The sequence below is a fragment of the Gallinula chloropus genome, assembly GCF_964237585.1.
Source record: "Gallinula chloropus genome assembly, chromosome: 3".
In the NCBI taxonomy this organism is placed as follows: domain Eukaryota; kingdom Metazoa; phylum Chordata; class Aves; order Gruiformes; family Rallidae; genus Gallinula; species Gallinula chloropus.
In genome coordinates, this window is record NC_140087.1 from 71,973,575 (window position 1) to 72,115,955 (window position 142,381).

Below are 142,381 nucleotides of genomic sequence, written 5' to 3' on the forward strand. Positions count from 1 at the left end.
GCAAAACAACTTTCTCCGGGTGGGAAAAAAACCCCCAAACCCCATCAAACCCCCTTATGAGAGGGCTCTCAGGAGAGATGCAGGGCTCACCCGAGCCCCAGACGCCTGCGCCGGGGCCAGCGCGGCCCCGCGCATCCGCGGGCGCGCCGCGCCCTCTCGCGGCAGGCCGCCTCCCCGGCGCGGCCACCGGAACCGAAACGGGGCGCGGGGGACGGATCAAACCCCGCAAGTCTGTCGGGATCCGCCCGCAGCAATAAACTTCGCCGGGCACGGCCGTGCCGCGGCCTTTCGCGTAGCAAGCAGGCAGGAAGTGAAATGAACTAACACAACCGCGTAGCATCGCGTTCGCCCGCAGGGGGTGCTGATTTGGGGGTGTTTTGGGGTTTTTTTTTTTTAAGGATTCCGCACCAAAACCCCCCGGGAAGGGGCTGATGGTGAATACCCGGTCGGTGCCCGCGCCGGGGATTTCTCGGTGTGGATGCGGGGTGGGACGCGACGGGACATTAACACCCGCGTCCCGCCGCCGAGGAGCGCGGAGGGAGCGCGGCGGTGAGCGCCCGCCCCGCCCCCTTGTCCCACGGGGTGAGGGAGGAGGGAGTTGGGGGGGGGGGGAGTGGGGGGGGCGTCCGTCGAGGGGTGCGCGCTCCCGCTGCCGCCTCTGCGCGGCGCTGCGTACCGGTAACGGTGCGGCTTCTTCACCCCGCCAGTAGAGGGCGCGCTCTTGCGGGCGGCTTTGGTGGCCAGCTGCTTGCGGGGCGCCTTGCCGCCGGTGGACTTGCGGGCGGTCTGCTTGGTACGGGCCATGCTCCTGCCGACGTCGCTGCCTTACACCTGCCGGAGGGAAGGAAGGAAGGAGGGGAGGGAGAAGTGGGGGGGGGGAGAGGCCGCCCCGCTCAGCGCACGCCCCGCCGGCACTCGCCCCCCACGCAGCGAGTGGGTGCCGGGTCGGCCGTGCCACCCCCGCCCTGCGCCAGGCGTCCCGCTGAACGGCGGGGCGAGCCGTTTAGCCTGGGAGCCCGCGGCCGGTTAAGGCTTCCGACCGCCACAGCATTTAAAAAGGGAAAAAATAAGAAAAAAATTAAGCGCTTGCCGATCGCGAAATATTAGAATACAGGTTTTCTGCCCATAAATTCAATCGCGAGGCCGCGGCGGCTGAAGCAGAGCAAGCCGCCCGCCAGCCGGCGCAGAGAGGCAGCCGTCGCCTGCCCCCACCGGCCGCCCGTCACCTGCGAAGTGTTGGCAAATCCGGCCCGGCCAACATCGGGGAGCCGGCGCCCGACCCTCCGCTCCCACCCGGCGAAAACCCTCCTCCGAAACCGCGGGTCGGGTGGAAGCGGTGAGGCAGCCCCGGCCGGGCAGCCCCGGCCCTCGCCGCCCGCGCTCCCCGCCCGCCCGCCGGCAGCGGGCAAACCGGCGTGTGCCGTAAGGGAAAAGGGTCCGGATAGAGTGCGAGAAAGCAACAAACTTTTTTTTTTTTTAAATTTTTTTTGGGGGGGTGGGGGGGTGCGGGTGGGTTTTCGGGTGCCGTCTTTTCTCTCGGTGTGTAACTGCTTCCCCAAAGCCGCCTCGCTCCCAAGCGCCTCTCACAGGCAAACTCATCTCCCAGCCCCAGAACAAAATGGAAACAATCACGAAATGCAGCCCTAGTCCTTTAGCAAAGGAGGAGAAAATAAACTGCGAAAAATAACGCCAAAAAAATCGCCAGGAACTCCAAACCGTGCGGGCGCAGACCAAGGGGAAGGCAGCGGAAAAGTTTGCGCTCGACAACAAAAAAAAATGCGTCGGGTTTGGGTCGTTCCTTCGGCGAATTTCTTTCCCTTTTTATTGTTTTTTATGCAATAGGAAAAAAAATATGGTCGGTGACCAGAGAAAAGAGACAAGATGGTGAAGCTGAGCAACAACTGTGGGGAGCAGGGGAAGGAAGGCAGGAGAGTTACCCTGGGCTGGCGAGCGGCTCCTCTTTGCGGCCGCTTCCCAGCCCCTATCCGGGGAATGTCGGGCTGAGGAGGCAGCTAAGGGGCTGAGGAGGCTGCTGGTGGGGGTTTGGAGCGGGGGCGAGGGGAGCAGAGGGGGGCAACGACCGCGCGAAGCGGGGCCGGGGGTGCCCGCGGAGGGAGCCTCTCCGGCTGCGCCGGCAAGGCGGCGTGGGGAAGGGGACCCGAGCCGCCGCCGACTCCCGAGACCCCCCAAAAGTTTGTGAGGAGGGTCGGGGGAGGGCGACGGGGCGCCGCCGAGGGGCGGCGGGGCGCTGGGGGCGGCGGGCGCGGCGCCAGACTTACCCCGTCCGCTGGGCGAGCGCGGCTGCCGTGCGGGAGGGAGCGAGGGAGGGAGGGCGGGCGAGCGGGCGGGCTGAGGAGGAGCCGGAGCTGCAACTGCTGCTGCTGACGGCAGCGGCGGCTCGAAGCACAATTGAAAGATGGCTGACTCGGGAGGGCCGGCCCCTCGTTCGGCCCCGCCCCCGCCCGCCGCGCCCCGCCCCGGCCCCGCCCGCCCGCCAATGGAGCACAATGGAGGGAAGGCGCGGCCCCGCCCCGGGCCCCGCCCCCTCCCTCGGCGCCGTGTGTACAAACACAAAAGACATGCCGCGCGCGAGAGAGGGATTCCCTCCCCCGGCCTCCCCCCGCGGGCCGGGGGCGCGCGAGGCCACGGCGGGACCAACGGCCGCCCAACGGCCGCTCCACGCCCGCGGGCAGGGAGCGGAGCCGGGCCGGCGGCCCCCACCGCCACTGGGCCCGGCAGCCGTTGCCCTCCTGCCCCGCCGGCAGCCCCGCAGCCCCTAGCGCCCGGTCCCCCCGCCAGCCGCAGCGCCGGGAGGTCGGCAGGCGTAGCGAGCAGCGACGCGGAAAGCGAGCCCCACGGCAGCGGGCAAGAGGCTGCCAGCAGTTGGTTGGGAGGTGGGCCGGAGAGCTACGCCCAGCTCTTACCCCCGCCAAAGTACAAGGCAACCGTGGCATCCCCCAGAGTCCATCTTGCTGGGGTTGGGTGGGGTCTTGTTGGGTTTTACATTAGATAAGTGCTACCAGAATTCTTGCTGTGAACGGGCCGTCAGAGCTAACCCAGCAAGGGTTACAACGTGGCGGTGTCGTGTTCCACGTTCTGCAAAATAATCAATGAGAGGCAGAGGGGGTGGGTACTGCCAGAGGTGGGGGTCGCTTCTGACTCAGAAACAAACTGCAGACACATTGGTTTGGGAGGAAAATCTGAGGTTTGGGAAGGAAGAGGAGTCTCATTCCCTGTACCCATGCTGTCAACACCCATGGATCCCATCCAGTTGTACCCACTGTTATGTTCTTTAATGAGAAAATTCACTCTTGGTTTTCTGTTAATGTCAGAAACGAAACACCCAATGGGAAAGTAAGGCCTAATGTGACTGCCCAGTCACCTGCAGTTTTCTTAACTGCATTTCAACTACAGTCAAATTCTGTACTCGTACGCGCTGGTGCCACCATCTTGCCTGATCATTTAGGCATAAGAAGGAGCTTCATTTGATTTGCAAAGTCTTTATTATGGATGATGACACGATGCAGTCCGGTGCAGACACAGCCAAGCCACCTCCAGCAGCAGCAGCAGCTTAGCCATGTGAGCAGAGAAGTTTGCTTGGGGCTAATCAAACCTGACAAGGAAAGAGTGTTATCGTGGGCAGAACACCCTGCCAAAATAGATACAGGCTGCTTTGGTACTTGAGTAAATGCAATGGGCTGCACGACGTGGACTGGCGTAGACATACCAGACATACACCTCTGATGCTACAGCGAGTTTACAAGAGGTGACTGTCACGAAAGAGAAACTACAAAGGACGTCAGCTATACTTACAGCAGAATGAGAGGAGGAATTTATCCATTGATAGTATTTTATGAGAGAACAGCACCTTCCTGGGCAGCTGTAAGGGAGAACTCAGAGCCGTACAGTATTATACAGTGGAGTATTTGCAAATACTGCCTAAACTCTGAACGCCGGGCACCGACACTGGCACCAGCGTCACCGCTCACCCCGTAAGGCGCGGCGGGGAAAGCTGAACGGCGCCAGCACCAGCTCCTACCTGCAAGGAGCTGCCCGGAGATTAATAATTCATAGCCTATCCCAGTTACCTTTGCCTCTGAACGCGCTCGGACGCGAGGAGGAAGTAGCCGCGCTTCCACCACTGCTCTCGCAGCGCTCCCCGGCTGCCGCCCTCCCCGGCGGGACCGAGCCCTGACGTTACCTGCGGCGCAGCGGAGGAGCGCAGCGCTCTGCCTGCCCGCCCCTTGGCTCTCCTGCCCCCCTCCCCCCCCCCGCCTCGGGGCTGACGCTGACACACGCGAATGTCACCCAAACGTGCCCGGCTCGAGCGCCCGGTTCGCTGGCGCGGCGCCGCCATTGGCGGAAGCGCCCTGGAATTCCATTACGTAGCGGCGGGGGCGGGGCTCGGGGGCTGTCCCGGCCCCGGTGCTGCCGCTCGGCCCCAGCCCCCGCGGAGCGCCCAGCTCGGACGCGGAGCCCGGGGCGGCCGGCAGCGTTTCCCCTCCCGGTGAAGAGCGGCCCGAACAAGCCTTTCTCTCTCCCGAGGGCCTCCGCAGCCGCGGCCCGCCTTCCCGCTAGTGGTGGTGCCTGCCCTGACCCACAGCCCTGAGGCGCCCTGTCTGTCTGTCTGTCTGTCTGTCAGCTGCCCGCACCGACAGCGATTGGACATTCCCGCATTTTCAGCTTTGACACCCTGGTTCCATCCTTGCTGATTAATGTGACGAACAACTTGCTTCTCTGGGGCTACGGGAGCGGGTCTGACTCCAGGGCAGCCCTTGGCGCTATCTGGTGCCAACAGGAAACTGTAGAAGGAGCTGGCCCAACGCCGGGCCCAATGCCAAAAAGACTCCAGATGTTCTGATGCTCTTTCACCGGCAGTGCTGATAAGCTTTTGCTCCTCCTTTCCGAACGTCTTTATCTCTGCAGACCACAGGGATCTTTCACCCTTCATCGTCTTTAAGCGGCCATGAAAAAAATGTAACCTCATGAGATTCCATCGGTTTAACCAACAATAACATGCCAAGGATGACTGCAGTACTGCATCCTCACCCACCTGTTGTGGGTCTCAGTGGAAAGGATGGAGGGGGGCTGCAACGGTGGCTTCTGCAAGAAGCAGCTAGAAGCTTCCCCTAGGTCCAACAGAGTAAATACCAGCCAGGCTGAAGGACAGACCAAGGCTGAGCACCTCTGACCAGTGATGGTCACAGCATCTCAGTGAAGAAGGTCACTGAAGAAGCAGGAGGAGGGGGCACTCCAGGTGCTGGAGGAGAGATTCCCCTGCAGCCCATGGACAAGACCATGGTGAGGCAGGTTGTCCCCCTGCAGCCCATGGAAGATGATGGGGAGCAGAGACCCCACCTGCAGCCCATGGAGAGGCCCCATGCTGGAACAGCTGGAGACATATGAAGGATGCTGTGACCTGGTGGGAAGCCCATGCTAGACCAGGCTCCTGGCAAGGCCTGTGGACCCATAGAGAGAAAAGCCCACAATGGAGGAGGTTTGCTGGGGGCACTTGTGACCCCATGGGAGACTGTGCTGGAGCAGTGTGGTCCTGAAGGTCTGCACCCCATGGAAGCCACGTTGGGGCAATTCGTGAAGAACTGAAGCCCTGTAGGAAAGGACTCACATTGGAGAAGTTCATGGAAAACTGTCTCCTGTGAGTGAGACCCCACGTTGGAGCAAAGGGAGAGTGTGAGGAGTCCTCCCCCTAAGAAGAAAAGAAGAGACAACTCATGATGAACTGACCAAAACCCCCATTCCCCATTTCCCTCTGTGCCGCTTGGGGGGACAAGGTAGAGAAACCATGAATAAAGTTGAGCCCAGGAATAAGGGAGGGGTGGGGGGGGGAGGTGTTTTAAGATTGAGTTTAATTTCTCATTATCCTACTCTGTTTTCACTGGGTAATAAATCAGGTGCATTTTATTCCACGTTGAGTTGGTTTTGCCCGTGACACTAACTGTGGAATAATCTTTCCCTGTCCTTATCTCCACTCCTGAGCCTCTTAATATATAATTTCTCTCCTGCCCAGTTGAGAAGGGGAGTGATAGAACAGCTTTGGTGGGCATCTGACACCCAGCTAGGGTCAAGCCATCACATCACCACTGCTGCAAATGTGTCCAGATTGCTACAGGAAACAAGGTTAGGATGGAAAACTGCTGGTCCAGATTGGAGCCAAATGAGACTCAAGTGATGCTGGATAGAAAAGAGGAGCATTCAAATCAGAAATTGTCCAAAATATTTTCACATTTGAGAAAGATTTTTCACTGCAAGGGACATACACACTTTATCACCAGACTCCAAATGGTCTCTGATCAAAGAAGAAATACTTCTTTCCTACTCCAGCCCCGCTGCCTAAAAGCACAAACTAAAAATCCAAATTACTTAGTCTAGTTCCAACTCAACAAATAGAGAAAGGTCACCTCCTATTACCTAGCGGAAGTTGTGGTTGTTATTCACTTCTATGCAGAAAGCTACTCAGATATTTCAGTGATGGAAGGAGTGCAAATGACTTTATTTATCTACAACATACACTTGACTCCTACTTCCACATATCTCCCTGGCCTGATTCTCTCTACCTTGGATCCTTCAGATACATCTCTCTTCTTTCACTCATCAAACCTTCAACCACCCTTTGCACTCAAGCTCTGTGTCCTCTCCTCCTATTCCCTGTCCCAGCTCCCAGCCTGACAGCCATTTTATGATTTCATATTCCCTACACACCCTCCTTGATTCAATATATTTGCTCAGGCAGTTTCATTTTTCACCACCTTTCTCTCTGACCCTATTCCCATCTTTCATGCTCTTGCTTTCCACACCAAACCTTCCCCTAATCTTTCAGCCAGTCCCTAGCCAATTCCAATCTCCATCCTTAACAGTCCAATCCAGTGCTGCTTCATCCTCACTACAGTCCTGGCTGGCCCGTCACCCAGTTTCTGGCAGTTTCTATACAGTTACAACTTCTCCTGGAAATTAAAGTAAAATATCAGTATGAAATGCTGGTAAGTTTTCAAACTTGAGATGCAGGAAGAGCGGAATGAAAACATTTGTAACCCTAACTTTCTATTAATGATAAATTTTGGTGTGGATTTAAATGTATTCCTAAATAGTCTTCTACATAAAAGATGAAAATACACTATTTCTAGTGCTTCTACTAGGGAGTTACTAGGGGTAGGAATCACTGTCATTTATGAAGGAAAGCACAAGTAATTTAAAACCTCAAAATTATTCACAGTACTGTTGTCTGTGTAAACAGTCTTGTATTCTTATTTGTTCTGAAGTTCTCTCTGTCATGAATTTGTACAGCATAGACGTTATAACACTGTAATAGCAGCCATTGTAAAGCATAGTACTTTGATATGCTGGATTTGCTACTACACCACACAGCACACGTATCTATCATTTGTATTATTTATACTCTTTGCCAATATAGAGGCAAAAAATACACTGGCCCAAACTAGGAGCTGTCTGGGACGCTTATCTTCAGAGACTGGCACTTACTGCAAATACAGACAAGTTGTGTAATAGTAGTAGACATCACTTTTTCCTCCCTTTCATCTATTTTCACTGTGTCTTTTAATCACATATCTTGACTTTTGCAGTTCTCTGAAACACTTTGCATATATCAGATGTTATAGCCCTGCTGTTTAATGAAAGCTCTTACACACGTTTACTTTTAAAGCACCTCACAAGTTCCATTAACTTCAGTGGAAGATGCCTGCTCTGAAATTCACACGCATGCTACAGTGTCTCCCTGAAGACTGATCCCTGAAGGAAAGTCCCTCTTTATTCCTGTAATAAAGGAGTACATGTGCCACATGAAAAAATCCTTGGAATTCCTGAGTTCTTTACAGAAGCTGAAGAGAGATGGATAGTTTAACATGTGAAATTGTCAGTCCTGACAAATGTATTTCTTTTCACACTTTGAGCGTCACATATGTGCAAGGGATTCAGAACAATCTATTTTGGAGACAAGCTGCATTCTTCTAACTTCTCATAACCAAAGAGCAGCAAATCTGGTTTGTTTTGTGGGGTTTTTCCTCCAGCCTTTTTTTTTTCCTTTTTTAAAATTTACACTATTTTAATGCAAAGTTTCTCCTGAAAGGAATTTCAAGGACATAATTATAAGAGAGTGAAAATAAGCCTACAATGGTACAGAGAGTAAGATTCAGGACTCCTGGATTTTGCTTCTCTTTTTTGCATTATCACTATGAGTTTGACTCAGGCTCTACCTTTGCAGTTCCTTTCCTACTATGACTTACCCAACACTTGGTTTTATTGAGTACATTCCTGTCTTTACATAGGGACTCCTGGCTCTAACTCCCTCTGTATCATCCAGGATTCTCTTATCCTAATCTCATTTGTACTGCCTATTATTAACACACATGCACTGCTGGAACTCTTCTCTCATCCTTCTCATGAGGTCCTACAGAACATGAAAGAGTAAATAACATTACAGAAAAAGCCCCTAACTTTTTCTTTTCCATGGTCTAGTGAGTTTCTTCTGGTGTAGAGTGCCACACAACCAACCTCTAAAAGCACCACTTCTATTCCCATCTTGTTTGCTTATTTGTTTATTAAAGCCTTTTAAATGTACTTAATATTTCAATATCCTTTTTATTAAAAAAAAACCCAAACCACAAACAAACAATAAAGTCCAGTGCCTTTTAACGACTGCAAGTACCCTTAATTGCCTGATACACAGCTAAGAACAGTTCCAGCTATCTAAGATGCATTGCAGCTGTAATCATCATCTCCATTTTTTCTTATCAGCTTTGAAGGGCTGGTATACAATTCATTTCCTTAAGGTGGAAACAGAACTTGAAATATAACACCGAAACAGTAGTGTTCCTTTGATATCAACACTATAAAAATTCTAAACAAAAACATAGGTAGCCATACTGTATTTTATATCAAGTTTTCCTTTTGTATGACTCGTAGTTAATATTGGATAATTACTTGTTTTAATGTATGGGATTTGTTTCAATGTATATGGGATGACAGAGAACAATAACAATAAAAAGAAGTACTGCATATTCACAGTCACGCCCTGCCCCCCCACCCCCCCTTGTCAAGAGAACCTCAGCTTCTTGTTGACTTCTTTAAGCTTTTCTTCTTCCATTTCTCAGGGCAGCAGCACACTCTTTTTCTTAGGCAGCCAAAGTGCACTAAAGGGTTAACTGAAACAGAAACTGAGCCCTAGCACCAGATAGGGAATTGGGTACAACAGATAATTGTGAGGTTATTGTACGGCCTCCTCGCCAAAGACTGGAAATTATATGATACAGCAAAGAGTATCTGTGATTTTTAGATAAAATCTGATCAAATGTCACAAAGTAGAGAGATATACTGTGAAATCTAATTATTAAAATATGTCTGAGGTATTGGCTGAAAGGATGGGTGGAGTAAAAAGAAGTAAAAAGAAAAGGGAGTTTATATTCTGCAATGATACTACAAGGTTTTGAAATTTACCATACCTGCTTGAGTTAGTCTGCATGGACAGACAGACACATCTCAAGTGGGCTTTTGTAAGGTTTTCTGCAGTATACAGAAGAGCAATCGTTCTGGGGAATATTTCTTCCTAAAGTTACAGTGTGATAAAATTATTAAACTCATTTTAGCTCTCCTGGTTCTTCACCTCTGACTAAGTTATTGTAACAACCTTTTTCATCTTTTTGAAGCATTGTATTGTACCCTGGAAGGAACTGGGTAGCCCATGGGCTTCATCCTAATGGAGACTACTGTAAAAGCTTTTATTTCCTAGTACTTCTGTGCCGACAGATTCATTAATGCTGCCAAGGAGAAACAACCAGCACAAGCTCTAATTGGTTCCCAAATAAGATCCCTACTACTTCAGTGATTTACTCAGAGCTCCTATGGTAGAAGAATTTCAGCAAGCTGATTTGCCCCAAGACTCAAAGATGCTGGAAAATAACCCCCTGCAGGCTTGCATTGGGGGGGGGGGGGGGAAAGGCTAACTGTTTTCCATCACCCATTAGGCTCACATTGGCCTCATTTTGCAGCACTGTTCTTCTAAAGAATGTCTTTTTATGCACTGATGCAGTATCCAGCCCATGCTGACACTGCCTCGAAAGGCTCTGTGAGCTACTATACTTGACAGAACTAAGAGAATTATATTATTTATTTCATTTCTTTGCTCATTGGGGTATTCTCATGAGATATGAATCTCTCTTTCATGAGAGCCCTGGGGACAGCAGTCAGAGTGAAGCTCAGTTGTACTTTAGTACAATGCAAACAGCACAGACCACAGTGCTCAGGCTCCAACAGCAAACAGCCGACCAAAATATCAGGTATGATGCCCAACATTGTAATTTATTTGGAACAATATTCCATAGACTGGTTCTGCTTCTGCCTTGTAAAAGCACAAGAGTAAGATTGTCTTGAAATGGCATTGATGCTTCACAAGCCTCATTTGTGAGAGTCAGCCAAAGAAGGGGCTTGGGAACGAAAATACTATTCCGAGGTCTGACCCTAACACAGTTGTGAAGTGTTCTGCCATATCCCATCTTTCTTAACAAGTACTCCCAAATCTCAAAACCCACTTTCTGGAGAACTAGCCTCCTGAGAGACAGCAGAAAAGGGAAAGGGAAGATGGAGTGGCAGACAGTATATTTTAAAGCGTCAGCAAAGAACATTAAGTTCTTTTCAGTCTTATGAGACTACAGAGTTGTTTTTTAAAGAAATGGAAGCTTTTTATTTTCCCAACATCCTTTGTAAGTCACACACTCTGTAGACTATACTTCACTGTACCACATTTTTAGATCGTATTCCTTCATTTCTCCTCCTCCTCTTCTCAAATTTGCATCTCATAAGGCATCCCAATGTGAAAACTGCAGTTGCTGCTCAGAAGAGTGCTTAATATTTGTGCTGCTCATTACTTTCCTGATGCTTAGAAGCTTACGTAACACAATTCACATTGAAGTGAAGCCTTCCAAAGAATAATTTGCCCTCCCTAGTTGTGGTTGAGTATCTACAATCCCAGCTGAGAACAAAAGGACTCGTGGGTATTTACCACTTCTGGAAACCAGTCTTAGTATGCCTTTGACTACATAGCCAAACATAGGCACCCCAGCTAGAGGCTATTTTTCAAAAATCCTTTAAAAATACACATATACCTGCTTTCATGTTACAAAGACGACGGTGTCAGAGCCAGAATTAGAAGTTCCTGGCTCCGAAACATGCTCTGACCACACATCTCTTGTGATAGAGAAGGGAGCCGGAAGCAAGGGTGCAAAGGATTGATGTGGCAATAGGCAGTTCCTTTTGATCGAACTGTGGCTGCTCTCTGCTTGGGTACTGCAAAGGGGCCCAGCTGCTTTAAAGGAGTCCAGTGATCCTCAGTGTATGGGGAAGAATTTGTCAGGCAGCACCAGTTCTTCACACACAACTTGTGTGTCTTAGTGGCTGGCAAAATTCCCTCTTCAGTTTTCCAGTGGGTTTGGGGAGTTAAAGCCCCAAATCCCTGCAGACAGGTGATAACATCAACATCTCATCTTGTTTTTTGAATTCTAAAGGAAGTGTCAGGCAGCTGTGCTCACAGAAACAAGCTTGATCCCCTAGCAGCTCAAAACCCACCAAAGCAAACAAGTAAGCAGCAGAAGGTAAATGAGGATGCACAAGTTTAGCACGTGCTAGCATTGCATAATTCTGGCAAATCTTATGTTCTGTGTGGACTTGCTATAATTTTTGCATGCTAAGTCCTGGTACAACTAACTTGAAGTGTACAAGTGATGTTAAAAGACAAACCACAACCTAGGCAACTAAAGTGGAGAACATCAGCTGGGTTTAACATGGGCTGCAGAGCACGGATCTCAAGACAGAGACAGAAAAGCAACACCACTTGAAAGCTCAGCAACGAAGAACTAGAGGAGAGGTTGCCAGCCTATTTCCCCAGGGCTACATGGATTTCAAGCACAGCTCCCATACTGGCACTCTGTCCCACATCCAACAGAGGGGCTGTGCCTATGTAGGATAAACCCCCACTGTGAGAGGGAGTAATTTATCAGATGCTACTGAAGTTGACATCACACACTTCCTTACATCTTGAAGTTTCACCCTTCAGCCTAGCTCTGACCCACAATTGAACAGCTAGCATTCCTGGGAGTCACTGTCACTTCCCACCTGCCAAAAGCACACAGCGCCCTTCTCCCTCAGCTCACTGAAGAATGAGGTGGCCGTTTGTCAGTCCTAATTTTGGTACGTGGCTCAGAGGGTCGGGAAGATTGGCCGCACCACATCTGCAATGCTTAAAAGATCCTTGGTTATCAGAACCACAGGATGACTTGTAGAGCCTTTGCAGGTAAAGAGCTGCTTGCTAAACCATGCCGTGAACACACAGAAGCATAAAGGCTGCTTCTTACAAACTGTTCCTGTAACTTTCTGCTACAAAAGGACAGGGAGGAAAAAACCCAAACAACTACCATCAACAAGATTTTTCCAACTGTGACTTTCACACATTAGCAAGACTTCTTCATAGCCCTGCTTTGAGAAAAAAAAAAAGCGATCTGATACATTCTGACACCGACATCACTTCTAGGCCAGAGCCCAAGTCAGACAGGATCACGAAGGAATAAGGGCACAGCTGTATCGCTGTCATGTTGCTAATATTCAAATATAACCATTGTGAGGACATGATTTTTCCAGGCCTCACATACTTATGACTGAAGAAAGATCCTCAAGGGGCATCGTGTGCTGCATTACAAATTCCTCATACATGACACATAATTACCTCTGTTTTGGAAAGGACTAGAAAAAACACTGGAAGGGAGTCCAAAATACAACAGCGATATTCCTTAAACACCATACCAACAATTCAATTTCAATAGCATGGGTGTGAAAAGATGTTGTATAAACAAAATGGCAAACCAGTGCAATATCCAGCCAACAAGAAGCTGCACGTGTGTTATGTCATCAAGTCAGTTTTCCCCAGCTTGAGTTTACCATATACAATCAAAAATCCCCATCCATTTTCCCTAAACGTGATTTCTACAGCTTCTTTTAGAGAAAAACAAATAAATCCCAGCATCCGTTATTATAAATTTGTAGGTCCTCTTTAAGCTAGCAGAATGTTCTCTATGCAAGGAGATATATTACTATTACAAGGACTTTGGCTGAATTAAGCGGGGCTTATAATAATCCCATCAAAAGGAAGCCACATCAAACTCAGCACCCAAAGAATGAGGCCTCTCTACAACACTGACTCGACCCTTCACTTCAGGCATTTCTCTCTCAAGTCAGTGGAACTTCCAAAATTTACATTAGCCAAGGATCTGATGAAGAACTTTTTATCAAGGGATGATCAAAACAGTGACATGATCTGCTTTAAAAAGGATTTACAAACACCCACAACATGCCACGGACTGCTAACCATGTGTTGTTCTCTCTGCTGTACACAACCCAAAATTAGGATTTGCCCACCTGAGGCACACTGCTTTAAATTTCTGTCCTTTTAGACCTGTTCTGTGTGCTCTCCCTTTTGTTGCTCCTTTTCTCCTTCAGTTTCTCTGTAGAATCTCCCCAGGTAAGCCGAAAGTAAGCAGATGTGGGTGGGGTAGTGTCATTTGGGCACTCCTCCCGATGACTGGAAATGCAACTCGAGTTTTCCAAACCTACCAGCAACTCGAGTGAAAAGCAAGAGGACACGTATTTGGGTTTTTTCCCCTTCAGATGATCATCTCAAGAACAGTGCAACTTACTTTGGTCTGGGAGCTTCAGACTGTTGCAAACAGTGTCACAATTGGGTGAAAAGCTCACGTTACAAAGGCATACTATGTTCACTCTCTGCTGTGACTGAAAAACTTGAAGGCATAGGGGTCTGACAATAGAGATCCATCACCTACAAAATACACATCTTGTACTGCATGCTCACTCTTAGCTTTAAATTTTTGAGAAGTTGCCAAACATTCAGATGCCAATTAGGAAACTAGAATGCAGTTCTTACACAGAGATTAAGTAATTCAGCACAGTGTCTCTGCAAGCTATAATTAAAGGCAGTTAGCCTCATTACAGGGAGAGCAAAAGTAGAGAGGCAGAGAACTATTTTTGGTATTGTTTTCCTATAAAATATACTGTACACTACAACTAACCCATTCACTTCTCTCTGGCTGTATTCAGTTAAAAATAATCAGAAGAGTGCAGGATATATCTGATGCTATTAGAGATGTACATGTGAAAGGAGATTATATCTAAGCACTAAGGCTAGCAAATCAAAGGAGACACAAGGTTAAGGAAATATTGGAATCTTAAGTATTAACTTCTACAGTAGTACCTGGTTGTCTAATTAGCCAATTAATCTCAAATTATTGCTGTCAAATTTTAAATTATTATTAACAGTAACAAAGCAGACGACACCGATGATACTTATGGCCAAAAAAAAAGGGGGGTGGGCTTTACTGTCTCAGGTCTAATACTTATGTACGCACAGAGCAGTACATGTTCCTTCCCTGAAAGGACTCCCAATTTAAACATCCTTGCATAGGATGTAGACGAAGATATCAAGCACCACAAAGGGACTAATGTGAGGGCAAAACCAGTTTTACAGCTATTTTTAAATGCTGATTATGTCTAAGCATCTGCATTATTGCCAACTGTGGGCTATAAGAACAATACAACAGAGTTAGTCACCAGAGACTTGTTAGGAGACTGATATTTAGACATTTACTGTGAGACAATAAGTATCTTTAACAGGAACTATTGTATTCATGTAAGGGTAATATGAGTAACGTAACATTGGGATTTCTCCTCCACCTGCTCCCAACCCAGTATCTTAACACACTGTCTCTACTCACTGCACTGATGACACAGAAACTGAAGTTGATGACTATTGATACTTGGCAGGAAGCTGCCCTTGCAAATATCAACTTCAGTTCATTATGGCTGATTACATTTTTGTCCAACAGTATGACGTCATAGCATCTGAAGTAAAAAAGTTCCCTCACGTCATACAGCATCTTAATTATTGTCCTGAGAATGTGCACCCAAAGGTTTCTTTTCATCCTATCCTGTGCAAAACTCATATGAAAACATGTAACACATTTAAGTCTTGCAAATCCATTACCTGCACCTTGCTCTTTGGGATACCATTAAAATGTAAAAGAAAAGACATGCAGGTGAGCCAGTCTCCACATATATGACAGTACATGACCAACTGTCTACCAGGTGGAAAAGCCACTCTTGAAAGAAGCATTTTCAAATTCCTGAAGTGGCTTCAGCAGACAAAGTTTACCTCTGTTAACATCTCTGTGCACATAGGATATTCTAAAAGGAACATACACATCTGTTTCATATTCTAAGTGCCATCTTTCATCCTTTCTCTCTCTTATGTCTAGGAACACTTTTAGTAGTGAGAAACATTGAATTCTTATCAGAGCAACTTTTGATCCATCCTTTGTTAATCTGGGTACCTTGGGAACAACTGGTTTTGTGTACTTTGCTCCCACAGGCATCTTTGTGTGCAGATTACAAGTCAGGGGTCAATGAGTACCTTACACCTTCTCTCAGCAGAGTCTAGCATAATGTGATCTCAGTCTTGACAGAGCGTCACTAAGCACTACAAAGCACTACTACTGCTATTAACGTGGAATATACTGGAGGAAACAAGAAGGATGAATGAACAAACGAACAAACGAATAGCAGCATGATTGTTATGCATCAGGTGGTTCCAGATAGAGATACCGTAAAAACCTTTCTCTGTGCTCAATCAAATGATAGATTTTAAGCAGAAAATAGCCTAGTCTGCCATGCTGCACATTGCAGGCCACAGAACCACACCTGGTAACTCAGACATCACACGCGCAGATATCAGAAAGGAGTAAGAAAAGGATGGGCAGCATCACCTCTTAAATTATGTCAAGATAGCAGGAAAACTTAAATTCCAGCCTTGGTCCTTCCACCGACTTGAGAAAGCAGTATAACCAGTTTGCCAGAGTGTCACTGTTTAAAAAGTCGGAGTAGTTGCTTATCCCACAAGGATACTGCCAGGTTTAATTAATTATGTCTGCAAAATCCTTTCTAAATGAAAAGTGGCAAGCATGATTTATTAATTAAGTCTAAAACACCACTGCAGAATCAGAGACTGATCACTGTTTTATCAAGAGAATAACATTTTAATAAAATACATTTCAAATGGGAAATGATAATAACAGCCTGTTTGACTCATTTAGACTTTTTTGTGAGGAGCAACGCAGTAGACTTTTGATGAGTTCTAGGAATAGAAGTGTAATCAAGAACAAGAGCTACAGGAACTCGCCCACTGACATTAACGTGGCACTAGCTAAATGGCACTGCATAAATCATGAGAATGGGGACTATATACCTAGCACTGCTTGTAGGACCAGACTGGAAGAAAACTATTCCTCTGCCTATTAGATGTCACACACCTATAGTCTGACTACACACAAGGAGCTGTGCAGGTTGCCTTGACACAGCCACCCAAAACCAAAGAGAACATGGCATAAACAGCCTGAAACTACCTGTAAGGTGGCAATGTATGATCAATCTACAAAGGGCCTGATTTATGTCAGTATGACTCCATTGCTGTTGGCTCTCCTGTGTACAGGTGGATGACAGCTCTAGCAGGCATCTGCAGAATCCAGGTGTTGGAGTTATGAATGACAGCTGTAATTGACACACAACTCCTTTTTGGGTGCAGTGGGCCCCTTTTAAGGTCCTCTTTTCCCTATGATGGCAGCTGTGTTAGCTAAGGTACTCCCCACTGGGAACCCACCATTCAGTCGATGGATGCTCACTAGGGCCAGGAATTCACTAGCACAGGTACAGGAGTAGTTCAAAGCATTCAGAAAAGAAGTGAATCGAATGAGCTGTGAATTACATTGATTCAGCACATCCACTGGACAGTCCCGTGGCCCAGCTACTTCCTGGATAACTCCACCTATTTGGCCTGTACCAGTGAGCTCCACACCCTCAGTGCCAATAGCCAGAGTTTCAGAGGAGGAAATGAATCATGCCCTTGGAATGCAACTGAAATTCCACAGATCTAAGAGAATACGTATTAATCTGCATATGTATATGTGCATACCTCATATATTGCCAATTACATTTCAAACAGATACTGCATATGAATGAAAATACCCCCAAATCTAGTGGAATTTAACATTAGGTGGCTTTCTAAAGATATATCACGTGATTACAAATGAAACATGCAGTACTGCATTTGGGCCTGATCCAGCACAGACATCACAGACATCAGGTTTGGATGGTCACACTATGGCATAATTCAGAAATATCAACTTGCTATAGAAAGCTGAGACAGCAAGGGATTGTCTAGACGGGGGTCAAAATGGGTTTTAGAAATATTTTAGCTAGAATTAATATAGTCTAAGAAAGCTGTGGATAAAGTTCAATTTGTGAGCTGTCCAAGACAAGCCCATGAGGAGATCCACTTAATTAAATTATTACTAATTTGTTTACATTTGTGTGTGAAGTTCCCACTGCTGGGTCACGTCACCTCTCTGTCCCTTTTTTTAATAGCTTCCTCCTTTTTACCACACAGATTTAAGACAGCCAGGCACAAGAGCTACCTATCCATGCTCAGACAGGCCCGGCCAAAGAGTGTGGCTCTCCCGCAAGCAGGAGGGGTGGGACAGCCACAGCACCAAACTTTCTGGAACAGCCAAGCAGCTCAGACACAAGCCTTGTCTTTTTAAAGCACTGTTGATGCTTAAGGCCTGAATTTAGCCACAGATTCTAACATAAGTGCCGATCTTGCTAACAGGGGATTTTCAGTGTGCCAGGTGCCCCCCTGCCAGAGGAGCTCCCCAGGGCAGGGACAGAGCTGAAGTGGGCAGACTATGCCATAAGCAACAGTCCTTGCCCATGCTGCTGCTGCTGCTGATGATGAAAAAGGTACTGTATGTAACGTCATTATTTGGAAATAAGGTGACAGGTATATTGTGACACAGGTCTTGGGGCAGCCCAACCACACCTTTGCTAGTGTTTGCAGCAGTTCCCACCAGAGACAGCTGGCAGCAACCTACCTTCAAATATCCTCTAGCTGGACTGTTATGATGAAGACATGGATGAGGTTTGAAGCCAACAATGAATGCAATAGTTAGGCTGCCTGATTGCCACCATACCTCTGTATACGTCCTCTCCTGGAGACGTAGAAGTTTGCATTTTCTTCTAATCATTTCTTCAGTCTCCTGCTTATGGCAAGTTCCTGCATATCAAGAAGCGCTGAGTGTGACCTCCTGCTCAATTTCCCTTCCACCCTGATTCAAAGCATTTTATGTGAATATGTAACCAGATCTAACCCAAATATAGGGGTCTGGGGCCTCTCCCCATCCATATGCTAAAATGTATGTAGCAGGACAAAGAAGCCATAGGGACTTACGTCATTCTGCAAGTCTTTACATAAGGTTTGCACTATATCTGATTGGACAATTAACGGCTGCACAGTTTCATTACAGTTCTTACACTTCCAGTGCTTCAGAATGGCAGCACAGCCCCCTCCCAGATGCCTGAGGCAGTATGGATGTTTATTTCCATTCTCATGCTGCTGCTGCCACCAGTACTATAACAGCAGAACAGACAAGCATGTTTGGAGCCATGGTCCATTTTGCCCGCTGTTAACATCCTCACAAAGTTGATGTGACAAGCTGTAAAAAGCCTTTACAACCTGGTAGGATGCACATAGCGGTCTGAATTAAAATGACAGGGCGCTCTGGTGTAGAAAAGGTAAAGCACAGAAAGTGCTTTCCAGGATGGCCTCTGGTAGATGAGAGGAGGATGTTTCTCTGAGCAGCACACCCCACATGCGTGAACAGTGATCAGCGCCATTGCCTGAAACAAGACAGAATCACAGAGTTGTAGGGGTTGGAAGGGACCTCCAGAGATCATCGGGTCCAACCCCCCTGCCAAAGCAGGTTCCCTAGGACAGGTCCCACAGGGAGGCATCCAGACGGGTCTTGAATATCTCCAGAGAAGGAAACTTCACCACCCCCCTGGGCAGCCTGTCCCAGGGCTCTGTCACCCTCACTATGAAAAAGTTCTTCCACATACTGGTGCAGAACTTCATAATTGAAGCCACTGCCCCTTGTCCTGTCTCCACAGACCATAGAAAAGAATCTGGCCATTTCCCCCTGTGTCCCACACTTCAGATATTTATAAACATTAATCAGATCCCCTCTCAGCCTTCTTTTCTCCAGGCTGAACAGCCCCAGCTCACTCAGCCTTCCCTCATAGGGGAGATGCTCCAGGCCCTTAATCATCTTCGCCGCCCTTCTCTGGACTCTCTCCAGAAGATCCCTGCCTTTTTTATACCAGGGAGCCCAGAACTGGACACAATACTCCAGGTGGGGCCTGACCAGGGCAGAGTAGAGGGGGAAGATTACCTCCTCTGACCTGCTGGCCACACTCCTTTTAATGCACCCCAAAAAGACAGACGGACTCCCGGTGTAAGTCTGTACAGCCTGGTCAGATCTAGTCCCTCACAGGCAAGGGTACCACACCCCAGTGTTTTCATTCCCAAAGACCGACTGCTAAAAACACCTGGGCTCTTATTTAACCTCACATGTGAAACTATGACAAACTGGGTGACCAAAACACCGGCTTGACTCCAAAACAGGTGAGCCACAGGCCGCCTGCAGCCAACTCTGGGCCTCTGGCATGTGCAAGAAAAACCCAAAGGGCATCGCAGCAGCCGGGAAACCTTCCAGAACTCCGGCTTACGGGGGAAAACGGCCAACAGCGCCCAACGGCCCCGCCAAGCCACCGAGGAGCGAGGCGGAACCGCCGCACGCACCATCACGCCTCAGGGAGCCGCGGAGAGCGGCCGAGAGCCCCAGGGCGGCGGGAAGGACGGGAGCGAGACCTCCCCCACAGGCTTCCCCCTCCCCCGCCGCACCCCGCCCCGGGGATCGGCCGCAATGGGCTTGCGTCACCCCTCTCCTCCCCCGCACTGCGTCACCTGACCACACGTCGCTGTCATCACAAGCGCAGGCGCGGCGGGCCGTTGGCGGCGCCAGAAGCGCAGGCGCTGTGGCCGTTGGCGGTGTTGGGGAGCCATGGCGCTGCTAGTGCGGGATCCCTTCGCTTCGCGGGCGCGGCTGGTGCCGCTGCCCCCCGGCGGCGGCTCGGTGCGCGGCCTCCTCCGCGATCGGGCTCGGGCGCTGGTGAGTAAAAGCGGGTGGGGGCGGCGGCGCGTCAGGCCTGGGACGGAGGGAGGGGTGGCCCCCATTGCTGGGCGGGCAGGCCGCATGTCCGCCCTCGCCTCTTCCCTGCTTGACCGTGAGGTCTCCGGCCTCGCCGGGGTGGCGGGCGGGCGCGCTGTGCGGGAGTCTCAGGGTTCCGTGGGTGTGTGTTTCTCCCCGCGCCCGCAAGCTGTCGGCCTGCCTTCCGCTCCGCACCCATCGAAAAGGGAAACACAAAGGCGGGGGTTGGTTGTTCTGGGTCTAACGCAGAGCGCTTGAACGCCTGGGGTGAAGTTTGCCATCGCCAGCAGATTTAGGGCGTGTTGAAATCCTTCAGGAAGCTGGAATCAAAACAAGGAATTGAAACAACCATGCTTTTGAGGTCCTCTGATTGTTTTGCTTCCCACTATTCCTGTAGGAAGGGAAGGAAGCGTTATCTCTTTGCCATTTGCTGTGCTTCAGTTTTCAATCCATCATACAACTCGGTTTTGCTCTTTCCAGAATATTCCCGAAGAAACCTTGTATGTGAAGTGTAACGGGCGGCTGGTTAACGATGGAGAGCTGCAGAATGGAGCTGTCTACAGCCTGGAGCCAAGACTTTGTGGTGGAAAAGGAGGTTTGTTTCTAAACCGCTTGTTATTGATTAGATTCTTAGGTTAAAAAACCTTTGGTGTACCATAGTCTATACCGATGGCAGCGGTCCTAATCTACTAGGAGCTCTCTGGTGAGAGGGATGACTGTAATGTAATAATCAGAGCTGAGAATTGACCAGGGAAGCTGGCATAGCTCCTCTCTTTTTTTGTTTTTTAATTTCCCATCCCTGGTCAGCTTAGCTCTCCTAGTAGACATCTGTAACATGTATCAAAGTGATATCAGAGTTGCAATTGTGCTTAAAAGCACCTGGCTGTTTTGGCTTCTAAGTTTCATTCATGGGCACTTTAAGGCAAATCTTCTAGGTACAAAAAGTCTGTGATTTGTTACATGACCTAATTAATTTTGTCTTTATATTAAAAAAAAAAAGAATAACGCCAAGATCTCAGTAGCCTAAGGGCTAAAGAATTCAAGCTAAACTAGACTCCTTTATATTGACAAAACGTTTTAACTGTATTATGGAAGATGTGCATTAATTATTTAAAATGATACAGCCCCTGGCAATGTGACCATTCCCTAAAATGGAATGTGATGGATGGAGGGATTTTAGCAGAGTGTTTGAGTGTAGTTGAAGTCAGTCTGTTTAATTTTTCAATCCAGTTTTCAGAACTTTCCAGCTGTTGAGGTAAAATGCTGAATAATTCTGCATCTTTGCATCAGACTGCAGCTTGGCTTACTTTGTCTTCTTCAGTTTTAGGTAGAACTGGAAATAAATGCTGTTTCTCTAGCTTATGAGGCATTATAGTTTCTTTAAGTGCCCTTAAATTGATATATATGGTGTAAGTTCGTGCTTCTTCCTCATCTGTTGTCTGGAGTATAGGATGCTTCTTCCTCACCTCTTGTCTGTCAGCTCCATTTATCCTGGGATGACACAGGATACATGTTCTGTGAACTACTCTGTTACTAATTATGCCACTGCTGTTCTTTAACGATTTTTGTCTGCTTTCTAAAGTGTTTTTTCATTTTGACTTTGTAACTTAAGAGCCTGACAAAAAAACAGGCAAACAAACACAGATCAGAACTACTGAGACTTACTGTATGATCTCAAGGGAATACAGAAGCCTTAGAAGAGAATGGAGTGTTTTATTGTCAGACCTAATTCAGAACCTACAGACTAGTGAATGCATTGCTGTTGACTCTTGGAAGCGTGACTGACTACATGTAGCACCTAGGTCCACATTCTTCAGAATATAAAATTCAATAGGGTGTGTCATGAGGTACAAAAATTCTCCTTGCCAATGGCAGCAATTGGCTTTATTAGCTGAGCATAATACTTTTTCTGCCTCGTGATGCAGTAGGTTCTCAGGACTGGTCACCGTTTGTAATTTTCCTTAAAGTTGCTTTTGGACACTGAAAAGTGTAGATTTGTTCAGCTTCTAGTAACTAAAACCAGTGCTTGGCACTTTCAAATTGCTTGAAGTATTACATTAATATTAATCCACATTGTGTCCAGCTGGAGAAAGCCACTTATTTAACTGCCTCAAAGAAACACAATGTAAGCTGAGACCAAGTGAGAGAAATTAGTGGTCTTGTTGAATTCTTGTAATTAGTGGCTGTGAAGCATGCAGAAATTTATTTTGAGGGGCTCTCCAGCGTAACAATGTACATTGTGATCATCTTGATGAAGCAGCTAAGACTATCTCCTTAAAAAAGTTGGTTTACTCTTTGTTAGATTTTTTAAAAGGAGGTTTAAGTTGGGGGCTAACAGGGATTAAGAGAGGGAGGTGTATCCTGTCTGAATTAGAAATAAGCCAAAATATTACCTTGAAACAAAAAGTTTTCAAACCTTTTTGCTGGGGGATCTAGAAATAGGCTTTCATATTAGAAGTGTGGCACAAGTTCTAGTAAATCTGGAGTCTGTGCAATATTTGGAGTACACAAATGAGTAGGAAACACTGGATACCTTTTTCCATTTAGTGCTTCAGCATTTCACCCGATGACAGTTCTCCAGCACGTTGCAAGTTTGAATTCACCCTCTATTTCCGTTGCATTGAGGGAGGGGGGAGTGCGGAATTCTCCAAATGAACTTTCCATAATTAATTAGTTAGTTGTGTGCTAGCTCATCTCCATTTATTTCTGTTCAGCTGATTCCTGATTGCTTCTGTCCCAGGTTTTGGATCTATGCTGCGGGCACTTGGTGCTCAGATTGAGAAGACCACGAACAGAGAGGCGTGCAGAGATCTCAGCGGGAGGAGGCTTCGAGATGTCAATCATGAAAAAGCGTGAGGCACTTTCTCACAAGCTATCTCAGAGTGACACACACTGACCGTCCGGTTCCTTGCGAAGGAGAGAGGTGGCATCACAGGCTGCTGCAGCAGTGATGTTTTATTTTGAGGACAAACCAGAGCAAAAGTCAGATCTTAAGCACAGACAGGCTGGTAGCGTACAGGATTCTTCTGACTCTAATTCTGTTACTGCAGAATAGGGGTGATTGTACAGCAGCCTGCTTCCAAGAGACTGTTCTGCACCTCCTGGTTTTCTCATCTGAATTCTCACAGTGCTTTTCTCCAGAGCTGCAAGACCATGATATTGCAGCCTTACTGCCGTTTCTAGCTTCCAAAATAAGCTTCATTCTCTTCTCCGTAGCAGAATATCTATATACTCTTTTAGTAATCCCCCTGGGTATTGTTAGGTGTCTTTTCCCATTGTCTCCTGTCCTAGCAGCTGGTAGAAGCATTCAGTAAGTGCAAAGCAACCAACTGATGTTAGATTAAATGTTGGAAATGCTCTCATTTTCATGGTCCTGTTGCCTGCAGGATGGCTGAATGGGTGAAGCAGCAAGCGGAACGGGAAGCGGAAAAAGAGCAAAGGCGCTTGGAAAGGCTGCAGCGGAAGCTGGCGGAGCCGAAGCACTCCTTCACAAACCTGGACTACCAGCAGCAGTGCCACGAAATGGCTGAGCGACTGGAGGATTCAGTCCTTAAAGGTATTGCTGTTCAGCCTTGCTTCCTCTCCTCGGAAAAGCAAGCAAACCAAAAGTCTCACTCCAGTATGAAAATTAAACCAAAAAAAAATTTGTGGGCAGTAACTCTCCGTTGAAAGAAATTTTAAATTTCCAGTAAAATTTGTTGGACTTCATTTTTCTTCTTTGGCTGCTGCTTCTCTTCAGTTGCATTGAAAAGTACAGATGTGATGCTTCATCTTGCTGTGTTACAGCGTCATCTCACAAGAAGAGCAAAATCCTGCTGTTGCTTCAGCTGTGAGAATTCCACAAACATTTTCAGGGAAATGATAAAATATAAATAAGTCTTACGTGAAGTCAAGAAATTGACTTCAACTACAGAATGCCTTGTTTCACTTATTGTTCTGTGTAGTTGTGTTATTTGTCCACAAATTGTTTCCTTGCTGGAAGCTTGATAGTGAAACTTGGGCTGAATGGGATGTAGAAGAGTTCAGTTCAGGAATTCAATTCTAATTGACTCTGTGCCTCAGTAAAGCTCTGTGCCAGAAAGCTTTTGCTGCTGCTAAGTTTATTTTGAAGTTTTAAGTCTACAGAAACGGGAAAGAGTAGTGATTTTGTTTTTCAGTTAGTGTTTTAAATTGCATCTGACAATAAAAATAGAATTTGCAACACAGATGAATTGTGTACTGATAGTCAACTTCTCTTTCAAAGGCTTGCAGGCTACCTCAAGCAGAATGGTGTCACCAGAAAGTAGAGACAGCCGGAAGCGCCCAGGTGAATCTTTGAAGAATCAAACAAAATCTCAAAAAAGAAAATGTTTTTGGTAAGCATTATGCCTTGTTTTAGTGCCAAGTATTAAGCCTTGAACAGGATGAAAGGTTAGGTACACACAAGTAAGCAACATCTTATCTGAGATGTAGACTTAATTAATTCAATTTTCTTATTCCTATTTAAGTCTGAGAAATGAAAGTAAATGTTGCTGTGTTTGTATAATTGTCCCAGCTGGAGCAGGCAAGCTTTATTTGCAAAAATAGGTGCCTCTTCCCCACCCTCCACCTTCTAATATGGTTATGTTCTGCTGCCTCCCATTGTCCTACCTAAAAAAAGGTAGGGTTGTCTTTTTTTTTCTGGTGTATTTCACCTAATGTTATTTAAGAGAAGTGTTTCTGATTCCAGTGGTGTTTGTAGCAGTCAGTACCACACGCTTCTCTGGGAATGCTGTAATAAGATACCTGTTCTCAGGGGATGTGGGGGGTCTGCCATTTACTCTAGCAGCTATTCAGAATAGTTTAGAAGTTCCCTGTGTGTCTCTGAAGTGAATTTTGGAAAGAGAAAAATGTGAATTAATGAAAAAGAAAAAAAAAAAAGGTGAAAATATATGAATATTCATTAATAATGTACTGATTCTGCCAGGCTGGGGTTGGAAGGATTGGATGATTGTGACAGCTCGGATTGTGAGGACGACAGTGAAGATGACACCCCTCAAGCAGCTGATGGAAGTTGTCCATCAGGCAGCGGATACTATGGAAGTGCTGGAACTTCAAACGAATGTTCAAGCAGCTCTGTGGGTTCAGTAGAGGACAGTCCAGCTACCAGTGCAGCTGAGAAGCCACTGGAGCAGCCAGGAGGTACAGAAAGAGATCAGCAAGGAGAGACACACTCAAGTGGGCAAATGGAGGTGCCAGCTGATGAAAGCAGGAACATGACAAAGCCCTTGAAGGAAGAGGTCCAGGAAAAGAATGAGGTAACCCAAGCTCCCAAAGAAGAGGAACAAGAAAACCTTTCTTCTAAGGCACAGGAAACAAACCAGTTACAGAGCACAGTGAGTATAAGACAGTACAAAACGTGACACATCTCTTTCTTCAACTGCTTTTACTGGATCGCTTTTCCTTTTGTGGATCACGGAAAAGGGGAAGGGATTCATAATGATTTGAATGCATTAGATGGAAGTGTTTGTGTTTACGATCCTAGTCTCCCTAACAAGCTACTAGATTCTCCAGAGTTTGTTTTGAAGAACTAAAAAATCCCAAAGTTAAAAGGAAGGAAAAGCAGCTTAACTGAAGATGCATCGTATGGCATAGGAAAATGCAATGTAGCAAGTCAATGGAAACTTCAGCCAAAGAAAGCTCTTGGTTGACAGGATCTCCGTGGAGAAAGTTGAATTCTAGTGTGGTAGCAGATGCAGTTGTCCTTGATTGTGTAGTATTGTCTCTCCTGAGACCCATGTTTCCCATTGGGGTTTTTTTGATTGGATTTTTTCCCCTATTTATGTAGAAAGAGATGCTTTATGCTTCCATAACTCTTTATTGAAGAGGGAAAAGGAAAATAAAACTGGTTTGTAGACTGAAAGACTCTTACCGGTACTTTTTGAGACTTAACAAAACGCAGTCCAATTTGACTAATTTATCTGTAACATAATTTGACCTTAACATTTATAATTGACATAATTTAAATTAGAAGATGTCCCAAGTAGACGTCACATAAACCAATCAGTCTTTCTCAGTTTCTGCTTATAAGAAGCCTTGAGCCTGGTTCCTAGAGAACACTAATGATCTGCTGCAAACTTGTGTTTGGCTTTGACCACTGGAAGTCTGAAACCAGCAGCTCCTTTGCTGGAGGGACAAGATCAGTATAAAGGATGGACTCCATCTGAACTGCAGAGGTTGGTGGAAGAGTGGTTTTAGAATGGACCATCTGGTGTATCTGTGGTAGGAGTAGGTCTGTACTGTTGCCAGAAGAGATACTGGTGTGGCTGTCTGGGTTGGTGTCACAGCACTTGGGTGGATTGAGATTAGTGCTGACTGTGAGGTCTCAGCTCTGGTTGTTGATGGGAGCATGGCTGGGATTCTTTTGCTGAAGAGGCTTTGGATCCACCTTTGAGTGAAGAGGGGAATATAGCTTTTCCCACTGAAATGAAAACCCAACTAATATTTGGCAGTAAAAAATGTCAGTACTTTTGCTACGTTGCCCCTTGCATAATACTGCTATTATTTATTCTTTTTATAATTACTATAGGCTTATTCTAGCAGTGAAACAAAAGGTGGGTTTTTTTCAGGATAGGGAGTTGTTTGGATTTTCTGCCTTGTTTCAGCTTGAGCAGAAAGCCCGCTGTCAGTTGCCACTGCTGGTGACTGAACTCTGGTAAGTGGAAGTTTAATAGAGTGAAATGGAAAGAAGACCCCGGATGTAAGCCCATAACTTAGAACTTTGTCATCTACTGTACTCTTAGAGCTGGTAAATCTTAAACAGGATGTTTACCATCCTTTGCTGTTTACCTTTCGCTCAGTATTTGTGAGACTGTCTATTCCTAGAACAGGAAACTCCACCAGTGCTGTGGCAGATTGTTATTGCAGGTGGAAATATTTTTTTATAGTAGTCCTTGATGGATTTTTATTTTTTTTAAGTAGGATGAGAATAATGAGGCAACCAGTCTTTTTTTGTATGCTTAGCAGGACAAAGGTTCTAATTCTGCTAGTGTTAATTATATTTGAGTTTGTAGTGGAGTGGTCTCATTCCTGCTGCTGGTATTAGGTGCTCTGAAGTCCTTTTGATAACTCCAGCAGGGTATGTAAGACTAATGCATCCTTCAAGTGTTGAACAAAATGGGCTTATGTCTTTGTGTCCATTTTTAGTGTTGGTATTTAGCATCTTAGTAAATTCCAGCATTTGAATTATCCAGTCTTTGTCCATTGTCTTTTGTGGACAAGACCCTGGGCTCGGACTAGACAATCTCCAGAGGTCCCTCAAATTCACCCTCAATTATTCTGCAAATATACTAATTTCCCTTTAACACAAAAATTTAATCCATTTTCTTGCAGCAGGATGAGATGTGAACTTCAGAACTTGCTCCCTTGTTAGTCGTACTAAAAAGAGGGGAGCTTTTATATGTATTGCTCTAATGACAGTGTAACGGCATTAGAAATAACTCCTTTCTGCTACTGCTGGATGCATATTGGTTATATTCTGCATTAAAATTGGGTCTGGAAGCCCAGGTTAAGCTCCTGAGCTGCTAGGTGAGATGGCAACCTGTTGTTTTTCATTCTCTGGGGATAAAAACAGCGTCAACTATTTTGTCTCCAGAGAAATAGGATTAAATGCTGCCACTTTTTAATTTTACTTTTTCAGCATTCCTGTATTGCAAGTATAATGTTTTAATTGTAGCAGAATAATCTTTAAAAGTTCAGCAGTGTTTATATGAGTTAAAATGACGAGTGCTGCTGTCTTGGGAGGCTGTGTACATTGCAAGCTTAAGCACATCTGCAGCTTATCTGGATTTGTTGGAGTGACCCTGTAGCTAGCAGAGGCACTGCAGGGAGTGGAGAGCAAATAGAAAACTCACCTGGGCTTTCACCCTTCTCTTGGGTGTGTTATCTCTGCCAGGATTTGCATGTTTTACGCTTAGGCTGCTGCCTGCCTTCAACCTGCTTGCACGTGGTGCGGGAATACTCTGCCCAGGCAGCTTGAGTGGTGCTGACAACGACACAGGCATTGCTCAAGTTTATTAAGTACTGGGAGTCTGAGATAGATAGTCCTAATTGAAGGTCTTCTGTAAAATGAAGCATTCTGACTACGCTTGTTCCCTCCCCCCTCGACCAATCAGGGAGAAAATAATAGTAATTGTCTGATGGGATGTTTTTCTCTTTGCAGGAGGCAGAACCGATAGACCTACTGGCATTCAACTCTGCTGCTGAAATGGAAGCCCTGGGCTTAGATAAACTGAAGATGGAATTGATGGCTCTAGGACTGAAATGTGGAGGCACTTTAAAGGAAAGAGCAACAAGGCTTTTTTCAGTGAGAGGTCTGTCTAGAGACCAGATCGATCCTGCCTTATTTGCAAAGCCAGCTAAAGGGAAAAAAAAGTGATTTTGTGCTCTTCAGTTTTTCTTGTTCTGTCATCATTCTGTACCACCACGTAGAATTCCTGGCCATCCCTGGGTAGTCATTTGTTTCTGTTCTTAAGGAAGTTCAATAAATACAACATGGAGTAAGTTGCTAGATAGCGAGTTGGTTATGTGTTCAATATTAAAGGAGTGAAACTGCTATATTTTGATAATATTTACAAATAGTTATAAGAATTCTTAATACACAAGGTAGAACAAACTGTATAGGGAAAGAAATAACCTGACTGCTTTCTGGTAAATGGTTGTCTGACACTGCCATCACCTATTTTAAGAAGAAGAGCAATCCTTCTTTGAGGGTTTTTTCCACCTTTAATGTACATTCCAGTTAGCACAGTTATAGCTGTCAAATGAGAAACATTGAACTTATGATCCAGGCTTAAGAGCTGAAGTTTATACAAAAAATAACATTTTTATATGGATGAGTTTGGTATAAATGAATATGCTGTTCTGTGAGTTTCTGTGGGGTGTGAGGTATCCGTGGGATAGAAATTATTACTGTTTGTAAGTATTTATTTTAGAGTAAACTAAGTATTTGTACTATTTTGCTCTGGAAAAGTATCTTCATGAGGAAAAAGAGAATCACATCCTTAAGAAATAAAGAATAAACTACACCTGCTGGCTGCTGAAAATTAGATACAGGGTGATCTTCTGAAGCTGAATGGGAAGTTTAGGATGGGCTTTAATTATTTTTATTTTTTTTAATGGTAAAAGCAGTGGAATTGTCTGCTGAGGACTGAATCTACCATTGATGCTGCTGTATCCTAGAGCAGCACCTGGGAGTTACCTGTGGGGTGGTACAGGCCCCTTGCTGGAAGGGCAGTGCGCTTGTGGGGCTGTGGGGGCAGCTGCCCCCTCTCTGGTTTGAGTGGCTTTTACAAAGCCCGTGCTAGGAAGTCAGTATCTATCTGTAGTATCTAATGTTTCTGACGTGAGCAGCTTGTATGTGAAATTTCTGTGTGTCCGTCTGTCCTGGCGCGGGTGCCGGCAGGTGTCGCTGCGGGTCTGGGCTGCGGGGCCCCGGACGGACACACGCACCCCCCTTCCCCGCCCCCGCACTTCTGGGAGGCGGTTCTGATGGTCGGCACAGATCCCGAGCCGTAGGAGACTGGCCAGGAGACTGGCCTTGAACCTGTTGAGGACAGGGGTGGGAATTGGGGAGTGCGGAATTGATTTGTAATGCAGCAGCTGCTGCTGCCTGGGCAATCAGCAGCACTGCCTGTACTATAGTTTTTCTACCTGTAAGTTGGAATTGAGACTGTTTACAAGCGGTTTTGCTGTGGTTAAATAAAGTCCTTACTGTCCTTTCAGCTGGGTGTCCCAAAGCTCTAAATTCACACCCAGGAGATGAAGCTTGGTAGGCATCCCAGGAGCTATGAAAAGGATGGGCAGGGCCTTACAGTGCTGGTAATTACGCTGTTGTGCATAAACCCAGCACTGGTGGTCGGTTTGGCACGTTGCTCTGAAGACACAAACCGTGGCGTTCGAGGGCTAAATCATTAAAGCACATTTAAACTGTTCTCTGCTTACCTACGTAGGGGATCCAAAAGTAATGCACTTGGTACCAAGGATGAACTGTGAACTGCTCTCTGGTTTATGTGATGAGCAGTGGCTCAAATGCAGCAAATCAGGCAGTAGGTAAGAAGATGTTTGATGACAGTAAAGCGCTTGGCTTGGCTGACATTTTCAGCTGTAAGGGAGAGCAGAGAGATGTTAAGCCTCTGCAAATCACATCTCGTGGGGCTTGTGACAGGACAAATGGACTCTGCCTGGAAAGAAGAGTTTTGTTTACTGAACATGTTTCATTAGGAAACAACGGGAGGGTGTCTGGGAGGTCACCTCAACCTAACAAAGCTTTGCTGGGGTCAGTGTGTCAGCTGTGCGTGATGCACACCAGCAGCAGTCCCCCTGGGGCGGCCAGCCCTGGGTGTGCTCGCTGCTGCTCTCGTGGTGGCACGCGTTATCGTTTGGGTCAGCACAGCCTTGAGCCACAGGAATAGCTCCTCTGTAGTATGGCAAGGGTAGTGTGGGCCAAGAGACAACAGGCCAGTTTGCTGACCTCCTTTGGCAACAACTCTTGCTGAAGTTACTTCCCCCCGTTACCTGCATCTGTTTCAGTTGCACCAGCACAACTGTTTCCAAGTCTGCCCTGTGTGTCCCCTGTTTGCCTTTTTTTGCTGTTGTGGATTCCTTGGTGAACCTGATGGGTTCCCTGTTGGGCACGTGATGTGGTTCTTCACACATTTGTGCCAGCAGGGTAGGCAATAAACATAGGGTGAAGGGAAATGAGTTTTTTAGACCAGCAGTAGTGTCAAACACTTCATGGGTCATCTGTGTCTTTATTAGTGCCAGAATTAAAAAGAAATACCTTAGGTCTGTGTTGGAGGACAGCAGCTGACATGTACCTTGAACCAGCTCTGCACTTCAGCACATTTATTTGGGAATTGTTCAGCTAAGCAGGAACAAGTGCTTGCCCTGGGATCTGTTTGCCTAAAGGGTTATCCTGGAGGAGTTCCATGGCTGGAGAGCTGTGGGCGCTCACTGTTGAGATGAGACTTCCACATGTTTGTAGGGCATCCTTCAGCAAAACAGCTGGGGAACAAACAGGACTCAGACTGATCCTTCAGCAGAGCAGAAACAAGCAGGTCATGCACTTGAAGCTTTCCCATGAATGTGGGCAGGAAAAGAAGTCAACAAAGACCAGTAAAGAAAAAAAAATCCAATCAGATTCCAGGGCAGCTTGGGCCATTCCCATAGGACAGAATGGCCTCTGAATAGCAGTGGTCTTTCTAGACCAGGGCTAGAGGATAATGCAGAAGTTGCAGTATCTGTAGCTTTCTTCTTCCCAAAGATGTTCTTCCCAAAAGTGTTTCTGGTTGTAAACCCACCAAAACTTGAACTTCTTTCCAGAGAAGAGGTTTATGGTCCCACATAAATTCCCCAACAAGCAAGTGACCTCTCTCACAGAATTCTTCGGAAATGTCATTTTAAACACACTTAATTTGAACACCTGGGAGATCTAGAGCACTGCTTTGTGTTTCTCTCACGTTGTGGAGTTACCAGCTGAAACAGAAAAGTAATTAGCAGAAACACCAGCATAAACCCAAGGGTGGGCTTTCCCTCACCTCAGATCCAGCTGTACCCTGGAAAGAAATACAAGCACATACAGCACACAGATCCAGCAGAGAACAGGAAAACCACTCAGGTTTGGTAAGAAACCGCTTCTGGCTGGCTCCTTCAGAATTGGTGCACAGCGTTCCCTTCAGTGCTGCTTTCTAGCAAGCCTTGGCTCTGCCGAATTCTCAGCGTGTCAGTGCCAAGAGCAGCACTGGGCAACCCAATGTTCCCAAAGAGGAGCATTCCCATCAGAACCTGAGTAATTCTTTTTCACTCACTTCTTTCTGTGAGACAAAAGGATCAGCAACCTGCTGCAGTTGAGGGAAAACCAGCATTTTTGACTAGGCCCAGAAGAAAAAATCTTTAGAGAACTCAAGTTTCAGAAGAACCCACCAGCCTTGGCTTGGTGGTGGTTTTGATTTCCACTAACGATTCCTTTCTTGGCATCTCCCAGCAGCATAGGAAGTACCAAAAAGTTCATGTTCTGGAGCGTGCTGCTTTCTAAACTGAGTTACAGAAAAATACCTGGGGGAAGGTTAGAAAAAGCATGACCAGCAAACGAGGCAAGAGTTACCAGCCTGCAACCGAAAGGCTCCCTCCCCCTTTTCCCTCAGCCATGCAGCCCTCTGCAACGCAGACACAGAACGGAGGTACTGACCTAAGCACAGCGCCTTGCTGGAGCGGGCGGGGATGTCTTCCTTTGGTTTTCCACGCTTGCTACTGTAGGTGGCACTGAGCTAACGGCAGAGACGCACCCTGTTTCAGGCAGCGCTGATGAAACCCTCGGCCCTTTGAACAAAATACCTGACCAAAGGCCCCGGCTCTGTCTTGTGGTTCACAGGCGTGTGGTGCTTCTGCAGAGCTGAGGATATTAGGTCACGGTTATGTCATTCTGCCTATTCCAGAAACAGCCAAAATCAATCATTTTGATACTCCTGAAATTCATTCTTAGCAGATTTTGTTCCCTGGAGAATGCCGATGTTTTAAAGGTTTGTTCAGAGCAATGCCTGTTCTTAGCAAGGTCCTGGCTTAAAAATCCTAAAGGTTCCCCCACAACACGTAACTGGAGATGTTAAAGGCTGTGGCCATGTCACAGCAGGCCTTGCTCCAAGGTACAGCTGAGCAATTGGGGTGGCTTTAGGGATTAACACACCGAGTACTACCTGAAGGTGGGGAGGTGACACATCCTCTGACCTCCTCCCGCTGTCAAGGAGGAGCTGGGCAGGCACTGCTAGGGGCTGCACAGCAGCTGCCTAATCCTGGACAGTTCCTCTGGACTTTTAGCATGCTGGCATGCTGTACGTGTGTGCTGTGTGTCCTGTTTCTCCCCACTGTGTTTGCAGTGAGTCTGAGCTGGCACAAGGGATTGGGAATTGCATAAAACTTGGGAGTGCACAAGTAAGTAAGTTTGCAGACTTGGTAAGTTGTCTCTTTTACTCCCCTCAGTAAGTCTGCAGATGACACTGAGCTGGGAGGAACTGTCAATCTGCTTGAGCGTAGGGAGGCTCTTCAGAGGGATCTGAACAGACTGGACCCATGGGCTGAGACCAACAGGATGAAGTTTAACATGGCCAAGTGTAGAGTGTTGCACATGGGACATAACAACCCCCTGCAGTGCTACAGGCTTGGGGAAGACTGTCTGGAGAGCTGTCAGGCAGAGAAGGACCTGGGGGTGTTGGTTGACTGCAGGCTGAATATGAGTCAGCAGTGTGCCCAGATGGCTAGGAAGCCCAACAGCATCCTGGCTTGTATCAGACATAGTGTGGCCAGTAGGTCTGGGGAGGTGATTGTGCCCCTGTATTCAGCCTTAGCAAGGCTGCATCTCGAGTGCTGTGTCCAGTTCTGGGCTCCTCACCATAAGAAGGACATTGAGGTCCTTGAGTGAGTCCACAGAAGGGCAACCAGGCTGGGGAAGAGGCTGGAGAGCAAACCTTACAAGGAGTGGCTGAAGGAACTGGGGTGGTTTAGCCTGGAGAAGAGGAGGCTGAGGGGAGACCTTATCACCACTTACAGTTACCTGAAAGGAGGTTGTAGAGAGGTGGGTGACGGTCTCTTCACCCAAGCGACAGGTGACAGGACGAGGGGGAATGGCCTCAAGCTGTGCCAGGGCAGGGTCAGATTAGACATCAGGAAAAAGTTCTTCACCAAAAGGGTTATCGGGCCCTGGAACAGGCTGTCTGGGGAGGGGGTTGAGTCACCAACCCTGGATGTATTTAAAAAACAGGTAGACAAAGTGCTCAGGGATAATGTTTAGTAGAGGACAGGTACAATTGGACTTGATCTCAAATCTTGTGAATCTGTGTTTCTGTGAAAGAGGAACAAGAAGCTCTTGAAAGACCCACCTGGGATGTACCGAAAGAACAGTGTGTTGTATCCGGCTTGAGGTAACTCGCTGCAGCCTCCCAAGGGTGACAGAGGGTCAGTGACCACTGGGCTGGAAGCTGGCGGTCACCTTCAGAGGTAGTGGTTGCAAGCCCTTTGCCCTCATTTTCAGCAAAAAACCCCCCTGCTTTTCCAGGGGATGCAGCCCCTTGGACTTTCAAAGGGGAATATTTGTAATATCTCTCACCAAGTTAGGAGGAGGAAACAATGTAACCAGAAAAATGCAAAAAACCATTCAGAATACCTTTAAAAAAAACCAAAACAAACCTGTGTACCTGTGGGAAAAAACAATAAACATCCCTGATCCAGCAGCTGCCAGAAGGATACTGAGCGCTCTGGACTGATGCTGGCTACTTCCAGATAGCTATTTCTTGCCATGGTTAAAAACTGTTTCTCAGGCATCCTGTTCCTGGTGGTTTGGCTGTGGGAAATCCCAGCACCTGCACAGCTCTGGAGTGCCCCTGTACCCCTGCACCATAGGCCAGATTAGGTTTTTATTCCGTTTTCTTCCAAAACACTCTACAACACTGTGTGCACTGCTCTCCTCCACCTGTTCTGTGAACAGAGAGAGGAGTGCATGCCCTGCCTGCAGCTCCACCGCTTCGTACAGGACCTCATTTTACATTAAATTAATGGCACAAACTAGGAGATGTTGAGACTGTCAAGAGGTTCCTCTAAAAAATACCAAAGCCCTGTGGGATCTCCACCTTCCCCCTTCTGTTTGCCCCAGATTCCCCTTTCCCAGACTCCAGCTGTTCCCAGCCAAAGCCGAGGAGCTCCCCCTATTATCACCTTTGCTGGGATGTGGATTGGGCATCTGACTTTCCAAATTGGAAGGCTGCCCTGAAAGGCAAAGTGTCAGACACTCTTGGTAGGAGTTTGTGAAATGCAAAGGCGGGGGTGGGGTGGGAAGAGGGAGAGGAAGTAAGGTCTCACCAGCAGTGTAAAGCTGTGACTTCTCATGGATTTGGAAAGAAAATGGGTGAACAGCCTTGATTCAAAGGAAACCGTGGGAAGATCAGGCAGGGCAATGTAGCACAGGCAGCAGTAGCCCTGAACATGGCTTGAGACTTCTGTTCTCTCTCCTAAAAAGCAGCGATAACAGAAAGTGCTCCTGTTCTGCCCAAGCCTCTCTCTGAGGAAAAGCTTTCAGGAGACCCAAGAGACTCCCCCATGTCCAGACCCACTGAACAGTGCAGGACCTCACCGGTCACTGTGAGTAGTGCGGTGAAGGCAGGTCAGAGCACAGGCTCGCGTTCAGCTTTAACCCAGACTCGCTGCCACTGCGGACGCTTAACTTTAAGCTGGGACTAGCAGGGCTGCTGAAGCCCTCCATGTGAACACCACACTTTCAGCAGCGCAGGGTGATGCCTGACATTTCAGTGCCGGTTTTGCCTTAAAGCACCTTTATGTTTTTTGCAATAATTGCTGCTCACACGCAGTTTGTTACACAGCTGCCCCTCCTTTGCCTTTTACAGCACAGCACCGATGTCCATGCTGAGCCAGGTAGGTGAGATGCTCCCTCTGCCTTCCCTCAGAGGCTGTGGCGCCGCTCAGACGGAAAGGATAACATGACAGCTTGGCAGCCTTTGTATGTGTTACGAGTTGTGCCAGTATAAAAGCCGTGAGGTAGCACACAGATGGTATCACAGCCTGGATTGAAGATGACACGCTGGGAGACACATTCCCGTAGCACGGCGGGCTGGTGTCTGGAAAAGCCCCAGGTGTGGCTGTATTTCATCTGCAGCCTTCTGCCTAGGAGTCTGCGCTGCACAAATCTCTGGAGCCTTCCCCACACCAGCCCAACACCCATGTCTGTTGCACTTTCACTGCAAAGTCTGCTGGAGTTTGAGGAGCAATGTCCTGTCTCCCCAAAAGCAGGGACTTCCAATCCAAATGTGGGTTAAAAACTAGCCACAGCATCCACCAGACCGAGACAATAGCACAAGTGGTTAATTTTTAATTAGGAAGCTCAATTTTTCAGCCCCTTTAGCAGATGAGGGTGAAGCCTCATCAGTGAGGGGAGGTTCTGGGCAATACTGGGAGTCTCTGGGAGGACACGTATGGGGCTGCTGGGAAGGAATGGGGACGCAGGCTGTGGGCTCAAATTGATGGGGGACGCCAGACACAAGTGTTAGCGATGTCCAGCCTGGTCTGTAGCCGCTGGGCCTGCCTCTGCTATAGCCTTCTATAAATGACTTCTTCCCCAGGCCTGCACCCTGTGCTCACCATCAGCCTCACGGCCCCGGAGGGCACCGCGCGCTGGGCTGGGGGGCTGTGAACATGGAGGGGTGGTGGGACTGAGGAGGGGGATGATGCCATGACATCTGCATGGCTTCCCTAGCCATAAATGAGACTCCATGCCTGCAGCAGGGCAGGCAGGGCTTGGTGGCCTGCTGACAAGTTTGTGCCCTGTTCTGGCACCACAATACCCACAGTAGCAGGGTCTCCTCGGCCACCGCTGCCCTCCTGCCCTTCTCCCTCAGCTGTCCCGCACCTGCGCAGACTCACGTCTCCCTGTTCCTTACCTTGTGTCCGTGAAGGGAGACAGATGCAAAGCCAGGGGAGCCGGACACGGTACAGGATCCCGGCAGAGGAAAGCAGAAGAGAGTTCAGCCCTCATCCATCCTGCTGGTGCCAGCCCCACATCCTTGCTGTCCTTGCTGGGATGGTCCGCTCCCCGCTTCTCACAGCAGCTTGGCCCCGACTGCACAGGATGGACAGGATTTCTCCCAAGCCTGGGGGATGATGTCTGGAGTCCAAGTCTGTTCTCAAGCGGTTCAAACACTTTCTTCCCCAGGGGATGGTGCGGATAAATGGTCGGCTTTGTTTTTCACCTGATAGCTGAGCTCATGGCCTTCAGGCTATGCCCTGCCCCAAGCCAGCTGGAGAGGCACTGGGGCTGAGTGCCAATGCTATTACATAGTCATGAGAAGGGAATGGCCAGAGATCCATCTCACTGATCTAATTCTGATTCCAGGAGCCCATGGTGCTGCAGCCCAGCACTGGTGACTGATGTATCTGTGCTTCTGACTTTTTTTCCCTCTCCTTAAAGCTCTTCTTTTGCCACAGGCATTTATACATGTGGAAGGCACTAGCCTATCCATGGGCTAAGGTGATGGCAGAGGTGGCTAGGGTAACCTCAGAACCAGGGTCCTGCTGGGCAGCAGGGACACCTGACATCTCAACCTTCCTGATGAATGACCCAAAGCCATCACAGAGTCCAATGGGTTCTTCTTTTCACCCAGTCCATTGCCCATGGGCACCCTGTCTCCCTGTCTAGTCCGACAAACTCATTTTGGAGTCCTCCCACCAGCAGCAGTTTCAGCCAGGGCCTCAGAGATCATGTCCCACAAAGATGGACAGTAGTGACCAGTTCATCCCCACAACCACCAGTATCTCAGCAGGTTATAAGCCAAGGAGAGGAATCTGACACAAAGTGGGGAAATCATTAACATTGGTGATACCCTGGTCAACAGTTCAGTATGAAAAGGGATTAAACCACATTATCTTTGCATTTGTTCAGGGGATATGTTGGGAGAAGGGGAAGGGAGAGGGTGGGAGGCAGCTCATCTTTTGGCACTACAGCTGATTGCCTGCAGGCTCTGGCACTGCACTGCTGCAGGCCTCACAGAGAGCATCACCTCTTGCCTCTCAGATGCCTTTCTTTCTAGGTTTTGTCTTTAAGCCTTGGCTTAAACCCCACAGCAGGTCTGGGGGAAGTGCTGGTGGTACTGGCTCTGCTTCACTTGCTGAGTCAGCCCAGCCCCAGGCTCTGCCTGAGCAGAAAAGCTTTACCAGAAGCAGGCAAAGGAGAGGAGCTGTTACCTTGCCTGTGTTTATAGGTGGTTTTATGACTGGAGTGCACTCAGAAACAGGACAGATCTTTTCCCTCCACTCTTTCCCCTAAGAATGAATACAAGCAAACACATGGCAACTTTAATAATGGTGGTTTATTGGTTCCTTGAGTTCGAAAGCACTCGAAACTTGGAAAATATTCCTACACTGAAACAACTGTAATACACAAGCAGGGAAAGACAGGCCTGACTCTACGACTGCTGCTCACATGGACAAACCTACATTCTAATCCTCCCATCGACCTCAGGACTCCAGTTTCTGCCTAGAACTGTGTGAGCAAACAGAATTCTCTGACTTCTTATGTGCATGTATATATATGTATATATATGTATATATGCATATGATGCATACACACACATATAGGTATATGTTCCTCTGAGCTCTAGGCAATATTTTATGTATACATATACATGCATGTAGGCAGTATGTGTATATCCCATACGTATCTAGACAATGCATATTCATATACTATACATATGTACATGTGTGTGTGTGTTTGTGTGTTTATACAACATATACAGGTAAGTGCTTCTGCTTTACAATTCACCATAAACATGACTTGGATGGACAAGAACCAAAAGGTATAAAATGCCCCGAGCCTGAGAAGGAAAAGCTGAACCCAGGCATTACTTCCTCACCTGGTGATGATCACACCACTCCTCCTTTGCCTGCAGCTGGCTGCAATACTTCTGAGGCGGGGACTAAAATTAATTGGACATGGCTCCATGAAATTCAGTGAAATTTGGCTAGCAACAAGGGGGCCTCAGGAAGCATTAGGCTCCAGAGGTAACCCTCACGTAGGTATGTGTGAAGACAGATGCTCCTCTGAGAATGGACAGTGCCTTTAAGTGCTCCCTCTCTGCAGGGTAGCGGGGCAGAAGGGAGAGCTGCAGCTCCAGCCACTGCTGACCCTTGCTGAAGGGTATCTGGAGGTCCCCCCCAGATCTTTATCACTGACCCCAGGGCTAGGGAGCAGGGCTGTTCTGGGCTGTAGTGCATCAGGGAACTGGGTGACATCCCACTCTCCTGTGAGAGCCTCAGGTCCCCAGCAGGGCACCCACGTCTCACACCAGTGACATGCTGTCCGTAATGCAGCTGCACTTCTCAACAACCATGCTGGGAAACTCGGCTGCTTCAATCTCAGTGCGGTTGCCCCTCTTGACGAGGTATATCATGGGGAGCGGGGAGCTCTCCACCACAGCGCAGGTGCGCTCCCCGTAGCCGAAGCGCTGCAGCAGGCTGGGGGGCTGCAGGCACCCCCCTACGCACCGGTAAGCCTGGTACCCTGCCGGCTCAATGATCCAGTACCGCGCCCAGGAGAGCTCACGGAAGTCGATGTAATGCTTCTGCCGGCAGCAGGTGGACTTGCCCATGACCGGCTCCTCCTTGCAGTCCCCGGGACCCCTGCACACCAAGGGAGAAACAAGAACTGTTGCTGTAACTAGAAACCAGGAGGGTGGAAGACATAACCCCTCACCCCATGATGGCACAGGTGGGCCCTGAGAGATGGAACTTAGCTCATGCCCAGATTTTCTTTGACTATTCAGGTAACAAATCTGGGAAGAGGAGAGGGGTGATTCTGCAGCAGGTTCCTAACTCTCACACTGGTCTGTCTGCCTGTGAGGGCCAGAGCTGCATGCCCTGAGCTGGCACACACGGTACAATAACTCAGGGACAAAGTTCCACCGCAGACAGCACGCGTTTACATGCCATACGTACCCATAGTCTTCCAAGTCGAGGGTGTAAAGCACCAGTTCAGGTTTGCCTAGGGCTTTGTCCTTGGGGTCCTGCGAGGTGAAACTCACGGCTTTGGCCATTTCTGAGGCATAACTGCCCATCCTTTCTCCTTCAATCCAGACCTCCAGGAACATTGGCTCCCGCCTCTTGTTTCGCAGCCAGCAATGCACCGCCTCAGTCACGTCAAAGTTCTTCCAGCCCGACTCGCGTATGGGAACCAGCCTGTGCGACAGGGGCTTGGTGTTAGAGACAAGCCCATCAGACAGAGCCCGGGCTCATCATGCTCCTTTTGCAGCAGAATAATTTGCTTCCTCTAGATTGTCACCTTCCGTGATGATGCAGTAATTCTTGCTGAGTGCTCTGTGCAATCACCCACGGCAATTAACTCACACCACAAAGAGAAGCATGCGGATCTAGCAGACACCTGAAAGGCTAAATAAAACCCTTTGTGCCTGCTCATGTCAAGATACTGATTCATGCCCGTGCATGGATTTGGCAGTGCAGGATTACATGCAGCCTCAGTATTCATGATGACAGCATGGCAAACACCACTACTCCCACCTGCTCCTGTCATAGCTGTATTAGGGCCATAAGTTTCTACCCACCCAGACAATTAGTTTGGTGACAAATTCTGCCTTTAAGGGTTGTAAAACTTCCACGGAGCTCAAGGCCACAGAATCAGATGCCTTTTCCACAGTTTACTTATTTAAACCAGCTAAGGAAATGGCCAACGGAAAGAAAACTAGCAGCCAGGTAAGTTAGTGAGAGAGAAGTGAACAGGCTTTTAGAGGACACACAGATTATTTCAACAAATCACCATAGACTGCAGCCTTAGCCTTGTACCTGCTCTTACAAACTGCTTCTGGATTTAGAGGCTACAGATGTAATGCAATCAGCCTGACTGGAGGCACAAACACATGACACCCAAACCTGTCCCAGAGGACTCATAGCCCATAACAGGAGTCCTGTCTTGAGGAGAGTTCCCTCTCTTACCGGGAGTCTATCAGGGAGGTCCTGTTGGTACCATCCTGCTGCCGTTGCACCCAGTACACGCTGACTCTGGCATTGGAAACAGGCCTGTGAGACTGCTTGGCAGGCAGGCTCGCTCTGTCCAGAGGCTTTTTGAAAAGCTTCAGCTCAGCCATTGTCACTTCGCTGTTTTTAGGTATCCTGCCCTCCAGGTCAAAGATGAGGTTCTGGCGGGTGGCGGTGTCAGAGTAGAAGACTTTTCCTGCCATGCCTGTGCACATCAGGAGCAAAAAAGGACAGCCTGTCATTGCTGGTGAGCAAAGCACTCACAGCTATCCACAATTATCATCACAACACACTCCTCCCATGCTCCCTAGATGAGCCCCCATGCCAGGGACAGCCACTAAACACACCTTTTCTAATGCATATCAATCAGTGTTTTGCAAATGCCCTCATTCTTCTTGCAGTCTCTGCAACCTGGCTGCAATGGAAAGAGATCTCTACAGCTTGCCCCCAAACTGGCCCATCCCTCCGTGCCAGCGCTGGGCACCAAAGCAGCACACTGCACCGCTTGCAACGAAGGACTCTTTTCATTTGCTGCCCAGGGTGTTATGCAGGTTTTTGAAAGTGAAACAAGCTTTAAGTGCCCTTGTACAGACCCCACCGTGTCTGTATCACTGATTTCCTCCTTGATACTTTTCCCAAAGATGACAAAAGAAAGGGAGAGTGAAGCATCCTTGAAAAGGTGGGGTTGCTATTAGAGGGCACACTGAAGTTCCAGCCAAAACACTGCAATGTCTACACTTTCTACCGACATTTACTTTTCACCTCACTTTTCCACCTGCCCAGAATGTCGCCTGGGTACCAAGGCTTTCCTCCTCTATCGCGCCCTTGGGAGGAGTGCAGGACCCCCTCTCTAGGTGCACGCAGTTACAAGCACATGTTAATTTTAAGATGCTGTTGCATGCCCCTCTCATACCCAGCTCCAGCTTGGAGCCAGACCCAAACCTCATTCTCCCCCCTGCCGTGTCCTGCGGCAGCACGGAGTTCCCGACAGTGACAGCGGCAGAAACGTTACCTGTGTTGCCAGGGATCCCCCTGAGGATGCCAGCCAGGCTCGGCGAAGCTCGGCGCTTCACCCGCTGGCGCTTCAGCATGGAGATGTACTTGTTCTTTACGTGGTCTGGGATAACCAGATCCACCAAGTCCCTCTTATGAAGTTTAGGGACCTCAGAGAGCCCCAGCTGCTTCAGCAACGCCTCCTTGAACCCTTCCTGGGTGAACGCTCTGACCGTGACGACCAGGAAGAGCGTGCAGAGCATCTGGGTGAACCTCACATCCATCCTCTCCTGTCAGCGAAGCAGTTGCCTGCCCAGCAGAGATGAAGGGGGGGGGGGGATCTCCCCGGGGCTGCTCTTGGCAGAGATACGATGGCAGGCTGCCTGAGTGGGATGGAGGTCCCCTGCACTGGGGATTTATAGCCAGCCTTGTCCCACTGGCACAACAAATTCCACAAGTGGGGATGAAGCAGAGGACTTAAAAGGATCACTCCCCTGTCAGTAGACACATGCCAGTTTAACACCTTCACCTACTGCAAAGTTAATAAAAGAAATTTTAGGGGAGCTTCCAGATTCCTTCACAGAGGAGAAGCTTCCATGCTTTTTTAATTCCCTGGAAACTTTTGCACAGAAAACCCCTGAGGGATCAGAGTCTCATATTCAGCCTAGGTCAAGGGGGAAACACATCTGCAGAGTACATTGCTTTAGGCACCGTACCATATGATTCTTAAAGGAAGTGTCAATCTTTACTGCAAGGGATTTGGTACCCAAAATATCCCAAATCAGTCAGGAGAATAGTGCTTTAGCTGGAAGTCCATCTTTATGGCAGGCATTAAAAAAAAATTTAAATACTGGTTTTTTTTGGGGCGGGGGGGAGGGCGTGTAGGTATCACTTTGATCTCTGAATATTTGTATCAAGCATATGAATCAGAGCAGTGAATCACAGCAGTGGAATGGTTTATGGCCTTTTATGCTGCTTCTGAATCACAGAAAGTAGAAGATTTACAGGCTTGACATTTTAGGAAAACGTCCCATCACTCTTTATGGATTCCTGTGAGTTTAATAATACTTGTGCTTAAAATAAGGCGGCTTTATATAAAGGCAAATCACCTTTCATGAACGTGAGAAACCACTCTTCCAAAACCTGGATGAACAATGTCAGTAGTCTGAACTCTATTAAAAAATCATGATAGAGAGTTGTCTCTCAAGAGCAAGCTGGCAGGGGGGGTAGTGGTGGTGGTTGTTTGTCTTGAAGTCAGCCTTTAAACTTGAAGCTCACATCCTTTGCTTCCCTGGCCTTTGCTGACATAAGATGCAGAAATCCATTTTTGAAACCAATCCTGAGAGACGTCATCTGAAAAAATAAAATGTGATCAATAAAGCGTGTGAAGGAGCATGGCACTCGAGGCAGATCCTCATCCTCTCCAGCAGTAACAAGAACAGAAAGGCCTGAGCATGTATATATGTGTGTATGTGTATATATATTTGTGTGTGTATATGTATACATGCAAATATCTTCAGCATCAAAAGATCTTTGGATTTTATCTGTTTGTGTGAATGAGTCAAAGCTGGTCTAGTTTCATCCATTGTCCAGGCTGAATGGCACACCCTGAGTAACATCTGGCTGGAGCAGTGACCTGAAGTAGTGACCTTGTACAAAAGCATCCCGTTGTGGCTCACCCTTCATTAAAGCAAGCATCAACTGAGAGGCAGTCTGGCCCATACGCAGAGGAAGGCAACAAACCTGTCTGAAAGAGTCTAACTAAAACACTGCTCACTTTGTCTTTATGACCTTTTAAGAAACTTGTCTCCTTAAACATGATAAAGCCTCCATCAGATGTTAAAGAGGTACCTCAATTGAATTTTAAGGCTAAATTGCAAACTAGCTGTTTGTGCATGGCTCAGGGCAGGACATTCTTTAATCTTTCCCTTTATGTAGCATCTTTCTCTGAACAAATCAATATTTTCAGTTATATTCATTCCAAGCCACAAATAGCAGTGAAAAATACCTACTTCATGTGACTGCCTCAACTTGTGTCAGAAACTCCTGCCCTTGCCAATAAGAGAAGGGAACTTTGGGGTTGTTTTCTCCACCTGAAATCTTTGTGACCCCCTCAGCCCCTTCAGAAGGCTCCGTGCAGCTGGTTATACCCACCAGCCTTCCTCCTTAGCTAGACGGCACATTTCGGATTCACGTGGGATGGATCAAATGCAGTTGCGTGACAAATGGTGGAGGCTTCAGTCACAGACTGAAACTAAGCAGTGTTCAGACCTGGTTTCCTTCATATATGCTCTATAAGTGTTGGCTAACTCAGTTCCAGCAGTGAATTTGTTACCTTTATATCGTTTTAGAGTCAGCTGGATAAAAGTGAAGTTCACACACTTGTAGCAGTCTCTCTTTAAACATGTCAGAAGATCTGATCCTGTGAACCTTCTCCCTCTGATCTATCTTCGTTCTGGAGAGTGGTCCTACTACATAGTGAGGGCTCTGCAAAAAACATGATCACATGAAATGAAAATGCCAGATTGTTCCAGCAGCACCCAGCTTTCCAGGATCCGGATACCTCTTCTCCTGAGGCTGATGTTTAATCTACCAGGACGCTTCACTGTCCAGTGTGTATTGGAAGGTGATTTATGGGCTTCGCACATAAATTAAAATTATTGACCAAGCACAGCCAAAGCTCAGTCAAAAAGAAAACAGAGGATGTGGATTGTAGGCTTTTCACAGGGCTGTGATTATCTGGTCCAATTGGAGGATTTGCCATTCCCCCTCTGTCGTGCAAACAAGAAAAAGTCAGGAATTTTATAACAGTTCTTTTTGTGTAATGTGTATTAGAACCTGCATGGCACATTCAAAATGTCAAGCAGAAGATGGAAAGGGGCTGCAGGGGATGTAGTACAAGCAACCTGCAGTTTCAATAAAAGCCAGCACTTAGAGATTCACTCTATTTAAGCTATTCATTTAGGTACAAACTGCTCTCTAGGAGCAGCATATCTATGCAATGATTTTTGGTAAATAAATCCAATGGTTTAAAAGAAAAAGTGTGAAAGGCTTAGCCTAATGATGTATGCTAATTTGATGTATTATCCCAGGAAACAAGAATATTTCAAATGCATTTGCAGTGTGTCAGTGAATACCCAAATATTTAATTTTGCGAGATTTGAATTTCCATGGAGATAATTATTTTGTATTACAATCTGTCCCATATTACAACAGCCTTTGCTTGAATGATGTGAGAGGCAACAACTTCTGTGGGCTCCAAGGAAAGCTCTGATTTGAGCAACAGGCTTATCATGTAGAGCTGGGAGCACGCCCCTATGTTGATTTTTGGTCTGTTTTCCCCCAAAGTCAGGGTCTTTTGAGTCTAGGAGTGTGGAAATAAACAATGGTTAAGATGCAAGTATAAACTTGTCAAGTGAAAGAAGAACCCAAGTAGAGGTTCTGTTTCTTCCTCTTCACCAGTTTTAAGCACATCATTTTATGTCGCCAGCAAAAACTCCACAGAATAGGCTGGTCATGTGAAGTGCTAGGCTAGGGGTTTCAAAAGTGTAAGCAAAGTGCAGGATGTGCTCGAAGGCGTGGCCTTCTTGCGCTGCCTCACACCCCAACAGCTGCAAGGCCAGCGCTTCAACGTTAACAGCCCAGCAGTATTTTAAACCCAGGCTATTTAACTGGGATTTCCTTGGCTTCCTTCTTGACCGGCACAGTCCATGCCAGTGGTGGGACCCCCATTCCTCTGCAGGGACCACCTCTGTGTCAAACAAGTCCAAAGAGTGAGTGCAGAGCACACCGAGCCCACTCCAGCGAGCCGTCCCATGGCAAGAGGCAGAGTTCGTTGGGCCGGTGGCTCGGCCTGCCCTCAGTGCAAGCATGGCAGGATGCTCGGTCCCCCACCAGAGAGGCAGCCCGGGCTTTTGACATTGCCTTTCCTGAAAACAGAGGAGCTGCTCATTGCAGGGTGTTGATCTGCACTAAATCCTTTCTGATGCTTCAGATTGGTTCAAAAAATTTGGGCATGTTAATTTTTGGGCCCAGAGGCCCTGTGCTCGGACAGCCGTTGCCTGACTTACCTGCCCTTACGTATGCATTTCCAGTGTCCCTCTGCTGCGGGCCTAAAATCATGAAACAGACTTGATGTCCCTATTGTGAACTCTGGCCAACATGACTCTGGGAGATAAAACTTTGTGTCTCTGGCCTGACCCGAATCCTATTTGTTCTGACCTGACAGCAGCCAACCTCACAACAACGACACTGCGTCCCTAACATTTGCTCTGCCTGCCAGCTAAGGAGCCAGTTTCAGGAGCAAGTTTTGTGGTGTGAAAAATCATCTGCTTGAGTTATACAGAAATTATCCAAGTCATTTAATCCAGGCAAGGACACGAGCTTGCTTCTCCTCCTCACCAGTCTAGGCTATCCCCAGAGGAAATATCTTACAGCTCAGTGTCCTGTTGGGTTCCTCTCACAAATGCTGGTGATGAAGCCCCAGGCAGCAACAGGGATACTGTTCCCTTATGCATTTATCCCACAGCCTATTCAGTATAGTAACCTGGTTTGATCTTGAGTTCAGGTCATGTAACTTTAAGTGCTTTGTATCTCAGATAGCATCGATTTAAGCAAGCCTTCCAGAGGCAGGCGGCTTTTACTCAGAGGCTTGTTTCGGTCCAAACCCCAGACAAAAGGCTGCCTGTTTAAGGAGAAATGGATAAAATGTCCAAAGTCCTACCATGTCCTCAGTCAGCTGATGTCAGCTGGTTTGCTCACAGGGTTTGTGTTGGCAACATTTGCAAAGTGCCAGTGTTCTGGCAGAAGAGAAATCTCACACACACACACACATATATATATATATATATATATAACAGAAAAGCAAACACAACTGTTTAAATACAGGTTTTTCTGTCCTCTCAGCAGTCTTCCCCCCCGCCCCCCCCCGCCACTGCCCTAGACTGTGCCTGGTGTGTCGCTGGGGAAGCACGATTTGTTACCATTCTGATGGCTACAGAAAAAGCTGCTAGCAAAAATGCTGACATTTAGCAAATGCTGCTGAATCACACAAGTAAGCATACAGATCTAAACCACTTGCTTTACACCATAGTACACTTCATAGAAGAATGTCTCCATTCCTCAGAAATAGCTGTATTTTGTAGGAGCACCGCTTAATAAAAGCCCATTTATCTTCCTAGTTGAAACACTACCTTTGTTTTCTTTTTTCTTTTCCTCTTTGCAGTTGTGTGTTTACACTGCAAAATTTTATCTGCTTTTATTATGAGTATGTTTTTCCTGCCTCAGTGACGCAAGTGAGAGCCCACCTGTGAGCCCAGCAGTGCTGGTGATGCTCTGAAAGGCTGCACAGGCTCTCCCTGCCCTTCGCCGTGCTTGCTGCTGAGTTGGGCTTTAAACCAACATGCTCCAGTGAACGTGGAGTTGGGGGGCTCAGTGTGCAATCCCCCTCGGCCACCTACCCCAGAGCACGTGCATCTGGCAGAAGGGGACCCGTGTGGGAGGGAAGCGCCTGCTGTGCTGGAGGGAAATGTGGCAGCTGGAGGGTTCATGGCACATGGTACTGTTAAGAGAGCTGGGCTCCCACGTCAACACAGCTTTTGGGGGCTGATTGGCTCTATAGTCTTCAGAAAGTTTGGAGCATGTCCTCTACCCCTTACAGACTCTGTGCCAAGTTTGTGTAGTGAGTGGGCTTCCAACACTTCAGAAGTGCCTTCATTTTCCTGTCATTCCTAATACACATGGAATACAAGTCATATTTCATCTGTGCAATGGAGTAGCCTGGCCTAATTATGGATTGGTATTTCCTCCAGCTAATTTTAACTCTAATAACTTTTGTTTCATTGAACAGACTCTTTTGCTAAGAAAAAGACAAAATTAATCACTTATTCCCAACTCAGAGGAAAAAATAATCCTCTATTCTAGCAGCTGTAATTTATTTCTGTTACCGAGAGAAGCTGCACAGGCAGAAAGATTACGAACTACGTGGTAAAGAAAGCTGAGTAATTTGCATTACTGGCTTTGCTGGAAGATGTTTGGTTGTTTGGGATTTTTTTTTGCAGGCCAAAAGATTAAAGTACAAGACGAGTGAGATCTAAAAGGAACCTTCTCTGCTAAGCACTGTAAGCAATCATGCAAAACAATTTGTTAGTTTAGTGCAAAAAAGGGCTGTTCCTTGCACAGAAAGTTACAAGAACCACTGCAAGGTTGGCTAAACGTGCACAGAGAGAACAGGATAGAATTGATAAATAGTTTAGGTTTCTCTAGTTTGATAAATCTGATAAGAGTGTGGAGTGACTGCCTAAAGTCTTCCATTAATCCTCACTCAGGTATTTAAAGGTAACTTAAGCGGTGCCTTAGCAAATATATCGATTTGAAAAAAGATGCCTGCAACAGCAGGAAAATTATCTCAACTGCTTATAATAGTTGTTTTCCATCTGTCACATCCACTGCTGAAGTGACTTTGGGGCTACTGTTTGTCAGTAGGTTTTACACCACGGGACCTAGATGCATTGTTCCAAAATCACTCCCTGCACGTGGCTTTCTTCCTTGGTGTTAACAACACAGTAGCACTGTGATGGAAGAAGGGATGATGAAGTGGATTTCTGAATGGGTCCAGCACCACCACCAGATCTGCCTGCTGGAGCTCTGGGTGAACTGTGTGGATACTGGGGCAGGAGGGCTGAGAGGCTTCTGGGAAGAAACCCAGGATATTGAAGAGGTACAAAACAATCTTCCTGGAAATGACAGTCTTGATCAGACTATAATCCCTCATCAGATGCTTAATGTTCATTTTTTAAAAAAAGAGCCAGGCCTAACTGGCTGTAAACTTTGCATCAGACTTGGCGGGCATCTTTTCATTGTCTTCAGAGTTCTGCCATCCCTTCTATAAGAATGGTCTTAAATGGCTACAGAGTATTTGAAATGCATTTTGAAAGATCCTAGGTCTGTTAATAAAATTCCAAATCATTAACTCACTTTTGAAAATCAAGTTGTTTACTATTTATGCTAATTTATTATTTCCCCTGTTCATTTCTTTCCCCTTCTGCCCAGACTAGGCACCTTGTTACACCTTTAAGAATTCTGTAATAACAAATATCAAAGTAGGCCCCTAGTTTTCTTTTGCCTTCAAAAAATGCTGCTATGTTCAGAAAGGTGAGTGTGTGGATAGACTGCTTCTACTACAGAGCTGTTTTCACGTAAATATTTGTATTGTCATTGTATTGCTCTCCTAACTTTTTTGGTACATGATTACTTTATGATGCAAAAGACTTCAGGGGGAAAGAACTGAAGGAAACACAGTTCCTTGCATATTTGTCTCCAAACCGGAACACAAAAGGGTATTTTACTTCATGGCACAGGTTAAATTATGTCATTTCCTGCCATGTACCCATATCTATGTAAACAAGGGGTAGAAAGTCTCGGATTTAACATGGTCCTTGTAAAGAGTGAAATAAAGCTGTGTGACCTGACTAGTTTTAATCCTTTTAGCATTCATCCTACAGGACCCTGGGAGATGCACCATGGCCATTTGATTTTAAAAGGGAATCTAGCCACACTTGGCCAAGTCATTTGAAGCGTGAAACACAAACTTCAGTTGGTTTTGGATTTTTTTTTCCTTTTCTTACCTAGCCATTTGCTTATTCAAAAGCAGTAATCCAGGAGCAACCAACATTTGCACACAGCAATCAAGCGTATTTCTGAACCTTAGTTTTGGATTCAACAGGAGATTCCACAGGAAATGCCATGTATTTGAAGAGAGCATTTCTCAGCTGTCCAGGCTAAATATCTATAGTAAAGACATGGTGACTGAAATTTGCTTTATTTATGCAGCATGGTCATTAGCATCAGCAGTTGCCAGCATGGACTTCAGGGTAATCATACACGTTGAGAAGATTTTCAAAGGCACAAAAAGGAATACAGTCTATTTTTCATTGATTTGAGCAAAACTTTGGTGTCCTCTTATTTGCTTTGATGCTAAGATAGAAGAGTATTTTACCTCTGTGACAGCAAAACTAGAAATGAATTACTATAATCAGAGCAGAGACATAGATGACCCAGGAATTAATTTGAGATACTTACTCAGTTTGACCAGATCTGTTACAGCACCTCAAAGGCAGAATCCAGAAAAATGGTGTTTTCAATGAAATTCAGACTCTGCAAATGCAGTGGAAGGGATCTGAAACATCCCCATGTGCATCAGACTTGGAAGACTGGCTCCTGTAACTCTTTGGAGGCTGCACCACTGGATTTGTTCTCAGTCCCTTGTGGTAGGAAAGCTTACCTCTGGACTTCACTATGTTCTTAGGCTGGTAAACTCTCGAAACACATGCTTTTCTAAAGAAGGAAAAACTCAGATTCCTAATAGGACATGAAATTATACTATTGCCTGGGCTTGCCTGGAAACTGATCCAGAAACCACAGCAACCACAGAACACAATTGTCTTGTTTCCTCAGGGACGTGGATGGGAACTGGTTTCTTAACATCATTTCACATCCTCTGAGAAATGCTCTCACAGTGGTAACTTGAATAATAAGTTCAAGGTTTATTGGTGTATGACTACTAAATTCATGGCACATTGACATCTGAAACCTTTCTAATCTTCACAGGAACTACGGTGCGAAGGTGCTACAATCAACCTGGCTCACTGTATCCCACAGCAGTTGGCAATCTGGGGCCTGAAACCTCAAGTCTGCTCATTCCAGGGCTCCGTGTACAGCAGTGCCAGCTTACACCTGCTCTCTCAGTTGTGCCAGTACAGCCTCAGGAACTGATCCAGACAGGGTGTAAAAGAAAAGGTGCACCACGTCATGAGGGCAGAGGCAGTTTGCCTAGGTGCTCCTTTCTTCTGCCCTGGGTCCATCTCACTCCAGGAACTCCCACAGAGTGTCTGTGCCACTTCACAGGACCTGCTTTTAACTCCTCTCAAATTAATCACTTACTTCATTATAATCTGGTATGTAATTGGGATATACCAACACCTTATTTACTGAAACCGCACAGAGTATCAATAGGAAGAGAGAGCTGAAAAGATTTAGGCTTTCTTCTCAGTTGTGCCCCTGAATCAGAATACTGACCTTGAGCAAATTGCCTTGGCCAAAATTTTCAAGTCTATATTTAGACACCAAAATAAATAACCTGATTTTCAAAGGCACCAGCCAATCACAGCTTCTACCAACAAACCCCTGATCGCCAACAGGCTGTAACGATTGCTGTACATAAAGTATCTTAGTAAAAAAAGAGATATCCCTCTTGCCATCAGTCACTGCTTGCTTACAGGGAAGGAAGTTCTCCATTGATCACCTATGAATTTAAGCTCAGCTTGCAGTGACTACAGTACTTTCCCTTTTTATGCAGATCAGGCCACACTCCTACTCCTGAGGCAATGTCAGATGTGCTGTCTTCAGCTGGAAGAGGTGCAAGCAAATTCCTTTATACCCTTTTGCATACATTTGAAAGGAGAAAGTAAGGGATTCAGAGAATATGAAATAATTATAGAAAGGGAATGTTAGAAAGGGTGAATGGGAGGGAGAAATAAAATACTACAGAAAGAGGAATGAAAGTGGGTAGGGAGGGATGTGAATGGGAAAGTCAGAAGATATGATGATAATAGATCCAACAGGTTGATCACATGCTAAGGAATGGCCAGTATTTGGGCAACTCTTCTGCTTCCCTGGAAGTGGAGGTGCCAGAAAGTGCCCAGCAAGGACCCAGATGCCCACAGCGCGCCTTGAGCAGCAGTCATGCACTTGGAAATGGTTGGATGCTGCTGTACCCCACCATTTCCAGTCATGCTCTAGTAAAGCCAGGCTCTGGATGCAGGATCTTCCTTGATGGCGAAAGCCACACTGCCTCTGCTCATGGCTGTCTGCCATGGCAAGAGCTCTTCACGGCTTCCTGCTTAAGCCATACTGCATCCTGTCATCAATTGACCCCAGACACTTGTGCCTCATGTACCTGGGACCAGAGCCCCTGCTTAGGCTCACCAGGATCATCCTGCTGTCATTAGCGGTCCCTGTGCTCGCCCGCTGCACCGTGTATCTTGCAAAGGGGCCAAGTGACTGCTGCAGTGGGAAATGTAACAGGGGCTTTCGTGGCTCTTTGCAAAGCAGAATCTGAATTTAACAGATTAAGCCTAATTTTAAAGTCTGAGATATATGAAACTAGAGAGGTAATTATTGGTTCAAGCTCCTAGGCAGAACACAGAAGTTCATGAAGCATCTTAATTCTGCTGCTTCTTGTTTGCTTTAAATTAATCTGACATTAAAAGAAAATCAAAGATATTTGAAATCTTCACAGTCTGTACTCTGACCTTTTTTCATCTGTAATTCCAGGAGTGGGAAGTGGGAATTCTTGCACAGGGAAAGAAAAAGATTGCTCACTTTAAAGTTCCTTTAAGTATTATTGAATCCATATTTCTATTGTAATATATTCTCATTTTTAAAATCATAGAATCATAGAATATCCTGAGTTGGAAGGGACCCATAAGGATCGAGTCCAACTCCTGGCTCCACACAGGGCCAGACAGGTCAGAGCATGGGACTGAGCGCATCATGTGGACACTTCTTGAACTCAGCCAAGCTGGGTGCTCTGACCACTTCCCTGGGGAGCCTGTTCCAGTGCCCAACCACCCTCTCAGTGCAGAACCTCTTCCTAATATCCAACCTAAACCTCCCCTGTCACAGCTTCATGCTGTTCCCTTGGGATCTATCACTGGTCACCAAAGAGAGGAGATCAGGGCCTGCCCCTTTGCTCCCCCTTGTCAGGAAGCCATAGGAAGCCACCCTCTGGGCCCAATCTTACAGGTAACTGCCCACCCAATGCATTGTGGCTTCATCCAGCTGTATGCTGGACATTTTGTCCAGCAAGATACCATGAGACACTATCAGAAACCTTACTGAAATCCAAACCAATAATGCCAACTGGTTTCCCTTGGTCAACCAGCTGGGTGTAAGATGAAATCAGATTGGATAGACAGGACCTTCTTCTCCTGAACCCATGTTGGCTGTGACCAGTGATTGTCCTTCAGATGTTTTTCAGTAACTCCCAGGATGATTTTCTCCATAATTTTACCAGGCACAGAGGGGAGACTGACAGGCCTGTAATTACCAGGGTCTTCTTCTTACCCTTCTTGAAAACTGGGACAATGTTTGCCTGCTTCCATTCAACCAGGACCTCTCCAGATTGCCAAGACTGTTGAAAAGTAATTGTCACAATGACATCTACCAGCTCCCTGAGTACCCTGGGACGAATCCCATTGGAGCCCATGGAGGCTGTTTTCCTCCTCTCAACAAAGATTTTAAATTCCACTACTACATAGTCACTACGGCCAAGACAGCCACCTACCACCACTTCTCCCATGAGACCTTCTCTGTTCACAAGCAAGAGATCTAGGAGGGTACCTTTCCTTGTTGGCTTTCTTAATACCCGAACAAGGAAGTTATCATCCAGTCCCTTTAGGATTCTCCTGGACCTGTCTGAATCCCCTGCATGGTGTTCCCAGTTAATGTCAGGCAAGTTGGAGGTCCCCATAATGACAAAGGCATTCAATCTAGAGGTGTCTCTTAGTTCCTTGAAGGACAATATGTCAGTGTTGCTGTTCTGGCCTGGCAATCTAGAGTAGACCCCCACAACAACATCCCCTTAATCCTTACCCAGAGACTCTCTACTATGTCATCCAGAACTGACAGCTCTGTGCAATCCAGCCCCCCCATTACATACAGAATCACACCCTCCACACACCTCTCCTGCCCCATTTGTCTCTTCTGAAATGATAACCACATATATTAAGGCTTTAGGTTTCGACACATTAAAAATATAATAAATTACATTTATAAATGTTCCCGCAGCGTGCTTGATGATGAGATTTTCAAGGGAAGTCAAGAGACTGAACCAGGAAAGGTCATCATCACAGCTTTGGAAATCAGTTCTTAAGTCTAAAATCTGGGGATGTCACTGGACTCTGCATATAGAGAGTGGATAAAGCAGACCAACCAATTCAATGACTAGTTTGTACAAAGTTGTCCAACTAAGTAGTAAGAAAAAAGAAAAAAGGAAAAAACTCACAAATCCCCCTAGGTTTCCTCTTCTGATACATTCTGATCAAAAATGGGATTGGAGAGGTTAGTTCAACAAAAGTTTGCTTTCAATCCAAGGTTCCAGCAAACCCTGCTGACTTGAGCTCCGATGGTTTATACTGCAAGATCTCCTAGCATGTTTTGTGGCGCCTGCACAAGCAATCACACAGCGTTCTGCTCCAGGGAAAGCTGACCCCAAAGCAAGGATGCTAACATCTGTCCAGGTCTCAGCCTAGTATTGTTGCAGCAAGAGTTACGATGTATGGTCAGGACAACTATGGATGGAGCACAGAAGCTCTTGATGACACTCAAGTTCTTTGCTAAAAACTAACGTATATTGTAGCCAAGAAAAGGAAAACATTACAGTCTGTAAGTGGTTTGATATTTTATGCTGGTGACAAATACAATTGCTTGCTGATTCACCAAAAGCCAGTGGGTCACGTGGGCAGGTGCTGTCTTCGGTGGCAGAGCCCAGATTGTGACAGATGGTTTCTCCATCTCCCTCTTTCTCTCATGGAGCTGCCTTAATTATAGTTAGTGCTACGCCACCTATGCATTAACTGCCTGCAGCTTATATACACCAGGGTTAATGCACAGATAGGCATTAAGATAATTCAGAAAACAATTAAGTCATCCATGTTTCAGGTTGCCTTGTCCTAGTTTTGTACCAAAGTATCTCACATCAACAGTGGTTGCATTTCAACAAGGTACTCATAAGCCTACAAATCCTACATGCCAGCAAGAGTCCCCACAGTTGCACCTATCCTTACAACAGAGGTTTAAAACCTCATGCTTCGCTCAGGTGAGTGGCGAGGATGTCCAGGCACTGCCCCCTGGTAAGGCACAGACCTCTCTTAGCCCAAGGTTGGCAGTTGCTGAGGCTGGGTTTGGCAGTGTTTATAGCTGGTGTCTTAGTACACGAGCCTAGGAGCACTCACAGGGTTGCCTCTTTAGACATAGCCAGCCTGATCCAAAGTAAGAACAGTAATTCACCATTTTATAAATCAAGTTTAAATGCAAAATATATTGCAACAAACTTACTTTTTTTCTCCTGTACATTTCTGCCATAGTTTTCAGTATTGCTCTTCTTGTGTTACTTGTGCATATTAATAAAACTCCAGTTTTCATCCAAATATATCTTGACAAAAACATTAAGAAAAATTAATCATTCTCAAGCATCAATACCAATATCCCATTCACCACTTCCTGTCTGACACAAAATGTAAAATAAAAGCAAGGCAAAAGTCTATCATATATCACTAGACAAAACTGGATAAGTATTTTGTATAATAGTAACTTCTCTTGATTAATATAAATACATTCGAGCTCTAATGCAATGTTATTTCTATCTTGAAAATCAACATATTATCTATGAATGAGAAGCAGCACCACAAAAATACTAATAAGTATAGAGAGAAACCAAGTGGAAATTGTTAATTTAAATCAACTCTTGCTACTTGCTTATTTGTATTATGATTAGAGTTAATTTAAATCAGTCTGTCTAGATTTTTCTATTTATTTGTTTTTATTACACACACATTAAAGCTCAGCCCTTTCAGAGCAAGACTCCATAATGCCCACACTAAGTCCTTGGGTACATTGAGGCTTGTAAACACATTGCTAGATGAAGGCAAAGATTAAAAGATAGCAAAGGGCTCCCAGCCTAGAAGCCTGAATTAAATCCATTAAGATATATTTGAATAGGCAGATAAGCAAGGAACAGCAAGCTGGGCTGATGAGTTTCTTCAGAGAAAAGAAGTGAGTGTGAGAGTTGCCATGCATGGTAAAGCACCAGGCCACCTGCTACTCACATCCAGAGACTATTGATGTCCTGTTGGGAGTTCACCCATCAAGGGAAGTCCTGCTGTGATAAATCAAACTGAAGTGACAGTGGAGTTCTTCAGCCATAAGGTCATTTAATAAAGGGAAGAGTCACACATATAAATGTAAATACGCCGCACACTTGTTCAACTTGGTGCTAAAGAGCTGTTGAAGTGGATATGGAGCATGCAAAACACAAGAAAGATGGAAGAATTTTAAATTCTGTTGACCTGCTCCCTAGGTCCAGAGGCTGGCTCTCCATCTGCCTCAGCAACATAATTAAATGTTTTCTAACTAATGACAGTGTGTGGCTTTTGTCACCAAAAGAACAGACAGTGGTAAACAAAACCCTGTTTACAAGAGGTAAGGAGGAGGGAAATGTGACTCTGCTGTTGAAATTAGAGATAAACAAAATCACACCACTCAGCTAAAGAGCCTGTCTAGACAGAGGAAGGGATAAAACCCCCACCAATGAATTACAAATACTTGATGTTATTCTTGTGAGAAAGAGAAGAAAAAATTATTTTGTAGCTGGGCAGAAGTCTTCGGAACAAAGAATGTCAAGACTGCAACATCAAGATCACTAAGCATCATCCATTTTGCACTACAGAATAAGATCCCCTAGCCAGAGCAAGGACTTAATTATGAAAAATAAGACAAGAATCCAAAGCACAAACGGCTTAGGAAATCAGTGAGAAAATCAAACAGATTTTGATTCTAGAATTACAAGAGCTGCAAGTATACACTGAGGCTTCACCTACATGGCAAGTCTGCTCTGCTGCAGCTACATCAGTAAAATTTGATTTGAATAGAGATTATAACAATTCCACTTCAAATTCTTGTTTTGAAGTAGACTGTCCATAGGACAGAAAAGCCAGGATGGAATAGCCATTCTACTGAACTCTTGCTACATAACTTTCCCACTAACATAGTGGGAAAGTTCCCAATAAAAGAGAATGCATTTTTAAAGCTAAAATCATTAATATCACTCAACAATAGCGGAATATATTCCAGCAATGAATCGAATTACTCTGCTTTGAGCTAAGAACTTCTATTTTAAATTTTAAATCCCAGATTATCTATAGTGCAACCACAAGATGAATTATGGAATTATATCCTGAAATATCTCTTGCTAATTGCAGATAACTGGGACTACACCCTCTTTGCAGGATGGAGTGGGGGTGCATAGAACATGTGTAGTCAAATGCTGCTCTCCACTAAGCAGGCATTCCTGAAAAGTGAGGCAAGGATTTGAAAGAGTGAAGCAATTCTGGATTAATAAATGGCAGGGAGCAGGATAGTATGTATCCCTGCAGGGCCTTAAGTAATACAGTTTGAATACACAGGGACGTAAGGAGTTGAAGATGGAAAGGCAGGACCAGGACTCCTGACTGGAGGAGAAGTTGGCTTCTTGGCAGCTGGGATGCTCATTTCTTATTACACAGAAAAGTCAACAGATGACAGAAGTTTTGATCAGTGTAACGTCAAATTGAACCTTGCACTGCCTTGAAGGTTTTGTTTTTTAGAGTGGGTCACTGTTCTGAAACATCAGTCCTGCTTCATCCATGAGACCAGAGGTAGGGTGCAAATCTTTGAAGGCAAGTGGTCTCCCTGCCTCCCCCGAACATTTACATTGTCATCGTTATCATAATGTTATTCTTCTTCAGATGTCTGCTGCTCATTGGGGTGAAACCATGCCAATCAGGGGCAAAAGATGAAGACATGGGAGGGGAAAGATGGCTGGCAATGATGGGTATCAAACACCTGTTGAAGGAACAGTAAAATAAAGGGTAGAGGTGGACAGCAGGGCCTGGCTGTACCCCATCTTGGGCCTGTTGGCTGGAAGCAGTAAGCCCTTGTGAAGGACAGGGTGTCATTGTGGATGGCTGGGAATCAGCCTCATCCCAGCTTCGTCACAGACACATTAAGCTAAACTCCTTAGGTCTCATTTTTCCCCCAGTTTACAACATATGCTCTTTATATAGGTATGCGGAGATGAGGAGCTTTGAATATTTCACAGAACATTCATATTACGTTCATATCACGTTCATATTACTACTGTTACTTAATTTATTTCAGGGTTATGTATCTTAGCCATATGGCCGACTCCGCTTGTACCTGCACATTTCCCCACTTTACCAGTTTGGGAATGGTGATTGATACCTCACATCCATCTCCCATGTAAAGCTCTTTTTGGATCTGTTTTGTTTTTTGGTTAATGGCTAATGTGAGTCATCGGGGCACAAAAGGGTTACCTCCAAACCACAGCAACGTAGTGCACACTAACTAACTTAAAATGGAGAAATCACCAGTCAGGAAATCCTTTGTGCTTCACCAGAGCTTGTCTTTGAGATCTAGCATACCATTTTTGCAAAAACAACTGCCGTAAACCATTTTAAGGCATAATTTCAACCGTATTACACAAAGGGAGCGCTCTATGTGCATTAAAGTTGGTTCTGGCATACACAGGCTGATTCAGAAGCTGCTGCTGACCCTGCTGTGAGGGGAAAAAAAAAGCTCCCAACACAGCTCCAAGTGCCTCCTGAGCTAAAACAACTCCCAGGCATCGACATCTCCCAATCGCTGTGTCCAGTCGCTGCCAGATGAAAAGAGACCACAGCGCAAGAAACATGACAGCAACATTCCCGCGCGCTGTTTTACCACAGGGTCCCTGCGCCGAGGGAAGCACTTCAGGGTTTGAAAAGAGAAGGCTACAGAGGCGAAGGGCAGCGGTATCCGGACGGCAAAAGCCAAACGCCTTTGGGGCTGCGCTACCTCGTGAGGGAGGGAAGGAGACAGGCGCCAATGGCAGCCGGCGCTGCCTCTCACCGCCGGCCCCGAGCACGCATGCGCGGAGCCCGGGACTTGTTGATGGGGCTTGTAACTTCGGGGCTGGGACGGTGTGTTGGCGTCGCGCCTCCCGTGCTGACGAGACGGGAGAGGCCGCGGCCGGTCCCGGTGCAGGTAAGGGAGCTGCCGGGGGCAGCTCGGCTCGGCGGCGCTGTGTGGGGACGGGCAGGGGCCGTGTGAGAGCAAGTGCGGCCGCGGGGAGGGTGGAGGGCGAGGTGAGCCCTGAGGGGCGGCCGCTGGGGCGCGGGCTCGTGCTGCTGGGTGGGGCCCGCCTGCTGGCCGGGGCCGGGCGCTTCCCGTTCCCCGCCGCCTCGCCGCCCCTCCTGAGGAAACAGCCGTTGCCTCTGGGCCTCTTCCCAGCTGTCCCGTCAGCAGTCGCAGCGGGATCCCGGCCCTCCGCGGGCTCGGGGAGGGGAGCGGGCAGCCTGGGCAGCCTTGCCGGCGTCCCTCTCCCTGGGCGGTCTTAGAAGCCCTAAGGTTACCCCATGTGCCGCCTGAGGAAACGGGCCCTGGCCAGCCCTGACTTCAGGGCCCTCCCCGGGTCGGGGCCATTCTTGGGGTCCCAGCCAAAATGCGGGAGGCGGTTTCTCCTTTCTAGACCCCGTACCGGTGCTCGTGTTCCTGGAAAGGTGGCAAAGTGCCACTCGTTGCGTGCTCCTTCGGTTGATTCAGCGCAGCTCCGCCCGTGGGAGGGCTGGCCGTGCTCTTTATCTTCCTGACAGCGGGATGGTTTTGGAAGGAATAGTTTTCAAGAACTGGAAACCGTGCCCGATATGATCCCGTGTGTTACTTCTTCAAGTTTAGTGTGCAGTCTACTACAGTTGTGGCGAAGGCTTCTGAAGTATGTTCTCTTTCCTGTCAGCACCAAATTTCAATCCTTAGAAAGCAAGGGCACCTCACGGCACACATTTTTTTTGGGAGGTGGGGGTGTTTGTATTAAATTTTCTTTCTCCCCCTGTGATGAAACATGTTGTTGTGACAAAATTCCTTCCCCACCCTGTCACAGAATCCAATATTTAGTAAGCGTTGTTTTGGGAGCAATATTCTCCACGTTGTTCCTCTGCTATTTAAAGGGGGAACTTGTTCTTCATTTGGTTTTGTTTTCAGCCTCCAGAGTAGTGCTGTTGTCAAAGATGTGTGCAGTCGTGGTGTCCCAGAAGTGGTGTCCCTGTCCTCGTGTGATGGCCTATAATATTTGCTTTCAAATGATAGAATGTTTAGTGGTATGTTTTCTCTATGAATTTGCCAGTCAGAAGTGTGTTCTGCATGAAGGATGCTTTTGTCCAGAGTACATGGTAATCATTGAGTCAATAAGAGCCAAGAAAAGAAATGTTTGAAGTAAGAAGCCTAAAAATAACTGAGCAATTGCCTGTACTGATAAAAAGACCTTTGTGTCAGTAGCTAAATCTTGTGCATTTTTTTACGTTACTGCATTATCTGAGCAAGTCAGTTGGCTATAAATGAGAAAGATGGCTGTTCTCTTAGAAAATCAGAAATACTACTTGTTCTTTCTTGTTCATGATATACTTTAAATACTGTGCTGTTCTTTCAGTTGACTTCTGTTAAAAAAGGAAAGTCACACAATATTCTAAGAACAGAGAGGAGCATGTGTGTTTGTGTGGTAGTTTTTTTGTTGAATTAGTGGCAAATCTGTTAATAATCACAAAGTCTGGACATTTGAATACAAAGTTCACAAGCCAATATATTCACCTGTGCTCATCAACTAGGAGCAGAAGCTTGCTGGTATATCTAATGCCCCATGTTACTTCTGGAATTAGAATCCAGGCTGGAATAAGTAGTTTGATCTTATAGATTAGAAGATAAAGAAGTTTGTTTTGTGTGGGTTTTTTGTAGTATTGAGCCTGTCAGTTATTGCAAAATATCTTACAGGGAAAGATTGTCAAATCACTTCCTGGTTGAATCTTCCTGCACTTTTTGTACTTGTACTGTTAGTACATCTCACAAATACTGGGCAGGCTTTTCACATGGTTGTTTAACCTTTTTCTCTTTATTTTTTTTTCCCTTCTGTTTTAAGGGAAAGACAAGATGAACCCTTTCTTTTTTCTGGGTTTTGGACGCTCTCATCTAGTCTACTTCGGGAACAGAAGTGTACCTTTCAACTCAACAAATGAGACGTACTGCTACAGCACTGCCCAGGGCAGCACAGTGCTCCAAGGAGTAACTTTTGGTGGGATCCCAACTGTCCTGCTGCTTGACGTAACCTTCTTTTTTGTAAGCCCAGTTTCTGTTTCTTACATTGAAAATCCTTCTGGCTGCCTCAAAAATTAGATTGTTCAGAATTCTCTTTATTTATCAAGTAGGGATTCATTTCTGTGAATCTTCAGAATAATAAATGTGTTAAAGCCATCCTGGGAACATGTATGTGCTTTTCAAGTATTGATAAGTGTCAGTCTGTGTTGGGTGTGTCGATGTAGAGAGAGTGCATTAGCATAGTGTCTGCATGTGGGGTCATGGTGGGCTTCCTAGTGGTAGCTCAAATTTCTATGTTTTGTCTTAACTGCAAGAACGTTTTTTCCTTACTCTGGGTTTAAGTATGGGGTACCTATTCGGGATGGGAACACCATTGCTAACTTTTTTGTTTTTCTAAAGGAAGTACAATATGGCAAATCTGTCATTTCACAAACTTCTAAAGCTAGATTTTGTGCATCTGTCGAGGGAGTAATACACTGGTCAGCTCAGTGTATTGTAGGAAGAATAGGATTAGTTGCTGGCCTCTCCTAGAGTCCCTAGAACTAAGACTTCAATAAAACTAGTGGTTTGGTGTAGGCTGTCTTAAGCCACGAGGACAAAAAAGAACTGTGGACCTGCAGATTGGCCTGATCAGTGAGGTTTGTGGTAGTAAAACGAGACTAAAAGGGTGACGTAGTTCCTGAGTTCTAGAGAGCCACTGTAGAGACTTAAAGCTACCTGTGTAAGATCTGAGCTGCTAGTTCTATAGGAACATAGAAGATAGTTCTGTAGGAACGTAGAGGATGTTTCTAAAAGTTATGTAGTGGCATTCTTTGCTATTGATTTTTTAGGATGTTACCACAAATTCATTTTCCGAGGATGCACAGTATTTACTGCACTGCATGACTGATGGCACCACATTTAATAAGATTTAGTTAGGAGTGTTTGGGGGGGAGCTTCTTTTTTTCTTTTCTTTCTTTTTTTTTTTTTTTTTAAAGCTGTGGTTGGATTTTAAGCTACAGAGCCCTCTGCTCTTGAGTTCCCTGCTGTTGAACTCTCCTCTCTTAAGTTGGATGTGATGTAGGAGGCTCTTCAAGTATAGAGTACTGCAATTTACTTAGCAGCAGCTGTATTCCTACACTGATAACATGTTTACTGCAGATCCTTCTAATAACTGTCATTTGCTGGGTTTTTGAATATTATTTCTAGGCTGGTTTCCTAAGTAAGAAGGGTTTATATATTGCATTGTCTTCCCACTTTGGTTTGGCAGTTCCTCCTTATAACAGTAGAATACATTAGCCAATTTCAACCAAAGTTGTCAGAGTGGAGAGAATGAGTTAGCTTGAAGTTCCTGCTTGAAGTTTAATGGCCAGATGAAGGATCAAGATCTAAATTATCATTTCCGCTGGCACTCTCTCATAAGGAGGCTTTACTCATTGTGAAATGCAGAAATTGGCTGTGTAATCTTGACACACAGATAATCTTGATGTGCATCCTGGCTGGCCAGTCGGTATTTGCATAGATCCAAGTAGGTTACATCACAAGCACGGCTTTCTAGCCAAACAGGTATGGGATGTAGGAGGGGCTAGGAGGCGAGGGCGTATGCTACATATGCATAGGAAACAGGCCTTGTTACTTCTGTTCATTGCTTTATACAGAGTCACTTCTTTCTTAAAAAAAAAAAAGCAGCATGTAGGAATTACATAGTGTGGGTGGGTGGTTTTTTGTATTTTCCTCTTTGTTTTCTTAGCATCTTTCAAAAAGTGAAAATACAGAGGGCAGATAAAAAACTTCTTTGCAGAGATCAAATATAAATTTCTGGGATTATGAGGAGAAAAATAATTCTCATACTTGAGAAAATAGTTGAGCCACCTACAGCCTGTCTACATCACTGCTTAAAAATAAAATAAAATTCTGTCACAGTCATTAAGTATTGAATAGTGATGAAGTTGTATTTATGAAAGTTCTGACTTTCTCTGAAGTACTGTTTGCTACTTTTTCTGTCACAAACCTCCATGTGCTTGGAGTTCAGAAGCATTTTTGCATGCAGTGCTCTTCCTGCATAGGTGAGAATGGGAAGACAGGTGTTCTAGGCCTTTGGTTCCAGACAGGTTGGTTTGTAGTAGGGTCACCACTGGCTTGGTTAATGTATGACAGCTGGTTTAGGAGGTAGCAGAGCTTTTTTTGACAGTTCCTATGCACCTAAGAATAATTATTACAAAGTGTAAAAATAAGCATTCAAAGATCTTTGTTTTTATTTTCTAGATTTTAATATTACTGTTTTCCGTTATAAGAAAGAGATTCTGGGACTACGGTCGTGTTGCTCTGGTTTCAGAAGCTGAAAGGTAAAAAAGATTTTGCCTTTACAACAAAGGTAAAAAAGGTAAAATCAGACTGATTTGGTGGAACTATTTGGGGAATGTGGAAGTAGGGACTTAAGTACATTTGTATCACTTAGATATGTTTGTAGTCATGTGCAGGTTTGTTAAAAATGGCCCCGTGCTGCTTTGTGTGAAATAACACCCCACTCACAGAATTGCTCTTCATGGCTTCAGTAATAAAGTTGTGTGTTTGGCACTGTCTTGAATTCTGTTCTGCAGTTGTGGATTAAGGAAGTGGAGATTAGAAAACAGACTGCTTGTCTGCTAACATACCTTGATGTTTGCAGTGTGTTTCTGTGATGGAAGGGCATTAGCTAGTTTGTTTATCTTGGCTCAAGCACAGTATCTTCCCAGAGCTCCCTATGCAGCCTGTGCCATAGTATTTCTGAAGGGTTTGAAAGTAAGAAATAAATGTATTGTAGACTTTTTAAAAATTCTTCACTGAATTTTAGTAATAGTGCAAATGAACTTTTGATTATTATTTTCAAAAGTATTCTACAGGATGGTGCCCTGGGATGTTTAAAAGATGCCTGTGTATTTAAGAAGTGGGTAACCATGAGCTTCTGACTGATACTAGTGGTCTAAGTTGCAGGAAATTCACTACTAAGCAACAGGAAAGGACTCAAAATGTGGTTTTGGGTGTAATCCATGTACAGCTGTGAAAAGTAGATGGCAAAAAAATAAAGATGTGACAGCTTTCATCTAGCTAGCACGGGCAGTGAGAATGAAGGTGCTCCAGTGTAGGCTTCCACATGGGCTGTAGAGGCCTGCCTGGGACAAACAGGTCCTTGAGTGGTCAGACACCTAGGAGCCTATGTTATTTTTCCTGCTGGGCTGTGGCCTGACCCAGCTAGGTCAAAATCATCATGGATACACCTATGGATACACTCCATTTTGACCTGTATTGTCCTGTAATTATAGGCACATCATCATTGCAACATTTCTTTTTAGCAACAAACTAAAACTGGGTACTCTGCTGGTTTTGAGGGCTACAGACTTTCTAAATGTCTCTAGCTTTGCTACAGGACTCCATTGGTGTGAGGAGGTGGCTCTGCAGCCAGCTATGGGATTTAGTTGTGTGGAGAAATTCTGAGCAGTGGCTGTAATAAGATGAAAGCTGAAAGCTGGAGGGGAAGAGGTGATGTCTTGTAAGGAGGACTAGCTGACCAGGAAGCTAGCTTGCAAATCTGATCCAAGTGCAAGGTCCTGCATATTGGTCGGTGCAGTCCCAAGTACAATTACAGGCTGGGCAGAGAATGGATTAAGAGCAGCCCTGAGGAGGACTTTGGGTTGTTGATCAATGACAAGCTCAAAAGGAGCCAGCAGCATGTGCTAGCAGCTCAGGCCAACCATGTCTTGGGCTGCATCAAGAACAGCATGGCCAGCAGGCTTGGGTGTGTGTGTGTGTGTGTGTGTGTTTGTGTGATTCTGACACTTCACTGCACTCTGGTGAGACCCCACCTGGAGTACTGCATCCAGCTCTGGGGTCTCCAGCACAGGAAAGACTCTTGGAGCAAGTCCAGACAAAGGCTGTGAAGATGATTGGGAGTCAGAGCACCTCTCCTATGAAGACAGGCTGAGAGAGTTGGGCTGTTCAGCCTGGGAAAGAGAAGGCTCCAGGGAGACCTGATTGTAGCCTACTGATACTTACAGGGGACGTACAGGAAAGTGGGAGAGGGACTGTTCATCAGGGAGTATAGTGATAGGACAAGGGGTAATGGCTTCAAGTTGAAAGGGGGTAGGTTTGGATTAGATGTTAGGAAGAAATTCTTTACTACAGGGGTGGTGAGGCACTGGAAGAGGTTGCCCAGAGAGGTTGTGGAAACCTTATCCCTGGCAGTGTTCAAGGCCAGGTTGGATGGGGCTTTGGGCAATGTGGTCTAGTGGAGAATGTCCCTGCCAATGGTAGAGGGCTTGGGTGTGGATGTTCTTTGAGGTCCCTTCCAACCCAAAGCATTCTGTGGCCCTTGCTAGGCATCTGATCCTGTGTTGCATTTGCTTATGTTATTGTGGGTTTAATATTCCAGTAACATATTGTTTTCTTTCTAATTCAGTTATATGCTCTCACCTTGGGAGGTCATGTCCTCCCTTTTCAACGTGAGACATAGCCCAAGTTTCTAAAATTGAGCATACGCTACAAAGTGAAAGCCACAGCTTTCATAAGTGAAAAAGTGGTTTTGTATTACTTCCTTTAGTTACTTCAGAACCGTTAAAATTGAAATAATTCTGTGTTGTTCCATCATCTTTTATTAAAGATACTTAAAAGCATGATTTAATATATTTTAGTGAATCAAGATACAACCGATTGTCAACATCTTCATCAGTACCTGAAGATCTTGAGTATGATAGCGTAAGTATTCTAGAGTTTTGATGGTTTTTTCTAAAATGTAAACTATTTGGTGGAATCTCTTGTAGTTTGCCATTCCACCTAGCCCAGTGAACCAGCTATTAAACTGGAAGACCATCTGTATGTACAAATTAGTAGTATGTTCTTTAATTTTCTTTTATAGAACCATACATAATCTGTCTGACAAAATACTGCCATATCAGAAACCAGTATCTTGTGTCTCTCATTGTTTTTAAGTAACTTTTTTTTTTTAAGTTAGGAGAGGGACTATATATGTTAGATGTTGATGAGGGAGTAAAACTAGCAGTAAATAATTTGTGCTTAAATAACAGTTCAAAAAGTTACATTATATCCACTTTGCAAATAATTCCCAGTAGGTCTTTATAGCACATTGTCTTCCTCGTGGAGGTGAGAGAACTGGATGCAAGTGTGAGGCTAGCAATAATGCACTGTGCCCTTTTAGTTTGGACTAGAAGGTAATGTTTTAACCAAACTTGCAGGTGATTCAAACCATGATCTCTCTGGAGTCTTTGAATTGATACATTCCCGTCATTTTGTGTTGCAGCTTCAGAATGAACCCTGTGACAGTTGCCCAATGGTGGCAGCCCACTCTTTAACATTTTTATGTGGGTATCAAATGAATATGTAGCCTTGCAACTAAATAATCCTGTGAGCATCAAAAGCATGCTGGTGTTTGATCAGGATTGCTCTGCTATTTGTGTAGTTTTCTTCATGTTTTTTAAAACCCTAAAGCAACTCTATCAATGAAGCTGTTGAATACAAATGTGTCTCTCTAGCTTGATACTATTCACTTGAAAGAAGAGGCCTTTTGAGAAACAAGATTTCTTTGAACCATACTGGAACATTCAGTGAGATGCGATCTCTCTGCTGTACGCTTTCGTAGGAGGATTTGTGAATTGATGCAAGATGCCTTTCTGCAGTGTGATCACAGTGTTGTTTCTAACTGCTGATTAGCTTGTGTTAGACTCTCACAGAACTTCTCCTTGAAATTGGAGAGTCTCTAGAAATGGTTTTGGAAAAAATTACCACCTTTTCTGCTCTGAATCAGTCCTATAAAAAAAGAATTCCTTAGAAGCCTCAATCTTGATTTCTATTAATTGGAGATGGGATTTGGTCACATGTATAGATTTAAGAAGCCTGAGCAATAGTCATGTAAATAATAATTAAAAATCCCCCTTAATTACCCTCTAAATACAGACATGAATTAACTTGTAAAAAGTCTGTAGGACATGAAATGTTTTTTCTGTATGTTTCTAAATGATTTCAAACCAACAAACTCTAGCTTTTTAGCCAAGAGATTGGTGTAATAGAAACTCTTTCCTTAAATGTACAGATTTTAGACTGTATTTTTGTATGCTATCTCCTGAAAACTTACTTTTTTATTTATAGGGATTTTGCTCATGGATGACTGCTGCTTTTCGGATGCAGTAAGTACATGAAACAGACATAGTGAGCTGTGGTTTGTGTTGCTCTTTTTGTAATTAAAAAGCGGGGGGAGTGTGCATTTAAAAGAGGTTGCTTGCTTGTTTGGTTTTGATTTGGTTGGATTTTGGGGTAGGGTTTTTTTGTTTTCCTTGAGTAGATAGAATTTAATAGTGTTGCAGGTGCCTCTGGTGGTGTGGAAAAACAATATGAAATAAAACCAGTTTTCGGGATACTTCTTGAAGAAGTGTCTACAGTCATCCTGCCAGCAGCCCAGGGACTTCCTGATCTTGGGACAGTGTGTGAACCAAAGTGAATCTTTAGCATTTATATGGATTCTGAGTTAATAACTAGGCTCCAGGCTCTTACCCTTCAAAGAGTACTGTGTGGGTGTTCCTGTGTTTGAAGCCAGCAGGGCCCTAGGCAGGAAACAGGATTTCCTAGCAAGGATTTCTGTGGAGAAATGGTTTAGCTGGGGCTGGAATTGACTCTAGGAAAAGCCCATCCCACTGTTTCCCAGAAACTAGTGTTTGATGTTGGTTCTTTGTATCTCTTGGGCCCTAGTAAATCATGATTTCTAAAGACCACTTTCTAGCTTGGGTACACTGAAACAGAAAAAGGGAGAGTGAATGGAGCCTTTCTCCATTTTTGGTAGTTCAGTGGCTTCCTTTTTGAAGAGCACCTATTTTAATGATCTGTTCTGCTGACAACAGATAGATGATGAGAGGTCTTTCCAAAGCCTATTAATAGTCTTACTCTTATGACGTCCAATTAAAAGAAGGTGATTCTGTTGTCATTTTCCTCATGAGGAGCCTTTATGGAGATGAGTGAACACTGCCAGTATGTGATATTAAAGTGTGAGAGCTACACTTAACGTGTTATGACTGTCTTAAAAGCAGGGCGTCACAACAAACGGCTGTCCTCTTCTAGACCCATAAAAAAGAGCTTGCATTTGTATTTGCTTTTCAGATTACTTATTTCCATCTTGAATTCCCTCAAGTTAACTTTTGTATGTTGATACCACATGAGAAAAAGGCACTTTCGGAACTTAAATTTGTCAATGAAAGAACACAACTGTGATGAAAATAGGTAGGGACTGGTGGAGATGTCACTGAGTAGCCTGAGAAATTAGCGTATGTTCAAAAACCATCCCCCAAGCCCCCAAGGACATTAAGGAGACTGACGATGTGCTTTTCTATCTATGATGCAGCGATGATGAGATCCATGAGCGGTGTGGTGAAGATGCCATACATTACCTTGCCTTCCAGCGGCACATCATCTGTTTGTTGATTGCTGTCAGCATTTTGTCTGTGTGTGTCATACTGCCTGTCAACCTATCAGGTGATCTACTTGGTAAGCTGGTTTTTTTTTTTGTGTGTGTGTGTCCTGAGGAGAATTTTAGGGGTTTTATCACTGCAAAACTTTTATTAAGCTCGACAGTCTCCTGTTGTTCCCCTCTGTCTTGGGTTTGCAGATCAAAACTGGACAGATCTTACTGAGACTCTGTCAGTGCTGACTGCGCCAAGAATGGCTGCGTGTTTCTTGCAGCCAGTCCCCATTAGCCTGTCGGTGTGACACCTGCCTCTCTGCATTGCTAATTTTCTCTCAGCAAACACAATAACCATGGCCTGTAATCTGCCATTTGGGTTGCTAATGAGAATACTGGTGGACAGAAGTCTGTTAAATCCTGTGTAAACCTTCTTCTGCACTTGATGATGAGCCCTTATAAGCCCATTTTGTACCTGGCTTTGTGTCAGTCTTGGCGAGATCATGTGTACAGGGTTGTTTACCATTGATCATCTCTGCAAATAGTGATGCAACAAAAAGCAATAATTCTTTCATTTTTCCCAAAGAGCTCTCAAGTGGAGTACCTGCTTGTATTTTGTTTGTTCTTACACCACAACAATTGTGTCTTGTTTTGTGTACTGACTTTGCTGATCTTTGGCCCTATAATTTATTGTCTTCTATTGTCCCTAATAATGTGGCCTAATTTTTGTTTTCAGTTTACTCCTACCTGTGTTTTGAAGAGTCTTGTGACTTGGCCCTTGTCTGTAATGGGGCCTTTAGTATTCTTTCTTTGTGGAACTTGCCATCTGATGGCCCTTTTATGAATTCTTTCTTAACAATTCTGTTTATATTAATATCTGCTTTTGTAAGGCCCACTGTTGGGTTTTTTTTTTTGTTCATTTCTTTTTTTTGTTGTTGTTCTTTCAAATAACCCTGTATTATTTTGCTCTCACTTCTCCTTCCTTGCTTTCCATCTCTGTGTTCTCAGCCAGCATCCTTAGTTTTACAGACTCAAATTTAACTCGGCCAGTGCACTTGTTGCTGTCCTCACCTCCTTCATAAAGAGGGATATACCAGTGGCTTCAAAGAACTTGTAGAATTAGTTTCCCCTTCTGGTGTAGTTACTACCTGTATATTTATTCCAAAAGGCATTTTGTAATGTGCATCAGTTGGTGTGCACTGTCCTTCTAACTACAATTGGACAAAAAGTGTAGTGTCTTGGATAACAACAGATGGCCTCTTAACTCCAATGGTAGGGTGTTGGGTGGCCTTCTAAAGCAGGATAATACAGCTTCTGTTTTCCTGCATTAGTTTTTGTGATGCCAGGAAATGCAGCTGGAAAACAAATGCAAAGTTCTAGTCAATCTCCCCTTACACAAAGTCAACATATGGTAGATTTACAGTTCTTTCTGTTCTGATTACTTAACTTGCAGTGTGTTTTTTATCTTCTATGCTAGAAGGTAGTTTAGCTTTCCAGATACACTTAGCTCTTTTTTTCTTTGTCAATAGGTACTCAATTTTTCACTCACATTATCATTTTTTAAAGGTACTTGATAGTCTAGAAAAACATGTCATATGAACTTTCTCATTTTTACTTTAGTAAAGTTATCAGTGCTCCTTTGTCAACACTGAATTAATGTAGTTTAGCATCTGATGTAAGGAATCAGTAAAAATGGAATGAAAATCTGAAGGAAATATGTTCACATCCCTACGTGATGATGATAATGGATGTGAAGGGAGATTGGCGGAGAAAAGGGAACTCCTGCAAAGATCTAGTATTCAGGTTTTTATCTTGATTGGTTGAATGTGGTATAATCCTGTGGGGTTTTTGTGGATTTGGGTTTTTTTCCCAACTTTAAAATGTGATAGAGTGTAAGCTAGCATCAATCATGATTCTAAATCTTTTTAACAGTGACTACGCTCAGCATTAAAAAGTAGTAGATCATAATTTTTTTAAAAAAGCTTTCTGATAGCTTGCTTATTAATGTTGCAGCAGTTAATTATGCTACTTGGTTTTGTTCTTCTTAGATAAAGATCCCTATAGTTTTGGAAGAACAACTATAGTAAACTTACAAATTGGGTAAGTAAATCTTGCAGAGTACTTCTTATGTTTGTTTCGTGCCATAGTCTCAAACCACTTGAATTGATGCTTGCAGCGTGGCTCCTGGGGTAGGAATTACTTATTCACACTCCAACTGAAACTGGGATACTTTCTGCTTCAGGCTATGCAGTTATAGTGCTGATAAGAAATCTGGAGACTTGGCTTCTACTATCTCAATACACCACTTTTCTCTTGGCTAATGACTGCACATCTAGCGATATTTTTTTTTTCAGAAATTTCCACATTAAAAGGAACCATACTCCAGAAGGAAAATAAAGCAGACAGCTTTACTAGAATGTGTAACTCAGATGACTTGAATTTTCTTACGTTAGATTTATGTATGTGCCTATCTCTCCCATCTTAGATCACAATTAGAATTGCTGCTATGTGTTTTAAAAATGGCCTGTAAAATAGTTGAGATAACACAGATATACAGTTCTTCTGTTTATTTGATCAATCCACATCTATCTATGCTATTATGTCAAATAGAGTTTCTATCAATGTGCTTTTTCACATTATGAATCTTAGTAACTAGTGGGGATTTTTTGATTGGTTGGGCTTTTTAAATCTGTAAAATAGATTCCTGTGTTCTAGGTTAATTGTAGTTATTAAAGCTCTTCGTTCTGTGAACAGTTCTTCAGTTTTGCAGAATGTCGGTAAGCCTTGAGGAAGGAGCTATCAGAGAAGCAGAATTTATTCCATTTTAGGCTGGTTTTAATTTAATTAAGGATTGCATCCAGGGAGAGCTCCATTATCCACTCATCCCAGTAAGGCCAACTAAAAAACATCTTGGCAAATAGCACAGTGTGTGCTAATGGTCATCTGAATGTGAAGGTGCAAGTGAAATGCTGCCTAAAAATGTACATGTCGTGGAATATCTGTTTTCTTTGTGGGTGTGTTACCCATAGAATTTTATAAGCAAGTAACATTAATGGCTGCCAAATTGTCTGTGTAGGTGTGACTTATTACCTTTTCTCCTTGTCCTCGGTTCAGTGAGAGTTTCTGGTCTGCTTAGTGTTTTGATGGCTACTTGTATCAGTTGGACATCTAGTTCTTCCTTTTTATCATATTCATGTTTTGTCTGACAGTAATAATCTTCTTTGGCTGCACACGGTTTTTGCTGTTGTTTACCTGATTCTGACTGTTGTCTTCATGAGACATCACATGAAGTATGTCACGTATAAAGAAGAAAACACAGTAAGTTCCTGTATTGGGGTGAAAAGAATCACACAGCATATTTGCAAGTGGCTAATGTTAAAAACCCAGATTGCTAAATTCTTAAAAAACCCAGCTCCTGCTTGCTAGAATATGAAGAAATCCACTGAAAGGAAAGCTCTGCTGACTAAATTGTGAAAATGAGTGGAGGGAAGGGGGTTGGGGAGAGACTTGTGAAATTTTGGTGTAACCTATTGCCAGTGTATAAGGTGAATGTGGTGCTATCTTGAATAGATGTGGCTCCCATCAAAATTTCCTTTCAATTTTCCCCTCTACAAGACAGCTGTTTGTGCTGTGTCAGTGCCTTCCTCATTCCTGTTTTATCTTCCACGTGGTTTCTCAATATTGGAGTTGTATTTTTCCCTTGCAGGTTAAGTGCACATTGTTTATAACTGGTCTTCCAAAAAATGCAAAAGAAGAGACAATACAAGACCATTTCACGTAAGTTCCATGTTTGAGTGCTATTGTTAGGAACAGGAGTTTTAACATTGTCCTATTTTACCTAACCAAGTGGACACGTGGGGTGGTTTTTTTTTTTTTTTACTTTTGCTCTGTTTAAAATTCTTATTATAGTATTTGTTTTCTAAAAGTAGGTCTTATTCCTTAGATGGAATTGATAAAAAACTATATTTCAGTAAAGTTAGTTAGCTGATCTTAAAACTAATGTTTTATGAAAGTGGCTGTGTATTCGCACTTTCCAGTAATGCTCCCATGTTGCCTTCACTTGGGAAGAATGCTGCATGTCTCATGTTAAAGTAACTCTCTGCAGCTGTATCTCTGCTCTGATACCTCCTTCAGAAATGAAACTAGTGGTCACATACAGTGATGCTCTTTGAAACAGTTTCTTCATTGTATTTTCTGTTCTTACTGTTCTCATGTACTGCTTCCTTCTCAGTGCTGCCTACCCCACCTGCACTGTGGTGGAGGTCCAGCTGTGTTACGATGTAGCCAAGCTGATTGGCCTCTTCAAAAAAAGGTACTTGTGTTTGTAATCTACCCAAATTTAGCATGGTTTTATGAATGCTTTGACAGACCTTAATCAACATATACCAGTAGTACTAAGCTTGCATTTACTAGTCAAGAATTATAGTTCTGGTCTGGTCTTCATAAAATCGTAGAACATCCTGAGTTGGAAGGGACCCATAAGGATCATTGAGTCCAACTCCTGGCTCCACACAGGGCCAGACAGGTCAGAGCACATGGCTGAGGGCATCGTCCAGATGCTTCTTGAACTCAGCCAAGCTGGGTGCTCTGACCACTTCCCTGGGGAGCCTGTTCCAGTGCCCAACCACCCTCTCAGTGCAGAACCTCTTCCTAATAGCCAACCTAAACCTCCCATGTCACAGCTTCATGCTGTTCCCTTGGGATCTATCACTGGTCACCAAGGAGAGGAGATCAGGGCCTGCCCCTTTGCTCCCCCTTGTCAGGAAGCCATAGGAAGTCACCCTCTGGGCCTAATCTTTCAGGCAACTGCCCACCCAATGCATCGTGGCTTCGTCCAGCTGTATGCTGGACATTTTGTCAGGCAAGATACCGTGAGACACTATCAGAAGCCTTACTGAAATCCAAACCAATAATGCCAACTGGTTTCCCTTGGTCAACCAGCTGGGTGTAAGATGAAATCAGATTGGATAGACAGGACCTTCTTCTCCTGAACCCATGTTGGCTGTGACCAGTGATTGTCCTTCAGATGTTTTTCAGTAACTCCCAGGATGATTTTCTCCATAATTTTACCAGGCACGGAGGAGAGACTGACAGGCCTGTAATTACCAGGGTCTTCTGTCTGCTTCTCCTCTTGTTGTTAATGTATTTGCAAACATTGTCTTATTGTCTGACACAGTACTGGCCAGTCTCAGCTCTAACCAAGCTTTGGCCACATGAATTTTCTTCCTAGAAAGGTCCCTACAGTGTCCCTGTGGTCCTCCCACATCACCTGACCTTGCTTCCATTGGCTGTACACTTCCTTTTTCCACCTAAGCTCTAGAAGCAGGTCCCTGTTCAGCCGAGCCAGCCTCCTGTCCCATGTGCTTGACTTCCAGTGTTTTGGAATTGCCTGTTCCTGTGCTTTTAGGAGGTGGTACTTAAAAAGTGACCAGCATTGATCAATCCTGATGCCTTCCAAATCAGTTTCCCAGGGGACCTTACCAACCAGTTCCCTAAGCAGCCCGAAATCTGCTCTCTCCATATATAGCTGGAGTTTTGGAGGCAGTTTTCCTCCTCTCGACAAAGATTTTAGATTTCACTACTAAATAATCACTATGGCCAAGACAGCCAACTACCACCATAAGACCTTGTTTCAGCTAGATTCCCCGGTGTTTCAAGGTGAGTTGTGGGGTTCATCCTGTTCCTTGTAGCTGTGATATGTTGTGTGTTGCATGAGATAAGCTTTGACTTGCTGTTTGTTTACGTGTGTACTTATTTATTGTCAGGAAGTGCAAAGTGGAAAATCCAACTGTTGTTACAAGTGTAGGCTGTATAATGCTGTTACTGACCTGCAAATAAATTACCCTGAGTAGCCAAAATAACATATATGCATATCTTTGCCAACTGGTAAGAAATTAATCAGATCTTGACATAATTTTTTCTCTTGGATTATATTCTTCTTAAGCTTGATGCTGATACTGGCTTTTTTTTTTTTTTTTTTTTCCAAAATGTTATGGATGTATTTTTCTGTCCAGAAAACAGGCAGAAAAAAGCCTGAGTTACTATGAACACCTGCAGCAGAAGTATGGCAAGCGGGTCCAAATCAACCCAAAGCCGTGTGGACAATTCTGCTGCTGTGAAGTGAGAGGATGTGAAAGGGTAAGAGATCGTGTTTGGTTTTAGTTACGGCAGAGTAGAGAGTTGGAAGAATATAAAGTAGTTTTTGTGTGGCATCTTGAGCTTCATTTATTGCAGATAGCCTGTCCTTCCTATTTTCATATTGTACAGAAAAGGAATTCCCCAAAAGTTTTGAAATGTAGTCTCAGTGCAAAAAACCAATGGAGTAGAGGGAAAAACTTCCTGTTGGTTTGTTTCTGCTTTCTGATGTGATTTGTAGTTTGTGGAAGTAGTGTGAGGCAGAGAAGCTATGGTTTGTGTAAGCTGTATTTTAATGATGACACTGGCCATCAGTTACTGGAATGTAATGGTCATAAATTTCCCAACAGGAGGATGCTGTAGATTATTATACCAAAGTTAAAAACGAACTGATGGAAGAATATTCAAAAGAGGAACAAGCTGTTCATAATAACCCACTGGGAATGGCTTTTGTAACCTTTCAAGAGAAATCCATGGCAACCTAGTAAGTTTTGTCTGCTGTCTTATTTGTTCTCTTGAACAGTACAACTGATCTCTTGTTTGTGTTACTTGTTTGCTTATGTTGGTTCTTCCTTTCTTCTGCTTCCTTGTCCTGTGGATTTGGTCCATTTTGATTTCTGGTAAGTTTTCCAATAAGTGTGCATTCAGGCTCTATGCTTTGAGTGAAGAGGATACCCCAGTGACTGGATGTTTTCTGGGATAAGGAGCCTTTCCCTTCTGCGTGGGGTCCAGTCTATCAGTGTAGGTGAACAGTAAGCCAGACTAATTTGCTCTTGAATACAAGTCATTGATTTATCCATTTTTTACTGTGCATGTGGTCCAATTTGCCATCTGTCACGGTGGGTGCAAATTAAGCTGCTAGTCAGTCATCTCAACAAAGTAGAGTCAATGACTAACCTGGCTGTAGATGATAAATGCACATTACAGATATCTATAATAACAAGAGAGATATGTATAGGCCTAATATCAGAAGTTGTGCAGCTCCTTTTGCTTGGAGAAAATGCATGTAACCTCCTGGTTTCGATTGGCAGTTTGTGAGCATCATTTACTGACACAAGTGGGTGAAATGAAGCAGAGTGATACTTGTGTTGCAAAAAGAGTGAATCGTGCTTTTTTTTTTTCTTCATAGCTCCTCTGCTTTAAGTTGCCTGTGTCCTTTTGACCTTTAAGTTGCATTAGAGACCGTCTTCCAGGATTTTTTTTTTTTCCTCGAAAGAAATACAGGGTATAGAATTCCTTGCAAAAATTGGAGATGGTGGAGAAAGTTTTGTTTGCTGCTCTTTAAGTAGTGATTATATGTGGTGAAATTTGTCCCCTTTCTAATTTTGTAGTGCTATGCACTGTATTTAGAGAATCTAGAACATGAAATGACATTTTAAGAAGGGAAACTGAAAGAACTCAAGTTCCTTCTTAAGCTGATAATTCATCACATCCCACTTCAATGGGATAGTTTCTTCTTGGGCATGTGTTCTGAGTTGTGCAGTAGGCATCTCTGAGTGCAGTTATCAAAAAGATTTTAGTTTGATGTGGAATTGATGGGGAGGCCTGCATTCTCTGGAAAACTAGATTAGGTTACATATGGAGCTGAGGCTACCATCAAATTAGAAAGTTCTTTGGTGGCCTTAGTGGGCTCTGCTCCCCAAAGCCATGAAACAGGAAGCCAGGACTCAGGTTCATGGAGTCAAGTGGATGTAGAAGTTTGCTTGATGCTGCTGCTTTGTAGTATGGCTGGTAGGGCTGAAGCTTGCTTTGTATGTATTTTTAAAAATTAACTGTCAAATTATAAACTTTTTTAAAATACCTGCTGCTGCAAGATACTGGCAGTTTGACATCGCTACTTGAACTCTGATAAGGTGAAGAACTGGGTTTTGGGGCTTTTGTTTGGTTGGTGTTCCTCTGTGTGTTTCTCTGTTTTCTTTGTGTTAAGACCACAACTAAGAAACAAGCACATTCAGGTATTTTAGAATGTACCCAAATATGATATAGGCTCTGTTACACTGGCTTGGGAACTGTTCCACTGGAGTGGAACTGTTTACACAGCAACACACAGGCAGCTGTACTGTCTCTATTTGCCCAGCTGTTCTATTGCTGTTCTGAGAAATCTGGGAAAGCATTTATTCATCATGTGTTTAAATTTTGTTTAAACATATTAATTGTCAATCAGCTGATAATATTAGAAGATAAAATTAAGTACTGTGATGATTTTAAGAGTGGGTGAAAAAGGGTAATGTTTGGAATTGTGAGAATACCAGGATGATAAAAATTTGAGTATTGGTACTCAAGGCAAAATTGGCTAGCTTTGATACTAGTGTAATGATACAAGAGTGCAGACTAATCCTTTACTTTGATTTGAAGACAGCTGTAATTTCACACAGGTGTTTGGGGATCTAGCTGCCTTTATTTTTTTCTAATCTTCTCAGGCATTGATTTATTTGAATATATTTTTACTGCACACAGCAATTAATAACGGTGTTGTTTCTATTGCTAGAAGCACTGAACAGTTCAAAGAGAGACTGCTCTTTATTTCCAGCTTTGTCAGATCTCAAAGGCCTGTGTAGTAACTGTTAACGTGATGGTCACTATATGTATAGTATGATGTTACGTTGTTGTGTAAGTATTATCTTGATCTCTCATTATTAAAGGGCAAAACCCCCTCTTTAGCACTATTCCCAGTCTCTCTCATTACGTATGCAGCATTTTCAGGTGAGAAATTTGGGAAAATCGTCTCTTTTTCTTCCTTACAGTATCCTTAAGGACTTCAATGCCTGCAAATGTCAGAGTATTAAGTGTAAAGGAGAACCCCAGCCATCGTCGTACAGCAGGGACCTGTGTGTATCGAACTGGGAGGTTACATACGCTCCTTATCCTGAGAATATCTGTTGGTAAGATTCGTTCTTACATCCATTTATTTATGATAATGTAGGTTTTGAGGAGGAGGAGGAGGAGGGTGAATACACTTGTCTTTAACCCTGAACTAAGACTTTCTGTAGTATTTATTTGGATGTGGCTGATCTGCATCTTTATTTCCGGTATTGGTGTTCTTCACTGACCACAGGGAGACGTCCCAGAAGCTGATGAGAGTTTTACCACCCCAAAGTTCTGGTACCTGTATTTCCTGTTAGCTTAAAAAAAACAACAAAAAAACAGCTCCTTAATGTCTGTGCCTCAGTGTTTCCTTTTATGAGGTTAACACATCTCTACTGTTGAGGTCTGAGAAAAGCAACTGGTGTTAGTGCTGATTCTTCTCCCAGTACATGTATTTTTTTGAGTTCCCACATTATAAGTATAATTTAATCCACTCTGAACTACAGTCTGCCTTTTAACATCTCTTTACTGTGCCAGTAAATTTCCCAGATTTTACCCACCACTTACAGAACACTGTCAGAAAATAGATAAATGCTTTTTGGATTAAACTGTGTTAAGACACTGCCTTCTATTGTGCTTGTAGGCTAAAAATGACTAAATCTTTTCCAATTGCTTTGTAAGTTAGTTAGGTTTGGATCAGGGTGATCCCCTGGTCATTTGACAGTAAATTTGTTGTTACACTTGCACTGCCTGACTAAAACTTCAGGTGAGATACAAACATGCAGAAGTTACTGTATTTCACCTGTATATAACTTAAACCCTTCTATTTTCCTAGTGATTTTAATAGAAAATTACTTTCAGAGTGATGATGCCATTTATTTCTAATAATTGAGATGTTTTCTCTAAAACTACAATTCTGCAGTTGAGAACAAAGTGCAGGATCTCTGACCCTAGAACAAATAGCAGTGATTTTTAGTTGTGTCTTCTGCAGCTGTGTTATTGAGATGTGAATTAAAAATCTCTTACGAGCTGCATTCCAAGCAGGATCAGTTTAATCTGCCTTTTTCATGGAAGGGTTCTTGCATGTATGTGTGCTTCATTTCCTCTTCCTTTCTGCAAGCACTGTCTTGTGTACACAGGAAGTTATCATTGAGACTCAGTGGATTGAAACACAAAGCTTGTCTGAATCTCTCTGAGAGGAGAAGATGGTGGGGTTTTGTTGGGTTTTTTCTTTTTCTTTTCTGCCCTCCCTCTTGAGAAAGAGGAGGTTCAGGGATTTTCCAAAATACCTAAGTTGTCATAACTGGGGATGTTACTGAGCCTCTGTATCCTCATTTTGTCTGTTTTGAATACTTGGCTTTGAATACTTGGCTTTGGCTTGGGTTCAAGTCATTCCAGTCGTTTTGAGAACCATTTCAGGTAACACTTTGGTCTTAAACAGGTGAAGTTCTTATGGTTGCTCTTTTAATATGGCAGGAAGGGATGCAGGGTTTTTAAATAATTTTTAAAACATCACACAGTTTCTTGGGAGGTTCTGCCTCTGTTAGCTGTTGTCTTTGCAGAAATTCTCTTTATCTTCTGTCTCTTTGTGTTCTGACTTTCTTTAATACTTCTGCATTAAACAGTGGAAGTGTTTCACCTGAAACCTTAACTACATTAGACATTGCATTCATGTTATGAAAGACTAAATCTGCTCTTCTGCAAGTGCCACTTACGTTATCATTCAAGAAAAGTTGCACAGATTTCTTAAGTTCTAGTTGCTATTAGAAATAGTGTAGTGCTTTGTTATATAAAATTTGAGACTATGAAAGCTCAATGTAGAAACACACTTGTTACTTGATAGATAGTATGTATATTTTTCAACAGAAAATGCTTATTGTGCTTGTTTTTATGTCCTTTTTATTTTTGCAGGAAAAATCTTTCCGTGCGTGGGCTGAAATGGTGGTTCAGATGGGCTTGCATTAACTTGCTGCTTTTCATTGTGCTGTTTTTTCTTACCACTCCTTCCATAATCATCTCAACCATGGACAAGTTCAATGTCACTAAACCTATTCACTACCTTAATGTGAGTATCACCACATGTTTGATGTAGCTGTTCATCAGACCAGAGTGTTGATGAACCAGTAGGTAGTAAGGCAACGAAACATTGACGAAGCTAAACGCAGTTGGGAGTTCTCAGGGTGGTTTTAAGTAACTGCTGATTAAAAAGCATATGTCCAAAATCAGGTCTGTAGTTCTGTCTTCTTCCTTGATAGTAGGCTGACATAACTTCATCTGAAGCTTTGTCTTATTATAAATGCCGCATTTGTTTGTGGTTAAAAAAAAAAAAGCATTCTAAATTGACACACAATTCTAAACTTCTGTAATCAAAAACCTTTGCCAAAAATGGAATTTCAGCTTCTATTTTGATTTTCGTGATGAGAAGAGGGAAATCAGATTTTAAACTCTGAAGTAAAAGGTCATGGTCATAATTTACTTTTTGTATTCAAAGCAGGATGGGATATATATCTGGCCCTAACTTGACTGCAGCTAAAGTCTGTTGCAAACTGTTGTTAACACTTACCCAACTAGCATAAACCACATAAAAACTACTACTATCATGAAATCTGATTCCCAGTCCTACACTTGTTTTTTGTCTTGTGCACCAGTGCTGAGCACTCACTTGTTTTGTCTGCCTCTGCACATGATTTCAACAGTCTAACCTGCTACAACTTAGAAAAAGTTAAATGTTGCAGCCTCTCTCCTACCACAACTGCATTAAAATGTCTTTATTACTTTATTTTTCCCCCCACTAGAATCCCATCGTCAGTCAGTTTTTCCCAACGCTCCTACTTTGGTCCTTCTCAGCTTTGCTACCAACCATTGTCTATTATTCAACTTTACTGGAGTCCCACTGGACAAAGTAAGCAAGATTTTCCTCTGGTTTGGCCTTATCAGCTGAATTACTAAAACAACTGGTGAAGTGTTTGTCTGTCATGGAGCTCTTAAACCCGTAGATCTTGTAGCAGGCAATGTCGTGTTCTTGTCTCTTTCTAACGTTATAAGCAATACTCTGTAGTTTCAGTAGTTTATAATCAATGCAGTGAGTGTAATCTGACCACACAATTTGCTTATGCTTCCCTCTCTGTCTCTCTTTGTGTTTAATCAGAAAAAAACCCATACAAGCAGGCTCAGGGGGTGTAGCTACAACAGGAGCCAGTAAGTGCTGCTGATCCCATAACTAGCTCATGCTTTGAGAAGGCAGGAGGTGTGGGTTTGGATCCCCTCCAGGCTGAGAACCTCACAGAACCCCAGAATCCCACTTTAACAGAAAGTGTTCCAACTGTTGGCATGCTACTTATAAAAAGGGCTTCCATCTTTTTGTTGTTCTACATGGATGAAATGGTCTGGATGTTACTCTTGGTGCACAGCTTGGTTGCTGTTGGATATTCTGAGCAGGCCTATGGGACCAAAGCCCAGCAGATGTCTTGACACAACTTTTTCAGATGTGACTAGTGCACTCCAAGCACAATGACGTGCTGTGAATTTGGAGAACTCACCACACCTTGATTTAGCACAGCAGATTTCAACCCCAGTTCACAGTCATGTAAAAGCAGAACACTGAATCCCAGCTTCACTCAATTTTTTCCCATACTGTCTGCAGCCATGTTTGGCTTTACATCTTAAGGTCAGGTTTTTTGACTTAATTTTTAGTACCATCCCCTTGTAAGACATCATGTTTAGAACCTACTGGTTGTTCATCAAAGCTGTATGCTTTTTTTTTTTTGAGGGGGGGTGGGGAGGGGCAGGGGGAAGGCAGGGTAATTGCACAAGGTACATGAACTTTGAACCCTTCTCAGTCCATTGAAATAATTTTCTAAAGCCACTGATGATGACATCTGATTTCAAGCCTCAGTATAGTTACACTGATACACCCCACAGTGCCCAAGGGTTACATGATCCTATGATAAAACCTCTGTGATTTTAATGCTCTATGAGATGCCACCTTTAACAGTCTGAATTGCAGCAATCGCTGCACTTTTCTGGCAGTGGTGTGTCACTAGATAGATGTTCCTCCTACTGCAGTAGGGGCGTAGTGTTAGTAGGGTCCTCTTGTTCCCAAAGACTTGACAATTGGCAAGGACGGTCAAGTAGCTTGTTTAAGTGTCTGGTTTCTTGGCAGTGATGCCCTTTCACAAACTGCTTAATCCTTCGTTGTTTGTTTACAAGCTGTTGTGAGATGTGAGTATCAGTAGATGAGAGACCAGCTGTGATTGTCACACATCCCCTTGCTGGCGGTGCAGACCTGTAGTGGTGCCAACCCAGAGTGTGGGTTCAGAAATGTTTTCTTTGCCCAAGACGATGCTGAGAGCTTGGTTGGTCTAACTTATGAATATCTCAAAGGTGTTTGTTTTGTGAGTATCTTGTAGCAATGTGACATGGTAGGGAAACTGGAAGTCTGGCGGGTGCTGACATTTTCTGGGCAAGATCCTCCATGTGTAGAAGTCTGTCTCTTTTTATTTTTCTTTTTTTCTTTTTTTTTTTTTAGTATGAGTTTCTTACTCAGTGACTTTTTGTGTTGGTAGATCTGCAGAGAACAGAATAATGATGCATAAAGTCTACATATTTTTGATCTTCATGGTATTGATTCTGCCCTCCCTTGGTCTGACCAGGTAAAGAATCATAGTTGGACAGAGTAATGTTTGGGTATTTTTTTCATGTGAAACATCCTACTTCTGTTTCCTAGTTGCTAACTGAGGTATAGCTGATTGTACTCCCACTCCCTCTGGTGTGCATGGTCATTTTGTCATTGCCCATTAGATGTCAGTGTTCATCTTTCATTCATCTGACCTCATGGTCCTTGAAGTTTCAGAAGGCTGACTTTTAGCAAAAAAACTTAAGACCTTGTTAAGGTCAATGACTAACTGAAAGTTGCCCATGCTCACCATCATAGCTGAGAAGCCAGTTTCCTGACTATGCCTTATGCTTCAGTTATAGTTATCCTTTTCTTTGCACCTTTACAGTATTGGGCAGTTTTCCTGGCTAACCAGGTAGCATGTGTTTGTCCTACCTATACAATAACTGCTAAAAATTATTCATTAAAACTTCAGCACAAAGTAGACATTTGTTTTCTTTGATCCTGTACCTTTTCCCCCATTTCTGGCTATCAGTAGCTGGGATAAAGCTAAAGTAGTGTTCAGATCACTTCATTAAATTCTCTATGCGCTGTCCTGATCTAACTACTTAGAGGAGCAAGTATGTGTGCATGCATTACACAGTACTGAGCTGTTGAAGTCTGAATTACATCAATCATCTTTCTTTCAGCCTTGATTTTTTTTTCCGTTGGCTGTTTGACAGAGAATCGTCTGATTCTGCAGTTAGACTGGAGTAAGTACTGGCCACCCTTTGCTAAAGGAATACTTGGGACTTGGGGTATTTTGCTGTTGACTAACCCTGGTTAGTGTTTATTAAAATTGGCTCAGGGATGGTAACCTCTTGGATTGTGGAGATCATCTGAATAAGGGGAGGATGCAAATGCTTTTGCTCTGAAGAAATCCATACCTTTTATTTTTTTACCTGCTACCTAATCTATCCAAGCATTTGGTAGTTATTTTCCCCAAACCTCATGGATTTTGTAGAAGACAAGCATGGTGTGATGCAGGTGATGGGGGACTAGAACACGTACTGAGGACTGTTGCATATCATGGACTAGGCACCTTCTTAAGGATTACAGGAGACCATATAGCTGTGGCAGTTCTCTGTCTAAAATCCATTGACTCTTGATTTTAAGAAACATGAACTTTTTTATGCCAGCGTTGCAAACTCGCAACTACTGGTTATTATAAGCTCTCATGACTGTGTCTGAAAGGCAAGAATATAATGCAATTATTAGGACATAGTTAGGTTTCCAAATGCTGTTAAATCATTAACAGGATGACAATTATTCACTAAGCTAGGAGAGACAATTATTCTATTGCAGTCTTACTTTGTTTCGTGTGGCTCTTGCAGACATCAAATGATGCTTTTGTCACCCATCAGACTGCTGTATCTTTTCATGAACAGTTCATTCCTCATCCAAACTGCAACTCAGCCAGGTTCCTGCTGCACACTACACTCACTGCATTTATAGCTATGTAGTACTCTCAGTAAGGTAATCAGAAGTCTTCTAGCCACTAAGAGTGTCCTATGCTTATGGTAAGAGATTTCCCAAGGCTATAGGAATCCATGATATATATGCTGTATCTGCTTGCCTGCTTTTCAGTCAGTGTCCGATGTCTTTCCTTGCAGATGTGTCTTTCTGCCTGACCAGGGAGCCTTCTTTGTGAACTATGTGATTGCCTCTGCTTTCATTGGCAATGGGATGGAGCTGCTGCGCCTGCCTGGCCTCATACTTTACACCATACGCATGATAATGGCCAAGTCCACAGCAGAAAGGAAAAATATTAAACAGGTATTAGAGCCCCTCCTTAGCAAAAGGCAATTCAATCATTAATCTTTATCAGAAACAGTAGGAGCCCCCATCCTTCATACCACTATTATCTCCTATCTTTTTTGGACTGTTTCACTCATCCATGAAAGTCTCATGTTCCCTTCATTTGCAACACAAATAATGGGGAGTGAGTTATTCCAGTCAGAGATGGTCAAAATCAAAACCCAAGCTCTGAACTTCAGGTATTATTGTCTTTGTAGCTCCAAGTTAGAGTTTTATGATTTTGATTTTAGAGGATAATTTGAATTTTATCTTAGTCTGAATTGCAGGTATTTTTAAATTACTGACTGTCTGTAGTTAGCTGCTTCTGTCAGCCCTCAGGTGTGTACAACTTACTTTACATTTGGCTAGGTGTATGTTCAGATTATACTTGCTGCCTGTATTCCATTTTAAGGTGGACTTTCGTTTCCAGATGGTGTGTTGTCTTGCAGCCTGTAATTCTAGGTTTTGCAATGGGAACTTAAGCCTCTATACAGCTGCCCTTGTTCTTTTTCTTTTCTTTCATTTTTTATGGGTGGGTTCCAATTGTAAAAGATTATTTGAAATATTCACTTCTGATAACTGTTGTATATAACCCCTTGCTCTGGTTGGTTGACGTGATTTACATTGTTTTCTTCATCCCAAGAGGAAAAAGTGGAACACTGACCATTTCAAAGCTTTCCTTACTGGGAAGGCCAACACAAGGAGCAGTAGAGGTTCAGTGGAATCTGTGGTGAGATGAAAGTTCGCAATTTGGCACAATTATTTTCTACCTTGTGGTTTCGAAGCAAGCAGTTGCTTCTTGTAGGTGAAAACAGATCCCCTGAGGAATTACTTTAAGGCTGTGAAAGCAGCAGCATATTTTCTGTAAGTACAGATGCTTACAACACATAATACTTCATCTCTCTCTAATTACGTCACTTATACTTCTTAGGGGAATAACTGATTTCATAGGGCAAGAATAAGAGAAGGTTAATTGTTGCTTATGGGAATCTATTCTTGGCTCCTGACACATTGTTGATAGATGACATGAGTGTTTTGGGTGTTCTGTTTTTATTCCTAGCAACAAGCATTTGAATACGAGTTTGGAGCGATGTATGCCTGGATGCTGTGTGTGTTCACTGTCATCATGGCGTACAGCATTACGTGTCCCATCATTGTCCCGTTTGGTGAGTCTTCTCATGAGCCATGGGCACTGTGTCACCGAGATGGGGGCATGTGGGAGGTTTGGAAGGCCCAGCTCTGCATTCTTAGGCCAGTTTCCTTCCCTTCTTGTGGAAGAATATGGTAGAAAGTGACTGACCTAGCTCTTGTACTGCCCTTCAAAGTCAAAAGTACATTTATTAGATGCTTATTTTATTTTTCAAGTTTGTCTGTATTAGCTCTGGTGGTTGTTTTTAAGAATTAAGTGTGGGACTTTAGGTGGGTTTGGGTTTAAGGGGATTATTTTATCTCTGGGTTCTTGAGGTCTGGGAGAAGTAAATTGTGAAGGGTGCCTAACCTGAAGACAAGCTTGACTTGAGACGTTCTGATTCCCAAATGCTTTAGGTATGTTTGAAATAACTTTTGTCCTAAAGTTTGATTTATGGGAAATGAGGCACAAAATAAGTGTGTCAATCCAGTAGCAAGAGGCTGGAAAGCTTCCTGTCCTTTTCACTCCTGCAGCTCTTCTGCATTGCAAACCATTTTTCTAAAAATCCACATCCTGAATAAAAAGGGGTTGTGGTGGTCACTGTGCCATGGACAGCTGTATGCTCTGCGGCCCCGGCCCCAGGGGTATGACCGAAGGATGTGCTGGCTGTTTTGCTATGACATGGACTTGGTGTACACCATAACCACCCTTTGATGGAAGAAGGAGATGCTGTGTGCTCTGGTAGATTTGCTGGCCCAGAAAAGCAGTTAACTTGGAATTTGGGGCCTGTGGGTAGAGCACAGCTGCCTTGTGGTGAGCTGGAGCTGTACAGGACCGTGAGAAGGTCTCCAGATCCGAGTCACGAACCTCCTTTTTCTAGGCAGTTTCTCTTATTCAGTTGTTTGTCTTTGTCCCATGAACAAAATTCAGCACTTCTGCCTTAAGTTTGGCTTTGACAACTTCCTTAATCCTGCACTAGCCATTAAATCCTATATGGGGTCAAGAACCTCAACAGTTTGTCTAGAACTTGTGGACAGCTGTCCATCTGTAGTGACTGTGACATGATCTGTGTCTTCAATTTATTTCATCTTTTCTTCACAGAGATTCTGCTCTGTTATAATAATCATGTACAAAGAATCATTTCAGCAGCTACAGATATTTCCATTCTGGAAACCTGTTTATCAGTCATAAATAGTACTAAATGATTTTATATAGTTGGTAATTTCCTTTTCTAGTCCAAAATTTTAGAGAGCTAGATGCAATATAATTAGCTAAATCAGATATTGTTCATAACTGGTTTTAAACAACAACGTTATTATTGGGAGAATGTGGCCAATTTGTTGTAACAATGTATTTGATATTTATTTATATTTCACTTTGTAAATATCTGAACTTGCTACCACATACCAGAGCTGTGACAACTCGCAGCTGTCATGGCAGTGACTGACTTGAAATACAGTTATGAGGTTCCTCAACCCTCCCAGGCTGAGGGGGAAATGTTAAGCTGCTGTTAGACCTTTCTTCTCTACCAACTTGGTGGTAGAGGAGTTACTGAGTCTTTCCTACTGGCTTGGCCTCATGTGCTAGCACTGGAAGCTCTGGGTTCTGTCTGGGAACACAAGTGGTGCCACAGAGAAGTGTGTGGGAAGGCCCTGGGAATCTTGGGTCAGGGATTCAATAACCTTAGGAGGAGGCTGCTGTCATACAGCTGTACCCCCTTCAAACTTGGGCTGTATCCACCATCGGTACCCAGATTTTTCCAACACTTGGTGACTGCAGTCATTAGATTCCTCGTGGATTTGCTGCCTTTTATCAAGTCCTCAACAACCTTTCCTTTGTTCCTTGCAGGTTTAATATACATACTCCTGAAGCACATGGTTGACCGTTACAACCTTTACTATGCATACCTCCCTGCCAAGCTGGAGAAGAAGATGCACTTTGCCGCTGTGAACCAGGCCCTTGCAGCTCCAATCCTCTGCCTTTTCTGGCTCTATTTCTTCTCGTTTTTGCGGCTGGGTAAGTATTACCCTTTCCCATTCTACCGCTCTTGCCAACTTACTGAAGCCATGTGTGAGGCTGCACAGGCTTTGTAGGCTTTTCCTTTTGTTTCTATAAATGGGAAGTCACTTATAAATCATACAACACTTTCTTGCGTAAGATGCTACTCTGATGGAGATGACTGATAAGTTAACTTGAAGCTGTTAGCACAGAACTTCATATTCCTTCATTTTACAGGTCATATTTTCCCTAAATCTGTAGAGCTTAAATTGGCCAGTTGGGCTATGGAGTGCCAGGCAGTAAAAATCATTAAATAAACCAAAAATCTGTTCAGAATTATCTCTTTCTAGTAAGATGGTCTCTGGATTCACTACCTGAATTTGTGTAGTTGGTGTATAAGTTCAATTTGCCTGGGTAAATTGGCAGCTGCCTCTGTCATACAGCTGCCATTTAGAAAGAATTGTCAAGAACATTGGCTAATGCTATTGAAAGCTGCATTCTATGTGTTCTGTCAAACTTTACATGGAAGATTGCAGTGAGATGGTGACTCTCCTCCACATATTGTACTTCAAAACATTGTGTTTTGCAAGCAATTTATTATTAAAATAGGGACCTTCTGTATTTTGCAAATATTTGGCATTGATAGTGTTGGCTGTGGTATACTAACAGCTTTGACATCAAAAAAGGTAGACGATAGCTTATGGCTTTTTATCCATGATACAGAAGGAAGCATTTGGCATGAAATGGGGATGCTGGTGATGCTGGAAGGGGTTGAGCTTCCCGTCTTGGGAAGGAGGCCCTTGGTATCTAACTGTATTTTGCCCCTTTCTCTGCTTTCACAGCACTGGTGACAGATCTTCACGCTTGCATTGTGTTTTTGCAGCACACCAGTAGTTAAAAAGATTGCAGCAGGCGGTCGTTTAACTTCAGAGATTGCTCCCTGTGGATGTAAGAGGCACTCGGAGCTACTGCTTCAGGCTGTCCTCAGGTTTGAGCAGATGTCCCATCATTACTTGTATGTTTGAGAGCTTTGTTTTCTCCCTCTTTTTGGGAGGTGTCTTTGCAGCCAGGAAGACAACAAATCTATGTCAACAGCAGAATTTCTAGAGCATGCATTAGAACAATCATCTTCAAACATGCAGCAATTGATGCGCCTTCATAATTGGTACAAAGAAAATCCTGGTATAGCAAAAATTAAATCTTTATAATGATGTTTTATCATTCTGCATCCATGGTAAAACCATCATTTGTCATGGAGCCTAGTAATGGAAAACACAGACCAGGTGACCATGTTTGGCTTGGTCAGTATGGAGGATCCTGTTTCCAGGATGTTGCTTAGTCCCTTGTCAGTGCATAGCGCAGTCTAGCCAAGCAGTACGAGTCTGAGAGGGAGGAACTCGAGACCTTGATTTAATTGCCATTGATTTCACTGCTGCTTCTCATGCCAAAGAGAAGGAAGGAGGGGGAAGAGCGTCCCACTTCCTTATCTGCAAAATAAATCAGTTTGTGGTGTTTAAAGCTTGATTGCTTAGACATCTTATATAGTATATATTGTATACTGCATTGTGAACAGTATAGTTTGTCTGGTATGGATATTTCAGTCTGGTTGCAGAGCAGTGATGAGACTCTGTTTCCTCACTCCTTACAGTAAGTTAAGGCTGCAAGGACTTCAAGTTCTCCGTCAGGGTGAAGTATTGGTTGACTGCATACAGAAGGTGATAGGTTGTACTGGTGTCATCCATCTCCTCCTTAGTTGTTGTTTTCTTCCTGAGCTCTCATGCCACATATCCATTGTACACCAAAGGCACCACATCTGGGCAATGATGCTATCTGTGCTTCATCCCCTATCTCCTGAGGTAGTCACTGAAGTCCCATGTTCTCTAGAGCTGCTGTCAGGGAGGAGTGCTGAGGATACAGGGCAGGGAAAACTGATCATGGGAGATTTTTCTTCCTTGACCTTTGCTGTTTGCTGTGGTTCACACCATACATAGGTTTTGGTGTAGATATGCCTTACCAGCTGCCAAATACTGATAAAACCTACACTTAGAAAACCAGGTAAACCTTCTAAAGGACATTCCAGAATACCCATAGGGACATTTTTTTCACTTCCCTTTTTGATTTAGACAGTGACATGTTTGTGGTCTGGGTGGAATTTATGTGTGCGGGGGGGCTGTTTGGTTGTGGGTAGGTTTAGTATGGTGCTGTTGCTGTTTGTTTTTTGTTTTCTTTTTCCCCTGATGAGCAGGTCTGCACAGGGCTTGTATAATCTGCTAAAAAATAGAACTTGTCTGTTCGGTGCAACTGCATATGCTGGGGTTACCACAAAAGTATGTGAGGATTGCTGTTGCCTCTTTTGCCTCTTTAGCTTGGAAACAGCTAGTTTTTATTTTGTTGTTTGGGTTTTGGTTTTTGGTTGGTTTTTTTCCTAATATCTTATTGTGGTGTTTTGACCCTGGCTAGAGGCCAAATGCCTACCAAGCCACTCGCTCACTCCCTCCCTCTTTTCAGTCGAAAAGGGGAGAAAATATATGTCGGGAGGCTTAGGACTTGAGATAAGGGCAGAGGGATCCCTCTCCAATTTGTGCAATGGGCAAAACAGACTCAGCACAGAATAAAAGAAAAAAAAAAGTGATTTATTACTACTACAACTACACACCCAGTGAACCACAGTCAGGTAATAAGAAGCTCAGCCAGGTCTTAAAGCACGTTCCCCCCACCCCTCCCCTTCTTAGCAAACTTAAAATTCGTAACGATTTTACTCCCTTCTTCCTCCCCACAACATGGCATGGGGAGGGGCAGGGAATGGGGAGTGGGGTTCCGGCGGATCCTCACAAGCTGCTTTCCTTCCCCAGATCTTAACACTTCTGCTTCCCCACCACCACCCCTTGCCTCTTTGCACACTCGACTTTAATCATACATTCGCTCCCTTCTTCCCTCCCATCACAGCACAGGGAGGGGCAGAGACTGGGGAATGGGGGTTTTTCAGTCTGTTCCTCCCAAGTTGTCTTCTGTCTCAGCTGGGGGGGGCATTCCACACACACACTTCCCCTGCGGCACCGTGGGGTTCCACCTATGCAATGGTTGTATCCGCGAACTTCTGCAGCATGAGTCCTCTCTACTGGGGAGTCATCTCACCACAGGCCTCTCAGCAGGACCCCCTTCCGTAAGTGCTGACCTTCTGGCCCAGACTTCCCTGGCCTGGCTCCCCACAAAGTCACAAGTCCCCCCACAAACCTGGTGAGGTGTGGATCAATCTCTTCACAGGCCATAGATGTGTCTTCTCCCTGTCCTCATCCATGGGCTGTGAGGGGACACCTGCTCCACCATGGTCTTCAACACAAGCTGCAGGGGAATCTCTCTTTCTGCATTCTTTTCCACCACCGCCCCCCAACCCGGCCCAGTCTCCTTCGGGCCTGGCCTTGGTGTCCGCGCAGCTTGTTACGTCTTCTCACTCCCTTCCCTGGTGGCAAAACGCAGCTGCCTGCAGTTTTTTTCTCCTGTATGTGATTCACAGAGGCGCTGTGACCAGTGCCGATTGGCTGGGCCCTGGTCAGCAGCAGCTTTGGCCTTGAATTGGCTGGTGTTTACTGTCTGGGGCTTGCAGCGAGCTGTAGCTGCTGCTTGCAAAAGCCATCTCAGCAGCACAGCTACACAAAACTGCAATGCTTATTCCAGTCATCTTTGCTGCAAAGTTAGATTAATTTCTTCAGAATATTTCCCCAATGGTCCTGAATAATAAGTCATCACTGTAAGCGTATTTTTTCCATATTAGAGGCTACTACCATGTCCTACTACTGTAGTATTCCCTCCCTTCTCTCCAAAGAAAAACATACCTTTCAGCTTAGTTTAGGTTTACTCAGACTCTTTTCATGTTCCTTTTCCTTGGATTACTCCCAGTTCTGTCCATATTTTATTGTGGTGCCCGACACAGACAAAGCTGCTCATGCTGAAGGATACTTGCTGCTTCATTTTCTTCCCACGGCTTGTTATAGCATCACACTATTACAAGCTGGAGAGCAATCAGTAGTTAGCTGTGCTCTACAGCGCTACAGTCATTATCGTATCTACATTTCATTTTGTCCATGCAAAATATTTACAGCTTTCTACATACAATTTCATCTGAGTTGGGTTTGTTTTGGTCTTTGAAAGAGGGTGGGGCTTTCTATCAAAGTAATTTTTTTCTATTTTTTTTTCCCCTCTGTTTTTGGGTTGTTTGCAGGACATCTAGTTTGGTGCTATTACCATATCCAATAAATGGACTCTGTGACACTTCACAAATCATTAATGAAGATATCTTAGGAGTGGGTTCTGAACAGATGAATGAGGGAGGAAGAGAAGAATTGCTCTGGCTTGCTTATCATTCAAGTATTGCAGCTGCCTTTCTTGGCCTTTAAGGAAGCTGGGTAACCAGCTGGCTCAGCAGTTTAATCAGCACATGAGCTTTGTGCATAACAAGGTTCTCCTGTTCGTGGCTGGATGTTGCATGCCCAGTCCTCTAAGGAAAAGTAATCCATGAGGCTTCTGAAAATGGTGAAGAAAAAGGCTTGGTTGGTTTTCTTTTTTCTGCTATGTATGCTTATATTGTGTTCTCTGGATATTATTTTTCTAGGCTTTAAAGCACCTACAACCATGTTTACCTTCCTAGTTGTCAACATCACAATTGTTATTTGCCTGGCTTATACCTGTTTCGGCTGTTTCAAGTACCTGAGCCCGCTGAATTACAAGGTAAGTGACGGATACCGAACACCTTTCAGCACATGCCCCTGTGCTTGAGGTAGCACCAGCTATTGCTGCTGAGCTGTCTGTGACCTCAGGCCACAAAGGTGCATTCCAGTCAATGGCTAAAGAGGGTTGGTGGTGGAGACCGGCTGGTTGGCACAGTGGGAAGTCTGTCAGTGCTGGCAGGAAAGAGCAGTGTGGAAGAAGTATGCGAGAGGATTGGAGGAGAGAGCACCAGCACTGCACAGGGACCTCTCTATGTAGGCTTTTGGGCGCCGATGAGCTCTGTGTGTCGTTTTGACTTAGCAATTTGATGTAATCTCTCTCCCTTTCCCCATTACTGGTTACAGATAGAAGATACGCAAGGTGAAAGAGGAAATGACACAGATGCACCAACCATCCCAACACCTTCTGTAAGAAGTTAAGCGTTACTAATATTCTCTGCATTTCCTAGCAAAGCTTAATTTCCCACCCTGCTTGCCAAAGAGCTTGTGTAGGACATATTAGTCTGAATGGACTGTGGGACTTCTCTATGTGTGTGGGACCAGAGAGTTCTGCAGCTGGGCTCCTTGACTGTTCCCAAGTGGTGTTCCAGAAGTTCCTTCGGCTGATGTTTTAGTAGTTGAGACACGCTACGTCCAGCAGCTCTGTACACTGTGTTCTGGGCCTTACACCAGACAAATCCTAACATCTGGACACCTGCCAAATGCAGTCTGGTTGCCACTGCTTTGTGACTTTGAAAGCTGTGACATGTGTAGCAGGTCTTACCTGCAATGTCCCTAAAAAGGATGTAGGGCTGAGGTAGAAATAGAGGTCTTTGCACCACAGTCTGCAAGTACAGGTGAGTGCTGCACCAGGAAGCCTGTTAGGGTGCCAAAGACCTTAGGTGTTAAGGTGAAGAATGGAAAATGGATGAAAAGAAGAGTGGCAAGGGGAAAAAATATCCCAGGTGAATTCTACCGTTATACTTGGAGAGACTAGTAAAACCCTTAACACTTGTGATTTCAGATGTACGTCCCCCAAGTTTTGCATCCTCATTCTACAGAAAGGATGATGCTTGCCCATAAGGAGCAGCAGTCATATGGCACCATGGACAACACTACTTCACACGCAGAAGAAACCAAAAGCTATTCTGCTGGACCTGCAGTTATTGAGCAGGCATCGAGAGGTTTGCTTTGAATGCCAAGGACTAACACAAGGTGGAGCACTTGGTCCAGGTTTAGAACTAATTCCCCCCCCTCTCCCCACCTACTAAGTATTCAGTTTTATTTACGTATTCCTACGGAAGAGGCACAGAAATAATACATTGTGTGGTCTGCAGCTGTGCTCGCAGATTAAAAAGCAGATGCCGTGGGATTGATAGTTTTCCAGGCTGTCCACACACGTTGTGAAGCAAACATGTTGAACAGAGATGCTGGTTCTCAGGGACTTCACTTACGCTATCTCATCACTTGCCTTATGAAGATAACTTATGCTGCGTGTAGATAACTGGTCACCAAAGCAAATGCAGCTGTTCATTTGTTCAAAATAATTCCTGCTTTAAGAAAAAATAAAAAAGAAAAAACAACCCAAAACTTTAGTATTTATAAACCTCTTGGGATGTGTTAAATCCTGAGGCAGTGTCACTTTTTGGATGAACATGCTGTGGCATGTGTGGGCACTGAGGATGGTGTGTGGGAGTCTCTCCTCTCGTCACCCGCAGTAGTCAGACCATGTTACTCTTTTCCTTAAGAGATGAGGGAGTTACTGTGCACTTGGGTACTAAAAGTACCAAAGCAAAAAGATGGGTGTAAAGAAGGGAATGATTTACCTGTTTTTATGTAGTTTTGGAGGGTATTTTGGTTCTTAGGTTCTGTTCACTATTTTTATGGGCCTTCCACAATGAAAGTTCACCTGCCAACAATAAAGGATGTAAATGTTTTATCTTTCTTTTAATCTTGGGTCAAAAAATGACAGATGACTGGGTTTTCTCTATAGTGCCAATTATGAGCTGTAAAATACCAAGTTTTTAAATTATGTAGTAGGTACCTATTTATTCCAAAGTACATTGTGTCAAAGTGTAACTAATGATCACAGAGCAATAAAGCACTGAGTTCGGAGACATTTCGGGCCGTCTTGGTTTTGTGTGTGTGTGTGTACCGAAATAGTTCTTCTGCTAGTTGCCTCATGGCATGATCAGTGTCATGATCTGTTCATAACTGCACTGTCACGAGGCTTAGAATGACAGGATGTCCCAAGAGAGATTTGAATACTTCTAAATTTCTCTAAGGGCATGAATCTTGATGACCTTGGGGTAGGAGAAGGTTTTGGCCCTCACAAGACCTCTGTTTGCCTGATCACTGTTAAACTGTTAGTTCTTGAACTTGACCTTTTCTAGCATGTCTGTGAAACAGCAACATCTTGAGATTGGAGAGGAATTCGTGCCATGAATAAGCGTGTGCAGATGTTTAGTGTCTTGCAGGACTGCCTCCAGCTTACCAAGGCCAGTGTTCTTGACAGAAGATGAGCAGGAGACGTGCCCTGCTGCAAGAAGGACCCTGCAGAGCTCTGATAACCCTGATGACAAACCCATCCTGTTAGTGGAAGGTGCACGTGACTACACCTGGTTCTTAAAAAGGCAAGTGAGGACGTGTGTAGAGTGGTGGCAGCTGGGTGGGGTGGGGGTGTGTGGATTTGTGTCAGGTGTCTCTACACTCTCCTGTCACTGTTGCAGTTCAGCTGGGGGGCTGCATGTGTGTGAGGGAGTGTTTTGATTTTGGCAATCATGGTAGTACTGGATCTGGCACGTACGCTGAATACTGTGGGGCTCTTCAGAGATCTTGGTATTGCTAGAGGTGACGTGTACCCGGGGTACAGGCTGCCATTTAAGGTTGATATTCAAACCAAGGCCAAGAAAACCAACAGACTCTGTGTCTCTCACCCATCTCTGAGTCTCTCATACAGGTGTGAGGACGGGACAAAGAGACAGATCCTGTTTTAGCAATTAGATCAGAAGTCTGTGATTGTTCTAACTCATTTCTAGCCGCAGTACCTCATCTCCTACGGGTGTCTGCAGAAGCAATAGACAGTTAGTGTACACTAATTGGGGAATCAAATAGTTAAGCTGCCTCACTTGGCCTGTTTATAGTGCTGGTGCTGTGGGATTTTTATGTTCTGTGGTATATCTTACTACTTGAACAAGTGACTTCTGGTATTCACTGTGAGGTTCTGTATGTCGTATCGATATGTTATCAATACAGGTTAGAAGATGACATGCTGGAAGGCAGCCCTGACGAAAAGGACTTAGGGTACTAGTGGATAAAAAGCTGGACATGAGCCACCAATGTACATCTGCAGCCCAGGAGGCCAACCACATCCTGGGCTGCATCAACAGAAGCGTGGCCAGCAGATCGAGAGAGATGATTCTGCCCCTCTGCTCCAGTGACGCCTCACCTGGAATACTGCATCCAGCTTTGGGCCCCCAGCACAAGGACATAGACCTGTTGGAGCACATCCAGAGGAGGGCCGCAAAAATGATCAGAGGGCTGGAGCACCTACCCTATGAAGACAAGCTGAGAGAGTTGGGGTTGTTCAGCCTGGAGAAGAGAAGGCACCAGGGGGAACCTTATAGCGGCCTTCCAGTACATGAAAGGTGCCTGTAAGAAAGCTGGGGGAGAACTGTTCATGAGGGCATGTAGCAACAGGACAAGGGTTAATGGTTTTAAACTAGAAAAGGGGAGACGTAAGTTGGATGTTAGAAATTCTTCAGTATGAGGGTGGCAGATCACTGGCACAGGTTGCCCAGAAGAGGTAGTGGAGGCCCCGTCCCTGGAGACAGTCAAGGTCAGGCTTGATGGAGATCTGAGCAACCTGACCTAGTGAAGATGTTCCTGCTTACTGCAGGGTGGTTGGACTAGATGACCTCTAAAGGTACCTTCCAACCCAATACATTCTGCAATTCTAAATCAAGGAGTAAATCTCTTTCAGTGATTGGATTTCTTTTTTGTGCTTGGAAGGCTGCTGAACCTTGGTAATGAAGCTGAACCTGTGCCAGCCACAAGGAGTACAGACAGGACCAGATCTCCTCTGAACTCAAATAAACTCGCTTCTGGCCATGCTAACACGCTGCTTATACGGAATATGGAAAACCTACTAGGTAGTGGGAAGTTGTATCTCATTAAAGAGCCATGGCTGGCTCTTTGAGGAGCCAGTTTGTGTGTCTGATGGGGATACCACCTGCCTGCTTCACTTACGTAGCGTTCTTGTTTGCCACTGTGCTCTGTTGCAGTTAAACTCATGGAAACGTCTGTGGTATTAAGACACCTGCTAGTTTGAGTAAAGGCTGTGACCACCTATTAGTAAATCACCACAAGGCCTCCATGTACAAGAACACAATGACTGTTTTATCAGCTTTGTGATGCCGTGCTTGCTTCCCTAGTATCTTCTGGATCTCTCTCTGAGACCTGGAAGTAACTTGGAAAATGTGCTGGCTCTAATTCCTTCTTTCATGCTGGTGGGTATCTCTAAGAGGATAAAATTAGATCAGCAAGAGAAACTCCTTGCATTCCTTACTGAACCTTAGAGAAAAGCTGAGGGATGGAAGCCTCAACAAATGTGGATATTGGCTACACTGTACTCGAAATTCATATTTAAAGCCATTGCACATTCTTTGCTGTTCTTTTTATAACTCTTTTGGCAGGAAGCCTAAGCAAATGGCCCAGCTGGAGTTACTGATTGTGGCTCCCAGAAGCCGTATTTGCTGGGATGCAGCGCCTGCTGCTCGCCTCGCATTGCTGGGTTAGAACAACTCTCCACCACCTCCCCCTCTAAGTCCTTCCTTGCGTTCCAGCAGCTGCCACCAGCAGTGCTTCCCTGGAACGAGTCCTGGGCAAGTCTCACTCAAGCATCAGTAAGCCCTACAGCGTGGTCTGCAATGGGATGCTCTGTGACACAGCTGAGGAGCAACCTCAGAAGAGTTGGGGTTCATTTGGCACTGTACGATTCAGTACGCTTCTGCAAAGACATCACTATGGGCTGCTTTCTTCTGTGCTGAAGAAAATGCTGCCTGGTATGCTGAGACTCAAAGAAACCAAACCACTTGGCTTGTGTCCATAACCCTAGCTCTGTGCTGGTTCAACTTTACTCCATATATATGTCCAGTGTGGTTCACCTCCTGGCCCCTCACAGCACATCCTCGACACCCAAATGACGATGTCATTTCTCATTTGCATTAGGTACACGTGCCCATGGCTTGTCTTTCTCTGGGCATTTCCTGTGCCCTGAGCCAAAAGCAGATCTCTGTGCTGGGTAAGTTTTCACATGCTTCCATGTAGAACTAGATCATGTACGTTTTGTCTCTTTACAGAAATCCAGTCTGCAGCTCTCCTTACCACCAGATGCTAGCAGCACAAATGGAAGCTGTCTCCTGTATACTCTGCAGATAGCGCATTAACTAGAGTTTGGAAACCTTTCACTTCTGTGCTTTCTGAGAAGGTGGACTTGTCCTAGGAGTAGCAGACAACAGTTTCATCCTGACTCTTAGCAGAAGTGAGGTGAGAGGCACAGAAAGATTTGGGAAGGAGGGTTATTTTTCTGCCACTAACACAAACCCAAGTCCATCAAGCACAAAGAAAGGGCACATTTTAATGTCTCTAAACCGTGACAATACAAGGAAACACAAAGTTTTAATTCCAAGGCTGTAACTTCAAAGAGCACATGTGTCTTCTCTTAAAGTGGTCTTGCAAATTCCTTCTCTGTTCAACCTAGACAAGACTTCTCAGATGATTCAGTTTGTCACCTGTCTCTAACAGCTGCAAATGCCTGTTTCAGATATTTTGGAGGTACAGAATTTGTTCTTTCTTTTTGTGGACAGCTGTCTGACAGATCACAACAGAAGGGAAATGACCCAAAGCAGAGACACTGACGACTGAGTCATTATTACAGAACATTCTTCCTTTAATTTTTTGGGTTAAGCCCCGGCTCTCACTTTGCATTTGACACCCTGTTGGCTAGGCTGTAGCATCTCAGCTACAAGTGTAACTCCCCAGTGCTTGTGCTCCAACACACAGCTCCTGGGTTATCTTCACTTGTATCATCAGCACAGTCTGTAAGCATTGGTTATCTGGAGAGAATGTGTACCAAGATGAGCTGTCTTTCTGTTGCATGTACCATAATTAGCTTCTAATTCTTTGATTAATATGGACCCATGAATTAACTGGTGTACAGAAAGCTCACTGTTTCTCCCTACTTGGTGTGGTTCTGCCATGAATCTCTTCCAACCAGGAGCCTGCTGTCTCCATCACAGGGTGACTCTGGACTTCTGGGTGAAAGCACACAGTTGCTTTCCTGAAGGAGGATTTGCTCCCTTCCTGGGTAAGCTCTGGTGGAACACGTATCTCGTGATTGAAAGTCCCACCTCAAGACTGACTTTTATGACTAGTGGAAAGTAATATTCTGTGGTAGTAAGAATCTGATTAACTTAAGCTAAGTAAGATTTCCAGGTTCAATTCTGGATGGAGCTCTCTTTCCATGAAGTTATGGTTTGGAAATGTCTACGGATAGAAAGTTTGTGGTCTTCAGCAGTCCAGAGCTTCATCCCATCTAATAATTTCCCTAAGCTGTGATAGATAGGTGATACTGCTGTATCTGTGTTATACTGTATGTGCCATTTTAGGGCCTTACAACACTTTCACCTCCAAACTGTAAACTGATGAGTAGGTTCAGATCTTGAGTAAGATGGCTTTTCCTGAGAAGTCACAAGACAGTGGCTGCAAGATCTGATATCCTCGAATGCTCTGTACTAGATCTGTGCGTGACACTCAAGTGGGAACCGGTAGAGCTGTAAATAGCCAGGAAGAAGGAGGAAATTTTTGCATGTGTCTACACACAGTGATTAATTAACTGCTGGCTCATAGTTAATGAAAACAGTATTCTCAAAAGCAACGTTTAAAAGAGAGTTCTAGAAATCTAATACATGGGTGTTTCAGAAGGTACTGCTGAGTAGAGTAGGAGCTGGAATTGGTTGCTACCTCATGTCCTTACTGCTGTGTGGTTGCGAACCGCTGGTGATCATGTAGTGATGCAAAAGGTTTGTGACTGGTTTTGTTATGCCTCTTAGAGGTTTGTTAAAAAACCCCAACTGTTGTGGTACAGGAAGGTTGAGGACCGAGGAAAGATAGATGTGTTTTTGTACGTACCCCCCTTCTATCGGTATGAGAATCTTTAATGTATTTAGTGATGTTTAATGCTTGGCTTGTCAGCTCAATTAGCTTTATTAAAACCTGCTTTCCTGAAATGCAGAGCACCAAGTTGCTGCTTTCAGGTGAAGATGTTCCATGTCAAAACTTACTTTGACCTCTGATTATTTTGCCCTCCATCTGTAGACTTAAAGAAATAAACCAAGGGGCATCTCCACAGAGGGTGGAAGTGGCAAAGGAAGCAATTTAAGAAGTTGTGAAGTGCCACGCTTTGGTTGCAGGCAATGAATATTTTTATGACAGGGCTCTAGCTTTAGAGACTAGAGGAGGCTTTTCTTATTCTTTTATGTCTGACGTGTAGCTTCCAGAGTGTTCCTGAAATAGAAATTTAAGCAATTACTTGTTCCTTAGCTTCAAAAGGGCAAAGGCATAGTGGTGACCTTAGGAAAATTAGAATATCTGTGTTCTGAAGTGGGTTCTTCTCAGTTTGTGTGAGATGCCACTTAATCCCTCTTTGTCTCTGGCTTCCCTGAAACAAGAAGAATGCCTTCCCATCACGCAAAAACTTCATCACCTACAGAAGACTTTGGGTGATGCAGAAAAAAACCCCACAACAAAACTCCATTGGGATGAAAAAACAGGGCTGGACCATAGTTCCCTTGAGGCTGTACAAGAATTCCTGGAACTCGAGAGATAGGAATCTATTTACATACAAAAACATCCCAAGGAAGCAGGCTTGGTTGCAAAAGAGTTTAAGAACTGCTGTAAAATAAAGCTGCTGTTAGACTTCCTCCATCTGGGGCCAGTGAGGGGTTAGTAGGTACACTCTGAGCTGGGATGTGATCTTACACAGCAGTTGTGGCTGTACTCCAAAACTGTGTGGGACTCCTTAGGCTCAGCTGGAGCAGAGCTGCAAGCCAACCTCATGGAATTGCACTCAGCCAGGGATGCCACACTGGTAACAGGGAAAATATTAACTGGGATAGGCCTTTCCCCGCTGTGGAGGAGGATGTTCCCACTGCTTACTGGAGTACCTTGGCACGGAACACACCCGTGTAGCTGTGTGCAATGGACAACTAGGAATGAAGCAGCAGTAGGTGGATTGTGTTAAGAATGAAGGATGGGGTATTTATCAGGAAGCCAGTACCAGGAGGACAGGCAAAAGTTGGTTTTGCATTGGATGCAGAGCGGATACCAGCATGGGTGAGCCAGGGACTGGGAGGGATTTTGGAGCTGAGGGTGTGGGTTCTCTCTTTCATCCTGCTCCAGGGCCTGGCCCTTCCTGGGCTCAAAGCAGGCTGCAGCTGCTGCCCTGTGAGGGGAGTGCTGGGCTCTGGACACAGCCAGAGCCTCAGGGGCTGAAGGCTTTTCAGGTGGGATGCTGGGACCCTCGTAGCTGCTGGCACAGGCAGTGTAGGCAAGGTGAAGCAGTTGTTTCCTTCCTTGCACCTGTCTTGTGCTGCTGAAACAGTTGTGTGTCAGTCTGCAGGTGTAGTTGAGCTTTTTGTGTTGGTACCTTTGACTTGGTAGCTGGGCCATTGATGGTAGTTTTGTGTCATGTTCCTGTTCCCCTTTTCCCCATCCTGTACGTACTCCCTCTGCACCGATCCTCTGCAGTGGGCTGAACCCTTGCTGCAAACAGGGGTTATCTTTCATTTAAGAGGATGGAAACTCATCACTTAGTATGGACAATAAAATGGGATTTATCCTCAGAGCTGCAGGCACCCAGTTACTAAGCATGGGGAGAGCATGAGCATCCACCTTAACATCCTAAAACCCCATCAGGAAGGTCTTTTGCACACTGATGCTTGGACTACATCTAGCAAGGGGGGAAGGAGCTGTTGCTCACTGCAGTTCTGTTTACAAATACTAACTGACAATTGTAAAGGGACTAATTCTTCTAGCAGCATTGCCATAACACCATCAGCACTGTCTGGCACTGTGCAGGGTATTTATTTCACGAAAGAAAACTAATCCTAAGCAAGACGGTTTTAGTGTGAGTTATGTTCCTGGAAGTGCTATTACAGCAAGTAAAACAAGTGGCATCATTTCTCAGTGTTTTAAAATAAGTTACCCTGAAATCAATATGGATTTATTCCTTCTCTTCCCACAGTATCCAGAAGGATCTTTCCATTCCTCTTTCAGACAAAAATATATCTTCATTTACTGCATATTATGTATTGCACCTGCTGTAAAACAGAATGTATGTTTGATTGACTGTCTTGAACCGCTCAATCCCTGCCCCCAGGCAATCCTTGCTGACTCAGTGGTGATGAATAGTGCCCCTTATGGAGCTGGAGCTAACTGTGATGCTAGACTTAACAGATTCTGTTTTTCGCTAAATGATGGTTTAACTTCCTTTTCCGTATGGAAGTGTAACTTCCAGTCATGCTTTTTTTCATTCATAATCAAGAGTAATGCCTGACTTTTTAATGTATACAAAGTCTTGTCTCATTTAGCTGTACCAAGTGGCTGCAGAGTGTGGCTTGGATTTTTTCAGGACTTTATGGTTTGTAGTTTAAAAAGTGGAAGTCAAATCTAGTTGTAGTGGGAGTTAATGTATCTGGAACTGTGTGCGAAGTGATGACTGTATTAGTGCCTTTCCATAGCAGAAGCAGCTGCTTTCCAAAGCGCTGCAGTTGGGGGGACAGAGTGTGAGTTCTATTGATTTCCTGTGGTTCTGAATGGTTCCATGGTTCCAAATCTCTTACCCTGACTCTTCATGGGCTGTAACTGGCTAATTAAAAACCTGGAGTTAGGTCAGCTATTTCTGCTTTTGCCGTGGGGTGAACACATGTTTTGGAGCAGCTTCTGGAGGAGTGGCTTTTAGGACAGCAGTTTCTTTGAGTGGAGACTTTGGGGTAACTTTGGAGGCTTCATTGGTGTAAAGAAATGACACTGGAGTAAAAACAAAGTATTTGAGCATGAAAGTGTCACCAGACTCTGGGTTTTCCTGAAGGCTGTAGCTACCATTGCAAAGTGCCTCATTCCCAAGGAACAGCCCAGTGAGCCCAACAGCAGTGTGTCTGGCCTTGTTAGAGGAAACTGGACAGCAGGTACACAGCTGTTCAGAGCTAACAGAGCAGGGAATCCTTTCTTACTGCTGATGACTGCTGCAATAATCTGCTAGGCAATTATCTGCTAACAGAAACGTTAAAACTATTTCTGATTACCAGACTGACTTCTGCGCTGCTCTCTGTGCCAAATGGCTGCCTGTTTGCTGACACCAGAGCATATCAAAAGTGATTCTGGATTCACTCAAGGTGGTTATCAAATCCAAAGCTCTGACTCATGGAAGAGTTGCTTCCTGTAGGAAGAGAGGCAGATGCTAGCACTAGCCCACAAACACTACATTACACCCTGCACTACAGGCAGGGGGTTTGGCTGTGCTTTGCTAACAAGTATTATTTTGAAAAAGGGGAGGGGAATTGATGGGAGGCTTTGCAGCTGGCATGTAACAGAATTTTATACTCTCTCACAGTGGCATAATAATTCACTGAATCTCATTATCTGAGTAGGTGATGGACACCAGCTGCTGCCAGCTGTGGGTTAAGAAGTGTGACATCAGAATGCAAATCCTTTGCTACAGAACAGGGATTTCATCATCACTTTTAAGCTTCTACTTCTATGTCCAGATTCTTTTTTTGGTTTCAGACAGTAGCTAGTGCATCCCACTTCTGTGCTAGAGTGAGTTAGTGCCTCAGTACCTATCCTCTGTAGTAAGTGGACAGCTCATGGTGGTGGCCAGCTGAAGTGCACTTACTTGACGTGCAGTGGGGCAAGGATGGGTTTGTTTTCCATCTTGGTTCATTATCACTCTCTCAGTGCTTACCCAATTAGAAACAAGCTACAGGTGTGTTCTTTCATCCAGCTCTCACTAGTGACAGAGCCTGACAAGGAGCTGTAACATCAGGTCACAGCCCAGCATCCTGGAGTGCCTCCTTTCATGGAAGCTGTGCCCCTTCAGGCAGCTCTGCTCCAGCAGGGAGATGGAAAACGCTCTGAGCCTTCTACTTACATCTGAAAGGTATCGTATGGCAAACTTCCCCCCCACTTACTCTGTCTGCATTGTGACTGAGCCGTCCCTGGGGAAGTATTGGGTTAAACCAGATGTGGCACTGCTACCTAGTACTGCAGCCAATGTCTGTGTGTTTAGAGAGGGGATGATCTCCAGCTCAGAAATACAAGGCCACCCAGGGGGCAGGACATCAGGACTCGCATGAGAAGTATAATGGTGCCTGTGAACAGCTACCCCTGTCAGGGTAAGCCCATGCCTCCTGCCTAAGAAACCTTTGTTTCATATACTGAACCTGAAACAAGTTTGGGGATGGGCTTCTCTGAGAAGAATTTATTTTAGACCAGCTGAATGATTCTGTATTTTCTTCTTATCTACTCAACAGATGGGCCTGAACCACACAATATTTTGCAGATGAGAACACTAAATGTTGACTAATGGAAGCATCCACAAGTAAGTGTAGAATTAGTGCTCACTACTAATCTGGAAAGAAGTCAGCTCTTACAGAAGTACAGCTTGAAGGTCTCAGGCAGCACTCCAGTGAGGTGGGTAGGGAGACCCAAGAGCTGCTGTGCCTTCTGCCACTGGCACCCAGGTGCAGAAGCAGAGAAGGCAGAGGGGGGGTAGCGAGGGGTCCCACCTTTAGCCATAAATCTGGGCCAAGATGCTCCACAACCCCTCTGCCCTAATGATTTTCTGTAACAGCCTATCAGGTGGCTTCGAGCACTAAGATTCAAACATGGCTGGCAGGAGAGTTGCCTTTCCTTTTGTGAAACAACCTCGTTAGTATTCTTGAGTCTAAAGTCCTGTGGGATGGAGCAAGGCTCTGCTGGAGGGACTGTTAAATAACAGCTTCCATTTCAATTAATATTGTGAAATATGACTAATCCATGCAAGCCTTACCAGTGGATTGTATTTCCCTGTGCTTGCAGGGGTAGGGAAGTATATCAGAAATGAGGGGAGAACAAAACCATACAGAAATCAGTCATCTGGATACAGTTTAAGAGTGTTTGAAGCTCAGCTGCACACACTAGGGCCTGTTACTGGCAAAACCAGGCAGTTTTCTTTGAGCCGTTTGCCTTCACCCTGACCTTTGTAACAGATGCAGTACAGAATCAATACTTCCCTGTGACTGAGCAAGATCCCAGTTACTGAAAAGGAGAAGCATGCAGGCATCAGGCAGAGTTTTAATGCAAGTTTCTTTTAATTTTGAATTAATGAAGTTTTTGTTCTTCACTCAGAGGTGTTTACAGTGCCCTGCAGCAGCAGTGCAAAGCCACAGTGTCTCGAGCCTACCCAGGGCTATGGTTTTAGTTAAGAGCTCAGATTGGGTGCAGAGGTAGCTTGGGCTGTAATTACTTCCACCCCACCCACCCTTCTGGTACCAGCTACAGCATCTGTGCCATTCAGCTCCTGTTCACACATTGATGTCCCAGGAGCCTGGCACAGAGGAGCTGAGCTCCCTCACAGGCAGGGAGCTGCTGAGCAGCCCAGGCTGGGAAAGCCAGGCAGCCAGCTGGCTGTCTAAGTTTTAATGGTACTAGAGAAGATCAGCACTGATTAACGATGCACTCACACAAGTCAGGTCTTGCTAGGCTGTTCCCTGTTCTTTATGTGAGGAACCTCACACCTACACCAACTCCAGCTTTACCGTGAAAAAACCCCGTTCATGACATTTAAGCTATTACTAGTTATGGTATTTAGTTGCAAGGTCTGTGTTTCAATTTCAAAGCAAGAGTCAGTAGTACTACAGAGCAGAACTCTGTGCTTGGGGGAAGAAAATAATCAAGTACTAATCTTCATGGTACCTCGTTAGCCTAGTTGAACAACTCACCCTAAACTCAGTAGGTCCCCAGAGCAGTATCTCATTGAAGCGTGCTGCATTTTTCTTGCTGTCCTCTCACATCTGAGCGAGAACAAGATCTAATTAGACTTAGTAAGGCCTGTACATGTGCTAAGCTATAAGCAATTACCCTGCTGCTGGTTAGGGCAGTTATTCTCCTTTCTTTCTCCAAAGTTGCTCTTTCTCTACTTTTCCAACAAATTGCAGAATATCTTCAGCAAGAAGCTCAGGTTCCTCCAAAGCTGCAAAGTGGCCACCCCGAGGCATGAAGTGGAAGGAAACGATGTTGGTGTATTTCTTCTGGGCCCAAGCCTGGGGCGTGTGCATGACTTCATTAGGGAAGGAGGCAATGCCAGTAGGTACTCGTACTGTCAGCCTGAGAGGAGAAGGGTTGGAAAGATAAAAATTGTTAACTCGGGAAGAAGTGGAAAGTCCCATGGAAACATTGTTCTTAACAGCAGCGTGCCCAGCTGTTGAGGCAGCTGAAATTTGAGTTCCAGATCCAAAATGTGGACATTTGCCAACACTCCCGTTCCCGGAGAGTCCGGGGGGGGACACCTAACTTTTACATACATTGGTATTAGGGCAGTTTTGCAAGGGGTCCTGGGTATAAGAGTGAGAAGCAAGGAACCTGAGAAGGGAGCCCTGGGAGGCGGTGGGGATTGAGTTTCCTCATGCTGCATTCAGGGCTCAAGAGTCATGTACCGAGTGGAAAGCACGCAGTCGGACAAGGGCTGGGGAAGAGATGTACAGTGAAGATTACAACTGGAACATGTTGGGCCTGTCAAGGAAACCGTGCGATAGGCAGGGGAGGAATTACCTTGAACTGCTGCAATGGGGAAGGAAAGGGAAAGAGTAACAGCGTAAAGTTAGACTAGTTCAGAGGAAACTTTACCCTGTAAAGTAGCTCTTGCTTTTAACTGGCAGCAATACACTCCAGAGAACATTTCATATGTTAGTAAGTGTGGGGAAGCAACTGGATTTGAGGGAAAACATTGCTTGGAAAGTGGAATCATCTGTGCTTATTAGAACAACATTTTCTAGGTTTAAATACCCTGTACACAAGCTGCATTGTCACAAGTGACAGGTTTAGAATTCAGATACAAAAATCGCTGGGCCTCTAACCGTGGGAAGCCTGAAAACAAGGTGCCTAATTTTACATAGGACATTGAGAGTCTTTCCTCTAGGCATGTAGAAGTTCAGTTCAAATCTCATGTAGGCTGAACTGGAGCAGGATACTGCCCACAGCACAGCCACACCACCTTCAAGAACTGAGTCAGCTTCCTCAGAGCATCATTTCACAGCTAAATAAATACCTTAGCACTGAGCTGTGACTGCAAACATTAAGTGCAGGGCAAATTTTTTAAAGAAAAAAATCCCTCTTACCTTTCATGTTTCTGTGTGCCTATCCCCTTCTTCAAGTTTTCTTTGTAGAAACGCATGGAGGACACTATGCAGCCTGACACCCAGTAGATCATGATGTTGGTGAGCAGATCATCCAGGTTAAACTTCCTGAATTGGTCAGCCCAGAAATTGCTTAGTTAGAACTGAATACCATTTTGCATTACTTGAGCAGGGACTTGACTTGAAGTTACAAGGGAAAAATGGTTAACTTGGTTAAGAAAAAGAGCTGAGAGGTGAAGTGTGTTACTGTCCCTCTGTCAGTAGCCAGATAAGCACGTTAAAGGCTTTCAGACACAAACTGGGAGGGACATTTTAACTTCTACACCAAAGGCAGACACCAATGGCAGCACCTTGTGCTCCAGTGCAGCTCTCTCTACTGTCCACAGACTGCGAGAGTAGGAGCAGAAGAGCACATGAAACAGCCTGTGCCATTTATTATTCATAATCTGAAATGCTACCCTCAGCCATCAATCCAGCCATCACACCAACACGTGCCGTAAACAATGCATCATGTTTCATAGCGAATTCCTAGCTGTATGCAGTGCCACCATTCTACCTAAATCCATTGTCATTGGACCTTTTCATGACATCCCCTTTTGTTCTGCTCCTGCCACGTACCTCAGCACTGTAAAAGGGATTCTTTTACATTATTCCTGCTGCACAATGAGATTGACCCTTTATTATTGCACGGTACATAAATAAAGCAATACTGATCAATTTAAAGCATATTCATAGTGAGTTAAGTATTAGTATTTAAATGAATCCTGAGTTCTGTTTCCCAGCATCTGAAGGGAGGTTAAACTTTGTTTTTTCTGTCCTAATGAGGTTCTTCCACATGAGTCAGTTTTTAACCCCCAGAAGTGGAGAGGTGTATCCCCCTCAGGAGGTCAAAGCGGGAAGGAAGCGCAGCAGCCCTCATGCTTCTTTGCACGCTGCAGCACTGCACCGCACCTTCTGTGGTCACTACAGGCTCCCCACCAGGCCAGAGGTGATCAATCTGGCCAAGATTCTTAGCTATGTCTCCGGGCTCAGTCACCTCACTGAAAACAGGGCAAGGGGAAACACTTACCTCTCCAGTCCTCCATCCTCTAAATTACGGAATTCCAGGTCCGTCCATGTAGAAAACTTCTCCAAGATGTAGGCAGCCAGTCCCACAGGAGAGTCATTCAAGCCACAGCCTGGAAAGGAGGAGAAGCAGCTAACTAAAATTGAGATACCTGACTCCTGAACTCAGACTGTTACAGAAGCAGCCTGTTGTGATGCAGGGTAGGTAACTTGACAAAGCTGTTCCAGCAGCTGTGTTCTTAAATGGCTCTAACTTGTTCTACTAATTTATTTATTGTTGAATCAAACTGATAGTACCTGCAAGCCCACAGCTTCTCCACTAGCTCACACTCTGTTTTTTGAACTGGTGTAACAGTATTGTATTTCTTCTCCTTTTTTTTCTCCTTGTAAGCTAATAAGATTAAGCTCTATGTGCCAAGTAGGGTTTCCTTCCATTAATCTGGCAGTTGTCATGTATTAAAAACCACCTGCCTATGCATGACCAGGAGAATTTGCTCCATTATCTAACAGCAAAAACACTTTAAGGATTATTAAAAAGTCATTAAGGAAGAACAAGGCTTTACTAAAAGGTCCATCTTCTGAATTAGCAATAGCCAGCTGCCTTCATGTTGAATAAAGCTTAATATACTTCTCATAATTTGTTTTGCTTGGACAGAAAAATCACAATTGCACCTGGAACTCTGCTCAGACAGCCAAGTTCTGTGAAAAACAGGGACCATAAACTGTCCCAGCTGCTCAGAACAACCTCAGAAAAAGATTTTCCTGAGGATCAGCAATAGATTTTAAATTCCACCCATGTGACCCAACCTTCCTGAAAGGTGCCCAACACTACAGCTAGCACAGTTTCATCAGTAATTGCTATTTAAACATGATAGTTCCGAGGTTTTTTACAAAACAACTAACATTGATAACTGAAATACCAAGTGTCTGAAAAAGTTGTTGGGCATACTTTCAAGACCTGCAGCCCTAGACAAGCAATAGCCTGTTCTCCTGTACTTACTGTGAGCAAAGAGTGCAGAGGAAGAACTGACATGGGCCCTAACAGTATGCTGGACAGACAGGCACTGCCTGGTTCAGTTGAAAGTGAACCCACGCTCCATGCAAGCTTCCCAACGAATCAAATCTAATCAAGCCAGTTTGATCAAGCATGAAGCAACCAAGAGTATCATATTAGCAAGCACAGGACAGAGACAGAGCCAACTTGCTTGCTTAAGATGGCCTGCAAGGCAGCCACCTGTACAGCCAGAAGCCTCGGCAAGGCTGGGGTAGCCTCCTTGGCTGTGCTTCTTCCAGCTACATCGTGCTTCCTTCTTCAGAAGGTCTTTCACCCTATGGGAACCTCTTATGCTTCTCTCTTCTTTGTCCTCAAAGCTGCAGCCTCAGCTCCCAACCTGTGAACCTGCTGCCGGTTCCCAGTCTGTGCAGGCTGCTCTGACAAGAACAGCCAGAAAACCACAGCAGAAGGAACATGACTGGACATCTTTCAGCTTCCCCATCTTTTCTTAAAGCACAAAAGCAATTAGAGACTAGTAATTTTTAGAAACCAAAACTCCCAAGCAAAACTATTTCAAATCCATAAAATTACCATTTTGCCTACACATTTTACAATTATACCTGCCTCTACAGCAGGCTTATAGAAAACCATTACAAAATAGTTTCCCTAGCTATGTTTTTAATAAAATCCACAAGTGAATTACTGCTGCCTAACCACTATTCAATCTTCTTGACTCAGTTTGAAATAAAACACTCAATACTCAGATACTTAAGGTAGTTAAGCAATCTGAATGACTGGTCATCTAGAAAGAGCATTCATAGGTACATTTGCTTTCCCTGAAAGTCTGCAAGTGAACAGTGAGTGAGAGCTAAACTTCATTTTACTTTTCAGGTGTTACTTGTCCCCTATAAATGAGCTACACAGTGTGCTGAGACAACTTAAAAGCTTCTTGTAGTTTTATCATTTGAACATGATCCACTCCCTGCAAAGAAACTCTTTTGCTCACAGTGTACCTGCATTTGAAACAGAATTACAGTCCCCAGTGACAGAAGTTGAAAAGCATTGAATAAACTATTTATGAAAACTGGAAATGAGGTCAGTGGCACTTAGAGCATGCTCAGTTTTCATGTGCAGATTTACTGCAAGTAATACTCTATACCCATGTGTAGCTTTTTCTGACCTAGATTCAGAAAAGGAGCCCACCTTTTAAAACCTCTAACCTTCCTACTTCAAATTTCCCTAAAGAAAAATAAAATAGTATTTTCTGTGTATTTTAAGCAGCACCTTTTGTATCTATGAAGTATGACTAAAATGAACAGACTAATTATTTTCAGCTCAAGAGGTTTTTTTTCTTTGTTTTACCAACAGAATCAGGCTTTGTAGCCTGTATGTGAGCGTAGCCAGACTCCAACAAGATCCTGTAGAGCCCTTTTTCCAAGAAGGGAAACATCCGCCTGACGTCTTCACCCTGGAAGCCGAAGAGTCCTGGAAGATAGCGGCCCAGCAGAACGGAGAGCAGGTGAGTGAAGCCCATGTTTGTCACCGAGGCCAGGTTCAAATGCAGTCCTTTCACACGGCTAGAGATAAACACAGAGAAGGCCCCCTCCAGTTAACAACCTGTGACTCCGAGTTGTTCTTAACAAAAATGGACATCCCTAAATTCCCACCTGCTAATCACACTGTGACCTCAGCTGGACTACGTAGCGCAGCTTTTCACACTACAATGACAAGTCAGAGGGGTGGCTGTCAGCAACCAGCACGCTCCTGGGCACTAAGCCACAAATCCTCCTTTTGTTAGAGGTACTGATCTGCTCCAGGCCCCAGTGGGGCCAGTACAATACCACTGCATGACTGTGTGAAAGAGCAGACATAAACTAAGGTACGTAATTCTCAATCGCTCACTGCTTAACACTGAGCACTGAAGAGAGAAACCCGGTGCTTCTCTAAGGATGTGGACAGGAACTCTCAAGTGCTCAAGGAATGGCTATTTAAACCAGCTTTGCATGCTGTCATGCAGCACCCTAGAGAAGGGGTACTCACTCGGGAGCTATCTGGGCCAGGTTGGTGCAGATGAGCCAGCCCCAGTCGCCGCCTTGTGTGTAGAAGTTGTCGAATCCCAGTCTGAGCATCAACTCGTGAAATATGGAAGCAGCACTTACAGAATTAAAGCCTGCATGAAAATAAACCAACACTGTTGCAGTAATTCCAGCTACAGTTCTGACTGTGCAACATTTATTCTCCCCGTAAAGGCAACATTCAAGTTCCTAAAAATCTAGAAGCCCATTATTCCTTGCCTGTCTGACAGGCTACATGGAAGCCCTTACATCATCCAGGCAAGGTCTGCAGAGCAAGGAGAAAATCCAGCCTTCGTTGCAGAGTAAGGTTCTAACCTCACCAGGTGCCCACCCACTCTCCCCACTGTGTGTCTCCATTTTGGCTGCTGTGAGCATGGTCTCACCTTAGCGATAGCTGGAAGCTTGGAAGTTTCTGCTAGTGCCACACTCCTCCACTTCCACATAAACCATAGCCAGGGAAGTAGAGAAAAGCAAAAACAGCCTTGCCCACAAAATTAAATGCCAAGCTCGGTATCACGTTACATACTACCTCATTCCAATTTACTGCAGCTTCTGTTTCTATAATTCAGAGTCCAAGGTGAACACGCAGGGGTTTGGCTGCAACCTACCACACAGATATGCACAGGAATCGATTTGTTTCAACTGTTGCTTCTCACCTGCCTGCATAATGCTGTTGAACATGGATTCAAAACACCCAAAAGGAACAGTAACAAGTTAAGTTTACTCTTACTGCTCACCCACACACTATTCATTTGATGAAGTTGATAACTTCATTACCTTTTATAGTCCTTTGTAAAGGACTATATGTATCTGTATGTTGCTCCTGAAGCTAACTAATGGTGCCACCTCAACTCACACTCGTATCTCCCTCTCCCCACACTACACACAGGATCTTTGCTTCCACACTGGGAAAACAAGAAGAGCCAGGAGTTACAGTTCTGCTAACAGGGGCTCTCTCACTGTGAGGCTAGGCTTGTCTTAGTGCAGTTTCTCTCTCACACATCGTACCTTTCTTGTGGGGCGCTTCCGAGAAACCATAACCAGGGATAGACGGGCAAACGACTTCAAAAACGTGTTCGTCGCTGAGGCCGTGGCTGGCAGGATCCGTCAGGAGAGGGATGATTTTGTAGAACTCATAGAAGGAGCCAGGCCAACCATGAACCATTAATAATGGCTTTGCAGACCGGCCTTCAGGCAAACGAGGAGGCTTTACGTGAACAAAATGGATATCGATGCCTGTAAAAATAAAGTAATTAATTAACATGCCCAAATTTGGCATGACACCAAAACTAATCACAGAGCTGATTACATGCTTTTTTTTCCCCCCCCCTGAAGTCTTATTTTGGTGATCACACAAACACACTGCACTTTTCTGGGCCCATTTATCCAAGGACCTTAAAGTACTTTCTAATGGGCAGTTAAGCGGCACAGCAGCCAAATGAGGTCGGCGTATTTTGGTTTTAAAATAAATTGGCAAATTAAAAAACAGAAGTGAAGCCATCTACTAACAGTAACACAGTGACTCACACAGCTTAAAGGCAGAAGAGATTATATCATTAGTCCAAGTGCCCTTAATTTTTACCCGAATGTCCCTATATGGCACTACACAGGCTTTTGCCAACCACAAATTTTTCTTCCCAAAAGGCACACATTTGCAACTTGAAGGCAGCAAGAGGTAGGGAATCCATCATAACCAGCAACTGTCTGTCTGGGGGCATTAATCACTTGTTTGGTGCATGCCTTAATCCTTATTTGAACATACCTGACTTTGGTCTCCAGCCACAGCAAAAGGAATATAAAAAGCCTTCAGTAATTATTCTCTGGCTGTGGAGGCCTCCAGTAATCAAGTCACAGTCTTAACTGCTGATTAAACTGATCATATTGAATCAAGGATTTGAGACAACACCTTGATAACAGAGAGTTAAACATTCAGTTTTGTAGTTCTTTTGTCTAAAGCCTGCTGATACCTCTCTGAGTAAACCAAAACAGGAAATTATGTTCTAATATCAGTCTCCTCTTTCCTCTGTGATCCTTACAAAACGTGAGCAGTAGGCTTCACAGGGCACAGCACTAGCTGCTCAGGGTGAGCTGCTGTTCCTCAAACCCATTCAGAGCTTTGCTCTGTAGGAAACCAGAGTCCCCTGGGTAGAGCCCGAGCGCCTCATTTCTTGACGCATTTAAGCACATTTTTCTCACATCATCTCCAGCTCAGCAGCAATCCCACACAGTTTAACTGACTGAGATTACCCATCTTTGACAATTCTGTGATTTTCTGCGTTCTCTGAAAAACTTGCAGCTTATGACATAAGGTAGGAATGTGCCACACAGCCTGTTTGAGCCTGTACTTTCCTGGCTTATCTCTCTAATCGTTCCCAGCACTGAAATTGCCCTTCCTATTGCTCTGCATCGTGCATGGTCTTTGGCTTCTTTTCCCTTTCATAGATGACACATCTCTTCTTTCCTTCTATTTTAAAGGGAAGACCTGTTGCTTGTATCTTTTGCAGCACTAACCAGGTCTTACAAAATTAAATTAAATCTTTATGTTCTCAACACTATGTAATGATCATTATTGGCCCAGGTCCATTTCAAATACTATGTTGAACCACCTCATTTCAAATAGTGGATGATTATGGGTGCAAGTACAAATATAGCATCATTTCAAGCTTGAATTTTGCCATCACTGACACAATTGCCTGCTTTGATCTAAGCCTGTAACTGTCGCCCCAGATGACCTAAGCAGAACCCTCCTAAAAGCACAGGAACAGGCAATTCCAAAACACTGGAAGTCAAGCAGGTGGGGCAGGAGGCTGGCTTGGCTGAACAGGGACCTGCTTCCAGAGCTCAGGTGGAAAAAGGAAGTGTACAGCCAGTGGAAGCAAGGTCAGGTGATGTGGGAGGATCACAGGCACGCTGTCCACCTTTATAGGGAGAAAATTCATGTAGCCAAAGCTCAGCTAGAGCTGAGGCTGGCCAGTACTGTGGCAGACAATAAAAAGATTTTCAAATACATTAACAAGAGGAGAAGCAGAGAGAACGCTGGCCCATTACGCGATGAGAACGGTCACCTTACTAACAGAGACATGGACAGAGAGACATTTAATGCCTTTTTTGCCTCTGTCATCAACACAATGGGCTCTGGGACTCCAGATCCAGGCACCAAATTGGGAGGAGCTGTTGACCCTGCTGAGGGTGGAGAAGCCTTGCAGAGAGATTTGGACAGATGAGAGCTGGGCAATCACCAACAGCATGAAGTTTAACAAGGGCAAGTGCCGGATTCTGCACCTGGGAAGGAGCAACCCTGGCTGCACACACACACTGGGGGATCAGATGCTGGAGGCCAGCCATGCTGAGAGGGATTTGGGGTTCTTGGTGGACAGCAAGTTAAACAGGAGCCAGCAGTGTGCCCAGGCAGCCAGGAGGGCCAACCATATCCTGGGGTGCATCAAGCACGGCATGGGCAGCTGGTCCAGGGAGGAGATTGTCCTGCTCTACCCTGCGCTGGTGCAGCCTCACCTTGGGTACTGGGTGCAGTTTTGGGCACCACAGTACAAGAGGGACACAAAGCTATTGGAGAGTGTCCAGAGGAGGGCAATGAGGATGGTGAAGAGTCTGGAGGAAAAGACTTACGAGGAGAGGCTGAAGTCCCTTGGTTTGTTCAGCCTAAAGAAAACATCTCATCATGTTCTATGGCTTCCTGACAAGGGGGAGCAAAGGGGCAGGCACTCATCTCCTCTCTTTGGTGGCCAGTGACAGAACCCAAGGGAATGGCATGAAGCTGCGACAGGGGAGGTTTAGGTTGGGTATTAGGAAGAGGCTCTTTACTGAGAGGGTGGCTGGGCTCTGGAACAGGCTCCCCAGGGAAGTGGTCACAGCACCGAGCCTGACTGAGTTAAAGAAGCATCTGGATGATACACTCAGTCCCATGCTCTTACTCATCTGGCCCTGTGTGGAGCCAGGAGCTGAACTTGGTGATCCTTATGGGTCCCTTCCAACTCAGGAGATTTTGTGATTCTAATTCAAGCATTTAAAACATTCAGTTTGGCCAAACTCCAGCAGCAGCAGCCCATACCTGAACGGCCTCTTTCAAAATGTGTCTGTGCTTTGAATAAGAAGACAAACCATTTACACACCTGGTGGTATGTCAACACCACAGGAAAGGCATTCTGCTTTTCTAGGCCTATGGATACCTGAAGCAGTACAACAGAGCACATCTGCCCTGTCCAAGCAGGGACAATGTGTGCAGCCAGCACACCCAGCTGAGGAGGCTGCCAGACTGATGCTATCACTGTGACAGCAGCAGCTGGAGAACTACATGGAGCAAGAGGTGACATCTGTGCATGTTTCTACATGACTGCATGCAAGTCAGGGAACATGTGTACATCTTAAGATCCAGTACTACTTCCAAATGCCTGTTCTTGGCTTCCATTAACACCAGCTGACAAGCCATCCATGCACAAGGGAATTCCATTTGTCATTCCCTGCCCTAAAGGCTTCAGTTATGATGGAATTTCTTGGTGCTTCATGCAGTGCCAACGATCCACACCACGGCAGACAGGCCTTCTTACCACTGAGATCTTTTAGACAAGTTTATGCTCTGTTGTTTGTTTTTTTTTAAGGGAAAAAGCAACACACCTTGAATCTTAGTTTTGAATTGTGGGTACTTGTTGAGGACTTCAACTTGTTTCTTCCAATTGAACTGGTTTTTCCAGTAGGAGATGACCTTCCTGAGATACACTGAGTTAGTTCCATAATGGAAGCAGCTGTCCTCCAGTGGCTCAGTGAACCGAGCCTGGTCAAGTCTCCTAAATAAGTCCTACAGGGAAAAAGAAAGAAGGGAGGTTACAAGGATTTGTGTCTGCCACCTTGTGCTCTAACATGCACGGCTTCTAGTTATTCCAAAGTGAAATGAGAACAATGAAAATCCCATCTCTAATGACATCTGTGCATTTTGCTCATGCTCCATCAGCTGCACCAATTTGTTCTCCAGGGGGCCTCCTTCCTCCTCCACTTACAGCTGTTCTTAACACTCCCTGTTTCACACGGATGGCTAACCTGTTCAGCAGGCTGGTAACCACAGAGGACAATTAGCTCTTCTGACAGGGCTGTGGCTTCACAGCAGAAGTGTTGTTGCCTTTTCCAGGTACTTTGCTCCCCAGGATCCTGCAAGCCCAGCCTCACAATCAATGCATTGATCTGCCCCAAACTTTTAGCTCACCTTCCCAAATCAAGGGGCTGGGTGTCTTCACTGGGAAATGCTCTGAGGGATTTCACATGGCCACAGAGTTGGTGAAATTAGGCTGGAGTAAAAGTTTCCCCAGTTGAAACTATGTAAGTGACCTTCCTACTGCACTTCAAGGTTACAGGGGCATGCTGACAGTGAAAAATCCAAAATCACTCAGCAGGGAAGGACAGCCAAGGTCCCCTTCCTACTGTGAACACAACCACAGAGTAGTTGAGGTTGGAAGGCAGGTCTGGAAATCTAATCCTGCTGAAACCTCTGTGGGGTTTAAACCTGAGCAGCATTTTTAATAGAGAGATAGATGTGGCTCTCATTCTGACTAAGAGGGGTTAGGTGTATGCACTAGCTTGTGCCTTACCCTGAACAGCCCTGATGTTCATATGTAAGCTGCTTTGGCATTTAAAGCCTGTGCAGAAAGCACAGATTTTAAAGTTTTAAACACATCTTTACATCCATGCTTTTTGTCTGTGCTCAACCACCTTTAAAAAGATGTGTTAGTAATGTACACTAGCATAAATTTAACTCCTAATTAAACAGTTTTCTACAAACAGATGATGCTGCATAGCTGTTGTAATACAGAATTGTATGTTCAAAACCATCTGTAAATTAGAAATTACCTAGTTTTGTCTGCAGTGTAAGGGGAAAACATATTGGAGATCAATGTCTGCTGCTATTACTAAGGAGGGCAAACAGAGTATTAAAAAGCCGAGGCCTTACTGAGAAAATGAGTCCATTATAAATGAATAATATGAGCAATCCCATAAGTATTGTTTGAACCACTACTCACACAGATCCATGAAACTCTGTAATCCCTGACTTACACATGCACAATCAGAATCCTGCTGTCTAACAAATTCTGCAATGTATGTGTTTACTGTAATTACCACTGTGGTATTATGTTGACCAAAATAGATAATTAATTACAGAAGAATCAGCACCCAACACAGCTGCAAACAAAGCAGTCAAGAAAAAGAGGTATTTGTAATTGCATTTGAAAGGGAAAAAAAAGACATTGTTCTTATTCTGGTCTACACAATCAAACTGAGGAAGGTGCACAAACAGGAACACAGAGCTGAGTAATCTGTAATACAATTTTTATGCTTAATAGGCTTTACAGAGGAGGTTTATTTACTAGCAGTCTTGCAAGAGCAAGATGAGAACAAAATTGGACGTGAAATCTGCCTATCCATACCTGTCTTCTTAAGTATTCCCCTCCCTCCCCCAATCCTAGGCATCGTTGTTCATTCTAATAAATGTAACCATTGACTCAACTGAAAAAATACTCCCAAACAAGTTCCACATTTCTCACTTGGTCATTTCTTACTTCTCTCCCCAGTACAGAGATTTGCTTACGCTCAGCTCTTCTTCTGTGGTTTCCACCTTAAATGGCCAGATAGTTGTATCTTCTTCAGTGTCAGGCTTTTGTCCCCTGCCCCACCATCCCTCTTTGAAGGGTAATGTCTCTTCTTTCTTCTTGGAAAGAAAGAAATAGATGATGACTCCCCCCAGAGCCAGGAATATTTCAAGCAGCATAATGCCTGCAAGAGAAGAACAGAACTGTGAAGCCAAACCATTTCAGAGACGTGTGATAGGCTTTGTCAGGACTACTACTTGCTCTTAAAGATAGGATCCGATCTACATGATGGTCTGTCATGCACAGGATGTCAACGCCGCTGTAAAGTTTCAGAAACAGGGTCCTTTAACCCACACAAATACAATGGGGAGGGAATTAGATGTTTTACATAAAGCACATTTAGTAAAAACAAAACTCAGAGGAAGTCAAGAGATCAGGTGTCTTGGTAATTAAATAGTCCCCTGATTAAACACGCTCCATTGGCTTCCTCAGTGGCCACTGACTGCTGCTAGACTTCAACTGTAAAGGAGGTGCCTGTGGATACAGTTCAAGTTTTATGCTTTCTCTTCCTCTTGAGCCCCTAGATTTTCCACAAATTCCGAAGCAGAACATCTCTTCAGTAAGGCCTGAAGTACCTATTGTTACAGAAGTAGCAAGACAAAACCCATAGAAAGACATATAGAGAGAATAAAAAGCGAAGAGCATGAGGGCAGCCACCTTGTACTTCCCAGTCGGCCTGGGGGAATGCACCAGGGATATATTTACACAACCCTTGAACAGCAGTGCCAAGGGTAGAAGGACCTTCCCTTTCTTTCTCCCTTTGAACTTTTTTAAAGAGAAAAACAAGAGACCACATACATGCTCTCCTGCCTCTAACACACCCTTCCCCAAGTGATAAAAATCTACCAAAGTCAAGAACAACCTGATTTCACAGCGTATCTGCACAGCCCGACTGCAGGGCTGTTGTGCTTTTGTCAAATGCAACACCTTAAAAATAAAAAAATCCATCTTGAATATATTTGAACTGTTTAATGCTGCAAGTAGAAAAAATAGTTACTCACACTCTTTAAAAATTTATATTTTCAAGCATCCCTTGAAGTATGAAAAACGTTTGTAAGGCAGAGTGAGGAACAGCACTGTCACCATTTTCATGCATAATTTTCAAGAATGTCACATTTCAAACAGGGAATTGGGAAGACAAAATTTCTGTAGGGCAAGCATTATTTGTGACACAGAACAGTCTTCATTCTCTCTGGGGCTGGAATGTTTTGTTGGTTTTGCTGCTGCAGAGTAATTTGATGCTCAGATTCTCGGAGGGGATCAAGTTTATTCCTAGATCAAACCAGGATTTGCAATGCAGTTGATGGGAGTTCACATGATTATAAGAGGAGTAAAACTGACCTGTCTTGCACTAGGGCCTTGATGTGACAGGACATACTTTGGTCAGCCTCTTGAGTTTAACTTTCTAATGGATGACAATAAATGAAACAGGTGAAATCAGCACCCACTAAAACATTCAAGTTCGGCACTGTGCAGACAGGACAGCAAGCTACACAAGTATATTGCTTACACAATTGAAAGGTGACTTCTTGATCCTTAGGCTGGAGAAATGGAATGACAGGCAGTGGAAGAACTTCATCTGTTTATTCATTTCACTGGTCCTTCCATAATTTCTGTTATTTGAAGACGTGCTTGTTTTTGTCCACAACATCCTCTGGAGCACAAGACAATGGTCTTTCCCTACCTCCACCATACTCAGGCCATAACTAACCCCAGAATTGAAAAGTTTGTCCAATTTCAGCTTGCCTCAACACATAAAGCAGCCTAGGAGCCTCCAGAGCACAATGAAATTTTACTGCAGAACAGAACCAGAGAGGCTTTTAGAAACCTCAAAGCACTTCACATGGAAATAATATCTACCCCAGTACTTCAGAGCATCTCTATTACTACGTCTTCACAGCAAAGAAGGGCAACTTCCCTGAAATCTCGATGCAACTCAGGCCACGCCTTGGCTACAGAGGTTCGCCAGCATAACGATGCCAACACCACACAGGAAAAATTCAGTGTCTTGGGCAACTTCAGCATGATTACAAAGCCCCACAACAAACAGCCCTGCCAAGGGAACAGAGGGCTGGTGTCAGCACCAGCCCCGTTGTTCAGGCAGGGTGGCTGGGGCACCAAGAAAAGAGGAGAGGACTTTCTCTTGGGTTAGGCTGCACCAGCACCACGGCCCCGGCCCGCACGGCACCCAACACAGAACTGCTTTACCCGGGAACAGAATCTCAGCCCATTCACAAGCCAGAAACTCCTGTGTCCTAAGCCTCTGGAGTACTGAGAGGTACAGAAATACTTCTGCTTCCCCCACCTGCTCCCGAGGGGACCTGAGAAAATAGATTTTTTTGCAGAAGACAAAAAAGAGATTGTACACAAACGTGTGGTTTTTGCATTCACCCTGGAGCACGCATGCGGAGAACTCACTATGCGAAGAGACACCCATTTTTGCAAATGATTCCAAGCAGACTTTAGGATGAGCTTGTTTACAATCCAGCAGTAAGTGCCAAAATCCATCTAGGGTCCTACAAAAGTCCTTACACTGCAGATAACTGGGGACAGTGACAAATCAATCTGCATGAGATGTCATTTTGACTTGGAAGAAGCCACCTGACACTATTTAGATTATTTTTTTTGCTAGCAGAGCTATTCCAAGTTGCTCTCTATACGTAATCTCACTCAGTTCCTTTGAAAGTGCCTGTACGTTTCCTAGTTACAACAAACACAGGTGTCTAGAACTCCCAACTACACTGTTTTTTTTCCTGAGAGCATGAGGAAGTTAAATGCCAAAGCACGTCAGCAACATTTTAACTTGCACCAGTTCACAGCACGCTCAAAGGGACTGTTTTGCTGGCGATGAGTTACTGGAACACAGCATGCTCCCACCAACCAATCCAGCCTATGCTGAGGAAACCACTTAGAGCAAATGCACTCCATGATTTCCCAAGCTTGTTATACAGGGTAGTTCTTTAAAACTCCTGTGTATTACCTGAACAGCAGAAAGCAGCCTGTGTGATGCATTCAAGATGCATCTGCATCAGAATCTCCTCTGCTAATCTGAGCTGAGACAGAAGTTACTCACCCCTTAGACTTGTTTGATGATACAGCAGTACAGCACCACACACACAGAAGGAGAAACAGATACAATAAAACTTTACATCTCTGAAAGCTGCAATTGTAGAAAACAACGAAGTGCTGGTTTTATCCTCTGAAGTCTCTTGATGCAACCATGCTGGCATGTTGCCTTTAGAAATGACTACTTCAAAGGGAGTTCATGGTTTAGTTTGGCTTTTTCCTCTTTTTATGTGACTAAGGGCGAGACCTTAGAAGGAAATATTTCCATTTATTCCATGGTCAAGTACTTAGGCTCCAGGACTTTGCTGTACCCCCGGGTGGATACTGTTTGTAGGCAGCACTTAAATACCTTTGAGAGGAGTCCAAAAAGTATGTTTTGAAAGTAGCAAAACACAAATGTTTTTAAAGAAAAATGTTGAAGCGTGATGGATCCAGTAAATAGCCCAAAAAACCTAGTTCCTCTTGAAGAAAAGCAAATGCATAGCAAGAAATAAGCTGTTTGCGAGAAACCCCCCCCAAACTTTCTTGCAGCACCTTACTGCTCCTTGTTGCAAGCAAGCCTTGCATTTCAGTATCCTGATTTGCACTGTCCTCTGTTCATAGACTAACAGCAGAGCTGGTAGCTCCACAGGAACAGAGCAGTGATTTACATCAAAGCTCTGTCCTGTCTTCAGCAGTATCCAGTAACATATGTCCTGGAGAACAATGCTATTCACTTTTTAGAGAGGTCATCTATGAAACAGCTTAACGGTAACACCCCCATCTTTTTTCTACTAGTAATCATTCACTTTGCCCTTACAGCCTTAGAATCCACCTGAAATATGTTACTGGAGAAACAGGCAGTTGGAAAGGCTTTCAGCCTAATGCTTGGACACCTGTTTTGGCCCAAATGCTACGCAACCCAGCTGCTGTGGCTTGAATGATGCAGGATACCCACAACTCCGAGTGGTGCTGTTACACCACCTAACTTGTAAACACGCAGCAGAAGCTCTAAGAGACCGTGCTGCTTTCAGACACATGCCAGTGGTGATCATGGTTTAGAGTTAATAACTAGCAGGCTGCCACCTAGCTCAGAGCACTTAGCACATTCGGATGCTGTCAGATACAAGGGTTATCGATTAATAATTACTCTGCAGGAGAAATAACAGCTCAATTTAAAAGTGATGTTGCCCTTTATGTAACGGAACAAATATACCCCCTTGATTGGGCTTCACTGAAAAGGCACCCCTCTGCTGCAGCATCTTTGTTTACTGATCGGTTTGCCTGCAGAGCAGCAATTTCAGGTTATTCTTCCCAACTGGTCTGAAGGAAAAACAACCCACTGAAGGACTTAAAAAACCCTCATGGCACCTGTGAGAGGGTCCCCTAGCACTGCCAGCCTAAAAGGGACTACAACACACCACAGTCCCAGAGGCTTCACTCTCAGTCTACAGGCACCGTCTTGTTGTCATTATGCAAGCCCAGAAACAGACAGAATACCATACAGACATCTGCCTAAGAAAAGCTTCCTATTCGTGTAGTTTGTGGAACATTATGACAAGCTTCAAAATAGCTCAGCAGCGCAGGAATTGCTTTGCATACAACCCATAACATCTCCCAGGTGAACATGAAATGGTACATTAACATTGGAGGAGAGGAGGGGAGGTAGGCAGCGGCTGCAACAACACGTCCTACGCAAGGAAGCAAGTCAAAGATAGGAAATAACAAATCCAACAGTTTCTGGCTTCTCTAGATAAGACATCTAGCATTTACATTTTTTTACTGCCATAGGGAGGTGGCACACAATGCTATCTCCAAAACAGCAGGAAGAGATGCTATCATTCTCTTCCACAATCCTTTTTCTAGACTGTTCACAATCAGGAATTAGTCAGTACAGTGGGAATCAAATTGTAAGACTATAAGCAAGGAAAGGGGTCAACTTCCCAAAAGAGAAAGCGTGCTATAGACATCCAGCCTCTCCCAGGAGCACATCCATCACCACTGAGTAACACCCCATGCCTGTGGCAATGAGGCACTGCTCCCTTGCAGCTCTTAACCTGCTTTGCCCCTTGGACAACAATAGAGCAAATTTAAAGTGCTGAGGGTACCCAGAACGTTCACTTACAGCACTTAGTCCCCAGTCTGCTGCTTTCCAGGGGAGTAGTTGAGTACCTTACACAACATATTCCCAACATAACTTTTCCTATGGCACTATGACAGACATGTGGTATCATCTCTTCAGTACTACACAAAAACTGACAGGGACAGACCCAAGCCTACCAAAGCAAACAAGAAAAGTAGCATCAGACTAAGTTCACTGGTAGTCCCTTTGCCTCACCCAGAAGCAGCGTATTTATGCAACCACTGGCCAGTCAAAGCTCTTATCACAATCATGATTTAAAATACTGCATGCCAGGATTTTTAGTGGAAGATACTCAACTTAGAAGAACATACATTTAATCAACACTACTTGCTCTTTCATATCCATGCCAAACACATTCTTAAATGCTGCTTAAAAACATGTCTTGTTTATCTCTGTTTTCCTTATTTTGCTTTATTATGTTTGAACAAACCCACTCTAAAAAAAAATGCCTGCAGGCTGCATAAAAACAAACTGGTGGAATCCAGCCTAGAATCTTAAGTGGTGCCTGTTATTACGACCTAATGACTGTGCACGATTTGGGGGAAAGGGGATCCACTCTCCATCTGCAATACTTTCTGTTCAGGACCCTGCAGACAGAAGAGCTGCTAAAGGTTTCTTCAATCAGTACTGTTCAGTCATGATAGAGAAGGTTACACATATTACAACTTCAGGTTATACCATGCAAAGATGTTATCCTATTTTCCCTACCCAGTCTTTACCCTATTTAATGACCCTCAAATTCCAGCAGTAAGAGAGGGGGTTTTTGCACGGAAGCAGAGAAGCAGCAGAAGCCTGGTGGTGTGAACACAGCTGAATGCTGGGTCTGCTGGAGAGAGCTCTCAAATCACATGCTACAGTTAAAGAAGGAAGGAAGGCTATCATGCCAGTAAAAAGTTTTTAAAACCATTCATAGGCATTGTCCAGCCAAAGTGACACAGCCCAATAAAACAGATTCCAAAGAATATCTCAAGCTTTACTTCACTGTTAATTTCTCATGTCTGAAATGATGAATAACATATTATTCTGTCTTGCCTTCCACCAGTTTCTAGCAATAATAAGGTTAACCCCCTCACCCTATGCAGTATCTGCACTTTACAGAGAGGGGCAGGAAGAATGCCTGCGAACCAAACCAGTTTGATATTACAGATAAGGGAATGAGATGGAGGTAACTGTTCCTCAAGAAACAATTAAAGAAAATTCAGGCACTATTTTTAGCTTCACTAAATCCTCCAGTAAGAGGTTGCCTCCCCCCCACGATGGTATCATGGCCAATGTTTTGCCCAGTCTGATCTCTAGGTAAGACTCTGATTCATCTTGTACTCCTCAGTGGTATGGCACTGCATGTGTCCTGCTGAGCACTGTGGGATTTCCCACTAGTCTAATTCTCTTGAGAGTCCTCCACGAAATCAGAGAGGGAAAGATCTTTAACTAGCAGCTTTACAAGCTTTTTGTATTAACACCTTTAGAAAACCCTGTTACTAAAACCTTTAATTAACAACACATGCAAAATTGAGTTGTACGGGGGGGAGGGGGTGGGGGAAGATGCAGAGTGCAGCTTGAAATTTTGCACTCCAAAGTATTAAGAACAAAGTACATAATCTTTCAGTTATAAAAAAAAAAAAAAGGTGTGGAGATGGAAACGATGACGATAAAGGCTGCCAGGGGAAATTTCTGGCAATCTGCAAGACAGTAAAATGAGGTGCAGGCTGTAAATTTAAATTAGGGTCGTGACTCCAAGTAGCAAGGGCAGCATGAACAAAAACATGTATCAGAGTGTAAAAAGAAGATTAATAAATTGTGGCTATGGAAACAGAGATAGAAACTTGTTATCTCTCTACGAAGACTTCGTTCTCAAAGAGAAAAGGAACTTTGAATGATGAGAGAGGAGGGGAACAGATGGTAGTCATCATTTTCTGTCAAATAACTGCAACACCAAAAGGATGTGCCAGCGTAAACACGTAACAGGAACAATTCTTGCTACTTCATCTCTCTCTGTAACAACTGAACATTGAAATTCTTCGTGGATTTAAGGGCTTCATCTGGAAGTGCACTACCTCTACCCACCAGATTAGAGCAATTAACACTCATGATGAAGCAGCCAAGAGGACTGGGTCCTTCAACAGAGCTTTACTCTTGATTCATAATACACAGCCATTTAACCTGAGAGAAAGATTCATCTTCTACCAGACAGCAAAGCATACCCAGGACACACAGGACAAACCAGTAGAGAAGTAGTTACAGGTCTTCACTGCAGAGTTCAAAAGAAGGAAAAAAAAAATTGACTGCTGGGTGCAATAACTATGAAAAGAATTGATGGAGGTACAGAAAGAACAAAAAAACTCCAAAAATGTTTGCTGAGCCTTTATTTGTGGATTGCACTTAATCACTTCCAGTGGAGATGCTTTAAAAGCTAATAATAGTTGGAGGAGTGTCAGAGAACATCTTGCTTTTCAGAGAAGAAACCTAGAAAACAGCTCTTGTTCTTTATCTCAGTAGGACCCCTCCACATACATCACACATAATTTCCTCATTCTGGCAAACGTGTTACAAGACAGCATCATATACTACTAAAAAAAGGAACTAACAAAGCAAGACTACCACCATTCCCACAAAAACATTCCCAGCCCAGACAATCAGAAAGCATTTGATCAATAACAACATGCATGAGTATATCTCAAAGCTGCTACACTGCTTAAAAAAAAAAAAAACCAACAAAAAATCCAAGCCAAATCAGCCATAATGTCCAGGGTAGGTTCGATGTACTGTGTCAGCCATCCTGCTATGTCTAGCCTGAGCAGGGTATTCAAGCAGAACCCATTTTAGCAGTAGATTTTTGTGCTTTACATAAATACCCACTTACAGACAGAGTGATGCTTTCAATTAAAAAAAATAACGTGTTCAGAGGAAGAATCCAGGGCTTTTCCAGTAGTAGTATTCAGAAGGGAATTTTCAGCAATAATTACAAGCAGACCAAAGCTCTTCAGAGAAAAGCAAGACGCTCTACTTTCCAAGTGGCTTTTCTTTAGGGACTTACACAGTAATTGGAGATCTATTTGCCACATTTGGAACTTGCACATTAAAGAAGACTGCCCTGGCTCTGGGACTGTGCCTTGCATGAAGAAAACACTCTTCTTGCAGGCTCAACGAAGCAGTGAATACCCTGCCACAAAGGTAAGGCTTTACCTCTGCACCCTGCCACAAAGGTAAGGCTTTACCTCTGCTCCTCTGGCCAAAAAATTTGAATACTCCAACTAGAGAAGTGTGCACAGGAATATAGAAGATAATCAATTCATTTTGCCTAGAGCTATAAGCTAGACTTCACCTACACCCCCCCCTCCAATCCCTGCTTTCCTACTTGTCTACTGACAAATTACTTGCCAAGCTATTACTTAAGGAACAGGAATTTCTGGGAGCATTACCATTCCAGAATTACTACTCCAAAACTGGTTTACCCACTGTAATTACTTAGAACAAATTGGCCATGTATATTCTACTAAGAAGCCTGAACTTGTTTCACAGTTCTCACCTGACTCAAACTTTGCAGTTCTATGTTTAAAAATACTGGCTAAGTGGGAGAACTTTGCTGAAGCCCTAGATAAACAGGCTGAGTACATGGTAATGACCAAATACAAGAAGTATAGTAGGACAACCTGGCGGGGGTGGGGGGAGGGAAGGCCTTTGAAACCACCTGGTAATCCAAAACCTATTTTGGGTAATCCATACAGACAAATTGCAGGTGGATTCCAGCTGCACTGGTTATTACCAATGGTGCTCCTTTCAAATAGTTTACTTCAACACCTTGATTTCCCCTATGAAGAAACCCCAACATTCAGATAGAATAACAAGCAGTCAGAGTTTAAGCAAATCACATCCAAGTTTTTATATATAAGTTCAGACTGGAAAAGATGTAGATGCTGTGCCAGGACCTTCCCCACAAAGACTTCAGCTCTGACAATGATCTAATCCTTGTCCTTGGCCAAATTCAACTGTGGATTGATTTTCAAAGCTGCCTAATTGTTTTTGGAGCCTATCTTCCATCGATTTTCAGTGAGCATTAACAATCTGTGCACTCCAGTCTCAGTTTTAGCTTGCTTCAGAGTAGAAGCGTGACATCTCAAAAGATTAGTGCCAATCAAACTATTAGCCCTTCATTTGTGGCTGTGTAAGTAAGTTTGAAGACAGCGGTTTCTAAGGCTGATCCTGTCTTCCAGGTTCATCTACAATAACTAGGCACGTTTTCTTATTTTAGGTAAATCTATGCTATGGAAAGAAGGGAAGAAAAAGCAGCCTAATTCCACAGAACTGGAAAATTAAGCAACATACTTGACCGTGGTATGTTTTAAGTGTGGGTCAGAGTCAGAATCCCAGCTGAATTCTGACAAACTGAGCCAAACTGGGGGAGGGTGTCATCTGCCTGATCTTTGCAGATTGCTCAGTTATGCAACAAAACACGGTCATTAAACTTCGGAGGTTTTCTTCTCACCCCTGAAACGCCTGCTCAGCACAGGGCAGGCCGTACACACATTCAAGCCACTCTCCGCTTTGCCAAGTGACCCGCAAGCTACAACAAAACCCCTTTGGTTCAATATCCCCGTTTAGAGACAAGTTACAACACACTGAGCTGAAACCAGACTAAACCACGCATAGGCCGGCAGTTAAAGCCACTCACTCCAACCAAACCTGGCCGGGCTCCCAACGAGCACCGAATAAAACTGGCGTTTCAGCAAGCGCTGTCGGCACCCGGGCCAGCTTATCAGCCGCCTTAAGCTGCCCAAACCGCCCTGGCTCCGGCAGGCTGTGGGGGAATGTCTCATCCCTGCCCCAAAGTCAACCCAAAACTCCCCCCGCCTGGCCCACTACCGTTACTCGGACCCCAGTGACGCCCGTTGCTGGCAGAACGCTGGCACTGCCAGCGGGCAGGGGGGTACCTGGAGCACGAAGCGCGCCCTAAGCAGCCCCCCGTGCCCCCTCTGTCCGGCGCTCCACACCTTCAGGCTTCAGCAGGAGACGCCGCACGCAGAACAACCAGTAAAACCCCTATCGTTTCCCGGACAGAAAGCTCAGGCCGGCGTCCTCCCCCCCGCTCCCGAGGGCAGAGCCGCCATGTCACACAGCCCCCTCCCCTGGGCGGTGGGGGGGCTTCACAGGCTGCCCGCTCGCAGCGCGCAACTGCCCTCGGGCCCCGCCGCCGCCGCCAGGGGGAGCGCCCGGGGGCCGCGCGCGCGGGGCAGCCTTCCCGCCCAAAGGCTGAAAGGCGCCTCGTCGGGCAGCCCAGCCCGCTGCGGACGGGGCCCACGACTCCCCTCCACGAGTCGAGGGACAAACCCGCGGGCTTCCCCTCGCCCCCCGCCCGGCAGCAGCAGCCGCCGCCCTTACCTGCCGCAGCCGCAGAGGAGACCGCGCTCTCCGCGCCTCGCTGCGCTCGCCGTCGGGGCCACCCACCCGCACGTCGGGAGAGGGACCCGAGCGGCGCCGCGCCCCTCCGCCCGCAGCCCGCCGGGAGATGTAGTTCCGGGAGCGCCGGGCCGCCGCGGGGGCGTTCCCCGGCCCGCCCCGAGCCGAGCGGTGCGGGGGGCGGCCCGCGGCCGCCTCACCCCCCGACACCGGGGCGGTAGCGCCGGCTGCCCCAGCCGCGGGCGGAGCTGGCGCCGCCCCGCCCGCGGGCGCGTTGGCGCGGCGGTGCTCGGCGCTGGGCAGCGGGGGGCGAGGGGTCTCACCTGGCCCCGCCGCACAGCTGAGCACCGCCTCACAGGCTCAGCCCCGCCAGCGCCACCTGACTCTCTTAACTCCAGAACTAGGGCACAGCCAGGCGAGGTGCAACACGCGTGGCTCCCCCGCGGCTTCTCAGCCCGGCTCCCCAGCGCTGGCTGCAGAGAGGCGCAACCAGGCCGCCCCGGCTCCCCCCTCCCGTGCAGCACACCTTCCTGCCCGACGGAAGGGACACGCTGGGAACGCAGGTAGCAGGGGTACCTCTTCCTTGCACCTGCCTTCTCCAGTGCCCGCCTTCCAGACTCGGTCAGGGGTATCAGAGCAAGCCCCAGGTCAGGCTGTAGCAAACAACCCCATCAGTGAAGCATAACAAGCAACTCAAATGCTGCTTTAGCTCTTTAGTTTCGTTTCCATTCCACTCAATCCCAGGTTTCATCACTTCACTCCCAAGTCCCAGTCTTACTCTTTTTGCCACCTGCACATCATCTCCCTTCTCTTCGGATTGCTGGTCAGGAGTCGTACCGAGCGGACTCGTGATCACAGATGGTTCCTTTCACATCTTTGAACTTCCACCCAATCATCCCAGTCAGCTCAAACAGCTCTTTGCCTAGAGAATTTGGTGCAGCTCTCGTGCTGTTTGGCTATGAGCAGCAACAGCAGCTAAATTTCAAAGTTAATCTCGTAAACATTTTGTAGCTGTGCAGACACTGTTCCGTAAATAAGGCTTGTCTTTTCCTGTTGTCCTCTTGTTCCACACCAAACATGCTTGCTGAGAGTTCTGCCCCTTCTGGGGCATCTGCCTTCACCAACTGTTCCATACTACTTAATTCTTGAGACACCAAAAGTGTTAGTAGCAGCCCATCCTTCCGTAGGATTACAGGGATTTCACCAACAAACAAGCAGAGCTGTGTTGGGTTTCACAGTAAAACACAACTTTTATAAGAGAATAGATAAAAATGCAGCTATATTATATCTGTGTCATAGCACTTTATTACAGCTACCAAATAGATAAGGTATTTGTCTATTTTAATGAAAACTTGCATTTCTTCAGTCCCCCATCTGCTACAAAAAAGCCCAGCACAAACCACTAGTTAGCCCCTAGCTCCAGCTCCTAGAACTTGTTAGAGAAGTTGTTTCTTACTTCATCCAGGCTGTCCCATATCCTTCAACAGGTGACTCCAGTCACCTTCTTACCTCCTTGGTGCCTTCCAGTTCTTCCTTTCGCAAGGCTGTATAGTTCAAAGTTCCTACCACTGAGACACCACTCTTGTCTTCCTGGGGGTGTTAACCCTCTTAACTTGCCAATCCATTAATTATTAATTTTTCTCTGTGCTTTGACAGTACCAAATATGATATTCCTGGTTCATGAGCAGGAGTCCTTGGCCCCCTGGCAGTAGTAAACAGCAATGAGCAAAGCAGTGATCTCAGTGTACAGACAGCAGAGGAGGATTTCATCTGGTTTAGTGCTTCACATGCATTCCTCCTCACTGGAGCCGTTTTGGCTGTTTACTGTGAAAACTGTACAACTCCCCCAGCCTGTGAAAGGAGAAGACAGAGATGCAGATCCCACTGAAGGCAAGAGGGCCAACCTTGTCCTGGGAGCACAGCACAGCTAGCTGGTCAAGGGAAGGGATTGTCCCATTCCACACTGATGCCACCCCACCTTGAGTACTGTGTGCAGGTTTGGGTGCCTCAGTATAAGGAGGACATCAAGCTAATAGTTTGGGAGTGTGTCCAGAGAAGGGTGACCGAGATGGTCAAAGGTCTCAAGGGCAAAAGATGTGAGGGGTGGCTGAGGTCCCTTGGTTTGTTCAGCGTGGAGGAGAAATGGCTCAATGGCGACCTCAGCAGTCTACAGCTTACTCAAGGGGGGCAGCAGAGGAGAGGTGCTGATCTCCTCTCTGGTGAGGAGTGATAGGACATGAGGAAATGGAATGAAACAGCATCAGGGGAAGTTCAGATTGGATATTAGGAAAAGGTTCTTCACGGAGAGGGTGGTCAGTCACTGGAACAGGATACCCAGGAAATTGGTCACAGCACCAAGCCTGTCAAGAGTTCAAAGACCACCTGGATGATGCTGATAGTAATAGGGTTTAGTTTTAGGTAGTCCTGTGAGGAGCAGGGATTTGGACTTGATGATCCTTATGGCTCCCTTCCAACTTGAGATATTCTATGGTTCTAAGTAAGAAAAATGGAAAACACAAGCAACACCATGGCCTGGCATTCCTTAAAGTTATTTTTGCTTTAGAGCTTCCACCTGAGGTCAAGAAGCATCACACAGCATTATATCCACCTTCATAGCACCGGCTGGTGTTTTTACAGCAAACAGAAATTAAGGGGAAGATATGGCTGTGATAGAAACTGTACTACCTGTGTGAGGGAAACTGCAGAGTGTTCTCACAAAGAATCATACAAGCACTGAGAACAGATGTGGTTGGAAAACAGTTTTTATCTTGCAATATAAGGAATAATTTTTAAAAAGATACTGATTACAAGTTATTATGGAGAATTGCTGATATGTAATCATGATGAGTTGTAGACTCTTTAGACAGTCATCAGCCAAATAAAATAATGTCAAGTAGTATGCAACTTGCATTACAGTAAAGTAAATTAATTGCTGCTATCTAGGTAGATAGTCCAACACAGAGTTTGGGGTGAGGGAACTTCTCACTTGCTAAAGCCTAAGTGCCCTTTTTAATATATATACATATAAAAAACATTTTATTACAATTATCATTGGATAATGAAATTGGACATGCAGTTTATTACTAATGCTTAGGGGAGACCTACACACATACTCTTTGCAAGTGTGACATCACAGAATCTCCCTCTATCAAACCTCAAGATTTGAGAATGAAAACCTCTTAACACCCACAAGCAGAAGAAAGTAAATACACAACTGTCTAACAATCCTCTTCCCCCAAGCCAACCAAAAGTCACCACGATCAACAATATAGAGGAAAATAAGAGGAACACATCTTAAAGATCTAAAGAGAAAGAATAAGTGTAAAACAAATGAAGAAATCAAGAGTCAGAGAAGAAGGAGGCTTAACACAGAAGTCTAAAGAAAGGAAGGAAAACTCTTCTTGGATCATGAAACCAAACCAGCCCATTCTCACCACCAGTGAAACCATGTCCAGTGGGTATTGCACTATTTGTGTTTCCAGGGTTGGCCACCTGGATGTCTTCTGGAGGCACCTTACCGGTCTGGAGGCACTGCACACCAAACCCGTACTATTGCAGTCACACCCACCTTACAACACGCTGATGCCTCCTTAAACCCTCACCCCAACATCAGCACTTCAAGAAACGTTAAGAGTTGCAACACAGTTTTATAAACCCATGATACAGTGTTCACCTGGGGTTGTGCCAGCAGCATTGGTTGCTGGGTTGGAGGAGCTGGCAGAGCGTCACAGGCCTGTAGAGAGAAAACAGCCTACAAACGTTGGTTCCACACTTTCAGCACCATCCATAGGAACCAGAACAGAGAAACACATTCAGACATACCTAGTTTTTAGGTAAACATTGCATGGCACATACAATACAGAGCACTTAATGAGACAGACAGGAGGTTTTCACAAGCAAGTTAGGGGAATTCCTAACTCCTAATTCCTAACTCCTTCGCTCACTACCAGCCAGCAAGGTGCAAGGTATTCAGGCAGTGGTTCTGTGGAAGCCTAAGCCAATCTACTTGCTGGCTTTTTCTCCCATCCTTCTCCTTATCCTTCCTGGGAGCTCTCAGCCCCTCCATTTCACTCCCTGTAGCACTCATTCCATGTTTTGCGAAGCCACACTAACCAGGCAGAACACCAAATCAGCAGCTCTTCAGAACGTGAAGGAGTTTCCTGGTGCACTGGTGAGCTGAAGTGGTTCACCTGAGGCAACAGAGACTGGCAGCCAGCTGGTACACTGACCAGGGCTGCTGTGGAATCCCTGGTTTTGCATTATTAGACAACCAATGGAATACTGCTGCAGTGGATAAGAAGCTAATTGCAAAGCAGCTGTTTGCTCTGCTGAAAACTGTGGCTGGTTATTTGCATGTTTAAATACAGCCACGTGCTGTGTGGGTCAGACACAGAGAAGGTTTGCTCCTGGGCACAGATAAACGATCCTGGGTGAATCTCTTTATTTCACTGGTTACTATGCTCTGCCAGATGGTAGAGCTGCCACAGCAAATGTGTTTAAAAAAAAAAATACCCCCCTCCAACTGTCAGTCACCCACTGAAGAGGACAGTTTCCCTCTCCTGCCCCCAATTTAAGAGGTATATTTTATGGCAGTTTAATGTACGACGTGGACTTCCACTCCAGCTTTAGTTAATCCTCCTGCCTGCTGACTCCTTGAAGGAGCAGATGCCTTGGGGAGGTAACATCTTTAAGCCACACAAAGTTTACCAGAGCTCATTTGTCAGTGCCCTGAGGCAAGCCTTTCATCTCCTGGCCACATAAGGCCAGCAGAGCTGTATTATAGATGGCTGTATTTACATGCATGAGCAATCCAGCTAGAATGCGTATTTTTGCTAGTTAATGCAAGTAGCAAACTCTCCTTTGCTCACTACCAGCCAGCAAAGCCAGTCAGTAGGTGTCCAGAAAATGCAACACCCCCCCCCCTCCAAGGGGCCTTTAAAGCCTTGCTGTAAACATGTGGCCACACACTCAGGAAGAGTCTGCTCAGTAGAAGCTGAACAATGCAGATGAGTCCTTGTATTAACAGCTACCACTTGTAGAGAAAAAGACATACTCAACACACAAACATGACTTAAAAGGCAGTAAACCCCCCAGTCTCTCCCAGACCTCTGGGTATGAGCGATGCTTTCACAGAATGACTAAATGTCATGGTCCAGCCCCGGGCAGCAGGTAAGCACCATGTGCCACCCACTCACCCCTTCCCCAGGAGGAGAAACAGACAGAGCCCCATGGTTTGGGATGACAGTTACTGACACAGCATCACAAAAGGGGAACAACAGCAGAGCCTAGAACAGAATATACCCCCCACCCCCAGCGGTAACAATGATCATTTCACCAACCCCACACAGGACCCAAGTGCACTCTGTTCTGAAGCCATATAGGCTTACACCTCCCTGGCCAGTCCCTTTTAATGAGGGGAGTGAGGGGGTGGAGAGTGATGTCAGGTGGGGTGGAAAACAGCCTGTGGTAGCTGGGCTCACCTGTGCTGGCTGCTTGGGGAAGTTAACTCTGGCCTGGCACGAACCAGGACACTAAAACACCATGAAAAAAGGGACAGAAGAATGTGAGCACATCAAAACTTGCTATACAAACAAAGCAAAATATCCCTCAGAGATGATCTTAATTTAAATGGAAAATGGTTTCATTAATACTAACATGACAGTTGAAGAGAAACACTGCAATCTTAGCTTCATAGTATCAACATTCTCAATACCCAGGCTCCATCTGCATGGGGAGTACTGACAGGTCGAGCACACTGCTAGAAGAAGACTGGGCATTTTCAAGTAAGAGCACTCAAAGATGGCACTCTGGTTTGTCTGGCAAGTGTTGGGCAGCCAGGAGGCTACAAAGGTAGCTTCTGTGAGAAGCTGCTAGAAGCTTCCCCTGTGTCTGACAGAGCCAATGCCAGCTGGCTCTAAGATAGACTCAGTGCTGGCCAAGGCCAAGCCCATCAGGAATGGTGGTAGTGCCTCTAACATACTGATGGGAAAAAGCTACTGCACAACAGCAACTGCAGCCAGAGAGAGGAGTCAGAAGGTGTGAGAGGGACAACACTGTAGATGCCAAGGTCAGTGATGAAGGAGGGAGAGGAGGTACCTCAGGTGCCGGAGCAGAGATTCCCCTATAGCTCATGGGACATGATGGGGAACAGATATTCCACCTGCAACCCATGGAGGATGCCATCCTGGAGCAGGTGGAGGTATCTGAAGGATGCTATGACCCTGTGTGAAGCCCATGCTGGACCTGTAGCCCCTGGAGAGAGGATGCCACACTGGAGGTTTGCTGGGGGACCTTGTGACCCCATGGGGGACCATGATGGAGCAGTCTGGTCCTGAAGAGCTGCATGCTGGAGCAGTTCATGAAAAACTGCCACCTGTGGGAAGGACTCAAGTTGAAGAACTTCATGGAAGACTGTCTCCTGTGAGAGCAACCCCATGCAGGAGCAGGAGAAGAGTGTGAGGAGTCTTCCCCCTGAGAAGGAAGGACTGGGAGAGACATGTGATGAACTGACCAAAACCCTCATTCCCCATCCCCCTGTGCCACTGGCAGAGAAAACTGGGAGTGAAGTTAAGCCCGTGAGGAAGGGAGGGGTGGGACAAGGTGTTTTAAGATTTGGTTTTACTTAAACCTACTCTGGTTTTATTAGCAATAAATTAATTTCCCCGAGTCAAGTCTCTTTTGCCAGTGATAGTAACTGCTGAGTGATCTGTCTTTATCTGAACCCATGAACTTTTTGTTGTATTTTCTCTCCCCTGCCCAGCTGAGGAGCGACAGAGCAGCTTTGGTGGGCATCTGGCCTCCAGCCAGGGTCAAACCACCACAGTCACTCATGAGGTCAGATGTTTGTAGAATGGCACAAAGTAATTGTGTCCCCTTCACTGGACTCAGACAACACACACTTTGGCATGGTACAAGAAGATAAGCACCTACCTTCACCAGAAACAAAGGCTACATTCATCAACAGGGCCTGTTCTTGCATGAAGGCAGCTAACTGTGTATCACACCATGACCCTGTTTTTATTGGCTCAGATCCCACAGACTTTAGTCTTACATGGCCCATTTCAAGCCATCCTTCTCCTGAGAGCATTTAGTCTGCTAGAACAGTTAGAAGACCTACACAAATTTCCATAATAAACAGGGGTTAGCAGACTACCCTGCTTTGTGTTCTGCTGTGTGTCTGATCTGCTTCTAAGGTACTGTGGCATCATTCTCATCTCACAGTAACGTGTCTACAGAGTAAAAAGCCCACATCTGCCTTCAGCGTGTAGTAATTCAAGTGAGATAATTATTCAGCCAGCATAAAGGTGAGATTTATCTGGAAGTCAGTCTTAAGAGTCTACTTACTGTAAAAGCAGTAAGAGATTAAAGGCATGGGTTTCTGTCATCCCCAGCAGCAGAGACCATGCAGCTCTCACCTGTACTTAAATACCAGTCCTTGAACTCTCAAAAAGCCTTTGTAAAAGATAAAATCTTTATAAACAAACAGTTATCTTGAGTCACGCAGCATCTACCTTTAAAGTAGTATCAGCTTTTCAGACACCTCCATGTCTTGAAACGTGAATTACTGCTAACTTTAGCAAAAACTAGCTCCAGTTCTTCTATTATTTTCCTTTAAAAAAGTTAGCAGAAGCCTTTCTGAATGGGTCTTCACAAGAGCAGACCTTAGATGTGCTTAACTAAACCAGTTTTGTTTCAGGCAATTAATTTAAAAGTTACCTCAGCACAAAGCATTGTACAAAGAATAATACTGTTTTGAGCTAAGGTCCTACTCCCAGAGGTCACCCACTAATGCTCACAGTCTTGAAGGAGATGGGACTCGTCCAGAACCTGCAGCCCAGATGAGGGTAAGCTTTACAGAAAAGCCCCACCTCTTTGCTATATATTCATTTTTCCATTGAGATCTCAATTTACAGTATCATTTCTGCAATTTTTTTCCCCTCCTAAACCAGGAATGGAAAGGAAAAAAGCACAGGTGCACTGGGGACATCAGTGTGTTACCATCCTTAAGCTGAGGGAAACGAGAGGATCTGTTCTGCCTATAGCAAGGGAGCTCACACAGCCTCCAGATGATGGAAGCTTTCAAGATCAACCTATAGTACTAAGTGATCATCTGAGCCTTAGTGACCACATCTGGCAGAAACCAGGCTTTCCTCATGTTTATTACAGCAAAATGTGCAATGTAACTCACTTTTACACCCCAGGAAGGAATTTACTGAGATGAAATAGACTTATTTTGACAAAACAGAACATTTTTAAAGCACCTACTTTGCTTCAGTTCCATTTCCCATTCTGACAGACTCAGGCACCAAAGCATCCACTTTTCCACGATCAATCTGTCATTCTGTAAAGTCTTAGTGGAGACAAAGGCCTCTCATAAGGATTTCTCAAAGAAAGGTCTGTGACCAAAATTCTCAGTTCTACAGATAGTTCAAGGATGTTCCTGTAATCCAGAATATACTTACAGAATGGGCTACATGTAAAGATGCTCACGGTTAAAGCCCCTAAAGGAGAACAAAGCGATGCAGTTGCACTAAGAGAGCTCAGGGACAGTGCTGTGCACCAAGGAGGAACTGCAGTCAGTACACTCAGACAATCCAGGGAGTGAGAAGACCAGAAAACCACAATACATCCCATGGCCAAACTAGCACAGTTTCTTTGTGCAATGGCAAGATCCATGTTCTTTATTAATGATTCTCACAACCCAGAACAATCACTGGAGATAAACATACAGCCCATATCTGCACAGGTTGCCTGTTTGCTGCTCCATCCTGGAGAGCAGCAGCATTTGCTGCTGTGCAGGGCTGCCGATCACAGTCCCTCACGTGCAAGGCACCTATTGCGCCTGCTAAGCTGTTGGGTCATCTCCAATCACGTACCAGTGGGCAGATTGAAGTAGCTGTCAACACCATGGGCTACCTCACATCAGGTGTTTCTCAGGACAGCAGTGTAGGTGTGTGTGCAGGCTCTCAGCAAGAGGCTAAGTAAGGAAAGGCAGGGCTTTGAGCTCACAGCTTTTCCAACACCCTGTGAGCATTGTGTATAGAAGTTGATAAAAATTCCAGGAGAAAGTCATGCAGCACCTGTCTTTGTGTAGATTGTTGGGGTTTCGGGTTTTTTCCTCCCTTTCAGCAGTAGCTTTAGCAAGATTCTTGTGTATTGCAACTGCACAGAACCACCAGTTTTTCTGTGAGTATCTGGAGAACACTTATGAGAGGTGCATTAATGCTGCCTTATGGCTTTGCAGAAACAACTTTTGCATTTAGAAAAGTAGAAATCCATTTCCCTGCCTCTTCTGCTTAACAACTACCACTCTAATATGCAGGACTAATTGCTCCCCTCTAAAACCTGCTCCAGTATATAGCTTAAGCTTTTCAGCCACTGGGTGCACCAAAGCTTCTCTCTCCTTTTATCCTCCATGCACAAGGCAAATGCCACCAAAGTCTTTCCGTACCTCAGCTCGCAGAAGACATCTACGTGCCAAACCAAGTTATAAGACATCCAAAAATTACACTGCAACCTCTTCTGTCAGTTTAACAGCTTAAGTCTTCATTTTATGATTTTGTATGGCAACCATTCATATTAGAGAAGACTGCTAGACAGCAATTAACTACTTAGCATACTATATTGAAAACATGAAGATAATTCGGAGCATCAAGGAAAATTTTCAGCATTACAGTATCTTATTAAATGATGAAGAAAGTTCAGACCTCTCTGGATTTATTTGCATTTCAAAAACCAATACAAAGAAGAAAAACATTACATATGTACCAGTCACTCTTTTAGACTAGAATCTGAGTAGCCACTGGGAATTTAGCACTGCAGTTTTCAGACAATATGCAACATCACCCGCTCAGCTGACAGGGCACCATCACTGACACTAACGCAGTATTCAGGCTCGGGCATCTTCCTGAGCCCTTGGCAAACATGGGAACTCTACCACTCCTGAGGAGCTCAGTTATTTTTATGTAAGTGACAGCAGGTAGCTATTTAAGTAGATTGTTTTGTTACATATAAATGCCACTACAGACAAGTCTTTGTAGGGCTCTGCTTTACTGCCAGAGTTTGGTTTAACCCAAAACATCGGCCCTGGGAAAGCCTACTTATACCGATAGCGTAATTACATTAAAATATTCATATGGTTTTAAGCATGCAGGATCTAGCCAAAGCAAGTATCAATTTCAGCTACTAGGTTTTCAAGCTTTCGTAAAAGACAATTAAGGCTTCCATCACCCTACCAGAGGTAACAATGAGAAATGAGTCTAAGCCACAGGAGCACTGGTCTGTTTTTGACAGTGGTGTTTAAGTATTTATCGAGCTGGTTTTCATCCATTTATTCAGCTGGCTTAAATCCATGTGTAACATTTAAAAATGCACAGTTAGCAAGCTGCTAGAATAAGGAATCTGGGTAGCCTTTGGTTGCATTTTTTCTATTAAATAGGTGAGAATTCCTAGAATTTGTCTTGCTGATACACTGCAAGTTTGCCTGAAACAAGGATGGGAAAAGCTCCCCCTGCTAATGTAAAATAGTTCAAGTATGGAGAAAAAAGTCACCAACTGTTTTTTTAATAACAGTATTTGCATAAGCAGAAAAGAAACTCCCAGTTTCTCACCAATCTCAAGCAATATTCAAGAGAAGCATTAATTTTTAAAACAGAGATTAAATTATTTAGCCAATATTAAGTTCTACAGAGCCCATCACGGATGTTGTACAGCGTGTGACCAAGATCAACAGTAAAAAGCAAAAATCTTCCTAGTGACAGTGCTAATACAAAGTGGCAGCTTTAACATTTCAGCTCTGAAAACATCCCTTCTTCTAAACCCCACTGATGTCTATCAATTTTATGTAAGCATTCATTAGATCCAGTCACCACATTACAGCACTGGTCACATCAATAAACCGTCTCACTGTGAAAATACACCAGCATAAGGTATGAATACAAGTAAATCTGTATTAATTTTACAGTAACTTCCAGAAATACGCATGTGGCCCATCAAATTTAGATGAAAATACTGTAGCTTGATATTTACTTGACTTCTTAGCATGCCTAACATGTAAGAATAGTTTCTTGTTCTACTCCCAAAAATAAATATAAGCTTTCAATTGAAAGCATTTATTTTCCTAGCTTTCCGAAGCAGAGTCTGGGGGTGATGGGAATATGCTTCGGACTTGTCTTCAGTCTGCTTCAGTACACAAAAGCATCTCCTGTCCCAGCATTCGTTCAAATCCCAGATATTTTCTTCCAGTGAAATATGACCGGAGCACTGGTTTTATTTTCAGCAGTTCAGTCCGTTTCCATGGCAGCACTGCGGGATTCCTTCGCCACCATGAGTCGCATGAGCTGACTGTGGAATTTCTCGATCTTCTTTACGTCTTGCGCCTGGTCTGTTCTGTACAGCAAACACTGCAAGAGAAAGTTCCTCAGCATCAGATTTCACTCAAGCTGTTTTTGCTCTGCTTTTATAGTTGCAACAAGTTTGGAACACACAAAACAAAGACAAACACTTAAATCTTCATTTGTGGTACGTTGTTAGCATGAGGCAGCACCAGCACGTATCTACCACCCTGCTTTAAAATCCACACACATCTGTGATAACATTTAAGTTTCTCTGAAAGGCTCATGCCTTCCCATTGGAGAAAGGGAAGCTCATGATTAATCCTACTTTCTTCTCTCTGAAGGGGCTAAAACCTGGGGTTTAAAGCAGTCTTTGAAGACACTCCTGTTGGTGTGATCTAAAAATAGAACCAGATTTTAAACCTGGAATTACTTTCCTATTCTCTATAATGATTGTGAAAGCGAGTTAATTTTGCCTTTCACAGTCCTTAATGTTACAGTGCCAGTGACATGAAATCAGTATTTCCCACTGACAGGAGATTCCCTACCCCAAGCAACATCTGAGCTAAATAACGAACAGAGCATTAAGGTGAAAAGGAACTCCACATGACAAGCCTTTCAAGGCAAAAGGAACAAGAACAACATGCTAGTGACTTATCACAGAAGACCACTTAGGGGTTGGTTGGAGGTTTTTTTGCAGACTGAAGTAATCCCTTGCTCCTGTACAGCATGAGTGCCCAGGCTGATTTAACAACAAAGACAGCCAGAATGTGCCATTCTTCAGCGCTGTCAAGACGGCAACTTCCGACAGCACTGTTTTAATTCCAAGACAAACAACAGAAAACAGCTACCTTTTTTCCTTCAGCTTTATTAGTTCTCCAGACTGAGCATGAAGGAAAATCTCCCACCCTGCCTTTAGGAATAAAAAGCCTAAAGCACAAAACTGCCCAAACCCAACACAAAACCCATCCCCTGCTCTCTGTATGTGTCACAGCTTTCCGTGACAGGAAGCAGGTAACAAGGCCTGTAACAGAGTTCAGAAGTTACCTGACTCCAATTCCCCCATGGAAGATTCCAACATAGTGCCCTCCACTCCTCCAGTTACCAGTGCCCCATACCCAACACCTCACCCCCATCAAGCCTAGGGACACCCCCCTTACCCTAGCAACACGAGCCCTTACTGGAGCTACACACCTCTCCTGGGTATTGCGAATACCCACGCCAGGCTGCTTCTCCCTGAGCAAAGAAATCCGATTTTTGTCAAGTCAGAAGAGAAGGTGAGACTACCATGGCTTACCCCAGACTGCAGAAAAACAACCACCTGGCTGTAACATCACAGCACCAAGATCGTGTTGCTGGCACACGCGTCAGTGCGCACACACTGATACACACTGAGGTATTTGTACCTGCTGCCCACCACCCCACATCCTAACCCCTCCCATGCTTCTAGGCGCCCTCCCAGACTAGGTAGCACACGGGCAAACAGCAAGTGCAGCTGCTCCATCTCCTCATACAGACCCACCCCTGTAAGGATGTGTGTAACTGCCACAATTTTTACCAAATGTGTAACGGACACTGTAGCTGTATTTCAGAAAATGAATCTCTGAACTGCCAGTGAATCTTGTCATTCAACATCACAACCGCAAAGGAGCTTAATCTACAGTCAGAAGCTGTCACTACTATGAGTGAGTAACAAGGACCACACACACAGACTAGTAACACATCTGTATGAAGATGCTCTTGAAATGCTTCAGCAGGAGTTATGCCATTCCATAAATCATTATCACAGAGCCCAAGATTTTTTTAGTGCTCATTTCCCTTGTTTTCAGAGAATCCTAAAATAATTCCGTTGACACTGAAGTGTCAGAACTTTTCCTGGACTGTTGGCTGGACAGAGCCGAACCACACATCAGCCTCAGCCACAGCAACGAGGGAAGGCCGAGCACAAGTTTTTAGAAACCTGTCAGGCGCTCTCAAGGCAGCCAAGGGCTAAGAGCTCCCAAGCTGACTGACAGCAAAATACAAGTCCATGAGACGTACGATAAACCCTGGAAGGGGAATACATTCTGTACTTACAGCTACATCATCTGTGACTTTGATACAGAGGTTCCCATCACAGTGCCGGTATTTAAGAACCACCCGCACCTGAAATGACAAACGTTTGAGGAATTAATGTCACCGCAAACAGTTCCCAGAACGTACCTGGAGGAACTCTGCCCAAATTCAGACTAATTAGTTTAATTATGTATTGCTTCACACTTCCACCACCTCTGCAGTGATTCTCAGCTCTGGTGGCCGCTAATCCTGCGCCCAGGATGGTGTGGATGTTGAGACATCACATTTCCCTAACACGTTAAATTGGGGTCAGAGCAGCATCAGGGAACTTAACACTGGGCACGTTCAAAACCGCTGCAGACACAGCAATGACAGTCACAGAGATCCCAGTGAGAGGTGAGATAAATGACCAGCCATGTCAATGCACGACACCCCCTTGCTATATATCATAATTCAGGAAAAATAACTGGAAACTTGTGTCTGCAAATGTGAAACAATTTAAAAAAATAAAAAGATAGTTCTGTATGAAGACTCAAAAGGGGTTAACTGAGTGGAGTAAGATCAACATTATTACTTTTTCTTCTTTGGTACCTAAACTGTGATATAAAAGAGTCCTACCTTCCATTGCTAACTTTAGTTCACTGCTTCCATTTTTGTAACTGGAAAGGGAAAATTCAAGTAACACCTCTACATTAATTAAAGTTGGAGGACTGAATAGTTCTTTCAAATTCATTAGCTTTCAAGACTCAGTAAGGCTGAATTTGAAGTCTGAAAGCAAGCATTCAACTTCTCACCAACACAGTTACTACTGTTGTCACCAGCCCTAAGTTTTAACCTATCCCAGTCCCTCCAGACTCTCAAATCACCAAACTTCTCAAAGCCACAGTGATAAAAATCGACACCCTCAGCAACTGGATAAGCATTAAAGTCTTCCTCCTGAAAGAGAGCTGGCCAGAGACCTTGCATCTATTGTTCCTAGCCTCAGGTTGGATCAGTAACTAGAAACAAAGCCAGGCTTCTGAACGGGTGCTGTAAACAGGCCTTTGTGGTACAGAGTAACCTCTGCTAATGGACAACCACCTCCTTGACTACAAAACATATTTTGAAATTCCAGCTCTGAGATGGGTCTCCCCAGAGATTTATCCTCTTTGTTTAACAAACTGTCACCTTCCCAGCAAAACAGCTGTGTAACAATACAGCTCTCAACTGAGCAGGCCCAAAAGCACCGGAGAGGCTGCCACAAGCAGCAGGCAAGGTACTCAATGGATACCATGCTCCTGCAAAAGGAAGGGCTACTCTCCACTCAGCCTCACCAGCCCATGACAAGCGCACACCCATCTCCCTCGATTCCTGTCCCTGCTTCAATTTCTTGACAAGCCCAATTGCATACAAAATCTCCTCAGGCTAGTTCCCTGGACTCTCCCAAGCCTCTGTAACGGCCACAGACTGGACGAGACTGCCTTTGGAGGCCCCTTAAGAAAAGAAGGGCTGGGTGCCGTGATGTGTCTCCCGAGCTCTTTCATTTAACTGTTACAGAGTGTAAGAAGGTAGAGCAGTATTATCATCAGTAGATAGTTGCATATGAAGGGGTCACCTATTCTAATTAAAGGTGGGTATTAAACACTACTTCCAAAGGTTTCTCTATTTCTGGCGAGGAAAACTAGGCCTTTTTAACTGAAGTGCTCTCAGGTATACAAGTTCTGCATTTCCTTTTGTACTGTGTTTTGGCTGAATTATAACACTTTTCCTGAAGACTGAGGTTACTTTTAGCATTTGCCCAAGCTACACTCCAGAAAAAGCTACCAGAAACAAAAAGCAGCCATGTACCAAAATGTTAA

At 44.8% G+C, this 142,381-nt stretch overlaps 6 protein-coding genes and 1 long non-coding RNA gene across 7 annotated transcripts in view; 3 read left to right on the forward strand and 4 right to left on the reverse strand.

Annotated features, from left to right (window-relative positions):
• Positions 1 to 2,401, reverse strand: part of H3-3A (H3.3 histone A) — a 6,163-nt gene extending 3,762 nt beyond the window's left edge. Inside the window, exons 1-2 of the mRNA XM_084262191.1 lie at positions 2,280 to 2,401; positions 677 to 831 (exon numbers count right to left, since the gene is read on the reverse strand). Coding sequence (XP_084118317.1) covers positions 677 to 804 — 128 coding nt within the window. The 5' untranslated portion in view covers positions 805 to 831; positions 2,280 to 2,401. The remainder of the gene's footprint in view (positions 1 to 676; positions 832 to 2,279) is intronic.
• Positions 2,402 to 20,032: 17,631 nt separating this feature from the next.
• On the forward strand, positions 20,033 to 28,760 carry SDE2 (SDE2 telomere maintenance homolog). The gene is made up of 7 exons (XM_084261406.1): positions 20,033 to 20,147; positions 20,667 to 20,781; positions 22,927 to 23,038; positions 23,573 to 23,742; positions 24,430 to 24,541; positions 25,132 to 25,540; positions 28,366 to 28,760. The coding sequence occupies exons 1-7, from the start codon at positions 20,040 to 20,042 to the stop codon at positions 28,579 to 28,581; spliced, it is 1,242 nt and encodes a 413-aa protein (XP_084117532.1). The 5' UTR covers positions 20,033 to 20,039; the 3' UTR covers positions 28,582 to 28,760.
• A 10,277-nt stretch (positions 28,761 to 39,037) lies between these two features.
• Positions 39,038 to 42,022, reverse strand: LOC311189445 (left-right determination factor 2-like; the record flags this gene model as incomplete). Its single annotated transcript, XM_084261109.1, has 4 exons — positions 39,038 to 39,377; positions 39,693 to 39,932; positions 40,704 to 40,950; positions 41,758 to 42,022. 4 exons carry the CDS (start codon positions 42,020 to 42,022, stop codon positions 39,038 to 39,040), a joined length of 1,092 nt encoding a protein of 363 aa, XP_084117235.1.
• Positions 42,023 to 60,524: 18,502 nt separating this feature from the next.
• TMEM63A (transmembrane protein 63A) lies at positions 60,525 to 93,442 on the forward strand. Its single transcript, XM_084261815.1, has 22 exons — positions 60,525 to 60,716; positions 62,940 to 63,019; positions 65,342 to 65,405; positions 66,813 to 66,850; positions 68,056 to 68,198; positions 70,161 to 70,212; positions 71,322 to 71,430; positions 71,819 to 71,889; positions 72,344 to 72,424; positions 74,127 to 74,250; positions 74,598 to 74,731; positions 76,992 to 77,129; positions 78,964 to 79,117; positions 79,848 to 79,954; positions 81,618 to 81,704; positions 82,357 to 82,419; positions 83,320 to 83,482; positions 84,564 to 84,669; positions 86,481 to 86,648; positions 91,240 to 91,355; positions 91,700 to 91,762; positions 92,358 to 93,442. The coding sequence occupies exons 1-22, from the start codon at positions 60,531 to 60,533 to the stop codon at positions 92,526 to 92,528; spliced, it is 2,418 nt and encodes an 805-aa protein (XP_084117941.1). The 5' UTR covers positions 60,525 to 60,530; the 3' UTR covers positions 92,529 to 93,442.
• Positions 93,443 to 102,676: 9,234 nt separating this feature from the next.
• LOC311190057 lies at positions 102,677 to 109,335 on the forward strand. Its single transcript, XR_014617187.1, has 3 exons — positions 102,677 to 102,786; positions 102,925 to 102,992; positions 109,214 to 109,335. It is a non-coding gene; the product is annotated as an uncharacterized lncRNA (long non-coding RNA).
• On the reverse strand, positions 103,726 to 116,692 carry EPHX1 (epoxide hydrolase 1; the record flags this gene model as incomplete). Its single annotated transcript, XM_084261906.1, has 8 exons — positions 103,726 to 104,758; positions 105,769 to 105,894; positions 106,856 to 106,964; positions 109,208 to 109,422; positions 109,886 to 110,015; positions 110,929 to 111,156; positions 114,553 to 114,733; positions 116,513 to 116,692. The coding sequence occupies 8 exons, from the start codon at positions 116,690 to 116,692 to the stop codon at positions 104,533 to 104,535; spliced, it is 1,395 nt and encodes a 464-aa protein (XP_084118032.1). The 3' UTR covers positions 103,726 to 104,532.
• Positions 116,693 to 136,816: 20,124 nt separating this feature from the next.
• Positions 136,817 to 142,381, reverse strand: part of SRP9 (signal recognition particle 9) — a 6,387-nt gene continuing 822 nt past the window's right edge. The window contains exons 2-3 of the mRNA XM_084261476.1: positions 140,565 to 140,633; positions 136,817 to 138,557 (exon numbers count right to left, since the gene is read on the reverse strand). Of these exons, the coding sequence (XP_084117602.1) occupies positions 138,438 to 138,557; positions 140,565 to 140,633 (189 nt within the window). The 3' untranslated portion in view covers positions 136,817 to 138,437. The remainder of the gene's footprint in view (positions 138,558 to 140,564; positions 140,634 to 142,381) is intronic.

Excerpts from the sequence above, each read along its gene's own strand:
- SDE2 (XM_084261406.1), top strand. The coding sequence starts at position 20,040 with ATGGCGCTGCTAGTGCGGGATCCCTTCGCTTCGCGGGCGCGGCTGGTG. Across the intron at positions 20,782-22,926 it reads ACTTTGTGGTGGAAAAGGAG|GTTTTGGATCTATGCTGCGG; the intron begins GTTTGTTTCTAA and ends CTTCTGTCCCAG. Across the intron at positions 23,039-23,572 it reads GATGTCAATCATGAAAAAGC|GATGGCTGAATGGGTGAAGC; the intron begins GTGAGGCACTTT and ends TGTTGCCTGCAG.
- TMEM63A (XM_084261815.1), top strand. The coding sequence starts at position 60,531 with ATGAACCCTTTCTTTTTTCTGGGTTTTGGACGCTCTCATCTAGTCTAC. Across the intron at positions 71,890-72,343 it reads ACAATACAAGACCATTTCAC|TGCTGCCTACCCCACCTGCA; the intron begins GTAAGTTCCATG and ends CTTCCTTCTCAG. Across the intron at positions 91,356-91,699 it reads TGAGCCCGCTGAATTACAAG|ATAGAAGATACGCAAGGTGA; the intron begins GTAAGTGACGGA and ends TACTGGTTACAG.